This window comes from Pelmatolapia mariae, linkage group LG5 (assembly GCF_036321145.2).
Source record: "Pelmatolapia mariae isolate MD_Pm_ZW linkage group LG5, Pm_UMD_F_2, whole genome shotgun sequence".
NCBI lineage: Eukaryota > Metazoa > Chordata > Actinopteri > Cichliformes > Cichlidae > Pelmatolapia > Pelmatolapia mariae.
The window spans coordinates 3,579,736-3,698,831 of NC_086231.1; the positions used below are offsets into that span (position 1 = coordinate 3,579,736).

Below are 119,096 nucleotides of genomic sequence, written 5' to 3' on the forward strand. Positions count from 1 at the left end.
CCTGCATGTCTGTTTGAACATGACTACAACTATAAAAGGTTTCATCTGTAAAATGTATTCATCCTCAAACAGATATGTCCGCAGCTAAGGCCACAAGAAATAGCCTCCTGCTGGTTAAAAAAGAAGTTGGGATGTTGCTGTATGTGTAGTTGAAATCCATCTTCATTTGTTCACATTGTAAATAGTGTGCATTAGTGTTCTTTTTTGTATATTTTTGTGTATTTTTTTATCAACCTCTTGTGTGTTCATTGTTGTATAGGTTAAATTCAGTGTTAATTGTTTTTGTAGGAGCCTAGATGCAGTTTGATTTCTTGTGCTTAAAATATATATTTTTATTTTGATAGTCTGCAGAGACAGAAAGTTAGGCGAGAGGAGAGTGGAGCCACACGTTTTTTTGACCTCTCAGTCTTTGTAAGTTTTGATCATTCTGAATTCAGTTACTGTGTACCTGTTTGGACATTTGGAAGTAATTATTGAAAAACTATATCAAGGACTGCTGTTGATTTTTCGATAAAGAAAAGAGGGACTAAGTGGAGCGTTGAGCTAAGGCTTCATTCACAGGAAATCTACAGTTATTGTAAATGTTACACTTGTGTAAATTATTTGTTTTACTTTCACTAAAGATATTTCCCTGTTACACATGCAGAAAAAAAACAAAGTTCATGTTTGACATTTAAAGTGCTTTATTTAAAATGTGCCAACAAGTTTCTCAAATAGTGACAGATATCGTGCTGCTCTTTGATTAGCTGCCCTCTCGCTCCCTTCCTTCCTAGCCAGAGCCTGTCTCTCTGTTTTCCTCTCTTTCCTCCTGGTCCTTTCAAAACTGTAGGATACCCTGGCTGTCTCTGGGCCTCTTCCTCGACTCTTCTGTAGAAGGGGACCAGGCTGGAATGCTGACTTCACCACCTGTAGTGGAAGTCAGGTTTGCTGTAACTACCAGCATCCATCATATCTGGTCTTTAAGTGATAATGTGATGAATCCTGCTTCTGGGCCCAAAGTAATCTGCATTTAATAAGGCCGTTGTGTTTTTAACATGTTTTAATGCTTTGTATCTTGTTCTATTTAATCTCAACAAGCCCCTAAAAACAGTCCGTGATCACTGTCAGCTTCTGTGGGTTTTTATTACCGCTAATCATTTTAAAGCTCAGTTTTTAAACCCTTACGATCGAACTACAGCCCAGCCCGTGCAGCAGTATATATATATAATGACTAATTTCGTATTGTGGATGGATTATCTCAGTTGTTCTCCTGACTGACGTTTGGTCCGTTACAGCATTCTGCCATGCGTTTGCATTTGCCCCTAACCATCGGGAACCCTCACATTAATTTTTATTGAGTGGAAAAAAGTCCTCCATTCGTTAGCATTCGTCCTCCAGCTTTACTGTTTATGTTATGCTAACATAGCTTTGTAGCGCTAGCGATCATGTAGCACATCATTATATACGAGCTAGCCCAACTTCAGTACCCCTACAAGCCTCACTGCTGTTTACTTTCCTTTCTTTATTTATGTTGGAAGTGATAGCAGAGCTGTACGTTTCAATTTGTTTCATAAATCCTTCAGTCAGGACATGGTATATTATATTTAGAGGGAAGCTAGCAAGCTAACTCCCTGCTAACTTCTAACTCCATTAAATATCACAAATTCCGTTTTGATGGATGCCTGGATGTTAAACTTAACTGTTACACCTGGTAGAGCAGCCACACTGGTCATTTTTTATTACAGATGAAAGAATTTAGTCCGTTTTTCAACTCTCAGTAATTCTGCAGTGATCATTTGACTTAGGGACCTGCAGCAGAGTTTGGGCCCAGACATGGCTAATGACGTCAGACTTAAAGACCGGATTTTACCACTGCCACCTGCCTCTACCCCCTTCCCTGTAGGTGGGTCTCTAAGCTCCTGAAAATATGCATTAATTGCTTTTTTATTACACGTACACTGACTTGTATTATTAAATTGCAAAGTACATTTTATTTTTATAAAAAGAGGGACTTACATTTAAGTAATGATAAACAAGTTTTTTTGGTTTTTTTTTTTTAAACCAATCTAAGGAATCAGATAGCAACGGGTCGTTACCTTGTATTGGGTCTTCAGGTTATTCCACTATTTTTTCGCTTGTTTGGCTGTGAAGTCCCTGAGGGAAAACAATGTGGCACTGTCACTTCAATAGCTAATTATCATAGGATGTGTTTCTCTAATCCTTTCCTAGACACACAAGGAGAAGCTAAATCAGTACTTAGTCCCATCCAGTCTTGCAGGAATTTCTCCTTCCAGTAAAAAGGCTCTCATTTGCCAAACACCACTCAATTAGAGCCCGCTTGTCCTCATTTGTCCCTTGATTAAAATATAAAACATTAAATATTGCATAAATATGATAATAATTTAAGCAAGAATAGCCTTTGTAGTTGGGAATAATGACAGCAAAACAATCAGGTGCTCTATTAAAACGTAATATTCATAGAAACTTAAAGAATTTAAGGTTTTTAAACATTATAAAGAACAGTATACCATTTGTGTGAGCGACTGCCTATTAAAAATACCAGAGAGATAGCAGAAAATTTCCAAATGAAATGCTGAGATAAGGCCATTTTCTTTGGGCACACTGAACCTTGTGCTCGCTATTTGTACTGTTAAATTCACTAAACAATTAAAGTTTAAATACTTATATTCTCGCGTAAACATGCACTGAAAATGCACTGCATTTTACAACAATAGCAGTATTTAACTTACAATTATGCGTTCCCTCCTCAGCTATTTTCACAGAACTCTTGTGAAATGGATTGATATTCGGGTGTACCAAGTGCACTCGTACACGAGTTCGTACTGAAGTTCACACGGGAATCCAGACTTCCCGAGAACATGTGAACGCAGCTCAAATTGGAACAGCAGTGTACTTGATGAGATCTCAGCTCAGACCTTTTTATGCCATTCCCTCTTAATTTAACCATAATATTTGCAATTGAAATTACAAATGACATGACAAAAAATTACACATGATCTAGTAGATTTTTTTTAAAGAAAGAAAAATAATTTAAAGTCTCGCAAAATTCGCTTTTACATATCTGTTTCATAATGGTAAGTACAATCACTTCATGACAGAAGCAAAAGCTTAATCTCTCTTAATAAAAATAGTATGAATAAAAAACAGTAGAGATCTTAGAATGCATATATTTTTATTTTAGTAGACACTAAAAACTTACAATAGACAGCTGCTGTTTGGAAGAGAATTGAACAAATATTTAAAATATAATCTGATCATTTTTGGAGCAGTCTTCAGGATCTCCACGTATTAATATGCTGTTTTTGTTCCCGGTGAAAATGTTTCCTCCTGAATTTAAATATTTTTAATGTTAGATTTAATTCAGAGTCAGCTGTTTAAATAAGAGCAGAACATTTTACATCTGGGTATATGACGGGTGAAACTGATGGGTCAAATTAAACTGACAGCTCTGCAAGTAAGACGTCGATATTAAATAAAACTGTCGCATTACAAAGCTTAACTTCAGGCTACGTCCACACGTACACGGGTATTTTTGAAAACTGAGATTTTTCGTTTTTAAATAAAATCCCGTCCACACGTAAACGCAAAAACGAGGGGAAACGCTGCTAGAAACATGCCAAAGCAACAGGTGGCAATATATTCCTAACCGTGTAGAAATGTTGGCCAATCATAAGTCTATAAGCCTGGGTGGGAAAGAGTAAACAAAGATGGCGCACAGAAGCAGAATGGAGTCCTATGTGTGGAGGGACAGTAACTGTGTGTGTATTTCTAAGCATTTAAACACTGCAGAGAGTAAAATTAACAGTAACAGTATTTTGTCTAAGCCCGCCATTGTAGAAATCCATTTCACCGAAACAATAATGTGGCGCACAATGTGACGTCAAAAAAAGTGCACACCTTTGACGCTGGGTTTTCTCCGTTTTCCTCGTCCACACGCAAACACAATAACGGGAGTTTTCGAAAATCTCCACCCTGGCAAGAGTTTTTAAAAATCTCCGTTTTCAGTGACCGAAAACGCCGTTTACGTGTGGACAAAAGGTGTAAACGCATAGAAAAATCTGAGTTTTCAAAAATACCCAGGTACGTGTGGACGTAGCCTTAATCTCAGCCAAACTTTACTCAGGATCAAATGAAATAAACCAAACATTAACGTTTAGAAGTTATCTAAGTGATTTATATATCATGTTTAACCTAAGTAGCGAAAATGATGTGCTAGGAGTCAGCTGTTCTCGGCTCTAGTCCCTTGTTCTTTTATTTATACGACTCCCTACAGGTAAACTATTTGATCTAGATGTCAGTGTGGTACTACGTAGACACACAAAATTGAATAAATTTTACCTAATTTTAAATAGATCAATGTTTACTGATGCCATCGCCTACCAATTGCTAAAGATTACTTTAATTACACATTAAAATAGCCCCTAGGATTTATAATTTATTAAAATGTTGAATGTCAGTTTGTTCGTTGTTTTTTTATAGTTCCTTTTTAGGTCTTTTGTGGAATGTCTGAGTTGGATTTTCTTTTTGAGTGTGTTGTTTGAATACAAACAAATGTCATTGGTATACCAAACCATTTATTATAGTTTTTGAAGCAGTCGTGCATCACATGAGAAAAATGTGGAGGTGACTATGTTTTTGTTTGTTTGTTTGTTTGTGACTGTAATTTCATATTTCAGCATAAAACCCCATCCACAAAAAAAAAGTATATGGCTGACCATGAAACACCTTCAGAACCATTCAATTTTAAGTTTCAGAATATATTTTAAAAGCCATGTACCTTTGCTTTCTGAACGAAGACCACCAACTTTCAATCCGTTGATTTGTAGTTGAGGTGCCATACATATGACTGTGGGCTCCTGCAAGTTCATCTCCATGGTCTGATCTTAAAGCACAGTGAATGGCTACCATTGTGCCATTTTCTGTGCCGCAGTCTGTACAAAGGCATGCTGGAAGTTGACCAAACCGTGACACGTACTCCATATAATATTTTGCAATGATACCTGGGTCATTATTTAAGCTGCCACAGCTGAGCTACATAACTTTCCTTGAAAATCCATCGACACATGCACTAATAGCAACACCAAAGGTTTCAGCTTATCATATCCATCCACATGCCACACTTGATTTGGTCCTTCTGAAAAATATCCTCTTCGAACAAACCTGCGTTTACGGCGACGCTTAACACCATATGGATCTAGTCTTGGGAGTATGTGCATTACATCATTTCTTTTAACTGTCAGATTATAATTTTGTCGCAGTGTCTGACACATGGGGGCAAAAGGGCAGCGTGAAGAACAGTCTAACACATTGGATAAGTATAGACTAGAAAAGCAGAACTAAGGAGGAGAGCGTAAACCCCCGGCGCAAAACACACTTGACACCTACAAAGCGCACACTCATGACACTTGACATGACCCCCCCACACACACACACCCCTACAGTGCAGACAGGAACACACACACACACACAGTGCAGACAGAGACATGTACATCACACACACATAAACAATTAAGATATGCAATTAAGAAAGGGGTTAAAGATAGGACAAGACCTTAAAAGGAAAGGTAGAAGACGATAGATGAGGACGAAGTTGTTTTGATCGAAACTGTGTATGACGTAGGCGAATGTGATAACTGTCATGGTCCTGGGTCATTTTGACCCAGCGTTTTGTGTTTCCTTGAAGTTCATTTTTGTGCCTTGTGTTTATTCTGATTTTGCATTAGTTTAGGGTTGAACTTGAAGTTTAGTGTTTTATCAGCCCTACCCTGTGTCTGTCCTCGGTGCTCTGTTCATGTCCCCGTGTTGTGTTGTAAATCAGTCTGTGTGTTTCCTGCTTTACTTTGAAGGCTCGTGTTCTGGATTTCCTGTTCTATTCTGAAGGTCTGTGTCTGTTGTCATTGTGTTCAGCTTGTGTCCTCCAGTCATCGTGTGTATTAGGATCAGCTGTTCTCCCCTCCTGTGTGTCATTACCCGATTACCTTGTGTGTGTATATTTAGTGGGTGTCGGTCTGTGCTCGTTGTCGGCTCGTCTGTGTATCTCTGTGTAGTCTGCGTTCGTCTGTATATCTCTGCGTTAATCTGCGTTCCATGGTGCTTCGTTCCTGTCGGTGTCTCTCTGCCCCGCAGCCCTTTTGTATGGTCTCAGGTTTGTTATTTAGTTTTTCCCAGTTTAGGTTTCCGTTAGTATTTGCCATGCCTCACTGCCTGTTTGCCACCCTGCCACTTTGTAAATAAACGTCACACTCTTCATCAGTCGGCTGTCTGCATTTTGGGTCCTCCTTTCACTCCTCAACACGACTGCTGCCCCAGCCGTGACAGTACGAGCCGACCAAACATGGACCCAGCAGCATCCGCATCCTCCCAGGAGTTTCGGGAGGAAGTAATCGACTCTGTCTCACGATTGATTAATCTCTGGCTCGAACGTGAGGGAGAGGAATTTCACCGCGCTGTAGAAGCCAGGCTACAGCAATTACTCTCTGCTCACCCCTGGCTACTGGACTCTCTTCATCCGCTCGCACAGGACTTCATTCTGAACGAGCTTCACCTTCACCCTTCAACCGCTACCGCTTCCCGACCCGGCCCGGCGGCGAATGTTGTGCTCTGCCCGCCGGGGAATCTGCGGCCCGGCCCGCCGGATGTGGAATTACCCGGCCGGTCGGTGCTATCCCCAAGAAGGAAGCGACGTTCACGCCACCGACGCCCATCGCCACAGCCGGACCCCGAGACTTCCGAATTGACGGCTGTGGTGAGTAAAAGAGACAAAAACCACGAACCTTCCAATTTGAGGACTGTTTATTCTGGGGCTGTTTTCTGTGCAGCCAGTGAGGACTATGGTGTTTTCCCTGGCTCACCTGCAACTGTCGTTTCCAAGAATGTGTTTCCAGGAGCCCTCTTAGCTGCCCAGCCTCTAGGAACTCACTTAGCTGCCCAGCCTCTAGGAGCTCAGTTAGCCGCACAGCAGCCACAAGCTCAGTTAGCCGCTCAGTCGTCACCTCCATCACATCCAGCCTCACAACCCATAGCTCAGTTACAGTCACAGCCAGACTTATTACAAACAATGTTACAGTCCATTTCCCAGTCTATAGCTCAGTTGATAAAAGAATCATCAGCCTTATCATCAGCTCAGTCTCCAACTTCGCCACCATTATTGTTCCAACCTTTACCTCAGTCACCCTCAGATCAGCCACCTAGTCAGTCGTCATCTTCACCTACTCCTCCTGTACAACGAGCTGAGTCAATCCGACCTGAAAAGAACTATTTTTCATCCGTTCAGTCCAAGCAGAGAGACAACTCTAATAATGTAATCAGTCCTCAAACGCTGGTCATTCCAGAGACTGTGACGCACTCCAGGGCCTCCCCAGAGGCTGGGTTTCAACCCTCAGCCCACTCTGGACCCCTGGAGGCTAAGGAACCAGCTGAGGACTGCACCCAGCTGTCGCTGCCTGAGCAGGGCCAGTGCTCCGCGCAGCTGCGGTCAGCCATGTGTGTGCCAGGGGCCTCTGTGCCCGCTGGTTCAGTGACTGTTTCCGCTGGAGGGTCCGAGGGACCGCTCCGGCCTCCTGTTTCGTCCGCTGGAGGGTCCGAGGGACCGCTCCGGCCTCCTGTTTCGTCCGCTGGAGGGTCCGAGGGACCGCTCCGGCCTCCTGTTTCGTCCGCTGGAGGGTCCGAGGGACCGCTCCGGCCTCCTGTTTCGTCCGCTGGGGGGTCCGAGGGACCGCTCCGGCCTCCTGTTTCGTCCGCTGGAGGGTCCGAGGGACCGCTCCGGCCTCCTGTTTCGTCCGCTGGGGGGTCCGAGGGACCGCTCCGGCCTCCTGTCTCGTCCGCTGGAGGGTCCGAGGGACCGCTCCGGCCTCTTGTCTCGTCCGCTGGAGGGTCCGAGGGACCGCTCCGGCCTCAAGTGGCGTCAGCTGGAGGGCCCGAGGAGCCCGCCCAGCCTTCTGTCTCGTCAGCTGGAGGTTCAGGGGAACCTAACCAGCTTCCTGCCACGTCAGCTGGAGGGCCTGAGGAGCCCATCCAGCCGCCAGCTGCAGCCTCCGTGGCTTCATCCTCGCCAGCTGCAGCCTCAGTGGCTTCATCCTCGCCAGCTGCAGCCTCAGTGGCTTCATCCTCGCCAGCTGCAGCCTCAGTGGCTTCATCCTCGCCAGCTGCAGCCTCAGTGGCTTCATCCTCGCCAGCTGCAGCCTCCGTGGCTTCATCCTCGCCAGCTGCAGCCTCCGTGGCTTCATCCTCGCCAGCTGCAGCCTCCGTGGCTTCATCCTCGCCAGCTGCAGCCTCCGTGGCTTCATCCTCGCCAGCTGCAGCCTCCGTGGCTTCATCCTCGCCAGCTGCAGCCTCCGTGGCTTCATCCTCGCCAGCTGCAGCCTCCGTGGCTTCATCCTCGCCAGCTGCAGCCTCCGTGGCTTCATCCTCGCCAGCTGCAGCCTCCGTGGCTTCATCCTCGCCAGCTGCAGCCTCAGCGGCTTCATCCTCGCCAGCTGCAGCCTCAGCAGCTGCACCCACGCCGTCGCCTGGTCCAGCTCCTGCTCCGCCTCGCCTCTGCCGGCCGCTTTCCAGGCCTTTCCGTTGGCATCATGGTCGTCGAGGACGGCCTCCAGATGGGACTCGCCGCCACCGCTGGCTTCGCGGCCAACCTGCGGACCTGTTTGCACGTCGCCGCCGCTGCCGTGTGCACGGTCGGCCGCCCGAACTGTTTCCCCGTCGCCGCCGTTGCCGTGTGCACGGTCGGCCGCCTGAACTGTTTCCCCGTCGCCGCCGTTGCCGTGTGCACGGTCGGCCGCCTGAACTGTTTCCCCGTCGCCGCCGTTGCCGTGTGCACGGTCGGCCGCCTGAACTGTTTCCACGTCGCCGCCGTTGCCGTGTGCACGGTCGGCCTCCGGAGATGAACTGCTCTAGGCTCCTGAGTTGCCAGCCTCTGGGCCGGCCTCCTGAACTGTGTGTTGGGACCCTGTTCAAGGACTCCAGTGTGTGTGTTGTGTTTTGGACAATCCATGTGGTTCGCTGGAGTTTGTTTTTGTTTGGTTTTGGTCCCTCCGTCCTGGGCCCCCCGCCGCCCGCCCTGGGTTGGTTGTCTGTTTTTGTTTTGGGCTGTCTGGAGCCAGCCCTTGGAGGGGGGGTACTGTCATGGTCCTGGGTCATTTTGACCCAGCGTTTTGTGTTTCCTTGAAGTTCATTTTTGTGCCTTGTGTTTATTCTGATTTTGCATTAGTTTAGGGTTGAACTTGAAGTTTAGTGTTTTATCAGCCCTACCCTGTGTCTGTCCTCGGTGCTCTGTTCATGTCCCCGTGTTGTGTTGTAAATCAGTCTGTGTGTTTCCTGCTTTACTTTGAAGGCTCGTGTTCTGGATTTCCTGTTCTATTCTGAAGGTCTGTGTCTGTTGTCATTGTGTTCAGCTTGTGTCCTCCAGTCATCGTGTGTATTAGGATCAGCTGTTCTCCCCTCCTGTGTGTCATTACCCGATTACCTTGTGTGTGTGTATATTTAGTGGGTGTCGGTCTGTGCTCGTTGTCGGCTCGTCTGTGTATCTCTGTGTAGTCTGCGTTCGTCTGTATATCTCTGCGTTAATCTGCGTTCCATGGTGCTTCGTTCCTGTCGGTGTCTCTCTGCCCCGCAGCCCTTTTGTATGGTCTCAGGTTTGTTATTTAGTTTTTCCCAGTTTAGGTTTCCGTTAGTATTTGCCATGCCTCACTGCCTGTTTGCCACCCTGCCACTTTGTAAATAAACGTCACACTCTTCATCAGTCGGCTGTCTGCATTTTGGGTCCTCCTTTCACTCCTCAACACGACTGCTGCCCCAGCCGTGACAATAACAGAATAACAGGAAAGGTGGAAGGCAAATAAGGAACTTTGGAATATTATAATTGTAACAGTTCAAAGGACTGCCCTTCGAATCTGCAAGACGCTTCATGCTGAGCTGATTCGCTCCTGCGCAGGGGTTGAAATAAAGAAGTTGATTGAAGAAGTCTGTCTCGAGTCGTTCGTTGTGGTTTTTCACCAGGTCAGACTCAAAGGATCGGCAGAGGCGTCAGCACGCTGACAATGTATGTTCCAGATATCTGTAGTATTATAAAAATCATGAGATTACAACACATTTACCTCTCCTCCACTTCTCTGAAGTGTCTCCCAGTCCCAGCGCAATTGTTAGCATGTTTTGGTTCGTGTAACTGGTCCGTCGGGTTATTGTCTCCCCAGAAACATTTCCGTTGTGTTTTTTCCTATTTCCGTTGTGTTTTGTGTGCTTTTGCAGCATTTTTCTTTTTGCAGGTGTTTTCTGAAGTTGCAGTGCAGTGTTTTTCTGTTTGCAGCGTTTTCTGAAGTTGCAGGCCATTTGGCCTCTCAGGGCCACCGTGTAATTCAAAGGACTAGAATAATATCTGTTTATGGCCTGGGTTTGTTCAAATGAAATAAAAGACACCAATTCTGTCTTCCTTACACCAGCTCCCCATAAAGTTTAATGTTCAGTTTAAAATCCTGGTGATCTGTCCTCCATGGTCAGACGCCTCCATATATCAGTGAGTTACTAAAACCATCCATGTGGTTTAGATTTCTGAAGTCAGACGATTAACGCTCGGAGGCTGTACCAAGGTCCAGCTAAAGACAAAAGGAGAGCGCAGTTTTGTGGTTGTGAAACTTGCTTCCATTGGACATAAGCTCTGTGGACACTGCTGATACCACCTGTGCAGGCTTGCCTTTATTTAGTTTTCGTACCATATTAACTGCTGTATGTGTTCTGTATTGTGAAGCACTTGTGAGTTTTGTACTTGAGAAGCAGCATATAAATAAGCCTTACTTACTTAAAAACCTGCTAATGCCTTTTCTGATTAAACTGTACGAGTATGCAAAATCCTGAATGCAAAATCCTGAATTGTTTTTTAAGTCCTAATTGTGCTGAACAATCATGAGCCAGCATGCATCTTTATGACATTTTTTTTTTAATTATGAAGAGTTCTGATATAAATTATAACAAAGACAAGTAAAAATTAACTTTTTTAGGACTTTTTCAAACTTCCTAACTTCTTCTGTCATCAAATCCACTCGGTGCTTCTTCAAATACTGAGGTACAACACCTTCAAAGACAGGTGTTGAAAGAGCCGTTAGGAGGTTACTGCTTTTAATTTCATTTCAAACGTGGATGTAAATGACACGGTTTTGTAAACGGACTCAGGAGATCTTTGCAAAAGCTGACAGTGCGTTTATATATATATATATATATATATATATATATATATATATATATATATATATATATATATATATATATATATATATATATATATACACACACATACACACACACACACACACACACACAAAGTGTTCGGGAGAGGGGTCCAGGGCTCCAGGGTCCGTGGGAAAGGAGAAGGGTCCAAAAACACACTCCACTTTCTCAACAACAATTCCACTCCTTTTCCTCCGATGTTCCTCTCGCTCACTCGCTCACTCAGAGATACATTGACGGGTTCAGGGAGAATCTACACACACACACACACAGGAAAATCCGATTAGTTCAAGATCGCAAGAAAACTCAGACTTAGACTGATCACAGGAGAACTAACGCTGGTTGCTCAACGTTCCAGCAACGAGTAGCGTAGGTCTGCCATCTTAAGAAGCCATTCTGATTGTAGCAATCAGCAACGGGTGTGAGCACAGGTGCGTGGGCCAGGGGCGGGAGCCCGCAGTGAGCACCGCTGCTGTAGGGGGGGACTTCTTTCAAGACAGTAAAAAGATTTATTTCCCCAGATGTGTTAAAAGCTTTAGTGCGTCTTCAATTCTCTGCAAACAGCCTCATGAGAAGTCTGCACAGGAAGCCGCCGGCGAGGAACACCACAGCGCAAGAGAAGAAATCACTGTGGTCCGACTTCTGTTTCAGTGCACAAAGCTTTTTCCCTGAGCTGCACGGGGCCATTGGACGTTTCCAGTGAAAACAAAAGGGGTCGGGAAGAAGAGGGGAAAGGAGAAAATGAAGTAACTGAGGACATGGGTAAGGCTCTGTTGGGTAGATAGCTTGGACTGGGAGGACTGTAAGGTGCTAGTTCAGATTTGCAGCTACCACTCCCAGAGTGTCGGCCAGAACACTGCTCAAGGCCCAGATGAATGTTCAGAAGGGAGACAATGAAGACACAGAGGATAGTGCAGACTCTTGTATTGACTTCACACAGTTGAAGGTAACAGGGATTGTCAGAGGAGCAGGTATTGCGTACAGGTTTAGGTGCGTGGGTATGTGTGTGGGTGTGTGTGGTCTCTGAAAGGAACAGAAAGAAAATACTACATTACTAAAGTGTTCACATCAATAACTCCAGAGTACATCTACATCAACATAAACACAAGTGGGAAATAAAATAACATCCCCCTTAATACCATAGGCCATATATTACTCACGACTCACGTATAGACCCACTGAGAGAGCTAACACAGTACACAATTATACCCAACCACACGGCAGGAGGGTTAGCTTAGCTTAGCACCCGTTAGCGGCACAGACAGAAACATAGTCATTTCCCCCCTAACCTCAGGTACAGTCCCAAACACATCTTATCATCACAAACTTACTTCGATCATTAACGCACACTTCTTAAGGAATGACCCATTCTCTGCCGGTAGTCTGGAGCAGAAAAGCTCAGGTGCCTTGCCCACGTTTTTCCCTGCCCATAAAAACCTTAACTACGGGGCCTTTTGTACAGGCTCCGATACGGCTGGTGACACGAGCTGTGAGCCCGCCAGCTAACCTCCAATTCCTTGGTACCATTGAGGCAGAGAGCGGGAAGGTAATGCAGGGAGGGAAGGGGTTTGGACAGAGGGTCGCTACAGGTAAATTGGCCTCCTTAACGAGCGTGTTTGCTGTGTCGTGGAGTCCTCTGGCCATGAACACTGAAGCTTGTTATCACTTGTTAGATACCACACAGAAATCCAAAAGCTCTGTCATGTTGGATCACTATTCTTATATTACTATATTACTATTATGTTATATTACTCCTATTACAGTTCTCAGATTTGAAGAATAGTGATGGGATTTCCGGCTCTCTTTCGGCTCCCAACCGGCTCTTCAGGTTGTTTTGTTGCTTTAATTAATTTATTATTAACAACAATATAAAATTATGCACAAAAGGAATTACTAATGTAAAAAAAAACAAACTGTGGTATTAACACACATTACATGTGTATCTCTGTATTAACAAACATGTCATATTAGCCCAATTTATTTTTCTTATCATTGTTGTGAGGAGACCATAAATAGCATTTGCATTTTCTGTTGTACAGTTCATTTGCTGTTATGGAGTTCTTGTTATGGATAAAAAGTGTCTGTTTTTGTTTCAAAATAGCTGATAACTATTTGCTGATAGCTGCCAACATCTGCGAACAAATATAATTCTATAAAGTTGTTCTATGTAGTGTTTAACTGTTAATATAGAGCGTTATTAAATTTATTGCTAATGCAGTCATATGGCACATTGACTTCTGAGGAAATTTTAGATTGCACTCATCATCAGAAAGGTTGCCGACCCCTGGCCTAAAGTATTCTCATCAGCTAATGCAGCGAATAAGGGTTAGCGATGGTAAATTCGATTCCTTTTACTGAATCGAGTTTGAATGAGTCACTCTCCAAAATCAATTTGTTTTTTTGAGTCACTGAGTCAGTTGCCCAGAGAGTGCAAAAAATGTACATTTTCATCAAACTTAATTTTTTTCTCTTTTCATGTAAATCCTACTGCTAAGATGAGTGACTAAAAAAGAAAACAACTATTTTATAGAGCAAAAAAATTAAGATTTGTAAAGGGAACATTTATTTTTATTTCATTAGTTTAGAGGTCATGTGAAAAGCATTGGCGGGGGTGTTAAACATCGCGATCGCGTCGCGCATGGGAATATCACCAGGTAAACTCGCGACGTTTTTAAACATTTTGTTGTTCAACAGCATCAAGACTGACGGAGTGTGTTTGAGGTCACCTCATATATGTCACAGATGGCACATTTGGTGTTTATTTGCTGTTTTGTCGGTAGCTGCTCCCTAAAAGCAAGTCTACCACACATCTGTACGACCAACGCCAGTTAATCTGGAACACCGGAAGGGAGGGGTGAGTGGGTTGTATGTAGCGCGAGCATCCACTGAGCTGTGGGCCAGGGGGCGTTAATGCACCTTAACGTTGGTTGCCAACCAAGAAGAAGAAGCTGTTAGCCTGGAGGGAGGGGGTGAGTGACTCCTTAGTCCTGAATGAGGCCTGCAACGGAGGAACTGAGTGATTCGTTCATGCTACGATTCCGCACCGGACATTAGCTCTCAGGAAGGGAGGAGGTGAGTAACTCAAAAGTGCTATTAGCATGTTAGCAGAGCGATGCTACTGTGAACTGATGAGCTATTGTCTTGATGTGAGCTTTCTACTCATGGTTTTTTCCTTCCAGTCCAGAGCAGAAATGTTTTTGTTAAGAAACTGGCTGTAGTTTTTTTCCACAATTGTAATTATAAGCTAGGAATTAAATTAGTTTGCTAACAGTAACAGGGATGAGTCAGTTGTGTCATGGCTGTGCTGTGTGGCAGGCAGGCAGGAAAAAGGACCCAAAATGCAGGACTCTCAAAACGGGACTGGAACTCAAAACGCAGCTTTATTACTGGCAAAACTTCCTCATAAAGAAAAACAAAGCAAAACAAGACTCAAAACAGAGGCGCTGGAAGACTGGACATAACAAACACACAGTATGTTGAAGGTACGACACGACAGAGAGCAAAGGCAAACACAGGGCTTATATACACAGGGGAGTAATCAGGGAATGGGAAACAGGAGGGAGACATAGCTGGGAGAAATTAGGCTAACGAGACAGGGGAGAAGTAAAAATGAACACACTGACATCAGACATGAACATAATCCTTCAAAGTAAAACAGGAAACAATTTACTAAGACGCGGACTTGACAGAGAGATACAGACTTGACAGAAAATATAACCCATAATACAAAATCAAACCACCACAACTTAAGAATCAGAACATAAATGAACATAATCTAGAAAAACCCCAAAATATAAGAAACAGAAAAAGCCGGGTCAAAATGACCCAGAACCGTGACAAGTTGGGCTTGTGAATCATGATTTACAAGTCAGTAAGTGATTCTTGAGTATTTGAACGATTCGTTCATGATTCGCACATCACTAATCAGGGTAACTTAGTTTGGAAACTGGTGAACTGCATGATTGCATGGCTCCGCCCATCAAAAGGTCTGTGCATGCGCGAATATATCGCCCATCGTTTATTATTGGACTGACAATTGTCAGTTGGAAAATTTTTACATATCGTCCAACCCTAGTGTTAACCACAGGCTGCCTAGGTTATGTAAAAATGTAGATTGTTGTTGTTTTGGTTTAAGTGAAATTGTTTTATGTGTGTGTGTTCGTGTGTTGTATATGAGTGTAGACTTGTATATAGTTAAACATGTATGGATCATTTAATGTCGAATTCTGAATATTGATTTGTAAGTAATGAAATTTGAAATAAGGGGGTAGGAACAGGAAAAGTGTAATCCTACTCCTTTTCAAGCACACACGTTGTATAGACATAGATATATACATGAAACTTAATTTTTTTTAAGTTTTGTTTTTTCTTTTTTCCCTTGTTATTTCAGTTATATTTGCATGTTCTAAAGAAAATCTATCTATCTTTTCTCGTACTGATGTAAAAGACAAAAAATAATGGGTATTAAGGCCCTTAATGAGCAGGCTTTTAGAATGGAGTCCTGTAATGCACACACATGGCCTAGGGCCCTGATACACATATAATACAGAGAGATGTTTCAGGTTAGCTGGAGAGCTGGGGGTTAGTGGATGTTGTAGCCTAAATGCTGACAATATCCTCTGACTTTTCAAACGTTAAACATAGACACTGGACCATGTGTTGGTGTCATGTCAACCTAAGGAGATGGACCATAAGACAAAGCATGATATTGACACATTGGCATCCCACCTTACCAAAGGTTGTCAGTGATGCTTGTCTCTTCTTCGTGATCTAGCAAAAGTGCCTAATACAGAGGGTCATACACACGTGCATGCACTAACGGGTACGAGCACACCTGGGAGGGGGGGGGGGGGATATCTACTACTCACAAACACTCAGGCACTGTCTCCCTCTCTCACACACATAGACACACCTCACGCCATTTGCATATAACCACTATTATAAATGATCAGTCACTGGCAAGTGCTACTAACTTATTAGACAGAAGTCAACCATAACCAGGTGAGCGCCTATTCTTTGGTGGCGGGGTTGTATATAAAAGATAATTTATATATTCTTTGAGATTTGTGTTGTATTGAATCATTTAGTGTAGTATAATTTTTTTTATGTGATCTATATAATAACTCTGATTGTAACACAACATGGCGCAGTTATCAACTACCATTTAAGTTACTGCTTTGAATGAGAATGCTACTATTATCCAGCTCGTTGTGACTAAGTTAATGTTATAGGTCAAACATATGGTGTTTTATTTGTATTTATGGAGTTTTTTCTTTAATGAAAATGTCTTATTGCAGTTCACGCTTAACTAAAGCAGAGTTTAGTGCAGAAAAGCATAGTTTGTTGTAATTTCAAATGATTTCTTTAAACTGGAGCAGAAAGGTTTTTGCACAATTTATGGTAGATTACATTGCAGAAAATGCATTTTCTGAAATGTAAATTATTTGCTTAAGCAAAATGAATTACTTTTGATGCTTGGATATGGTGTTTTATGGTTGGTGTAATAGTGTTGCAGAATATATACAGATTATTTATGATCAGATAAGGATTGCTCATAGATATCAAAACTTTGCCGTGTTTTTAAAGTTAACACCTTCTGTGTTACAACCTGCCGTAACAATCAATGATGTCTACAGGTTTTTAGGCCAACTCAAGGACCTTTCAAATGCTGCCATGAATTTGACAACAGTTGTGTATCGGGACTCGTTAAACATAGCTATTGTCAAGAATGTGATAACTGTGGTCCTCTGTATCGCCATCATCTATGTCAACGGCACCTTGGTGCACACATTCAAAAAACATGAGGTCTGTATCCTGCTCATAAATTTTGCATCTATTTATTCCATCCATTTAGAACTAGATAGTAGACGACAGAATGTGATATATTCTGCACTCTGAACATTGCATTGCACAAAGGGACGTTGGAGTGACGTCTTTTAAATGATATTTTTGGACGTCCAAGTTTGGTCACTGAAGCAGTTGTTTTTTATCCACCGTTCAGTGTTTATAGGGATAATTCACCTTTCATGTTCTAAAATATCCTGTCCTTCTCTTCAGGTTTTCAACACAAATCCTCGTTACATCCTGTACATTCATCTGGTAATCAATGAGATCCTCCTGCTCATCATGTTCACCCTCCTTCAAGTCCTCAGTTACACCATTTTCACTCTTCATGTGTCCTTCTGTATTATTTTGCTGGTGATTGCCATCATTTCCACCCTTAACAATCCCCTGACCCTCGCTGTGATGGCAGTAGAGTGTTATGTTGCTATATGCTTCCCTCTCCAGCACTCACAGATCTGTACAGTCAAAAATGTAACCGCTGTGATCACAGTGATATGGGTGCTAAGTTCACTTTCAATTCTGCCAGATTTATTCACCATCTTGGCCACAGAATCCAGAGATTTCTTTCATTCAAGAGTTTTCTGTCTTTGGAAAACAATTTTCAGACCTCCTGAGCTAGAAAAGAAGAGAGATATGTCCAACATTGTATTTCTGGTTATTGTTTGGCTCACCCTTGTCTACACATATTTCAGGATCCTTTTCACTGCACAGGCAGCTGCTGCAAACGCCAGGAAAGCAAGAAACACTGTACTGCTGCACGGCTTCCAGCTGCTGCTGTGCATGCTCACCTACGTGTATGATTTGCTGCTGAATGGTTTGACATCCTTGTTTCCAAGTGAAGCACTGACTCTTCGCTACACAATCTCAATACTAGTACATGTTCTGCCTCGAATCATCAGTCCAATTGTTTATGGGATACGAGATAAGATGTTCAGAAAATACCTGAAAAAATACTTGTTTCATACAAAAAATGCTAATGCTTTTGTACACAGGTAACCCAGACAAGACAAAAGCAACGTCGTTGACTTTACACATTTATCAATTTCTCTTAATTTTATTACCATTTTCATTTAGATACAGACTAAGTAAGATGGGAGTAGTGAAATTCACTTTATGTTTCTCATATCATCCTGAATTACCAATTTTTTTGATCTTTCTAAACTCTCAATCACAGTGAAACAGTGTTCTTTTAGTCTCTGTATTTTGAAGCTGTTGGCAGGAATACTGTGACTTCTTGTTTGTATCACAAAGGAGAAAACTGCAGTAGCCTAGCCTACAGCAAATAAAAACATTTTGATGAGTTTTCAGAATTTGAGGTTATTGGATTAGTTTTTGGTGACAGAATATATGCTCAGTGTTTAGTGTAATATGTTCCAAAGTAACATGCTACTTCATTGACAATCATTTTTTCCATAAAGCATTACTGTGCTAAATTGAGAAATGGTATAACAGTTTTGTTGTTACTTGTGTTTGACAGGTTCTCCAATTATGTGCATAATGAGAAAATCATCAAATGAGCCTTTTTCCTGCAAACATTTTGCTACCATTAGCTCACTAATGGATTTTATGTGGTGGTTTATGTGTAGGGAAATTTTGAAATTGCAGAGCAGGATACTTTATAGAGTACTGTTAAGTAGTAATTATTGCTTTTGGCTTCCTGCAAGCTACATTAGTGCTACCACTAGCTCTTGCAGTGGTGAAGTGAATGCAGAACACCACTGAACTGATCTGAATGGACTGGACTGTGGACTGGCTCATTGTCACTGATCTGATCCAGCTTTTCAGTTTTGTTACTTTTGTTATTTGGTATCATAACTATGGTTAATAACCTTCAAATCATGAAAGGCTTCAATTCCACACAACATATATCCTTACTACAATGAGGACACACATAGAGTATAAAGGCAACATAAAACATTAATATAGAAAAGCTTCTTTTAATTTTTAAATTTGAAAGCAAAAAGACAGCACAGACATAAAAACCTAGTGATTGCCATAGTGTGCTGTAGAAACATATACATTTCTGAAAAATCATCTTAATTTCATTGCTGTCACTAAGAAAGTATTCCATGCATTTCATTTTGAATTATTGCAAAATAAAGGTATATACCATTAAAAATTGTCTCTACTTGTATTTAACAACGTTTTATGTATTTTTATTTCTGTGTGCTCAAATATAATAATATGGTAATAATAATACATTTGTCTCAAATTACGGATGCTGATTCAAGTTTATGGTAAGAAAGGCCAGTGAAAATATAACCCTTTTGTCTTTAATAGATTTTGATATAATACTGTTCAAACATGATCTCAGATTCCAAAGTGAAAAAAATAATATAATGCAAGTGTGTCGACCAACCATTTTTTCAAGAATATATATCTTTAAAAATATTTTAAGTATGAAGCTATAGTTTCATAGTCAATATTACATTTGTCCAAATTTTGAAGGATAATCTTTTTTTAAACCAATCAGAAATGATTGTGCAGAAATTGTTCTGAAAATTTGATGATTTAAATGGAATGACCCTTATGTTAACTGATAATTGCAGTGGAGTGAAAAATAGTTTGCCCCCTTTTGGTTACATTTAATTCAATTCAATTTTGCCTCAAGGTGCTTTAAATTCTAATGTAAACACTCTACAATAATACAAAGACAACAGAGAAAACCCCCCCAAACCATATGAAGAAACCTCCAGCAGAACCAGGCTCAGGGAGGGGCGGTACACATTTGTTCAATATGTGCATTGAAGGACATATGCTGGTCAAAAATGACTCCAAAGTTCCTCACAGGGTCACTGGAGGCCAAGGTAATGCCATCCAGAGTATATCTGGTTAGATACCATATTTCCAAGATTTTTAGGTCCGAGTACAATAACCTCAGTTTGATCTGAATTTAGAAGCAAAAAATGAGAGGCCATCCAGGTCTTTATGTCTTTAGGACATTCCTTAAGTTTAACAAATTGGTGTGTGTTATGGGCTTCATGCATAGATAAAGCTGGGTGTTAACTGCATAGCAGTGAAAATGGATGCTATGCCCTCTAATGACATTGCCTAAAACAATCATGTATAAAGTAAACAGAACTAGACCTAGCACAGAACCCTGTGGAGCTCCATAATCAACCTTAGTGTGTGAAGTGGAGTCTGCAATTACATGAACAAATTGGACTCTATTAGATAGATAGGATTCAAACCACTGCAACAGAATATCTTTAATACCTCCAGCATGACCACAAATTTAAATATTAGGAAAAAAAAATCTTACTAGTAAACACAAGTAAAATATGCTAACCTTAACCCTAACCCTAAAAAGTGGATTGTAAAGAGCTGAAGCAGTATTTAAAATGTTTTCATTCACATTTGTGAATTTGTTAAGTTGCTAAATTTTGTCTAAACGTGTTCATGAGTCACACCTCACATGATGGGGCAACAGTTTGAGGCCTTCACTAAACCACACTCTCACCAAACTCTCTCACACACACAAAGCCCTTTGCTATTACTTGACTACTCTATATTAGTAGCTGACCTACTAGATAGATGTATGACATGTGACACAGTATCCACATGAGTGCCTGTTCTGTGTTTTCTTGCATATAAATTCATAATATAATATTTTGTCTGTATTTTTCCTGTAACAATTTGTAATTATTCTGTTCGCTGGATGATTTTGGATGTTATCAACTATTACTTCAGCTATAACTTAATGTTTAGAAATGAACATTGTCTGGATCTTCTTCTATTTACTCTTATCAAATGAGAGTTATATATGTGAACTTAAAAATTTATGCTTATAAAATCACTTACAAATCGAGCTTGAGCAAGAATAGAAGTTGTTTCTCACAGCAGACATGTTAAAAATAACAACTAAAGGACCAAGGTTTAAGTAGCAGCTTCAATTTAGTGTGCTGTTAGTACTTTAGCTAAATTCAAAAATGCTGATTTGTGGCAGCACGTGGTTGCATGTTAGTTTAGTCGTTAGCATTGTTGCCTCGCAGCAAGAAAGTCCTGAGTTCAGTTCTAACATCTGTGTGGAGTTTTCATGTTTTCTCTGTGTGTCCCTGTTTTAGTGTTAATTGATTCAAAATTGGAAATAGGGCAACCATTTGCACTAATGTGAGTGTTGTCTGTCTCTGCGTGTTAGCCCTGTAACAGACTGGTGGCCTGTTCAGGGTGTACCCTGCCCTGAACACAGCTGGGATATGCTCCAACGCCCCCGTGACCTTGAATTGGATGAGAGGATGGATGGACATCCATAAAAAGTGTGATGCATTTAAAATAATGGTCATCATCAATCACCAGAAAATGAGAAAACTAGTTTATGGTAGGCATTACAATGTAAGACAAAACTGTGTAATAAACATATTATCAAAATTATATTTGTAAATTGATTTAAAGGCCATAGATTGTTTGGTGATAATAATATTTATGAGAGGACAAACAACGTCAGTATTAAAGCTTTCTCTGTTATATGTTCCCTGAGAAGTGACATGCTGATGAACAAAGTTAGGAGTGGGTCTCTGTCTCCTGAATCCAAACTGGAAGTTGGTTCCACAGAAGAGGGGCCTGAAAGCTGAAGGCTCTGCCTCCCATTCTACTTTTAAATACTCCAGGAACCACAAGTAAACCAGCAACCACCATGATGTTTCTCATGCCATAAAAACGATTGAAAGTTCAGGTTCGCTTTCATTATACCCTCCTTAGGTCATCAGTCACAACTGAAAAAAAGTATCTGGCAAAAAAAGTGGATTGTAAAGAGCTGTAGTAGAATTTCATTTAAGATTTCATTCATCTAAACTGGTTTGTACAGTATTGCATGTCAGCATCAGGACATGAAACGTAATGAGCTTTGGGTGTCCTCTAAGGCACACGCACTCTGAAGGCTCTCATGAAACCACGTGCACATGCACACACACACACACAAACAAACACACACACACACACAAACCCCTTCACTATTACCTGACTAGTACCAGTACTCTATATTAGAAGTGACATCAAATCTACCTGACTTACTAGACCTATGCCATATGAGAGCATAACCAGGTGAGTGCCTGTTCTTGAATTGTTTGTCTGTGTGTAAAGAGATAAAACGATATCATATGATAACAATCTTTGTCATTATTGTGTTCACTTGATTTTTTTTAAAATGTTATCAAGTTTTACAGTATAAATAATATGTGTGCCTTACGAACCATTGTTTTACTGTTTGCTGTTTTTGTTTTCATGGCAAAAGGTTAAAAAAAATGACATGGTGCATAAATGAAACATAGAAGGATCATCATCATAATCATTATGATTGGGCTTTCAATAAAAAAACAAAAGCATATAATGAATACATATGTATATTTATTTATGCTTATAATAATATTAATGTTTCCAAGGAGATAATCAACCTTCAGTATTAAAGCTTTCCTATATTAATGTTTTATGTTATATGAACCTGAAATGCTGATGAATAAAGTTTCCAGGTTTTAGGAAACTTTTCAGACGTCTCAAGAACCGTTCAAATGCTGGTATGAATTCGACAACAGCAGTGTATCGAGACTCCTTAAGCACAGCCATCATCAAGAATCTGATTACTGTGGGTCTCTCTGTCTCCATCATCTATATCAACAGCAGCTTGGTGCACACATTCACAAAACATGAGGTCTGTATTTTATTCATTCCTGATATTAATTTTGTATCGATTCAATACGTTTGGGATGTATGCGGGACATCGTATAATGGGATTTATTTCATGTGTATTCTTATGAGATCATCTGTAATGCACCTATAAGTCTAAACTATCCTGTCCTTCTCTTCAGGTTTTCAACACAAATCCTCGTTACATCCTGTACATTCATCTGGTAATCAATGAGATCCTGCTGCTCATCATGTTCACCCTCCTTCAAGTCCTCAGTTACATCATTTTCACTCTTCATGTCCCATTTTGCATCATTTTATTGTTGATTTCCATAATTTGCACCCTTAACAATCCCCTGACCCTCGCTGTGATGGCAGTTGAGTGTTATGTTGCTATATGCTTCCCTCTCCAGCACTCACAGATCTGTACAGTCAAAAATGTAACCGCTGTGATCACAGTGATATGGGTGCTAAGTTCATTTACAATTCTGCCAGATTTATTCACCATCTTGGCCACAGAATCCAGAGATTTCTTTCATTCAAGAGTTTTCTGCCTGAAAGAAACTGTTTTCAGACTTCCTGAGCTAGAAAAGAAGAGAACTATGTCCAACATTGTATTTCTGGTTATTGTTTGGCTCACCCTTGTCTACACATATTTCAGGATCCTTTTCACTGCACAGGCAGCTGCTGCAAACGCCAGGAAAGCAAGAAACACTGTACTGCTGCACGGCTTCCAGCTGCTGCTGTGCATGCTCACCTACGTGTATGATTTGCTGCTGAATGGTTTTACAAAGTTGTTCCCACAAGGAGTCCTGACTATTCGCTACACAATCTCAGTATTTGTTCACGTTCTGCCTCGACTTGTTAGTCCACTTGTTTATGGGATACGAGACAAGGCATTCAGAAGATATCTGAGAAGATACCTGTTCTACTCACCAAAGGCTAATGTTAACAAAAGTTAAAAACAATGTCATCAGCTCTTTTAATTTAAAATACTGAGATTGAGTAGTCTTTGTTTATCTTATTCTAATTGTTCTTTTTTTGTTGTTGTGCATATCTTTCTAATCTAATGTTACAGTGAATGTGTCGAACAGTAACTTTCACTATATGGCAATTTTATAAGACACTTTAGTGTTTGGACAGACAGAAACTGCAGAATTCAAGCAGAGAGCTGAAAATGTGGACCGAAATAAAACTGGACAAAATGAAAGCAAAGTTAATAAAGACGGAAGAAAATGTTGCACAAAAAGGCAAAACAAAAGCCATCAACATAAGAAGTAGATATTACCAAAAGAACCAATGCAAAAGGAGTGAGTATAACTAAATAATACAGAAAAATATTTTAAATATATCCTTTTTTAGGAGCAATGTGAAGGAACCCAAGAGCTCTAAAACAGTCACAAGCGCCCACCAGAAGATGTCAGTAGAGCCCAGCCAGGATTTTCAAGTCAATATTTGGTGACTTAAAAAATGGTAAAACTTTATTTCACACACATGAAATATAAAGAGTCTTTCCTGACATTTCATATGTGCAGTTATTTATCATATTATCTATATTTAAACTAGTTGAATGCAGTAATTTTTCCTTGATAAAATAAAATCCAAAATACATTCTTCTGAGTTTAAGAGTTTCTCTTTAATTAACTAATACGTTCCAAGTGCTATTTTTAAATGACTTAATGCATTAAGGTAAAAACACTGAGGTTTACAGAATGGAAAGTTCTTCAGCATTAGTGTGGTGCTCGTAGAAATAGCAGCATGTTGATTGATGCTAATGACACCACCTTAATGTGTCATTACATTTTATTCTTGAGAAGTGCATGATTTGTAGTCTGCTTTATTTCTTGTCATAGTACTTAGATAGTACATAGTCCATCCTGGGGCCTACAAAGAGAGTTTAAGGAGCTTGGAAAGAAAAGCATCTGGACTTCTGTAAGTTTCTTGAAGACGTTTCATCCAAGAAGTGTATTCAGTTCTAAGAGCAATCCCAGAGTCCCACATTGTTAAGGGCTATTGGGAGTTTCCTTAAGAGGGTCCTGAACCTTGATCCTCTGCCAAATCCCAAGAGCCTAGGTTTGAAAACATGTGTGGGTCACAATCAGCCAAGGTTTCAGGTGAACCCATTGTGAAACCTAGCCCCACCCTATCGTGTGACTTACTGAGATCAAATGGCCCAGGATGTGAGTGGGCATTAAGGCATTTAGGCCATTCTCAAAACTGGATTATAGATGGCAAAGAGTTGGTGTCGGAAGGCACACCTCTTTTCAAAGATAGTCGTTCACAGTGGACATAGATGGGCTTTCCCTGCATGTGTGTGTTCCTCCTTTTCCCCTTCTGCCTCAGTCCCAGAGGGAACAGTCCTGATTACTCCAAGTTTGTGTTCCAGAGGGTAGTGGAAGTCAAAGAGTAGGTACTGGTCAGTGTGTGTGAACGACTTAAAGAAGTCCAGACACTTTTCTTTTCAAGCTCCTTAAACTATGATGACCTGGATGACTGAGAACCTTCACAAACATACAAAGAGAGTTCAACATACCAAGGATTTCCCCTCCATGTTCACATGAAAGAGGTGGTCTTTCAGCATCTAACCAACCTAAAAATGGGAGTTTCTCAGTTCGTATTACTTTTAGTTCACAGAAAATGATCTCTAAGAGTGTTACGCACTCCAGAGATGTTATCAGATTCAGTTTAATTCAGTTCAGTTTTATTTATATAAAATCACATCCACATCCTCATTTTAGATTTGACAGCATTTTAGTAGGTAAAGGTGAATGGCTTGGACCTGAATTGAGCTGCGGCGACAGGCCTCGAAGGGGACTGGTGGCGGCTCCCAGCCCTGGCAGATCCCCATGTACTAAATAGAAGTGAAGTAGTTACAGATTTGAAAAGGGGAGGAAGGGAGGGAGGTGCACGTAAACGAGAATGACAGCTTGCAGAACTGGGAGAACCTATATAGATGAGAGCCAGAAGGAGCGTGTTTGGAGGCGTGGTCCTGCTCCTGAAATTCCGATACATAATCTCCAATTGTCTCAAGGGGCTCTATGTTGTAAGGTATAGACCCTACAATACAGTGAAAACCCCAACAATCAGATGACCCCCTATGAGCAAGCAATCTGGCAACAGTGGGAAGATAAATAGTGCATAAACACATAGTGAATAAAAAAAAAACAAAAGAAGATGAGTGGATGAGAAACTCAGTGCACTGTAAACAACGGTTCCCAAAAAAAAAAACGTTGTTCCCAAAATGAGTGCTGACCGTTCGCTACACAGTCACAGTGCTCGTTCACATTCTGGCTCGACTCATACAGGACAAGACATTCAGAAAGTACTTGAAAAGATACCTGCGTTATACACCAAAGTCTGACTCTGATAATTAACACTAAAACAACATCATTAGCTTTATTCTATTTTAAAGTCTGGGGTTCATCAGTCTTTCTTCATCTAATTATTGTTTTCTTCTGGATCCACCCAAACAGAAACAGCTTTAGGTGTAGCACATCTTCTTTTGAAATTTGTGTTTCATATCTAACTCTTTCCCAGAAATATTTTTGTATGTTTCTAAACTGCCAATTACAGTAAACTAAAACCAACCAACCATTTCTGATCATCATTCATGTTCAAATGATGCTCATTTGAAACCCCTCTTATTATTTATGTCCTAACCAAATAAAGCCTTGCAGGCTCTTTATGTGCTTTGTTCTGAAGAGTGAAGGCAGATCAAATTTCTCCTACAGGTATGTCAAATCCACACTTATCCTGAGGTCAGGAAATGTTTTGACACATTTTTAACACGTTTTGTTTTTTTATGCCACTAAAACACATTTATTGATAATAATAATAATAATAATAATGATCTGAAATATAAAAAGGTTTTTATGTCCACACAAGACATCATGGTAAAGAAAAACACCTTCACAGTTATCAAAAATCTCAATCTGAGCGCTTCAGGAGACTTGAAACAACATGAAAACCAAATAAGAAGAGAGGCACCAAAAGAACCAGCAGCTCAGCTGGTAACTCGCACCTACTGTAATCAGTGGAACCTGTAAAAATTCAGAAATCAGCTGACAAAGTTACAAAATTATGTTCTCTTGTTTATTTTTTCCCCAAATCCCAGAAGAACTGGCATTTTTTAATCAGCCAGGGTTGATTAGGTCCCACACCCGCTTTCACACCTTGGTTCATGTGATTAGAGGATCACCAGGGGGTCCTTTGTCCCTCTTTGGGGGGATACTCCCACTGGGTTTAAATCTGGGACTCTCGGCCATTTGACCTTAGAACTGAAGAAGCTTCTCGGATGGGAGGTGAAACGTCTTCAAGCAACTTAAAGAAGTCCAGACGCTTTTCTTTGCTAACTCCTTTGACTACGATGACCTGGGTGACTGAGAACCTTCACAGACAATTTAAAAGAAAGTATAAGTTTAAGAAATTAAGACCTAAAAAACACTCAATGATGAGCAAAACTGAAAACACCTCATAGGTGACTAATTATGTTTTTGAAAACATTTGTCTCATGGCATGTGGATTCAGGTAATAGAGTACAAAACCACAAATATATCTAATAACGTTAAATCAGTAACAGTTTGCACAGTGACACTGCACCACTCGCATAAACATGCAAAGTCCAGTTTAGTGACTCCGATTAGCGGACATGCCTGTTACGACAATATTCTGGTGAATGATTTATTCATTTTTTTAAACAGGAGAAAAAGAAAATACAATCACCCAACATACAATGTTTATAAAGGGAGAAACTCCACATCAGGACTGAAGCCTTTTTTTAAACCAGACTGTAAAACTGTCCTTTCAGGAAGTTAAAGTGAGAGTCTGTGGGGATCAACTCATTTTTGATGTGGCTCCAGTTTTTTCACCTCTGTGTTGAATGTATTTCTTCATCCTTGAACTTATCACTCATGTGCACCAGAAGTGGGCAAATATGCAAAATACTGATGCAAACAAAACAAACAAAACAACCAATCACTGCATACAACATCATTTGGGATTATCCAAACTACCTCCAACCATCTAGGTGAGATGGAGGAAGCGAGCAGCCGGCGTGCAAACACTGGCATCTATATAAATTCCCTGCACTCCCTACAATCTAATAGAGCATGTTGTTTGTGAGGGCAAGTACAATCTTTATTTAGTGTGTACTGTTACTGCATTACTGGACTAGAAATACTTTGCAGACTATAAATTACTGTGTTGTTGTTTGATATCCTTTTTTGCTGTTTGCCATATTTGTTATATAATTTTAACTTTTTCTGGGGTTTTAATTTTAGATTTTTAGATTCCAAGCGTTGTCTTAGCAGCTATATTGCAGTTAGAACCAAAGTGAAGAAGTGTAATGAATGCAGTTTCCTGTAGTTACTTGGATTTGTTTGGTGGAGGAGTTTCAAGCTGTGTTTGAAATATCGAATGTCTTTCACAGATCAGTGCGCTGTACTATGAAAGTTCTGTTACTCATGAATGTTTGAGCCTTTTCGATGCCGCACAGTAACCTCCAACACCATCTGTGTGTGTGTGTGTGTGTGTGTGTGTGTGTGTGTGTGATCATTTCAGATTGGGAGGATTCGTCGTGTCAGACATGAATTTGTCTTCAGTCAATTACTCTTCCACTCTAACCTCATATGAGGAGAATCCCCTCCTGACCAACTACATAGTAGCTGCAACCCTCTGCATCACCATTAATTACATCAATGGCACCCTGATCCACACCTTCAGAAAATATCAGGTATAAACTCGTACCTCTGTCAGTGCGCCCCAGGGCAGCTGTGGCTACAATGTAGCTTGCCATCACCAGTGTGTGAATGTGTGTGTGAATGGGTGGATGACTGGATGTGTAAAGTGCTTTGGGGTCCTTAGGGACTAGTAAAGCGCTATACAAATACAGGCCATTTACCATTTACATTGTTGTACAAATCATGAAAAAGTGTGGTTATTATTATTGTGGCACAGGGCAGATCTTAAATACAAACCCTTTTCTGACTTTGTTTTGTTCTGCTTTAAAGAAACGGATGCTGAGTTTTACTTGTTTTGAGTTTAATCTAATGGCAAAGCTCTTTCTTCTTTTTGTTTTAAAAGGACAAAGATCAGTATTTGCTGCCTGACTGAATCTGTATAGTAATATTTTGTATTATATGGTTTTGCGTTCGTGTTTTTGGTGTGCTGGTTTTGCTCTGAATCTTAAGCAATAAATGAAAAAAGAGTAGTTTATCACTCTTACTGTGATTCACTTTCAGTTTTTTCTATGTAAAAAAAGACATTAGGAAATATTGATACAGTATGCTTCTCTGCAAATACTGTTTATTTATATGCTTTGTATTTTTATGCATTAAGGCATGTCTTTAAATCTATTCTTTTACTCCAAATTATTGAAATAAAGTAAAAAAACTGCTTCTGAAAAACATGGAAGCTTTCTTTAAAGGTGTGAAATTTCAGGAAAATGTAATTAAATGAATATTAAGTAATTCGAATAGTTAAAAATCCTTATTGTGATACTTTTGTCACTTATAGCTAACCGTAGAGTCTGCTTTCAGTACCATTTGGTGAAAATCTTTTCTTGCCCATTTGCAGAAACATCATCAAATTGCTTTAAAAGGATTCCTGTTTCCCTCTCATATGTGGACTCACTGTTTTTACTCTACAGATCTTACATTCAAACCCTCGTTACATTCTCTTCATCCACCTGGTGATCAATGACATGATGTGGCTTTTCCTGTCAACTCTTCTCCTCATCATCAGTTACGCCCTGCACATCTTCTTCGTGCCTTACTGCATAATCCTGCTAATCATTTCCATCATCGTCACCCACAACTCCCCATTAAATCTGGCTGGCATGGCAATCGAGTGTTACATCGCCGTCTGCATGCCTCTCCGTCACGGGCAGATCTGTACAGTGAAGAAAACCTACATTCTGATTGGTTTGATCTGGGCTGCCAGTGCGCTCTCTATCCTCCCTGACCTGTTCATCCTCCTGGCTACAGAGCCTCTGCAGTTCTTTCACTCTAAAGTGAGATGCGTTAGAGATTTCGTGTTCAGAAGCACATACAGCCTGAACAAGAGGGACGCTTCACACATTGTTTGTCTTGTCGTGGTCTGGCTCACACTCATATACACCTACGCTAGGATTATGTTTGCAGCCAAGGGACTAACTGGTGACATCAAAAAAGCCAGAAACACTATTCTTCTTCATGGTTTTCAGGTGCTGCTACTTATGCTGAATTATGTGAGGCCCATATTTGAACAGAGCTTGTTTTTTTTATTCCCGAACCGGGAAAGTCCCATACGATTTGCTTCCTTTGTCATTGTCCAGATCATACCACGGTTTATAAGTCCCATCATTTATGGACTGCGAGACCAGACGTTCAGGAAATATGTGAGAAGGTACCTCGTTTGCAGTGAGAGAGGAATCACCCACCCAGAAAACACCACCAAGTCCTCACTTAATGTTACATCTGCAACAGTATAAAACTTTATTATTAACTTAATTTGTGTTTTTTATGCTGCAAATAAATAAATACCATTGCTTGATTTTATAAAGTGTATTTCTTTTTTCGGGAGGGGGGTGCTTATAATTATTCAATGAAAAGAAAATATCCACTGGGATTAGTCAAGAAATGATGAGACATTTTGTATAAATTCCATGTTAATGTGCAATGAAAACACTAAAAGTAAAGCAGAAAAAACTCACCACCAGCCTTAGATGATTAAAGGGTAGTTTGGGGTTTTTTGGTTTAAGAAGGTACTGTGCATCATGCTTTGGTAATAAATAAAGTCCTCTTAGTTCAGAATATGTTTCATTTTCTTCTTTTAAATTAAGGATAATGAAAATTGCTGTGACTGATTCACATATTTTTAAGAAACTGTGACAAAGAGCATTCATGCTTCAGACTTGGACTTTGTTGGGGGATTATACGTGACGTTTACAGCAGGGGTGGGAAACTCCAGGCCTCAGGGTCCTGCAGGTTTTAGATCTCACCCTGGGTCAACACACCTGAATCAAATGATTAGTTCATTACCGGGCCTCAGGAGAGCTTCAGGACATGTTGAGGAGGTCATTTAGCCATTTAAATCAGCTGTTTTGGATCAAGGACACATCTGAAACCTGCAGGACACCGGCCCTCAAGGCCTGGAGTTCCCTACCCCTGCTTTACAGTAAAAGCAATGAGTTGGTACAGCTGACAGAGATTAACATTTATTTTTCTGTTATTTTTTAACCATTTGATTTTTTTTTCAAATCTCATATTTGATTATGCAAAACTGGTTAAAATAATTTTAGTCAAATGCTTGAGACCATAACAATCACAGCAGCACCATCACTCTCATCGTCACGAAGCTTTACCTCCTGTGATAAACACTGAACGCTTATAAAAGCTCCGCTCTCACACTGCCTGCCTTCTGTGTTTCACCTGGACTCAGGTAGGTCCTCATTAAAATCTCTGCAGTATGAATTTGTTTGCATGGCAGCAGTTACGCTGTTCCTTTATTTATATATATATTAACTATATTCTATATTTTAAATGATATTCTAATTTAATGTTTTAAATATTATTTACCTAAATGTAAAATTTGAGGTCATTCACATGTAATGGAGTATTACTACTATTACTAATATTGCCATTCTAGAGGCAGCAACCCCAAGTTGCTGTGATTCATCCAGTTTGAATGTGTGTGAATGTTAGATAGAAAGTACTTACATAGAAAAGAGTGTGTTTATGGGTAAATGAAGCAATTTGCACAAAGCCCTTTGAGTGCTCAGGTAGACATTTATTAACATTATATGGAATAAAACTGCACTAACTGAAATAAAACCACAATTTTATAACTTTGTGATGAAAAGGAAAGAGCATGGCAGTTTTTATTTAATCACATGTTTATTTAAACATAGACCCAGACCTAAATGAATCTGCTGTTAATATGAATGATTTTATAGTTATATAATAACTGAGAATGGTTTGAGGTTTGGCCAACGCTCATGTCAGACAGGTAATGGGGGAGATCAAAAAACTCTGATCTGTTAAAGCATCAGCTGAGTGTAAGACTAAAATACAGACTCAGAACAAAATATGAAATTCATAATAATGTGGCAGTAAAATTGTAAAACTCACACACAGCTCCTTTATTTTAGGGGAAAGTGTCCACTTTTTAAATTGTGGTATGCAAGATTTTTTTTTTTGTTTTTAAACTGATTATTAAAATTATGATACTACTATTAATGTAGTTGTATTCGGATGAATTATTTAAACAGGTATTGTGTTGTCTGTGTCCATCCTCCCTCAGGCCTCTCATGTGAAGAATGAGCTCACTGCTGGGTCTCAGAGGCAACATGACCGTCCCTTATCAGGTTCAATAAAGCAGCACCAATAAATAAATATCAGTTAAATATAAATCGATTTATATTTAAATAAAATCCTGATGTTGATTTACTTTATGGTGTAAACAAATTACTAAAACTGGAAAGTCTGCTCAGCAAAATGTACTTTTATCGAGGCTAAAAGAGGAAAATTCAGTCCAGACACTATCACCCAAATAAACAATGAAGATGTTGTTTGCTGCTATTCTCCATTTCCTGTTTCATGTAAGTGCTAATAGACACCAGAAGCAGATAAACTGAATTTGTTGTCTCTCGTTGCTGAGTCAGCTGCTGCTCATCAGAGATACTTTCACCACAGCGTTTGTCAAGAACCTGATCGTGGTTCTGGTCTGGCTCACACTCAGTTACATCAACGGCACCTTGGTGGTCACGTTTTTTAGACACCAGGTAAATGTGCGCGCGCACACACACACACACACACACACACACACACACACACACACACACACACACACACAGCTTATTTGTCACATATTATTATTTATCCTGTCATTTATAATTATTAATCCAAAACATGTTATGAATATGATATTTTGGTTTACTGGCCCTCCAGCACCCACAGAACATACACGTCACACACACGTATGAACTGATAAATGTATGTTTAGTGCATACTTACAGGAAATTACACAAAACAATTTAAAGATGTCATTATAAGGTCAACACATAGAGAAAAAATAAGAAGAATGTACCAAAACACACGTGCAAAGCATGTTTGAAATATAGATATAGCAGAGATTTTGATATTTTAGAGTTGATCTTGCTGTTTCAAGAGTGTGTGCTTCACTGCACTCCAGTAAGACAATGAAGGCACTTTGTAATAACAACAGCAGCAAAGACAAACTGAAGAGCAGCTGACCGTGAGTGACATCAGGCACCTGTAAATGTTTTTTTTCCATTCACTCCATATTTGATGATAAAGCCGGTATTATTTCTGCTGCTGAGTGAGTGATACAAAAATTTGGAGGGTTGTAAAAATTGCTTATTGTTGTTCGTCCTTAATGTGTCTAAAAACAGAGGATGTTTTGTTTTTATGTAATTTAGAAAAAAGAGTAAATGAAACCCCAGCTAATAAAACTGTTTTTGAGGCAGTATTTCCCCCAAACTCTACTTACGCCCGTCACTCTTTTTTTTTCAGTCCATGGAGAAACAAAACCTCTACAATAGTCTGAACAAAATCTCTATTGCTGTTAGCCACAGAGTCATTCTGCTTCCTCTCAGCTGCCTCTCTATAGAGGTCGCTGTGACTCTGTTCGTTGGGTATACTCTTCTCCACAGCTGTGACTTAAAGCTGGAGTTCACGATTAATGTGCTTGTCTGGAAATTTGCAGTGAGGTTTGAATGCATCAGATGGAGAAGTGGTTCATGTGCCTCTACACCAAACTCAGTATCACAGCACAGGACATTTCATTCCCTCTGTTTCCTCCTTCAGACCTTTTATGACGACCCTCGTTACATCCTCTTCATCCACATGGTGATCAACGATGCCATCCAGCTGACTGTCACCATCATGCTTTTCATCCTCAGCTACATCTTCTACAAGATTAACGTCGCCTTCTGCTGCTTCTTCATCCTGGTGGCAGTCTTCACCACCAGAAACACCCCTGTCAACTTAGCTGCCATGGCCATCGAGCGCTACATAGCCATATGTGAACCTCTGCGGTATACCCAAATCTGCACCGTGAGGAGGACCTACATCGTCATCGGGATGATTTGGTTTATCTGTGTGGCTCCTGATATTACAGATCTGTTTGTAACACTTGCAACCGAGTCTCTGAGCTTCTTTCATGAGTCGGTGTTCTGCTTGCGCCAGAATGTGTTCAAAGACCCGATCCTGGCGTACAAAAGGCAAGCCTTTGATATCATCTACTTCTCCTGTGTGTTTCTGATTCTGGTCGTCACCTATTTGAGGATCCTGTTTGCAGCCAGAGCCCTCTCCACAGATAAGACATCAGCCCAGAAAGCCAGGAACACCATCCTCCTCCACGGGGCCCAGCTGGCTATGTGCATGCTCTCCTACGTCTCTCCTAGCGTGGAGGTGGTCCTGCACATCATCTTCCCAGGCCGGATCCTCGAAATCAGATTTGCAAACTACCTGATCGTCTACATCCTGCCCCGGTTTCTGAGTCCAATCATCTACGGTGTCAGAGACAAGAAGTTCAGGGAGTACCTCAGGATGTACTTTCTGAGCAACAGATGCAGAAACAAAGAGAAGAAAGTAGCGCCCGAGGACAAAGACCACTTATAGAGACTTGTAGAGTGCTTGAAGAAAACCTTTAATTTGTAATGTTTTAATGTGAAAAATAAATACATAAAAATGTCATTGTGAATGTTGGAAATGCAAAATGTTGACAATCCTGGCAAGTGCAAATATCTAATTTCATGTGGACTGAATGTGTGCGTGTCTCAGAGATTAAGGAGAAACTGTTCAAAGGAGCGAATGCTTATTGAACTCCATCAGTCTGAGTTGGGGAGGCCTCGTCCCAACAAATTAAATCAGGGATAAAAAAAAAAAAATCATTTGTGTGGGAGAATAAAGGACACATTACTAAAGACCATAAAAAATAGTTTTTAATATGAAGCACTGAATTTTTCTGTGTTAGCAACAGTTCAGACTATTATCTGTTATTTCAGCTGCAGTTTGGACTCCAGTACAGATGCCTTAAATGTGCATGCACATTTCTTTTTTTGCTACACTTTTCTTAAGAGCTGTGTTCACTTTTATTAAGCCAAACCATTTTAAATGTGACACCGATCTTCAGTGACAGAGATAAACTCCAAACTCAGCGTGCAGAGGAAGCACAGACTAATTTATCCTTCAGGCGTGGATACTGTGGACCCTGCTACACCAAGCAGCACCTCTCCCATAAGTACAGTCTCAATAGAAAAAAGCTCCACCTTGTGGCAAAATCTATTCTCTGCTGTAAAACCTTCTACTGAATTAAAACATTCTGAGTTTATTAATGTCTCGGTTTATGTTATTTAGTTTACAGAGAAAGGCTGCGTAACATGTTGAAATCTGTGTTTCTCACAGCAGGTTTCCTGGGGTCAGCCTCCCTGGTATACTAACACCTGCCCAGGTTTACTTGATAACCAATGTTGGCCTTTTTTTAATCCTTCGCTAAGCCTCGCAGTGGGCAGGAACTCAGTCAAGCAAAATAATGCTTGCTGATTATATTTCTAAAAGAAGGCTAACACAAATCCAGCTCACCACCGCCTCACAGACTAAAACTGCAGAATGGGACACTGAATGAAATCAAATGCAGCCTGAAGGAAAAGCAAGATAAAAACCATGTGATAAAACCTTAAAAAAGTTTCAGCTGACCTCAAAATCTGCTTTTTTAATACAAAAAATAATTTTACCCTCATATTACGAAAATTAAAATTAGAGCTACGTGCTTTTGAAGTCACATCATTTTTGACTCCTCATCACAGGAGATATCAAAATGAATGAAAATGTAATACTGAGCATATATGAGTGAAATATTCTAAAACCAAAATCTTATTTTTGTTGAGCAACAATTTATATGTGTCCCACTTTGAGCATTAATGTCATAGAATATATCCAGATAAACCCACTTCATGACTATGACGAGGAATACAAAGACAAGCTTTGGTACTCTGGATGTTTTATCTGGTTTTTTTTTTTTATCATTTCATCTCTGGAGAAAAGTTCAAAATGTTAATTTTCAGTGAAACTTTTAAGGGTTGTATCACGATGTGGGTTAAATGATCGAAATAAAAGGTCTCGATTTAATCTGCATTTTGATTCAGACTTGTCTTTCAGCCATGATTTCTTTTTGTGACAAAATAATTTCCAGCATTTCCGTCTTGGTGTGGTGTTTTCTGACTTTATAGTCTTCGGCAGCTTTGGACATGAATATAATGTCTTTACATTAAACGCAGCAGCATGTTGTAAATGCCTGGCTGCATGACAACAGTGGTGTCCTGTGGTTTGCACCACTCAAAGCTCCAGTTTTGAAATTAGTAATCTGACATCATCCTGTAGAGGACGGATCATATTTAGGGGGCTTATCAGAGCCAGCAGGCCCAGTCAGTGAGACAGCAGGTGAGAGGCTCTGACATCTGTCTGTTTAATGTCTTTGCACATAGCTCTAGCCTGTGATTGCCTCTTGCTATCAAAGCTTTAGGATACATTAATGCAATATTTAAAATATGAATATTTCCTATTTTGTTGGTTTGTAAAGGCTGAAAGTTGTAAAAAGGTTTTTCTTCTGTTCATTTTTACATTTTCTCTGATGATATTAACATATAAAATGTGAATGTTGATGTATCAGCACTGAAACAGAATAATTTTTAAATCTAATCATCTCTCTTTTCTTAGTGTGTGTATATGAACATAGTTTATGTTGTGTTTGAGTTACTCACAAAAACAATGTGTCTGCACTCCTAAATGTTTTGTTTGTTTTTTTATAAGAGAGAACAGAATTAGAAATGACCTCTGACCTTACTGTAAAGAGCAGATCTGTGTACAGGTGTGTGAAGGCTAGCATGTTTCTGTCCTCATTATTCTAAAATGTTATTATATTTGCCTTTTTCACTATAATACTTGTGCTAATAATAATAATAATAATAATATTAATAAAACATATCCATAGCATGTACTTTAACATATTCCAGAAAAGTGTCCTTTTTTTTTCCTATTGATCAAAGATTTATTATTAATTAAAGATGCAGTGTGTAATTAATCACTGAAGAAGTTCATTAGTATAACTGTTGTATAATTGTAGGTTTTATTTCTTTGCTCCTTCAGACAGTAAGAAGGAGGAGATGTTGGTCATGAACTCCACCTCCTCTGGGCCTCTGGACCTGCTGGTGTCAAATACCACCTCTGTCCAGACAGAAGGTGTTAAGGAGAGCTTCTCAAGCATTCTGACCAAGAACATAGTGGCCATGCTGGTGTGGCTGGTCCTCAGTATCATCAATGGCAGCATGGTGCACACCTTCCAACGACACAGGTGCTCAGAGCCTCAGGCATACACAAAAACGTATTAGAGTACAGCAAAACTCCCAAAGGTTACATTTTTCTGCCTTCTTCCATATTAAAATGTTTTTATTAAGAAAAGATGCACATGAGAAGTCAGATGTTGGACACATTTAACCTTTGAGTCTCGAGTATAAGTAAAAGTCTGTTTGATATTATTTACTCTGGTGTAAAAGTAATGTGGTGAATTCATATATAGGGACTCTTGCATGCTTTACCGAGGAAGCACCCTCACCTCAAATGAGGTTTTTTCAGTACTGAGAATACATCCAGAGGTGAGCCTTCGATCTTGTGTCCAACACACGAATTCAGTCCAGAGCTCTTATGTGAAAACAGCTTTAGACTTTGCTGCATTATTCCAGTTTAATCTCCAGTTTAGCAATAAAAAGCCTAAACTGGTCTGGAAAGACAACAATAAGAGACATTTCCTGGAAAATGTTCAAAAATAAGCAGATGAATCCAAAGTAAGAAAACTTGCAGACTTAATGTGATGATATGGTACACACAAACATAAACCACACCCACTCTCTCACTGCTCTCAGCTCTTTGTTCTGACCCTAGTCTCTTCTACGAGAACCCGCGATACATCATGTTCATCTGCATGGTGATCAATGATGCTCTGCAGCTAACCCTGGTGACAGCTCTCTACGTGATCAGCTACATCTTCAGGAAGATCCATGCCTCTGTTTGCTGCCTTCTGGTAAATCACTGCAGCATCAATCAAGCCCATCACATATGCTTTGCATGTCATCCTTCTATGGGATCCTGACTACAGACCATCTAACGTAAACAGAGGAAAGAAAAATAGTGCTGCATCTTCACAGGATCTGTATAAATACTGTTATTATTGATTTAAAATCCACAATAGGTAGTAAAGAAGAATATAACTCTGTCTACAAATTAACTACTGTACACCATTGTTAACCTTTGTGCTCTCCCTCCACCCTCCTCTCCCACCCTTAGATCATGACAGCGATCCTCACCACGCGCTCCACCCCTCTCATCCTGGCCGGCATGGCCGTGGAGCGCTACATCTCCATCTGTTTCCCTCTGCACTACAGCCAGATGTGTAACATCCCTCGCACTCTCCTCCTCATCTGCGTTATCTTTATCCTCACCGTCACCCCGCCCATCACCGACCTTCTCATCACGATCGTCAAGGAGCCTGCGAGTTTCTTCCACACCAAGATTTTTTGTGACCACTCACTTCTTTTTCGTGACCAGTCCATTTACTACAAGAACTGCGTGTTTGACGGGACTTACCTCTCCTTTGTGGCCCTTACGCTGCTCTACACCTACTGTAAGATCATGCTGACAGCGCAGGCTGTCTCAACAAGCCTCGTTTCTGTGAAGAGAGCCAGGAACACTGTGCTGCTTCACGGGGTGCAGGTGGGTGTCACACCATGAAAAAACATTTATGAATCGACACTATTCACATGAACTGATGTATCCACCAAACGTTATCATCTGCCTTTATCACTAGTTCCCCCTTAAATGTTCAAAGATGGTGTGATGAAGAGCAAAGAGATTTTTAAACCATTTACTTAATTCTATCTTAAATAACTTTTTTTCCCAAAACAACGAACAGGTAGGATGTGGAGGAGGAGGCAGAGGGCGGAAGGTGCCATTTTTAAAAAACTGAGACTGTTGTATAATTGCTCCAATTATCAGGGTACTGCTCACTTTACTGGGGACAGTTTGTTTCTGGGTGATGGGAAGGAGGCACTGCCCTTAAATCCATGAGGAGCAATGCAGATTTCAAACAGGCCATGGAACAGTAGAGCTGATCTTCACCTTTGTGGGACTTTTGGAGGCATCATGGGAGTTTGACCGTCCAGTCTACATTTTTTTGTAGATTTGGAGAAGGGTTACAGCCGATTTCCCCAGAGGCACCAGTCTGGTGTTCTGCAAAAATGAGAACCTTTTATTCATGAGTGATGGGAAGGTGGAGAGTGAGTTGGACAGGTGGACTGGAACAGCATTAGCATTAATGTGGGCATTGGAACACAGATTTTGATTTATTAGTCAATATACATCCTAACCCTCAGCTATGGCAATGAAATCTGAATAAGGTCATGAATATGAGCAGCTGAAATGAGTTTGCGTCAAATGGGTGCATGGGCTTAGCCTTAGAGATAGAGTGAGGAGCTTAAAGATCTGAAAGGATCTTGGAGTAGAGCTGCTGCTCCTCCATGTTGCATGCTCTTTACAGTAAGGTCAGTAGATGTGGTTCAGGCAGTTGGCCTCCTGGGAATCTGAACTGGAACACCATGTCTTGGCTATCCTGGAAACACCTTCCAGCAGGAGCTGGAACGTGTGGCTGTGGAGAAGAATCTGGAAGACCCCGCTTTGCCCTCTGCCAGTGCAACCAGCAACCTACAACCTACAAAGAAGCCAGTTTTGCTTCTTTGTCCTTTTTTGTCCCTATTGTTACTTTTACCACGTCCCCTGAACATTTAAAGGAACATATATCTGAAAATATCTGAGTCCAGAGGCATGAATCAGCTTTATCTACACTCTGTTTTTGTTTCAGCTGCTGCTGTGCATGCTCGCCTTTGTGGTTCCCTCCCTTCAGGCGGCTCTGATCTCTCTCTTCCCTCAGCTGAGCCTGGAGATTCGATACATCTTCTTCCTGCTCGTCTACATCATCCCTCGCTTCCTGAGCCCCATGATCTATGGCTTTCGTGATGAGCAGTTCAGGAAGTACTGGATCCGATACCTATCCTGTCATGAACACAGCGTGACTCTGCTCAGGCTGGCGTCACAGAAAATGAACCCTCAGGTGAAACAATCAGGGAACCTCAGCTCAACCTGACCGACAGTCTGCTGCACACAAACTCAGAGTTCACCACAGCCCACTGTGTGATCACTGTTTCACCTGTTTGTCATGCACTCATGGATGGATAGATTTAAATAACATCAATAATAATTAAAGTTCAAAGACTGATGTGCAGATTAATACATTCCCAGTGAAATCTGTATTTTTTTTTGTCTATAAAGACTTTTAAACAAATCATAAAGGTAATTGTGATGTTTTATTCTTGTACAACTAATCCTGAATAAAATAATGCTTTAAGTATCTAAAAGGGCAATCATTTAAAAAAAATCTAATTAACTGCAAAACCATTTTTATATGAATAAAGTTTATATAATTGTGTCAGAACACAAATCAAATGTTTTTCTGGCCTGTCAGAGGTCAAAGCAAGAATACTTGTTTTGCTTTAAAGTGAGTCACCCTAAAATTAACCACAGTGACGTCAGCAGTACCGAGCAGATCAGCATCATTCCTAAAACACCAGGTATCAGCTGTTCTCGTGCAGCAGAACCAGACAAAACAGATCATTTTCTAATATAGCAGAAGTTGGTAATAGAGCACAGAGGTATTCCTGCAAAATAAATGTGTGGCCTTTTTGCAAACTGCTTTATGAAGTAAAGTATAAAGTGAATTAAAGAAGTAAAACACAATAAACACATAAACTGCAGGAGATGCCTATACCTACCCTAACCCTCACCAGCTGCAGTTATTAATGTCTGTCTCTCTTCCACAGCATGTCTTCATCCTGTCTTATTTCTCTCACCCCAACCGGTCACAGCGGATGGCCCCGCCCCTCTCTGAGTCTGGTTCTGTTGGAGCTTTTTTCCTGTTAAAAGAGAGTTTTTCCTTCCCACTGTCACCAAAGCACTTGATCATAGGGTGTGGGTTTTCTGAATTGTAAATACCTGATCATGCTGTTTGAATAAAACCTCATTTAGATCTCTCATAATATTCTTGCACAAGATTTCTGATAAACAAACTCTGTGTTCACAACTACACACAATTTTCAAAACGTAAATGACAATCCACCCTCTGGCCTGTAGCTCCCCACCTCTCCAGGATAATCTCTCATCACTACGGCAGCAAAATCTATATAACCACACGTCTTCCTGTTCCTCTCACTTTTCACACGCAGCTGCACAGCCCGTTACATCAGCACAGGCCAGAACGGTGTCCTGTTGAAGTAAGTTGTTTTTGCTTAAAGACTTAAGAGTAAAAAGAAGTAACTTACATCTGCTGTCTGCTGTCTTTTAATGCTGAAGTTTTGGATTGTTTTGTGAAAACATAAGAATGGTGATCATTTTAAGAATGATGAACAAATAGCAACAAGTTTTTGGACTTTAGAGATGAAGTGTTATTTATGGCAGGATATCTAAGATTATTCAGGGCATCTAAAACTGCAGAGTGATTAAAAAGTGCTTATTACTCTTTTTGTTTCACTTATTTTCAGTGCAGTCCTTGAACCTAACAATTTTCAGAGAAAGCTTTTGTTCTTTTCTTAAGCATCATAACACTGACCTATGAATTGTTCAAGCATTATATAAAAAATCCTAACTCAAGTGATGAACCAGTGTTGTGTCTGTGCACAACAGACTTTAGACACTAGGACTTGAATGAAAATAGAAACATGAATCCAAATGTCACATTTTTAGTTCAGTTTGTCATCAGGATCTATGGAGGAGGTCAGCAGCAGTGAGAGTCTGCAGCCCTTTGTAAATCACAGCGGAGACTCTCTCATGGCTCTGAATTTTAACCAGTAGTGTTGGAAGATTTTTCAAAATTGATGAAATTATGAAGCAGAATAGTATTAATAATATAGTATTAACACACCGCCAGTGCAGCGAAAATATACCTGGATACAAAAACACACAAAATAATGCTACAAGTCATTAATGGCCTCCACAACACTCGAAGCTCAACGTTCCTGAAGCAGTATGGGATCATTGTGAGAGAGAACAGAGAAAAGCAGGAAACATCCAAAGAAGAGCTTTGGATGTGTTTCAAACAGCCTGGAGAATAATTGCTGCCTCAGAGAGTTCAGAGTGTGGAGGACAATAAAGGCGTCATGATAAATACTGACTTATACATTCATAATGTACTTCCATGTATGTCTGATTGTTTTTTTACATGTTTTTTTGTTTTGTTTTTGGTCGCTGGCAGTGATATTTCCGCAAAATTAACCAACTATATTATCACAATGTTTGTTTTGAGTTTTCTTTTTTCTGTTTTTCTTAAAATAAAATTCTTCCTTTTGTCATTTCTTTTAGTTTCATTCAAATCATGATTCTTGTTCATGATTTGAAAAAGAATCATGAACAAGAATTAAGTTTCTGTTAAAAACACGTTTTATTTGTCTTAGTGGTTGCAATGAGTGAAAAACACCACTTGAACCTTGAGATATTTATGGACTTGTTTCTCTGAGTTCCATCTTTCGTTCTGTTTTGGCTGAGTTTTGGTTTGTCATGTCCGAGCAGGACGAGGTGTGACATGAACACAACCAAACGTCAGGACAGCTTCAATGACGCCTTCACAAAGAACTTTGTCTCCTTTGCTCTCGGCTTCATCATCAACTACATTAATGGGATGTTTGTCTACACCTATTTTAAGAGCGTTGTCTTCCAGCAAGACCCCAGGTCTATCATTTCCTATCTACAAGTTTTCTATCACATCAATTTCAATAATAAATCAAAGAAAACTGAGAGCAGGATGAAGTTTGTTATTTTAATTTGACATTTTTGCCACCTAACATTGGGACTTTTTTTTCTCTTTTGTCCTCTCCTGTCCCGTCTCCTGCAGGTACGTGCTTTACATCCACCTGGTCATCAACGACATGATTATGCTGACAGGTACTGTGATGCTGCAGATCCTCACCTACACCGTCCCCCTGAGCTTTGCTCCCTGCTGTCTCATGATGCTCATAACAATGACAACCAACAAGTAAGTATCTGTGCGAGAGACAGTATAACAGTTTGTACATAGCCACTGACCACATTATTAGGTACACCTGAAAACTGTTAACATACATGAAGCGTGGGTGACAAAATATTTACAACGCTTTTAAATGAAATGCAGTATTCTGCTATTATTTATTCAATTAAAGTGGACAGTCAATGTGTACTTTAAGACAGCCTGAGCTGTACTCAGACTGGTAGGGAGAACAAGTATAAACCTGTGTGTTCAAACTGTCTTCATGCAGGAACAGTCCTCTGAATCTGGCCGGCATGGCGGTTGAACGCTACATTGCTGTTTGCCGGCCTCTCCGTCACTCTCAGCTCTGCACGGTGCAGCGAGCGTACGCTCTGATCGCACTGATCTGGGCTGTCTCCTTCATCCCCTCCATCTCAGATGTCATCATCCTCCTCGTCATCCAGCCCCTCTCTGTCTTCACGAAGAACGTCATCTGTTTCCCCTCCTCTGTGTACAACACACCGTACCATGAGACACAAAGTTTGGTTGTCCAGGTGACATGTTCGTTTTCTACGTTTATGGCTCAGTTTAAATGATTGGTGGATTAAATGAACTCGAATTCTCCCCCTCAGGTCCTCCTGTTTTCTTTTGTCTTCCTCACTTTGATGATCACCTACCTGAAGGTCCTCTGTGCTGCTCGGGCAGTTTCTTCTTCTAACCAGGCCTCTGCCAAAAATGCTCGCAACACCATCCTGCTGCATGGAGTCCAGCTCCTCATCTGCATGGTGTCATACATTTCTCCCTTCATCAACCTCATTTCAATCACAGCCTGGCCCAATAGGAGGACCATAATCCTATTCACCACCTTTCTGTTCACCAACCTGCTTCCACGTCTGCTCAGTCCACTCATCTATGGCATCAGAGACCAGAAGCTCAGCAGCCACTTCAGGGTTCACTTTGGCTGTAAAGGTTTTAAATCTAGAGGGAAGAGCAGGAAACGCAGGGTGCCAGAGAAGCACTGACTCTAAACACACGTTAGACCTAAAAAAGTGTGGTTTGACCTGATTTATCCAGTGAGCACAGACGTTGATTTTGGTCTAAATCAGGTTTGTCTAACTCCAGGCCTTGAGGGCCAGGTCCTGCAGGTTTTAGATCTCACCCTGGGTCAACGCACCTGATTCAAATGATTAGCTCATTACCAGGCCTCTGGAGAACTTCAAGACATGTTGAGGAGGTTATTCAGCAATTTCAATCAGCTGTGATGGATCAAGGACACATCTAAAACCTGCAGGACACCAGCCCTCGAGGCCTGGAGTCGGACACCCCTGGTCTAAATGAAACAAATTAACTGACATTATGCACATATTTATGCAGGTGCAGTCAGAAGAGTTTGTGGCTACAACTTGCCTACAGTATAGATTTGTACATGTCCCCTGTCAGGCACACAGTTCTGTCAGCTCTGGCTGCAAACGCAGAAGCCCCACCCACTTGCTAATCAAAAATTCTGTTTAAGAGGGGCAGCCAATCAGAAGAAAGAAAGCGGGACAAGACAAATGATGAACTGAGTGTAGGGTAGGATTTGTTTTGAACTTTGAATCATGTGAAGTTACTCAAGTGGAGTCTGTGAATAACAGTGTGGTGATAGAAGCATTACAGCAGGTTAGGTGTTCCAGTTCTCAAAGATGACAGAATTTCTTATTGCTCCACACGTAAAATTCTGAAAAATGTTTATGAACAAACTAAAAAGAGAAGCAAAGACCTCCATCGACCCAGACTGAGCTGTAAAACTTCATCATGCACACTAGATGGAGCTCTCATCACAGACATGCAGGAGCTTTCCAACATGGAATACATGCTGTACAGACTCACTGTGAGAGATAAGACTTCTGTTTTATTTACAAGCTAAATGTAATTATTGATTTGAACATTTCCCTTTGATTGCCTAAATATTGAAATAATGTACTACTCATATACCCTTACAAAACAAAAATAAAAAACACTTAATAAACAGGTCAATAACATTCATAATAAAGTGTAATAGTAATAATAGTATGTACTTAATAGTGTGGACTGGAAGGTTACCTTTTCACAAATGTTTAAATGATGAAACTGAGTGAAATATCTGTTGTTACAAAACATAATTTTTCCAGTCTGATATTTTAAAAACCCAGGTCTGCACACACTGCACTTAATATTTCTCAGGAATGTGTTTTAAAAATTTTGTGTAATAAAAAGGTAAACAGAACATTTAAAAATATATGAGAAAAAATATAAAAGAAAATGAGTATGACCCATTATCTCAATGAAATGCTCATTTCTGTATTATAACTCCAGCGTGCAGCAGATCAGTGACATAAAAATATTGTAGAACAAATGTACAAATGATGAGAACACTTTGTGAACTGGACAGTTTTGCTGAATATTTGAATCAATTTGGAATCTTACTGAATGTCATCATTGCTCATATACCAAATTTCAGTGTGTCACAGCTCGTGCAGAATAAACCTTTGTAATGGTTTACGGCACTCGAATAAACAAATGAACAAATACATCTATTTATAAATTTATTATGAAATCAATAGAGTCTCATGCTCACATGCTGAGATGTTGTCAAAAGTAGGCAAAGAAACTGATACAAAATACAAAATGAGCTAAAATTAGTCAAATTCACAAATCCGGATAGCGGGATGATGCAGGAAGGAGAAGAAGAAGCTCAAGATCACATGTGGAAAAAAAAGCTGCGGAAAAGATGCAAGTGGGCATATAAGCCTGTTGCACTCTGGGCCACACACAGTGCACTTTGGTTCAGACCTAAAACAAAATCCGTTTTCTGTCAGTATAAAAAAGCTACATATTTAATCCCTGAGATATCTTAATGTAAGAAAAAAGCCCAACTAGGAAACTTACTCTCAGTTTTTCTGCACAACAAAGAAATGTTGCTACAGCAGATAAGAAACATCTGTCAGCACATCACTTTGGGCTTAAACTGCAAGAAATAAATATGTAAAATTATAGAAAGTAGCTCATCACCCAGGAAGTTTTTATTAAATCAGAGATAGGTTTTTTATGTTTATTTATTACTTAATTACTTTGGTGCAGTAATAGCCATGGATTAGTTCTTTATCAGTGCAACGAGTTGTAAACATTTATTAAATTATAGTTCAAATTCAGGTAAACACCATTTTAAATACAGTTTATTGCTTTCCTTCACATTTTCCAGTGACATCCAGTGGACCGGATTGGAGTCTTTCTTGAGACAGTTATGGCCCCCAGCCCTCATGTTTGACACCACTGATTTAAGCAGAATTGAACACGTGACACAGACACTGTTGGCAATACAGTGAGGAAGTGTTTTAAAGTTTATACCTTAATAAGAAAAAAGGTAAGTCAGCTGTTCACAGCTGCAGTGTGTCCCTGCTGGGATATTAAAGCCTTAATATAGGAAATAAAAATAAATTAATTTTAAAAAAAGAAGAAGAAAAAGAAGAAGTGACATTTGGGACTTTATACGTTTTTATTACACACACACACAGAGAGAGAGAGAGAGAGAGAGAGAGAGCTTACATCCCAGATGTAAGATATAAGAGATATTAAACACTGTGTTAGGAGCCGGTTTAACGCCGGTGAGTACAGCAGCGCTGATTCTCCGCGGAGAGATTGAAACTTTAAAAACAGCCTCACTGAACTCTGAATAACCGCTGAGCGCCGCAAACGCATCATAAAAACTCTTTCATACAGGAGACGTGTCTCACTCGGAGATCGGCTCTTGTTACGGAATGTGACGGAAAAAGCCGAAGACCGCCTCCGAGAGAGAAGACGGACAGATGAGCGCTTCAGATGGAGGAAAGCTGCGCGCGCACGGCGGACTGTGACAGCTCTGCAGCAGGAGGCTGAAGTTTCCAGCACGAGGAGGTCGCGCGGGTTTTACAAGGTTTCTTGTTTGTTTTCCAGCGATCACATCCTTTTCAGTGGCGGAGGAGTGAAAAACTTCATCATGGGGTGAAGATGACATCACAGGTAAGTCACATTAAAACACACCAGCATCTTTTTTCGTCGCGTGGTCTTAGTGAAATAGATTTAAAGTGGCAGCTCCAGTTATCCCAGTTTACTCTGGGAAGTTTCGCCCTTTTGTTTGCAGCACTACTTCTCGCTCACGGAGGGAGTTTGTTGTTGAGGATGCTTTCCCCCCACTGCTGTGATTCCAGGCTGCAGGTGCTGAATTATAGATCAACTTTATTTCTGTATGTGCACCAAAGCAGCTCCCTGGAGAGCTCAGCATGTAATTACAGACACATGGAGGCTCCCAGTGTCTCACTCATATTTAATTCGGGGGGCAAGAACATATTTAAAGTATTATTTAAGATTTCATTAACAAGCTGTGGAGCCCTTAGTGGGCCTATTCTGCTCTTTGTAAATTTCCTGTGGTGTATACTATTTCAGTGGATGTTCATACTAAATATGTAAAAACTTTTAAATAATATTCATCCCTGTCAACCACAAGCTCAGACAGTCTGAAACACTGAGGTTTCAGACAGTCTAAGGTTCACTCAGCACTTTCATCCCTAAGAACTGTCTCAGGGACAAACCTTCTGTTTGCAAGGGGCAGCCAATCTGAAGAAAGCCATCCTGTACATGACAAATAAGGGTTATTTCACAATCTGAGAAAGGCCGAGAATAAACATCTGAAGCTGGAAATGAGTATAATAAGCCCACTTTAATATGACAGATGCAGTGCAGCGGGCAATAAGAGCAATGTTTGTTTTATTTAGCGAAACAAAATCTAAAAAAATGGGTCAGCTCTAGGTCAGTGTTGGTGTCAGAAACAGAGGCTTTGAGGAAATCTGTCATTTTAGAGCTGCAGTGGATGAACAGTGTTTCCAGATAACCAAAACAAACATACTTTAAAGTTACCATGGGGATTTTGTTATCCTGAACAAACTCCTTCGAGCTAAAGTCAGTTACTGAGCGTTGGGAGCAGTTTACTCTAACAACAACATAATCCAGGCTCAATGAAGGCTGTGTGATATGTCTGTGAAGATTCTCAGTCATCCAGGTCATCGTAGTCTAAGGAGCTTGGAAAGAAAAGCGTCTGGACTTCTTTAAGTTCCTTGAAGACGTTTCACCTCTCATCCGAGAAGCTTCTTCAGTTCTAAGGTCAAATGGTGGAGAGTCCCAGATTTAAACCCAGTGGGAGTTTCCCCCCAAAGAGGGACAAAGGACCCCCTGATGATCCTCTACCTAATCACATGAGCCAAGGTGTGAAAACGGGTGTGGGTCACAATCAGCCAGGGTTTCGGGTGAGCTCATTGTGAAACCTGGCCCCACCCTATCATGTGACTTAATGAGATCAAATGGCCCAGGATGTGAGTGGGCATTAAGGCATCTGGGAAGGGATCACCCAGACACTCTCTGATACACCGGCTACATCCGCTATGTAGCCGGTGTATCAGAGAAACTCAGGAGAGTTTTCTCCAAGCACAACATCCCAGTGTACTTCAGACCCAGCAACACACTCAGACACAAACTGGTTCACCCAAAAGACAAAACTCCAAAACACAAACTTAACAACGTGGTGTATGCTGTAAAGTGTAGCAAGGAATGCCCAGACCTCTACATCGGAGAGACCAAACAGCCACTTCACAAGCGCATGGCACAACATAGAAGAGCCACCTCCACAGGACAAGACTCAGCAGTCCATCTGCATCTAAAGGTTAAAGGTCACTCTTTCGAGGATGCCAATGTTCACATTTTGGACAGAGAGGACAGATGGTTTGAAAGAGGAGTGAAATAAGCCATTTATGTCCACTGTGAGCGACCATCTTTGAACAGAGGCGGTGGTTTACGACACCAACTGTCTGCCATCTATAATCCAGTTTTGAGTTCCCTCCCCAGACGCCTTAACGCCCACTCACATCCTGGGCCATCTGACCTCAGGAAATCGCATCGGGTGGGGCCAGGTTTCACAATGAGCTCACCCGAAACCCTGGCTGATTGTGACCCACACCTGTTTTTCACACCTTGGCTCATGCGATTAGGTAGAGGATCATCAGGGGTCCTTTTGTCCCTCTTTGGGGGGAAACTCCCACTGGGTTTAAATCTGGGACTCTCCACCATGTGACCCTAGAACTGAAGAAGCTTCTCGGATGAGAGGTGAAACGTCTTCAAGCAACCTAAAGAAGTCCAGACGCTTTTCTTTCCAAGCTCCTTAGGCTGTGTGATGAGTTTAAGAGGTCCAGTAAGACACTCCTGAGTTCAGATTATTTTGTAAGTTTTGTTTACATTCAGCTTTTATCACCAGAGGCCATTTTCAGTGGTTCTTCCCTCATTAGTTTAATGCATGGAGGCATTCGGTCATTGAATCTTTAGAAATGGATTTCTGAACATGCATCAGCTTCAGAGAGGGACCTTTAACTCTCATGGTTTCACAACAATGTATGCATTTACAAGGATGTACCACAAAGAGAGCATAAACAATTATAAAGGATGAAAATAACCATAAAGCCAACCACATAAAACAAGAAAACACAAGAGAACCACAAAGACCGACCATAAAAAAACAGACAATGACCACACAGAGACATTTTTAGTTAATCACATAAATATGATTAACTAAAAATCAGCAAAGAAACCAAACACAGCAAAAAGGAGACCAGAGATTACAGTGAAGTATATCAAAAATATATTAGCTGTGCATTACTGTGTGGCTGGATTCTAATGTTTTAGCAGCTGAATGTAATGTTGGCTTTTTCAGACTGAAATCATATTTCATAAAATAATCATATTTTTATATGATAGATTTTACACAGACATGGCCGACTTTTAAATAAACATGTAGCTACACACGAATTCAAAGGGATGTAAAAAAATCTGTTTTTCTGTTAAAAATGTGGTCAAGTGTAAAAGAGCGTTATATAGTAACATACATGGAAGTATTATTATTATTATTATTATTATTCTTGTCCAGCGCTCTGTGAGTTCTTACACCCGTCTCTGAGTTTGACCCAAACATGCCGCTGACGGATGAAGACAGATTCCAGCTGCAGTGAAGCGAACAGCAGCCAGGACGTGTGACCATAAATCAGTGAGCTGAGCACAGAGAAACCTGATTAAATACCAGCAGGAAGACAGTGAAAGATTCAGGAGCAGATGAAGTCAGAACGTCCTGGTTAAAACGCCATTATGTCCACATTAGGTTAACACCTCTCTGCGATTCCTCGGGCGATTTCCTACACTCTGTAATTAGAGGCTGCGTAACCTTGTTACAATACATTATAGCTACACTTTACCTGCAGCGAGGCACTTACTGCAGCCTCACAATGGATGGATGGATGTCCTCGGTCCTGCTAGAGTGAGCACCACATGAGAAGCAACCGTTTGGATATTTACACTCTGATGACAAATATAAACTGTCACCTGTGCTGCCTTTGTTTCCCCTGCAGCAACCGCTGCCTGCTCCACTCTGTGTGTAGAGGACGGCCACACAAAGGCTCAGAAATATAAGGAGGGTGTACACTGAGGGAAAATCAATCACAATCCAAACTGGAAGCAGCATTTTCTGTCTGAAGTGCATCTGACCTATTAAAAGTGGCTTAAAATATACACAACTGTTTAGTACTGACGTGACCATGTGACACGTTTAACCAGTTTTCCCCACATACGCCACAAAAGCAGCCTGACACGTCGTCAGCTCAGGCTCTGATGACTGCAAAAGTCAAAACACAGAAGATGAAGAGGAAATGTGTCTGTGAGTTAACCCAGCAGGGATACTATTACAAGGAATAACTGAGCATAATTTTTTAAAAGCAACACAGGATGGCCTTAAAGCCTCGCATTATTAGACTACAGTATATATACTGAATGATTTCTGTGTTCCCTTTAAAGACATCAGTGAAAAAAAGTACAAATTGGTGCAGAAACACAAGTTATGAAGTGTCGGGTTCAAAAGTTTTTTGTGGGGGAATCCTCATCAGACATGCCGTATAATATTGAACTCTAGTCGTCACATGACGCCTGTGTCCAACCTAATACCAAAGCCAAGTCTCAGCCCTCAGACAGGTCTTTGAAGGAGTGTGAAGGAGTCACGATAAGCTGTAGTGTGGTGTGTTTGGGGGACGGCTGTAAATTGTAGCTCCAAAAACACGAGTTACACTCAGCTCAAACTGGCGGTGATCGAGTGAAAATGAAAACAGTGCTGCAGACACCTTCTTCATCCTCACAACCTTTACTTGTTGCTAAGCGATATTAATGCAATTCTTGGCAACTAAACAGGACTGAATTATGTTTTCCTGGCGGTCATGTTACCTTCGTATTGTTAAAAAACATCTTAAATCACAGCAGGAAGATTTGGGAGAGGCTGATAACAGCACAGCTCTTTCCACAATTTTGGGGGTTTGATGTGAACTTTGTAATTTACTCATCTGTTGTCTGATTTCATTGTGTAGCTTCTTTTTTGTTGTGAAAGTATGCACGCTGTGTGGGTGTTTGCACTGGGAGTACAGTAAATGAGCATGTGTGGGAGTTCTGGCTGCATCGATATATGTTTTTTTGTTTTTTTAAACTTGATGGAGAAAGTTGCAAGAAACCATGTGGTTAGAAGAAGCGTTTTAAATCTTCTGCTTCTTGCAAAGAAAAGACTTTGAAAATGTGCAAACTGTGCTTACGCTTAGATTAAGTCTGGCTCTCAACCAGTGCTTGTTGTATTTTGTGGTCAACATGAAAATGTCTCTATGTACTTACATATTAGTGTCTGCCCCCCTGGTCTTAAAAGTGCATTTAGAGGAGCAGGTGGAGTTAGAAGAGCTAGAATTTTAAAAAGAAGCTCAAACATTTGGAGCAGAAAATAAAGATGAGACTCTTCTTTGTTACACGCTCTTCATGGGAGGTTTGATGAGTGCTGACTCAGCGTGAGATAAAGAAGACAAAGATTAAGGGCGAGAGGTGAGTCATACTCTGGCCATGATTCAGTCAGATGCACATTAACTGTCAAAACGATCACAGCTTCCGTTAAAAATTTGTGTCTGTCATCAAAGGGGTCGTATTCAGCTAATTTTCAACCCCAAGAATAGCTCTGAGTGATTCACAGTTCAAAATAATCCTTGTTTATGTCATGGTGAAACCCTCCCAGTTCATCCTCTGTCTGAAACAAGACGATTTAGCTCCTCCCAGCTTGTTTCTGATTGGTCGCTCATCACAAACTGAAGGTTTTGGGGAATATATTATTTGCTTCTTTCCCCATCCATAATGTCCAGGATGGACATGGGTGGAGATGTCCACTCTTTATGACATCACAAAGACCCAAGAGCAGAAAAAACTGTGAATCTGAGTGTTTAGGACAGTCTGAAGCCTGGCACATGTAACATAGAACAGCGGTCCCCAACCCCCGGGCCTTGGACCGGTACCGGTTCGTGAGTCGTTTGGTACCGGGCCGCGAGAGTTGAGGCTCAGGTGTGAAATGTATGGTTTTCAGGATTTTTATCGGTTTTCAGCGTTATTTTGTTTTTTTGTTTTTTTTTTTGCCTGTCCCGTTTGGCTCTTTTGCCATCAGAATTATTGTCTAAAGGCGAAGAAAGATGCCCAACGGATTTACTTTACCAAATGGACCATCCCAGCCTTGCCGTAATGGTCTATTTGATTCACCTTTTATTGTTTATTTTATTTTCACTTGTTGAATACGGGACAGACTTGACTGAGGGAAAGAAAGGGGAGAAAGAAAGAGGGAAAGAAAAAAAACTGAGAAGAGGGACGGGGATAAAGGGCAAAAAACAAAAACCAACAGAATAAGCAGACAAAAAATACATATATCGATCACCTGGATCACCTGTTGAGAAAGAAAAAAGAAAGCAAGCAGAAGAAAACGAGAGTAATAGAATAAACAACATCACAATGATATATGGGAATATAACAGTAAATACTAAATATTAAACATTATTGTGCAGCACGTAAGATCGACAGCGCACAGTGTGCTTTGAGGTAGGAGCCAAAAAGGGTGTAGTTTGTGTGTGTGATCACCTGTGTGTACACCTGTGAGCATGAACGCGCTTGTTTTTAAAAGGTTCCTTCATGTAATGATTTGCTAGAGGGTGTGGGGGGCCACTGTCCCGTCCTCCAGGGCATGAAGCAGGTATGGAGGAGATCAAACTCCAGACATCCAGAGGCCCCCAGAACACAAGAGACCAAGGAAGACCAACAGAGGGGCAGCCGCGCGTTATTTTGTTATCGTTTTTATCGTTAACTCGGTTTTCCTGGGTCTTTTCACGTGTGTTATGAGTAAATCTTCTTTTTTCCGGTACCGGTACTAGTTTTATTTTGTTGTATTTATCCGCGACACCTTAAAGGCCGGTCCGTGAAAATATTGTCGGGCATAAACCGGTCCGTGGCGCAAAAAAGGTTGGGGACCGCTGACATAGAAGGAAGGAGGAGAAGGATAAACTGTGCAGCCTGAACTGCATAGGTTTCCTCTATGTGTGCATGACGTATAGATGCAAGAATAAGAATAAAACTTGATTGTTTGAGTGAGTGATAGTAGAACAGAGGGGGATTATTTATCATTGTTAGTGATACTGTATCGCAGTACTTACTCCTCACTAGAAGGCTGCGGTTGCTGAATATAAAGCAGCTCTCATGTAACTGAATCTGGACCGTAAAGATCGCATGTACTCAGAAAACCATGCGTCGATAAATTCTCTTTGAAAAAAAAAACATTGAGAAATGCCTCTGAGCTTCGGCCCAGCAGAACCAAGGCTGAAAACACCGATTTAAGTTAGGAAACGTCACTTTGAATTGGCTTTTCCATCTCTGATGTCTTTTCCTTTTAAGATGATTACATTTTAATGCTTTTTTCTGTCTTACTCACAGATTCACATGAAAAGTGAGACAAGAATCAAGAAGGGGGGGATAATGAGAAGTCTTCACAGAAACTGCTGACGATCTGTGTTTGTGTCCTGTGGAGATTTAATTCAAAGCTGAACTGATTTTTATTTCTGAGCACAGCTTAGCTGTTTGGGTTTTATCCATATACGTTCACAGTTTTCGAAATTAACCAGCAATTTTATCACAAATGACTTACACAAAGGGAAACTGTTGCAGCAGAGACATGCAGGGATGCGATGAAAGGAAATGAATGGTGACAGATGGTTTAGGACAGCGGTCCCCAACCTTTTTTGCGCCACGGACCGGTTTGTGCCCGACAATATTTTCACGGACCGGCCTTTAAGGTGTCGCGGATAAATACAACAAAATAAAACTAGTACCGGTACCGGAAAAAAGAAGATTTATTCATAACACACGTGAAAAGACCCAGGAAAACCGAGTTAACGAAAAAAACGATAACAAAATAACGCTAAAAACCGATAAAAACCCTGAAAACCATACATTTCACACCCGAGTCTCACTCTCGCGGCCCAGTACCAAATGACTCACGGACCGGTACCGGTCCGTGGCCCGGGGGTTGGGGACCGCTGGTTTAGTATATTGGCATGATGTGGTAAATATGTTGGAAAGGGTATGTTTACAGGACTCAGGCTAACATACTGATAGATCAGACTCACAGTTTCTTTTTTATCTACATCATGTCTTTTAATAATGTAACCACAAAATTAAATGTCTTTAAAATGTGTCACAGTGGTGTTTTTCAGTTTGTGTTTATTTCATTGTCTTTGTGTCTCAGCTGATCTAACCATGGGGAAGGAGAGTCTGCCCAGCTGGGCTCACCAGGACTCTGACGAGGGTCTCGTCCACGTGAACGTCGGAGGTCTGAAGAGGAGCCTCTGTTCCAGCACGCTGAAGAAATTCCCAGACACCAGACTGGGAAAGCTGCTGGCATGTGACTCAGAGGAGGCCATACTGCAGGTGGGCTGATGTGTTTGGGTGTGAGTGGGATACGACTGACACGAGACGTGATGGATTTTTGCTTGACTTACTAAAAGCCCACCTGCTTCTCCTCTTCTTCACTCTTTCTCTGTCGTATTCCCACCTTTCCTGCTATAGGTGTGTGATGACTATGATGTGCAGGAGAAGGAGTTTTACTTTGATAGGAATCCCGGCCTGTTCCCTTACGTCATCCACTTCTACCAGACTGGCAAACTTCACATCATGGAGGAGCTGTGCGTCTTCTCCTTCAGGTCTGTCTGAGCCACATTCATTTTAACATCCTCATCCCTCTGCATCCCAGAGAACCTTTACACCTGTCATACCAATCTAGCTGTAACTGATTGTGGACGTTTGTGACTCAAACAAAGGTGTTAGTCAGCCAAGTTCAGTTTTTCTTGGTTTAGCTCGTCTGTCCTGTAATCAGACACAGCAGCTGCTAACGGACTTCACTGTTCATTGTTGCTTTGCATAAAAACTTTAAAGCCTAAAAACATAAACAGTAACATGAATTCATCAACTCTACACAATCGTGTAAAATTTAAACAGCTGATCCTTGAAAAAAGTCACAAACCCAAACTACTAAGACTAAGTTGTAACATCTCACCTCTTCTTATTCATGATCTCACACACTGAAGCACTGCTGTTGTGCACAAATGTGACATCATTTACAGTCGCTGAGGGTGTAGCGCTTGTGGTGGAGGTTTTGATTGGTCCTGTGTCATGTCCTGGACATGAACGCAAAGACTGAGCTCCACGGTTCTTGTTGGATTGTTTTTGTTTTACTTTTCTTTAACTTTTGTTAAACTGAGGTTTGCTCAAAAAATTGTTTGGTTACCTTCAGGAACACATCCTGGTTTTCACACCAAAGCAAATCTGCAAATCTTGTAGTGGATCTTCAGGTGTGCAGTGTTATATTGTGCTGGAAAGAACGAGCAGAGATTTAACGTGAATTAGGCCTTTGGCCTGCTTGCATATGTCCTTTGTTTATGCAGCATAATTATAGGAGTCATGGATCCATTTAGTGCACTAATAACATTGGAAGCAGATGAGAGAAAAAACACATGGAAATCATTTTATTTTGATGTAGTTTGTGTGACTTTTTTGCACTTTTCTTTTAATAATGCATAGATAACCTTGATTTAGCTTCTATTCCGCGCACAGCCAGGAGATCGAGTACTGGGGCATCAATGAGTTCTTCCTGGACAGCTGCTGTAGTTACCGTTACCACGACCGCAAGCTGGAGAGCAGCCGACATCGCAGCTGGGACGATGAGAGCGACGCCAGCAGTGTAGACACATCTGTGGACGAGATATCTGACTTAAACAAGTAAAAGACACACAGCTGCACTTTCTTTCTTCTTTTTTTAAAATAAATTATTAACTCACTGCCTTTTTCCACCCTCGCAGAGACATGCAGCACTTCCAGGAAGTGCGTTATGGGAACATCAGGAAGTGTTTGTGGTTGACGCTGGAGAACCCGGGATACTCCATCCCCAGCAAGCTCTTCAGTCTGCTCTCCATCGGAGTGGTGCTCACATCCATCGCCACCATGTGTATCAACAGCATGCCAGAGTATCAGGTGGGTACGGCGGGCTCAAAACGTAGAGACCAAACAAAACGGTTCAGTCAGCTTTCAGCAGGAAGCCTCTGTTGGCTTCATCTTGCTGATTTAGGCTCACATGAAGACAATTAAAATAATTAACACTTTTCATCCACAGTTTCATTAAAACAGTTTGTTTGCTTCTCAGAGTCAAACTCAGTGAAATCAAAAAGACAAACTAATTTTGTGTGACTTACACTCGCCTAATATTACCAAAGATGTCTTTCACAAAGAGCCTTAAATCCGCTTTGAGAAAGACAGAAAAACATGCTTGAAACAACCTTATGAACTGAAAACAAAGTAAAATACTGATTATTGTTTGGATCCAAACAGAGTGACGCTAAAAGTCAGCTCTGTAAACCTGTGCCAAAGTACCCGGGTCCAGTTCACAGGGACAGTGATGTCCTGGCCAGCTCCTCCAGCTTTTTAAGGAAGTAAACTGAGATATAATCTCTCCAGTGTGTCCTGTAACTGCTCAGACAGTCTGCAGAGGAAGTTCATTTCCTTCATTTGTGACCTCACTCTTTCAGTAAGTGGCCAAAGGTGATGGTGGGAAACTAAATGAAACAGTAAATCAACAGCTTGGACACGCAGCTTTCTGTGGTTTAGATTTTTCTTAACTTTTCCTGATTAAGTCCCAAAACACATGAACAACTATTTACATAAAGATAATTACAGAAGAATAAAGTACCAATAAAATGATTTAATCAGTCAGATAGATTAACCCTGTTTTACTTGTGTTTTATTTAAATTCTTGATGCCTTATTGAGTCTATTTTTTAACTGTCGTTGAAAAGATACATAAATAAAAATTTGTGTTTGTAATCATTTCAAAATAAAAATATCTAATGGGCTCTCAAATTTTAATACAAATGAAATCACTAAATGTTTAATTGAAAACACTTTTAGAAACTGTCCTCTGTCCTTTTTTTCTCCCAGACTTTTGATTCTGATGGAAAGTTGATTGAAGAGCCGACCATGCAGGCGCTGGAGGTGTTCTGCTCCTGCTGGTTCACCTTCGAGGTGAGGTGATTAAAACTAAGCATGCTGTGAACTGTTTTATTGTGCACTAAAAACTCACTAGGTCTAATATTTAAGGTTGTGTATAAGGGCATTTCCCATGCACGTCAATGAGAAGAAAAAAAGTAATAAACTTAACTGTGTATCAGTTAAGCAAACAATAAAGATAATATGCTTTAAAATGATCATAAATATTTATATGGCAGTTTTAATCTCACGCTGGAGATTTGTCAAAGGGAAGATGAAACACAGCACAGAGTTTAAAAAATGTCTTTGCAGGGATGAAGGCACTTTAAATACTCCTGAACGATAGCAACGTACTACACAGTGAAGACAGGAAACACAGAACAGAGAGGATCACTCCGAAAATATACGGAGCAGGAAGTGAAAAAAAACAGAGAAACAGGTCGTGAAGGAAGACACAGGGACAACTTCACAAAGACTAACAGAGTAAATACAGCAGAGAGAGAAAGGTACACTAGGAGGGAATTAAACTTATGGAAGCCAAGTGAGGAAATACCCTTCAAAATAAAACAGGAAGAATGTCAGTTTGAGGTTTGAGCCCGACCCACGTTCCTTTTACTGTGTATCTTTACCTGCTCTCTCTCCCCTCTTTACTGCTGTCCTATCAAATAAAATAAAAAATACCCCTCAAATAAATCTTTAAAATAAAGAAGGAAGTAAAATGAAAGGAAGACAAAGAACATCACACAAAGATGCAGGGAACTCACGAGGCACAGAGAAAAAAACCCTTAAAGAATGCAAAGTCAGACCATGATGAGCTGTTACATACTTCATTTAATTTGTTTGACTTCTGTGCATCAGTTTAATTTTATTACTTTGTTTAAACCAAACACAAATTCCAGGCACAGTTAAAATACCTAAACTTAAATATTAGGCCCAAATATGTCAGTGCTGATAGAGACGCTGAACACAGAGGACAGTGACAAACGCTGAGTGTTTGTGATCTCTTTGAGGTCGTCACGCGGCTGCTGCTCGCACCAAACAGGAAGAAGTTCTTCCATCACCCTCTGAACATTATTGACTTGGTGTCTGTGGTTCCCATCTACGTCACTCTGGTCTTTGACATGACTGTAGGATCCGAGTCCGAGCTGGGCAACCTGGGACGACTCATACAGGTCTGTGCTGTGGATGTGGACCGCATGCTGCTCTGGTAAAAATGTACCAAAGGATTCGTCACATTTGTCATAATTGCTCAGTAAAGGCTGTGATAGTTTGTATTTATGGTGACAGTGTCTGATATGCAGTATTAATCTCATCCCATCAAAGAGCACACTGTTAATATTACATGCACCATCTGTGGAGGTTCTGCTAGCCTAAAACTGAGACAGTATTAATAACTGCAGACCATGTTGAGTGAGATCACACAAGCAACAACAACCAGTTCTTGGACCACACTCATTTTATATTACACACGATGAAGAGAAAGTGCATGTTTACTCACAGGTCAACACAGTGTCATTACTGAGGCTCTGCCTGCACCGCCCTGTGCAACGTCTGTCCCGCTTCTTACCCCATAACATCACTTTTTCATGTTTAGTCAGGACTACTTAGTGTCACACTTTTATTCTCCTGTAGCAGGAGGAAACTAAGGCTTATGGATTGTAGCTCCATTAGTCTGATATATTTCCAGGTCCTGAATGACAGTCTAGCATATTTTAATCAGCATTTCATGGATCTGTGTGGCTAATTAGTGCACCACTATGATACATGTGTAACTGGAGCTATTTCTCAATCAATATTTCTGAAATGACAAACACATTCAAATGCCACACCACAAACCTTGCTCTTTATAACAATGACGTACAGTTCATTTTAAATTTAAAACATCGGGGTCAGTGATTTTTTTAGGGTTTCGTTTCACATTCGAGTAACTTTTTATGATTCACAGTTCAAAACAATTATATTTAATGAGGCGCCTCATTTCACCCACTGTTGAACCCGTTATCACACCAGTATCATACAGGCCGCCTGGACTTATTTTATAATTCTGGCTGTAAAATTATAAAATAATTCTCATCTTTCAGGAACCATTTAAATTTTTTCTGTAGCCCAGTGTGGTTGAGGAGTTACAGTAATGTGAAGCACACATGTGAAGCTGATTTTTCTTTGTTTAGACGGCAGTACCTTGTGAATGCTTTGTGCTTCCCTGATGCCCCAAATATCTCCCTAAAGCTCGTCTTGTCTTCTTTCTGAAACGGGTTGAATTTTGTCTCTAGCAGAAGCAGTAACAGAGTTACTGTCATTTAAAGAGCACTAAAAATAAGATGGGCCTGCTGCCGAGCTAATGCTAGGGTCTTTAACACCAACATGTCTTTGATGCAACTTTCTTCCGATTGGCTGTTCCTCGCAAACAAAAGCTTAGAGCACATGGTAGGTGTGGCTTCTGTGCTCATACCATATTAGAAAAAAAACACCGTCTGAAAGCAGTCTGAAGCTCACGGCGATTACTCGTCCGTACACTGACCCCATTATTTGAAGCTTCGTGACTCCACCGTTGGATCAGTGTAGTGAATGTCTGCAGCTGCTGCCGTGCAGCCAGAGTTACTCAGACTCTTTTTAAAGATTCAGACTCATACTCCACTCTGTGTCCTCCCAGGTGTTCAGGTTAATGAGGATCTTCAGAGTGTTAAAGTTGGCGCGACACTCGACAGGCCTGCGATCACTGGGAGCAACGCTGCGGGTGAGTCGGGACTCTGTCTGCTCCCACAGACACACAAAGTTTTGTAACGTGTGGCTCTCTGACACACAGCGACATTAGCCAGCCGTACAAACAACGTGACTGATTTTTATTTTGTAGTTTTGTGACATTTTGCTCTGTTGACCTTTCTGTAGACGCCTCAGATACAGGTTGATGGATTGTGAGCAGATCTCAGCTGATATGATGCACACTGTTTTGGAGATGACACACAAAAAAGACAACTGAAGGAAACAAAAGTTTGCATGTGGGCTGCAGTTTTTAACACAAGATCTCACTGATGTTCACTTGTTGTTGAGTTTAGGGGAATTGTGTCAGTTTGAGATGTTTGAGATGGAAGAAAAACAACATTAGGAAACACATGACTTAGCAATTCCAATTAGTTCGCATTGCTGTGGATGGTTTCCAATTCAAATAATGCTTTCAAGGTATAAGTTGGATTAGTGAGGTCATCTGTAAAAGCCTTGAAGCTAGCACAATCTATGGTGGCAACATTTACACTTTAAGTCATGTTTAAACACTAATCTGCCATCTGCTCAGAATTTCCTTATGCAACCTTTAACATCTGATGGAAATTTGGTTTTATATTTTAAATCAGTCCAAGCAACTTTTTTGTGCACATGTTTAGTATCATGTGTGATGTATCAGTGACAACAGCGGGGAAAATAGATGCACCATCCCAATTCCTAAAATTGGGATGGTGCATGAAATGTTTTTGTAAACCTCATAAACCCAAAGTTTATTCACAGAAAACTTGTTTAAACCGAGCTCAGAGAGACCGTTTCTCAGAAGTAAATTATTTCAGAATAATGTTCCTGAATATAAAATTGTGAGGGCTGTGAATATCTCCTCATCTACGGTGCAAAATGTCATCAAAAATAATCAGAGAATTGGGAGAAATCTGTGTGTGCAGGGTCGGTTCTGCCTATGAACACAACTCACCGTGCCATATGCGCGGGACGGCAGGTTAAAGCTCTATCGTGCAAACAAGAAGCCGTATGGGAACGTGATCCAGGAACACCGCTGTCTCTCATAGCTGATTAAAATTGGACTGAGGCAACGTGAAAAACTGTTCTGAGGTCAGACGAACTGAAATGTGAAATTCTATTTGGAAATCATGGATGCTACGGCCTCTGGACTAAAGAGAAGAGGAAACATCTGGCTTGTTATCAGCACACAGTTCAAAAACCTGCATCTCTGATGGTATTACATATGCTTCCATCCAGACGACATCTTTTCCAGGGAAGGCCTTCCTATTCCCGCAGCATGGCTCCGGATAGAAGAGTCTGAGTGCTGAAGTGGCCAGCCTGCAGTCCGGACCTTTCACCAACTGAAAATCACTTCTCGCCTGTTGCACATGCCGACCATCTGAGGATTAGTGATTAGTTTTAAAGACCTGCTCGAGCCAAACCTCTCAGACTGTGATCAGTCAGCATACCTGTTAAGCCACTCACCTGCAACAGACGTCTTTTCCAGGATTTCCAAGCTGGTCTGTGTGCACTGAGAAAGGAACTGAGGAAACTTACCTGCCTGTCCACCCTCCACCGCTCCTCCTGTCCCTCCGAGGATGTCAGGATATTCTAACCACACCTCTGCTCTGGCTCTGACCGAGTCTTCTCTCCTTTGTTGACAAAACAGCCGCCTGAATCACCGTCCTGTGATTCATCAGCCTCAGGTCCTGCTGCCTTTTAAATCTTGTGTAAATACATTTGTTAAACAGCTCTGTCGGTTGCTGGGTTGTGAATGCAGAGTCCAGAACTTTGGAGTCACCTTTGACTTATGACAGCTGGTCTCCTGAGTTCCCAGATGTTTATGGACTCATAATGCATGCATGTGGGAATGCATGGCCTGTCCCAGCATTCTGAGATGGACTACTGTCATCAAATTCAAAATGAGCATTTATTTTTCTTAAAATGAGATATTTTGTCAATTCTATTGTGAACATAATCTGATATTATGAAAACTGTAATCCATGTATTCTGTTTTATTCGACATGTTTTGGAGGTGGGGTTGTTGATGAAGGATCAGGGACCACAATCTACGACGGCGCTGCTCCTCCTGGTTTTCATTACATCTGCACGTTGTGTTTCCGTCTCATCTCCTATACCATGAGCTTGTTCCTTCCAGCAGAGATGAGCAGAGGATTATTAAAGCCTTTATTAAAGTGCAGCACCGCTTTAATAAAGTTCCTGATCCGTGACCGGCATTCGAAATGAAGCACTGAGAGCTTATTTGGTCTCTTTCCTGCATATCAAGTAATGAAAAAGCCTTTAACTCAAAACATTAGTTTAATGTTTAGTTTGATCTTGAAAATGGAAAAGAAAACATTTCAGAAGTAACGCATAATCTAATGAAAAAGGAGTTCTCTGAAAAAAGACCAGCTTCATTGTGAATTGATTTTTACTGCTGCTTATTTGTGGAAATGCTCCATTTCTCAGATAACTGATTTTTTTTTACTCCACTGACTGTTTGTTTGCATAGAAAGTTTTTTTTTTTTCTCTTAGATTTGTTTTTCATAGTGTACAGGGATCCACATTTCTTTATTTTTTACACTTCTTTTTCAGCATCATCCTTCTTAATTTTAATAAAGCTGACATTTGTTTCCTTTAAAGCAGGGGTGGGGGCCATTTCATTTTTTACAAAGTTCTTCAAGGGCCATACTATTATGAACACATACTCCAGGATGCAAAAGTCTGTAAGTACCGTGTTACTAAGCCTCATGAGGTTTCAGCTTCTTGGCTATTAATGCACTCACCACAAAACTTCCACATGTAATATTCTCTGTGTCGGTCTGTGGTCGTGTGAAAGCTGCTTGTTAAGGACTCAAACTCCGGGGAAGAGCATTAACGTTGAGCTGAGAGCACATTTATCCTCTCAGCTCATCATGTTTAGCATGTTTCGAACTGTAATGGCGCCGGCGCCTCGCCACAAACTGGGCACAGCGACTTGCCTTTCACTTAAACACAGAAAAAATCAGGTGTCCATTTTTCCTGGAATACGCAGCGTTCTGCATCCACCTTCGTTTTCATGACAGCTGCCACGATTCGTCCTTTGTTGTCAATCACGTAATGACGTACATCACGTGCTGTATTCACTCACCCTGATTTTGACTTGGACGTACATAGCCGTCTGTTTTATCTCAGAAAACTAATGACTGTCAGTGTTTTTTTCCATATTTTTTGCATATATAAAATATATGCATTTTATTGCTTTGCAGTCCGATTGAAACGGTCTCGCACACGGCCCAGAGGCCGGATGTTCCCCACCCCTACTTTAAACTGTGTTAAATTCTGCTGTGTTGTCAGATTGTGTTGCTCATTGCTTTCAGTAGGAAGTTCACTGATTGCTGGCAGGATTATAAAAGGTTATGGGCAGAGTTCCCTAAAAACGTTACAGGAGATGGGACACATCACATCAAAATTTCATAAATACATATCAAACTGAAATAAGAAAATTTGGGAGACCTAAAGATCTCAAGAATGTCAACAGATTATTACAAAGTGATTTCACATCTAGATGTCCTGAAACCAGGAACTGAACTCATCCATTATATGGAGGACTTTTCAGCCTGGTGGAGGAGTGCGGCAGTCTAATACAAACATTTGTAGTTTTCAAAATCAGTATTTCCACACGTTCTCTTCTAGTCTTCTTATAAAACCTTTTTATGAGTTTTTATGAGGAAGTGCAAAACTTTAGAAGTAGAGTCACATTTACAGAGACCAACATTTTGTCAGGTTGAACTGCAGACACAAAGTTCACATCGAGAAAAAACACAGATGAGTGTTTTCTCACGCTGAGCGGGAGTAGATGGTGGGCGTTTGGCTGTAATGCTGTCACATGTTGAACCTCAAATATTTGATCATGGCAGATGAGGTTTTGTGCACAAACACATCTCAACCCCTCCATGTTTTATCTGCAGCACAGCTACCGTGAGGTGGGCATTCTGCTGCTCTACCTGGCTGTGGGAGTGTCTGTCTTCTCGGGTATCGCCTACACTGCTGAATATGAAGAGGTAAAGTTTGACTGACGTGGGGTTGCATTCCACACTGGTGGAAATCGTTTAACTTTTAGTTTGTGTTCAAATGAGTTCTTTGAATTTGCCTTTTAAACGTTTAACATCTTCGTTTCAGTGATTTCAGTGTCAGTCTGTTTGGCATGCCGTTTTACAGCCATCATCAGTTTACAGTTTGAATGTTTCCAATACTTTCTGAGCAGTTTAAATTCCTCTCAGTATAAATATCGGAATGCTAACATACCGATGAACGTAGCAAACATTACATTACGAAATGTTCGGCGGTTGCTACGGTATGAAGACGGAAAGCATGGCTACACACTTCAACAACTACTCAGTTACTTTGTAACAAAGTCTTTGTGTTAATACTCACTCGTGTTCCTCCTGCCAATGAAATCCCTGACCTGATTTTCATGACATTTGGCTAATTAAAAGGTTTTGTCTCACAGAGTGTTTTACTTTAATTAGTGTCGTTAGACGCTGATAAATCCTTCACAGCTGTTAGCTTTGCTTTGGTCTGTAACAAATAAATATATCAGTGAATGAATAGTCAAAGTGGCGTGGCAGTTATCCTGTTTTTCAGGGATATCTGTGATGTTTGAAGACACACCTGTTGGTGTAATTACTAACGATTCAAGTCAAAGAGCACATTAGTCCGTGTGGTCAGAGGTTTGTGTCTTTATTTAATCTCTTCCTCTTGAAAATTAGTTTTGAGCTTCAACATTGTTCTGATAGATTTTATATACCAAAGTATTTTATTATTTAATTGTGTTCTTTACATAATAGTATTAATAAATCTGAAAATCATTACCTTGGATGTCTAAAGCATCCCTCTGTGTCTGATTCCAGGATGTGGGCCTGGACACCATCCCGGCCTGCTGGTGGTGGGGGACGGTGAGCATGACCACAGTGGGTTATGGGGACGTAGTGCCGGTCACGGTGGTCGGAAAGCTGGCGGCAAGCGGCTGCATCCTGGGTGGCACCCTGGTGGTGGCGCTGCCCATCACCATCATCTTCAACAAGTTCTCCCACTTCTACCGTCGCCAGAAAGCTCTGGAGGCGTCGGTGAGGAACAACAACCGCAAGAAGATGAGGATGAGCTGCGAGAGTGTGCCAGAGGAGGATGAAGAGGACGAGGGGTCAAACGGGGACAGCTGCTGCCTGGACGATGATGATATTGATGATATCGAAGAGGACGATATAGATTATGAGGATGAAGGAGGTGTAATAAACTATAGTTATGTGGAGCATCCATCTTACACGTCGATAACGAGGAAGAAGGAGCCGCATCAGCTGTGATGAAGAGCTGCTGAAGGCTGTGTTCTCACTAGAGATCAAAGCTGTTCAGGTTCACTTCCTGCCTCATGCATGACGTGTTCATATGAAACGATGACTGCATTCATATTTAAATCTGGCTTTCATTTAAAACAAGGCAACACAAGAGTGATCTGTACGCTTCAAGTTTGACCTTTGAACTCATCGAGCATAAACAGGAGGACTAAAGTCCAAGAGGGCTGGAATTTGATCAGATTTTGGGGAATTTAAAGAAATCAGGAGTTGGAGGGATCATGTTGTAAATTGGTTTTAACGATCAGCTTTGCGTTTCCATGACAAACATACGTGATGGACCGTAGTTTGCTATTATTCATGCATGTAGGCAGCTTTCAGGGTGGAAATTTGGCCTTTCTGATAATGAAGTTTTTATGTAGCTGTTAAAAAAGATGATAAAACCAAAACAATAAAATTACAGTACATAAGGCGACATTAAACACGAAGGTCTGCTCAAGAACCGAATCGATTGAGCCTTAACTGAGCTGGACTGAAGAGAAATAGCATGCACGTGTATGAAATGAAATGAATAAAAAGATTATGAAAGTCTGAATTGTTATTTTGTTCTTGAAGTAAAATGTATAAAGGTAATATTTGATAAAAAAGTTGATCAACTTTGTAATTTGAAGCCTCAGTGGATGCATTTTTGTAGTTTTTTTGGAGCTAGAATAAGTGCAGTTAAGCTAATATTTAGGTTAGCATAAAGACTGGAAAGAGGTAAACGCAGTTAGCCCACATGTGTCAAAATCAGTGTGTCCATTGCAGAGTTATGTGTGTGGTCTGTATGGTAACCTGTGAACACATCACACTAAACAGACACAGCACCTGCGAGTTAACATGCTAGCTAGCACAAAGTGCAACAAAAAGTAAAGCTAATGCTAATGGTACATCTGAGGAGGGAGACTGACTAACCTACCTACAGCTTTACTGAGTGTAACGAGAGGCCGGTGTGCGCCGTGTCACTGTTATGTTGCTAAGGGATGTGTTTTAACCCAAACCATGATCTTTAATAAACCTAATCAGTGAGTGAAAGAGACTGAAAGAAGCGCAACCAATTCCCAAATGACTCGGACCGCTTGGATTCTAACAGACTTTGTAGGTCTCTGAAACTGGGCCGTTATTTTGTCACATTCGGTTTAAAAAGACACTAAAGCCAAAAGTCACCTTGTGATTAACAGTGAGATGCAGGCGGCATCTGAAAAACCAGAATCATCTCTGAGAACTGACTGAAAAACCTCACTGAAGTGTAAAAACCTAAATTTTACACAGATTTTGAGTGTGCTACAATAAACATGGTATCGTCTGTGGATGTTTATAAAAATCCTTCCAGATGTTTCAGACTGGCTTAAAAAGGTGCACAGGACCCTCTCTGTGAGGAAACACTACTAACCAGACACTTTATCTCCTCTGTCAACTAATTTCAGTAAACCTGAACGGTGATGAGATGCAACTTTTAGGCTCTGACTCAGGACAGCAGGTGATCTGAAAACCGTAAAATCATAATCTGTTGCACAGAAGAGCAAATACATGAAACTGAACAGTAAATCATTTAAATTTGGGTCATATCCTGAAGATAAATAAAGATATACTGCATCTTACAGTATTTATAGATTCCTACAGGCCTGTTTCAGTTTGAGATGCGTCATTGATGCTCGTTTAGTCATCACTTTGTGAAACGTCAAACACTTTGTACTCGTAAATGAACCAAACCTGTCAAACTGTCACTAAAAATCAGTTCTGACGCTGCTGAGAGCATCAAACTCAGCATTCACCTGAGCTAATGTCTCTTTCTTTTTAATTCTACTAAGTCCTTTTCACGTCCATCTATTTTTTACACTCAGTTTATACTCTATATTCAGTGTCCTTTGGGCACACTTTGCTCTCTCCCTCTTTTCCTTTTGTTTTCTGTGTCATCATATCAAATGCAAATCAAATGTCCTTTAAATCTTGTTAGTCATGCAGAACAAATAATGTCAATAAAGTGAAGTCAAACAGAAGATAAAAAGGCAGATGTTAAAGAGAGAAAGGAAACATAAAGGACGGCAAAAAGCTCAATTAAAAAAAAGGAAAATCTGAAAGAGAGCAAAGAAAAACAACAGAAACATTAAACTCATCAAATAACAAAGCTAAAGACAAGACATTCAATCAGGGGTAGGTGAAAAGATACTTTCATAATAAAAAACAGCAAATCAAGGATAACCAAAACTCTTAAACATGACAGCTTGAGCCTTCAGTGCATTTTTTTTAAATAGTTTTATGTAGCAGACGGAGGACAACAACACTGTTCTGAATCTGGACTAACTTTTGAACTTCTTCTAACTTAAGAAGCCGTTAACAGAAGAACTGGTTTAATATTTTGTTCTATTCTAGTTCCAGTTCACTCACCTCTGGTTTACTTACTATAACAACTTTCTTTCTGAGAGAACTGAAACTGTTAAGACGTCTTAATGAGAATCAGATTTGGGTGAACTGGCCCTTTAAATGTCACCTCTCTGCCAAAGCTTTGTTCTGAAAGACAAGCAGGGTGAAATTTCCACAGGATGAACGACATTAAGATTGTTCTGCAGCTTAGCTTGAGTTTCACATAATGGATGCTGGTGTAGGACGAGTCTCCGGGCAGGATTCCTTCCAATCTGGGAGAGAGCTGATGATCGTAACACAGTTTGAAGCTGTTTGTTTGAAAATGTGGAGAGAAACTGAGAAAGGTTTTTGTCATCATTTGAAAAAGCCTTGGCACGATGTTTCTCAGCCTAAACACAGTGCAACATCTGCCTTTTCAGCATAATGAGAGAGTGTGTTCAGGATTTTGGAAGAAAAAGTAACAGATGAACTGTAAAGTTTCAACAGTGCTCAAAAGGGAACAATTAAGGGATTAAGGGAACAATCAGTCAGAGTAGTCAAGCGTCAAGGACATCTCTCTGTCCAGTTAGGAAGCAAAAACTACTCTGACTCCACTTCAGCTGCTTTGGATCAAAGTGGCATCAGGAGCACTGGAGACTCCATTAAAGCTGCACAGGTAGTCCAGCTCCAGGATGGCACGACCACTCAGGTGCCGTCAGGGTTTGTCAGTCTCAGAGAGAGACATCCAATTCATTTAGTTTAATTCAATTTTAATCATGTAGCTCCCAATCAAAGCAACAGTCGGCCAAAGGTGGCTAATCCAGTCAACCCCCAAAATTTGTGGGGGTTGCGTTCCTAGAGCACCTACGTTCCTAGATGTGGTCAATGAAAAGGCTACGAATGCCTATTTCTATAGTTTGAACCCTAGTAGAGGGTTAAGGCTCTACAGTAGGGGGCAGTTGCCCTCCCCCCCCCTTGCCCCTGAGTAGATCTGCCCCTGTGTTGGATGTCCTCTTTCTAGGAAAACTCACACACACAGTTTCTGTTTTATTTTTGTTGGGACAAACAGCACATCCGCAGACAGACTGAAGGAGAGAGAGATCAGATTCGTGGCCGGCTGATTAAAAATTCATTTCTGCTATTTTGGCCGACAGAAGTCTTAACAAGGAGAGGAAACAAGAAAAAGGGGGACGAGGCGTGCCTAAAAAGTTTGGGCGTTTGTGATGGATCTGATAGGACACGAGAAAACTTTTAGAAAGTGCAGAGGGCAGTGAGAGTCCTCCAGCCAAAGCTGACGTGAAGGCAGAGCATGACTGTGCAAACTGAAACATCGGTTATTTCATCAGATATAAAATCCAGTATGGAAATACTGAATAAGACAGTCACATGGAAGAAACAGTACATTTAGCCACGTAGACAGAGTCAAGACAACCTGCAGAAGCTCAAACTGAGCAGCAGAATGGGGAAGACTTTTAAGTAGTTTTAAACTTGGCATGGTTTCTGGTGCCAGTCGAGCTGGTCTGAGTATTTCAGAAACTGCTGTTTACAGGGAACGGTAAAAAAAAGAGAGAGCAAATATCCAGTGAGCAGCAGCTCTGTGTTAATGTTTGACTGATGTCAGAGGTTAGAGAACTGCCAGACCGCTTCGAGCTAATAGGAAGGCAACAGTAACTGAAATAACCGCTCGTTACAACCAAGATATGCAGAAGAGCATCTTGAACTGTAAAGCAGCAGAAGACCACACCTGTCGGATAAGAACAGGAAATTGTGGCAATAATTGCAACAGACTTATCGAAACTGGTAAACAGAAGATGAAAAATTTGCCTGGTGTGATGAGTCTCAGTTTATCCTGCAACATTCAGATGGTACGCTCAGAATTTGGTGCAAACATGAAAGCACAGACCCATCGTGTCTCTTATCAGAGGTTCAGGCTGCTGGTGGGGTGATGTTGGGCGTATTTTCTCAGCATACTTTGGGTCCCTTAATACCAACTAAGAATTGTTTAAACACAACTGCCTACATGTGAATCGCTGCTGACTAGAACCACGTGACAGCTGCTTTCAGCAGGATCACACCGTGTCCCAAAGCTCAGATTATCTCAGACTGGTTTCTTGAACATGACGATGACTTCACTGCAGTCCGGTGACCACCACAGTAACAAGATCCCCGTCCAGTCGAGCACGTTTGGGATGTGCTGGAACAGGAGAGTTACATGATAGATGGCAGCTGAGAAGTCTACAGTTACTTTGTGACGCTGTCATTTTAACATGGACCAAATTCTCTGAGAAGTGTTCTTTATATTTAATCTCTGCCATGAAGAATTAAAGCAGTTCTGAAGGAAAAATGGGGTCCAGCCTGGTACTACCAAGGTGTACCTAATGAAGTGTCTGCTGCGTGTTTACAGTTACATTTGGTTTGATTGGAACTTTAATAAGAACCTATACGTACAAAAGTAAAAGCAGCATCTTTTATTGCTTTAGTTTTTTATTTTCTTTGTTAGACAAGCAAACAACAAAAAACCCACAAAGCAGACAAACCAACCAAACACCAGTGATCTCAAACACAAGCTCCGACTTTAAGGCAGACGCTAACAGGAAGCAAACTCAGATCCTGACATGCTCAAACAGATTTATACAAAAGGCAGAGACACAAGACGGAAGAAAGAACTTCTGAATTCTCAAAAGTCAGAAAGATTTTCACTTAGATTAACTTCTAAAATAAAAAGTCTAATCTGGAGCTGCTGAACTAAAGCGATATTTGACGTTTTTCTCTGGTTTTCTTTGCTTTATTCGTTTGTTCACTTTTTCCAGGCACTTTTACAGTTTCCTAAGGAATCCAATTCTGGTCTTTATTTGACCAATAAAATGTTTGTGCTTGAATATTGAGGTGAAATTAAACAGCTAGTTATATAAAACCAGCACGAAACAGTGTAAACGACAAAAAGTTAAAGAAAGAAATGTTCACAAAAAAAATGTAGAGATTAACGAGAGCCTAATTTTGAGTGTATGGATTTATCCATGAATCACTCATTGAATAAACTGACATGCTGTATACTGAAATGCTGCTCAGTTTTTTTTTTAAACTCAAGCATGTAAATTATATTAAATCAAAGTAAAAATTTAACAGTCTCAAGGTTGAAGAAGTTTGGCTGTGACTGTTTTGAAATTGAAAAATTAGGACCAAAAATAAACTTGCAAATGCTTTCTGATGTTTGTTGTGGTTTCCATATTCAGCAGTTTATGAAGAATCAGTCAAAGGTTGGAAAATCAAAGGAAGCATTTAAAAGTGTCTCTGTTACATAAAAAAAAAAAAAGAGGTTCTCTGGTCTCCAGTGACTTCGACTTAATTTCAGGCAGCAACAAGCAGCTCATGCAAATAATTCAACAACAATCAGGCACCATTATTTTAAATATGTGTCCCCTTTTTCTGAAAGTCAAGGGATCAAAACCAGTTTTTATATTCTGAAAAGCCCCACAGTGCATCCATGCATCCACAGTTGGAAAGATAAGGCAGAAAAAGCTTTGCCTGTAACACAGCAGGAAATGAATTGTGCTCATGAGTCATTATCTTACAGAGAAACACAGGAGACACCAACCAGCTTAAAGGGGCAGTTCAAACAAATTCACAGGTTCTTCCTCCGGCCTGCACTGATATTCATCCACCTTTATCAGTTTGGTCTCAGACATGCCTACAGTTGCTTATTACTGCAAAGTACCAGGCTGATAAAATACGAGAATGTCAATGACTGTAACCACAGCACAGACCTGATGGATGATTTGCATCACAAAAAAGCTCAAAAAACAGTGTGAACACAGAGAAATGGTCCAAATTATCTGAGCTGTAGACAAACAACAGCTACAGCTTCCCAAGTTGGACAATTCGAATTTCAAGCCACAATAAAATCTAAACTAACATAAAGGAAAAATTTACCCACTGTACAGTTCTTATGAAGGATGAAAACATCCACAGAGGGCAGAAACATTTCTGCAGCAGGCTGTTAACATGTTTATTTCTGCTGTAACGTTGTGGACCGACTGATTTTGGGAGGAAACAGCAAATAGAGTTTCATTTAGTTCCACCGGACTGAAAGGAAACTGGCCCTGTAACTAAAATATGGTTGGTGGATAAAGAGCACCACAGGCCACAGGAAAATGTGCACATTGTGGATTTGAACCATCCGTTAAATACAGCATTTTGTGATGAAATCCAGCTGAAGGTTTTTCCCTCTGAAAGCAGCCGTTCTCACATTTTTTCTAAAGTCCTGTTTTTGACACTGAACTTTTCAGCTCGAATGAATCAAAATATACACATGCAGCTGAGTGTTGCTCATATATACAGACGTGACCGTGTATGAAGGAACTTTGAACCATCTACAGCGTTTTCTAATTGGTTCTGCCATTATTTCACACCCCTGAGGAGTTTTTATGACCTGAGAAGCTCATTTTCATCCGGACACACACAAACCGTCACCTCGCCGACTGACTGTGTCACTGCTAAACCTACGTATAAAAATATAAACCGTCCCTTATTTTCTCTTGTGCTGGACCTCCTAAAGGAATGTCAGAAGTTAAGTCTTCTTGGCACTTTTTCAGGAGCGGCCTCGTCGAGTCCGCTGTGCCAGATCAAACCCGGGGGGATAAAAGCTTTGTTGAATCTGCTCCATAAATCTGTCAAACCAGGTCTGGTTTTTTTTAGAGCTTATTTTAGGAGAGATAAAGAAAAATACTGGATCTGAAATGAAAATCCAAACAATAAGAGGGGCACTGGTGGTTAAACAAAAAGGCAAATGTGCTCATATTTCACATTTTGGTGCAATCAACAATCAGAACATCAAAATTCAGAAGTTTTAGGATCCCAAACTTCATGTTTTACTTACAAACTGTCATCTGTGCTTTCAAAAAATGACTTTTTGGAGATATGGAAGAGTTACCAAGTAAACTGATAAAAGAAAGATTAGATCTTCTCTTCTATCGTCCACATGCCAAACATTTATAAGGAGACATTAATGGTTTCTAACACACTGTAATGTTACAAGTGCCCACGATATGCTCATTTACAGTTTCATCGTTTTATTTTGCAGCAGACTACGTTTGCATGTTTAATGTTAAAGAATGCATGATTTTCCTCACAGGCTTCACTGATACAGAACCTCTGGCCCTGCTGTGATTAGTCACCTGTCTCTGCTGTGATTGGTCACTTGGCTAATCGAGAATAAGGCACTGTCAGAGAACGTCTAATTTATGGAGACCTCCCTCTCTTTGTAGGGAGTCATGCTGAGACGATCCAAAATGAATGAGACTTCATTGAGCTGCAGCCAAAAATGTAAAATTTGCAGGGTCAACATTTTTGACAGAAGGGCAGGAGAGTGTATATAATTCTACTTTCTCTCTAAATATTTTTTAAACAAGTTCAGTTGAAGTAAAATACCTTTTTGTAAGTATTAGAGACGTCACAGGAGCGTGCACCACGAGTCTCAGCAGCTTTGATTTCAGTCATGAAGCGAGCAGGAGAGATTTTTAGATACCGTCATCTCCAATCACAGCTGGCTGCTTCTGTTTGTGCTGTGGTTTACCCACACTGCTCTGGAAACGGGCACAGTCGAGGGGGCTGCCCTGTTTCAAATTCTTAACTGACCAATCAGCACGCTTTAGCACAATGCGAACATTTTAACTTGAAAGAAAAAAAAAAAAATCTGCTTCACTGTAAGAAAAATTCAATGGCCTGAGTGTAATTTTATTTTATCAAAAAACAAACAAACAAAAAAGTAAAATGAGGGATTTTCTGTGTAGAGCTCAATAATTTTAGCCCCCTAGCTCCACACACTCCACTTCACTCAGGAAAATGTGTCTGAGTTTCTGTACAACAAGAACAGTTTTGCTTCAGTTTAACGAGAACAGTGAGCGAAGTTCATCTGAGGACGAGCCAAACAAGCTGCCAGGCGGCCACTGTGCCCCGTGTTACACTCTGAGGCCCACTCAAAGGAAAAGTATAAAAAAATAAAAAGGGCACTTCATTTAGTCTGCATGTCGACAACAATAACTCCTCCTGTGCTGTAATGACAGGATACTGATGACATACTGTAAAACTGCAGAGTGTCTTCACAGGAGTTATGAATGTCGACACAAACTGGAAACACTTGAAAATGTCTTTTAACTCCTAATTTACAGTGTGTTAGAAACATTTACTAAATATTGACATAGTACTACAGACTTGTAATTTTATGTAGCCAGATTTCTTTTTTCTTTTCTTTTTGATCATCTCAACCTGTCAGATTCATCTTCTGACCCACGAGCCGACAGATAACCGAAACCCAACCGAACAAACCAATCAGAGAGCAGAATCATCATCTGTGAACTGTAAACACTCCTCATTAACTGGCCCAAGAGCTGAGATGACGATCGCATAATCTTATAAAAGTGAAACATTACTTTGCATCTAAATATAAAACTGGAAAAAAGTGAAATGATGTGCTCTACAAAGCAAAGAATACGTCTGGTTCACGAACCACACTCTGCACTAACTGATCCCATTTTTCTGTCTTCTTTACTGAAGTAATTCTGCAGGCTGGCTTCATGCTGCAGCTGCAGGAAGTGAGAGAAATGTGCTTCAGCCGACAGAAGATCAAAGACAAAAGAAAAGATCTAGTAACAGTTTGGTCGCGAGGCACAAACACAAAGTCCGATATAATGAGTAGGACTTCAATGTAACACCAAAGGCTGTGAAGTTATGAAATGTAGAAAACAGAAACGCAGGGACATGTACCAATTTAGAGAGTTTTCTCAAGCAGCTTCGAAAGAAAGCTTAGCTTTGGAGTTCAGAGCAAACTGTGTGGAAACACAGAATATGTGCAACATCTCTCAGATGACCAGTCGAGTGGAAGAGGAGAAAAACTGAACCGTTATCTCCTCTGCTTTTAGCTATGAATTCAAATTCAGTGATTTGTTGTCTTTTAGAGATCTTTGGAAAAGCAGACTTGCCGGCAGAACCCAGTTTTATCCACTGTCCATGTTAAACTTGTGTGCATTTTTCAAGAATGAGGATTCATCCTGTTCTATAAAACACCTCGCTGTCTGACGCAGAAACCTAGAAAAGCTCAGCAGCTTCACCAACAATGATGGCAAGAACTTAAGTAATAGACGAGTACCGAAGTTTAACAGTCAGCAGTTCAAATGATGATGTACCACATGATTACAGACAGGACCTGACGGTCTCCAAGTATGTTCACCGTATGCTTAAAACAACTGTGTGCAAGCTTGAAATAAGCAGAAAGAAACTCGAGTCCAAAACTGCTGCTGATGATACTGAAATGAAAACAAATGCCACAAACAGAAGGATCATGCTTCTCAAGCAGACAAAATAAATGTCAATGATATTCAGCTGAACAGCTTTTCTACAGTTTTTCTTAGACAAAGGTCCAAAAACTCAGCAGGCAGACGTCCAACGCGATAATCCTCGCTCCCCAAACGTCACATCACGTGGAAACTCCAGCAGCCTCGGTGACGTTCCTCCAAACTGCTGCAGAAAACGTGAGAGAAATCCTCCAGAACTTCTCAGAAGTTCGGCTGCCTTCGTTTTTTGGCCTCGATGGCGTCGAGGATGGGCTGCCTCTTGGCCTGGTAGCGCTGGCGGATCTCCTCGATCTCCTGCTCCATCTGAGGGTCCAGAGAGGAGAGCTTCAGCCGCAGCTCCTCCACCGACCACGTGCTTACCTAGAGGAGAAAACATTGAACTATGTTAAGTCTGCTGTTCTTATTCATCAGCATTGAGGACCTCGGGGTGTGTGAGAGGGAAAGTCAGGGCACCTCACTAAGAACAAACATTTATTTTCCCTGAGTTTTCAGAGCGTTCACTTTCAGGCTCCTCTTATGTGGAACCAGCTCACAGTTTGGGTTCAGACTCCCTCCCTGCTCTCACCTCTCTGCTTTAAATTATAGTTCAGGCTTAATGAGGTCACACTGAGTTGGTCACATTTACAAATTTCAGAGAAAATTCTGAAACATTTCATTATAAATGCGGCCGATTCATTCTCATGAACTAAAAAACAAACAAAATAATCGATATTGCGTTACGAGAAAAAAAAAGTTTTCTGAATACTGAACGTTTGTCATGAGTGAACTCTCACGGTCAGCTACTACACACATAGTAGTCGTTCACCTTAAACAACACGTGTGCGTCACAACGACATTCGAAGCAGGATTTGATGACTTGAGGGTCAAAGATCAACGCGGACACAGTCCATTAGTGGACATTGACAAAAACCTTTAGCGTACCCTCAAAGTACGTCACACATGACAGCAATAACCAAAGTGTCTGATGAAAGTATCTATTTTAGTAGCTTTCAAAGGATAAATCTATTGACTTGTATTCAATCCCTCCTCTCTTGGTTGCCGGCCTCAGACAGGGACCTGGTGCCTGCTTTAGCTTTTCCCCGGGGGATTCCCCCTCTCAGCTTTTACCAGCAGCACAACGCTGTCAGGCTATTTATTACCCAGAATCAATAGAGCTAAAATAACACCGCCGTTCGAGTCCACTAGACAGATAACCGTGAACAAGGGAAGGTCCTACAACTGGACTCCAAAAAAGCGCTAAGGGCCAAAAGCTCACATCAATATTTGCTGCTGATATGTCCAGTTTATTCAATATATTTACAGTTATCAATCATGCGTATTGCTTACAGGAAAAATCCAACTAAAGCATTTAAAAATGGGACAAGACCTTCTTTGATTTATGGACTCATTAATGAAGAAGTAAAATTAACCTAACAGAGCAACAAATATATTTATTATGTCAGAAGCATTCTAACTTTTGGACAAGGCAGCTTAATTATTAAGCTAGCCAATAAATTATTAATCAGTTATTAAACTAGCCAATAAAAAAAATACTCAGTTATTAAATAAATGATGAAGTGCATCAAAGCAGCAACGGGAGGTTTTAACTGGAATATTAAGATGTGAACTTTGGAGCTTTATTAGTCATTTTGCTGATCAGGAGGTTCAAACCCAAAGTTAAAGTGTGCTCCACCTAAACACAGACGCACATCATAACATCACAATCCTCAACACTGAAACCTGCTTCGACTCCAGCGGTCGGTGCGCTCGACTTCACAGCCGACTGAATTCATTCAAACTTCAACACAATTAAAACTTTGACGACTTCTTCAGTTAAACTAACAAAATTACCTGACACACTTTGACAGATTTGACACAGCACACTCTTGACTTTGTTGTAAATTTCAATGCCGGGTTTAGGGAGGAGTCCCTCTTTAAGGATGTGGTCATTAAAATTAAAATATGAATTATCCATAATATTGTTATGAGCGCATTCTTTTCAGCTGCAGCTGTGATGCATTATTTTGCTGAGCAAACAACTACAAAAAAAACGCTTTGGTTATGAAATATTTAGCACCTGAGCTAACTGCTTACAAACCGTCTGCTGTCTCGGCTTTTCCACAGCACGCTGCATAATTTGACCGAAAACACAGAGCCGCCCTCTAAAGGGAACGACATCAAAGCACTCGGTGGCTGTACAAGAAGAATGGGGGTGGGCTTTCCCTCTCCCATCGTTCCCTCTCCACCTATCCTTATCAAACCAAAGGGTATTTAAGGCTGCTGTGTGTATCTGTAGTTTTCATATTTTGCTGTAGTGGTAAACCCACAGCTGAATTCTCCCTTTTCAGCTCATCTCAGCACTTTTCGTCTGCCATTTTAATTCACTTTCATGCAGAAACAGTTCTGTGAGATCTCAGCAGCCAAACACGAGTTTGCAAAAACAGTGGAGCGTTCAGGAGCTGAAGAGCTAAAGGATTTCACTGTAGTGTTGGCTCCAGATACAAAGCTGCTCATCTGTTCTGACATTGTTGCAGGTTGTTCTGCCAGCTCAGAGCTTTCTACAAGTGTGCGCAGACCACAAACCGGGCTTTGCTTGTAGAAATGGATGTACCATCCACATCACAGGCAACAACGTACCAAGAACTAAAGATTCTATTTCAAACAAACTTCAGTGCAGCTTTAAGAGGAATCAGGCGCACCAACAGCACTATTCTCTCAACTGTTTCAAACTGTTCTAAGTAGGACAGGGTTATAGAGTATCCGGCTTGTTTATGTCCTGCTCAGGAGCAATCAGAAAGAGCACACTGCCTTAATCCAACAAAAGGCGACAGACATCAAGTGTTTCCTCACTTCCTCACTCTGGGACAGAATTTTGTTTGATTCACATCTAAATATGAAATAAACAATATGAAAAAGCAGCACAGCTGATTACTGGTAATAATGTAACTCAGTGTTTCAGTTCACCACAGAACTAATGTAACAGTGTTACCAGATTACTTATTCTCAGTAAAGCATTATTTGCATGATTTTTTTAAGTAAGGATTAATATGCGTTACATTGAGTCATTACTTAAGAGAAGTAAACTATAGAAATGATCAGCTGTGTCAAAAACCTGTGGCAAATCCAGAAAACGAGCAGCACATCACAGGATGTTTTTCACTCCCTTTCTTTAAAGCTGTATTTACACTTAAACAGCAGCATTTCATGTGCTGGGTTCTCTAAATGGGGCTAATTATCACAATCATTAATTAAAGATTGGAAACTTTTGTAAAAAGACCCAAAACAAAACAGAACTTAGATATCTCCGTGGGATCCTGATATGGGATCTCACTGTTGGACAGAGTAAAATTCAAAGTAAAAGTTGTTCTGCTAGTTCATCAGGCCCTGCAGAAGCACCAGGCTCTAACTGCTCTAGGACAGCGGTCCCCAACCCCCGGGCCACGGACCGATACCAGTCCGTGAGTCTTTTGGTACCGGGCCGCGAGAGTTGAGGCTCGGGTGTGAAATGTATGGTTTTCAGGGTTTTTATCGTTAACTCGGTTTCCCTGGGTCTTTTCCCGTGTTGTAGTTGTGTGTCTTATTTTGAAAGAAATATTGATGTGTTACCATAGCGACCAGAGAGCATTAAGGGGCAGAGAGGAGGATGTTACTCTCAATGTTGTTAGCGCATTTTAAGGAGGACGCTGCTAATAAAGTTACACAATTACACAGTGAATTTATGTTTATTTTTACATTTACAAAATACCAAATACCAGTTTTTGTCTTGGTTGTATCATTTTATTTTGTTGTATTTATCCACGACACCTTAAAGGCCGCTCCGTGAAAATATTGTCTGACATTAAACTGGTCCGTGGTGCAAAAAAGGTTGAGGACCGCTGCTCTAGGGTTCTCTGAACCTCGATCACACAGAGGTCAAAAGTTGAGCCATAGACTCAGAGTAGCTAAAGAGAGCCTTCTGTTCATTAGCTGCTTTCATTCCAGACATAAAGACTCAAACAGGAACCTCTGGAAACAAATCCATGTTCATTAAAGCAGTGGAGAACGTCTGATTTTCAGTTAAAGTACACAGATCTTTAACAATGAGCGCCTGCTGGCTCTGACTGTACTCAGACATTCAGACGTGTTCCCACCAAGTCTGTCTCCCTCTCGAACTATGAAACGCATGACGGCTCCCTGGAAGAGGTTTCTCCTTTATGCAAACTTTCCATACATTCACAAGCTACAGCTGGGGTACTCCTAGTGTTGGTGTAAGACACGGATAAATGGGAGGGTGGTGTCAAGAATGACTAAATTAAATGGGTTAACAATAACTGTTCCCAGTGCTGATCACCAGCAGGGTGTTTGAGGAAACTGCTAGTGGCTGAAGGTGGAGGAGGAGGAGGCGGGGGAAGGCGCAAAGTAGGGACAACCTACTGAAGAAGGAGATACAGAAGCCTGGTGTGACAGAGGATGAGGATGCTAGGGAAAGGTAATAAAGAAAAGTTGAAAGATAATGTCTGCTGAGATTATCAGATGAGTCACTAAAGCAGGGGTGGGGGAACTCCAGGCCTCAAGGGCCGGAGTCCTGAAGGTTTTAGGTATCACCCTGGGTCAGCACACACGAATCACATGATTAGTTCATTACTAGGCCTCTGGAGAGAACTTAGACTTCAGGACATGTTGAGGAGGTCCTTTAGCCATTTAAATCAGCGGACACCTCAAAAATCTGCAGGACACCGGCGCTTGAGGCCTGGAGTTCCCCCACCACTGCACTAAAGCCACCATCAGGAAAGCAAAACAAACTCCAGTGGTGTGTGTGTGTGTGTGTTGGCATGTCTCTTGAAGTTGTTTAACAGTTAAGTTTTGACAGATCATGTGACGGATGAGGGCTCATTAGACAGTGACTGGTTTGATTCTGCATCCGCTGACCGTCTGTCACGGTCTGTTAGACAAGAACATGGACTCCTTTACATCTGAAGAGGAGAGAGAGAGAGAGAGAGAGAGAATGGAAAAAGGCAGCAGGAGGGATGAAAAAAAGAAAACCAATAAGTGAAGAACAAAAATAGATGGGAAGGAAAACACAGAGAAAAAGAGAAAGCGCTGGGTGGTGCGCGGGGAAGGTTGTTCTACGTCGGCTTCTCATGAATAATGCAGGTTAGTGCTTTCCTCCATATGTTCTTGTGCTGCATTGTCACACTACTAAGGAGGTTTGAGCTAAAACCACAGCTCAAATGGTAAATATTAATGCAGGACAGCTATATATAGACCTTAAAATCCTATACAACATAATGACACACCTTAAAATAAAGGTGAAAGGCGATTTATGCAAACACTTGTGCCCTGTACAATAGGGATACTATTAGCAAAGGTCTACGGAGACGACAGTGAAACAGCAACCCTGCGTGGGAAAAAAATAAAGCTTGAAAAGATTTTAAAAAGCACATGTATAAATCACAAACTGCTGGAGTTTTCAACGAGCCTACATGACTGTCCCGGGTAAGAGCATTAAAAAAACATCTGATAGCAAAATACAAAAATAGAAAAGCAGACATATCTAAAATTAAACACAGTCAGCATGCGGCTGTCAACAAGCTGTCTCAATGTATTAGAGATCCAAAAAGAAATTAGCTTTTTATCCTCACATTTGCAAGTCTAATGGAACAATAAATCCCCCCGAGTGGGATTGGAGTCTTCGAGTAAAGCCTACTTGATTTTCCCCTAAACGCTGCAGAAACGCACACAGATACTGTTGAGCTTTTACTTCTGCTGCCATCAGGTCGTCTCTGTACACACAGAGGTTCAGTGATAATTGTCAGTATGTTCATGCACCGCAGACACAGAAATACTCAGATACTCTGTGCTACAAAACACAAGAAAAGTTCAACTGTGAAAGTGTCAGTATTAGTAAAACCTGCGTTTACCACCATCTGTGCTGTTATAGTTATAATAAAACTAAACTGAAAAGTCTTTAAAAAATAATTTAGCTCACTAAAATACAAATATTACACTTTGAATAAACAGTATTGTGTAATAAGAAAACTAACTGAAACAAAACAAACAAATCAATCTGCTCCTCTGCTATCAACTTAAAATCCTACGTTGCCTCGGTCTCGCTCACATTCACTCATTTCCACTGCTTGTATCCACACTCTGTTTCATTTGGTCACCACCTGCTGCTCGTGGTCATACAGGTATAATGTGTAATGAGGGCAGCACCTCATTACCAACCCAGAGTGAGCTCTCCACCTTTAAACTGGCTGATGATAACAACCACATTTAAAACAATGCAAACCACAAAGAGCAAAACTACCCTAGAAACTAACTGGACCTTCCATATGTCCAGTTATGAGCCAGCTGCTCTACATTTCCTTTAAATGTACAGGTCCCATTCCTCAGTGTTTTGGGGAGCATTTCAGCTCAACGCAGTCTTTGATCAAACAGTGTAGACAGGAAGCATCTGTCATGTACTTCCTCTTGTCTATAAATGCATGCTGCTTATATTCCTGCGTGTTCGAGTGCAGATGTAAATGTTTAAGCCAACTCGTCTCCCTCGAACACACAATCCAAAACTTTTTGAAGTCACTGTGAGACGATCTTCTTACTGAACGTGTGCCTGACAAGTATTAAACCTGACAGCATGTAGGCGTCACAGCAAAGAGCGATACACCTCTCTGTGATGATCCTGTGTGTGTGTGTGTGTGTGTGTGTGTGTGTTTCTTCCCTCTTTCCTACATCGAACAGTTACAATATTAAAGATCCAGGAGAACAAGAGCGAAAATCAGGGTCAACCAGCGGGGAGCCGTCACTGTCTGTTAGTGTACTTCAACTTCAAATGCACAGTTGCACACATATAAGTGCATTCAACACACACACTTGAAAATTATGAAGTCATACATGCGTATATTCAGCAGAACACACGTCTTTGTTCTTTTACGGCTCAAACAGCCGCTGTGGAATTCAGCGTTGTACATAATTCAAGCAAAGCTTCACCACTGCTAATAAATTCTGCAAAATACAATTTTGCTTTATTGTTTTGTTTGTTTCTTTTTAATAATCTCAGCTTTTAGGATTCGGTGCCTACCTGCAGTATTTATTTATTGTTTTGCTTTCTGCTGATGCGTCATCTGAACAGCTAAAGGTGAAACGGCAGCTGGGTGATCAGGTAAGAGAAACCACCTCGTAGTTAAAGGTCACATATTTAATATTTAATTCCAGCAGCAGGAGCAACCACGCGTCCAGCATAAATGTCTCTGAGCGAGACAAACAACCTCTGCTTTTTCGTTAACATGATTTCATCTGAGGCATCAGGCTCTGAAAAGTGAAGCAACTCAGAAGCTAAAATAAACTAAATTTTAACCATTTATAGAGCTTTGAATTTAAATTCGTTAACCTAAGACCCGAACTCTTCCATGGCATGCATTTTTAATTTCTCTTTGCTTTTTGGGCTGATTGTTTTTACATTCATCAGGTCCCAAAGAATTACCTGATTTTATTTTTTTTTACCTGATTTTTGTTTCTGAGAAAAATGAGAGCCACATATGAGGACATTCGTTTTAAATTTCGATAGAAGAGTAGCAGTATAATGTCCTCGTAAGTGGAAATCAGGCCCTTGGAGAGCAAAATTTAGTATTTTGGTCTAGACAACCCAAAATGTGATGTCCACATATTTGGACATCACATTCTGACATCACTTATTGTTTATTAGACATCTCCACAGGTTGATCTGAAGACAGCAGACATATTCTGAAAGGTTCTAAGGAGCATTCAGCCCGATCCATGTTGTGATCAACCTGCGTCCTCCTGCCCTTTCTCTATGGTTTAATCTGAGTTCTGATTAGCTGCAGAGGCTCACCTGCATGCATATAAAGCCAAAGGAGAAGGTGCAGTTGGGTTAGCTCCATCTCCTCCATCAGCTTTGGTAGTTTCTTATTTATTTTGTTCATTAATAATAAGTTTAGAGTTACTGGCAGCTGGTTCACCGTCTTCATCTCCATTACTCGTGTTGGGGCTTTTTAGAGCAACCTGACTGCAGACGGCGCCACCGCTCTTAAATACACACACAGTATTTGTACAGGTAATATTTACCCTCGCCCATTAGATTTATGGTTTGAGTGTTTTCTTACTTTTAAACCTGTCTGACTTTTCCTCGTATTTAATCAGTATTTCACTTAGATACCAGGAACATTCCCAAAATGAAGACCTCTACTTTTTATTGAAAAAGAAGCAGCTGGTGGGGATCATAACCCTGTGCTGCGTTCATGGTGCCATTTTAAATAGTTCTTGTCACCTCAGTGCATGTACTGATGTGAATTCAGTATACTGTAACATCTACAGGTCTTCAGTGCGCCAGGTAACGGCTTCACAGAAAAGTGTAACAGTGTGTGCCACGTTTCCAGCTCACCACTTCAAGATCTCCTTCTCCGGGCAGTTTGCGGTTATCGGCGTTGTTTTGTCCTTTTCCTCCTCCGTCATTATGAATGTTCGCCTCCTTCTCCTTCTGCTCGAAGTACTCCAGGAAGGACGGCTTGACAGGCTTGACAGGCTGCATGGTCTCATCTCGCCCTGTAAAACAAACAGCAAGTCCAACATTTACTTTACTGCAGATGAGTCTTAGACTGTCAGAGGGACACACACAGACTCCATAATGGACTGAAATCTCGACGTAGCTTCAGAGACACCACACTGAAACACATCAGCAGGACTGCTGAGACCTTTGCTGCTGTTCTTGCACTGGGATGACGGGTTTGTTGGAATCGAGTGTTGTTGAATTAAATATTTCTTGGAAAAAGTAAAGTGGGGCTCTGTGAGTTCAAACATGGGAAACGCTGTGGTTTTACATCAGTGTTTTAGTGAACTGCAGCAACACTGGCAGCTGTTAAGATATTGGCGAAATATTTCTGTGAATGTAATTTACATGTACTCCCCTTTACAGACTGCATTCATTCATTTTTCCTCCTTATTTAGAAGCTTTGTAAAAGGAGAAGATCCTGCTACAGTCAGTCACATCAGAAATGGAGATATGAGAGCTTTACTGCGTGCTGACAAAGTGCATAATAATTCAAACTAAAGCAGAGGATTTCCTCTTGATGTTTTTTTATGCACTAAACTTCTTTCTTTTTGCACTTAGTTTAAAACAATCATTCACTTTACATCAAACTCGTTTTCCTTGTAACTCAGTTTTTCTGGTGATTTAAGTAAAACCTTTATGAATGCAAATCAGGATCTGTTCCCAGCAAAAAAGGATTAATTGTAACTCAAATTCCAGGATACAATCCCCAGGATACCTCCATTACACCTCCATACCTATAGCTCCACTGCAGAAATGTATTTATCCAGAGCTTTAGTCAAACACTGAACCAAAAACTGGGTGCGCAAACAAATGTCAGCAAGCATCTGCCCTGCTCAAAGATCCCTGAGTGGATCCATCACCCACAGTCACAGGTTACTGCACTCCAGCCTCAGCATGAACGTGGAGGCATAAAGAGGATTTTCCTTCAGGGATCAATGAAGTGTTCCATTATTAAGGCAGCAATAAGCAGGGAACAAGATTATCATAATATATGTGCATTAAAGTGATACCAGTAAGTGACTTGCTCAGGTACTGATGGCTTTACGGCTTTTAAAACTCTGTCAGTGGAAAAAAGACGGCAGAGGCTTTAATGTAACACTATTGAACCGGATAGAGAGAGGAGAGCACCTCCAGATCTTAATGCATGTTACAGGAAGTGCACGGCATGTGATGGAGCCCATTAAAAAAAGCCAATCACTCAGATGAAATATTTTAAGACTTGCTAACGAGTGCTAAATTAATAATAAATGGTCGGGAAAGCAAATATTAGGGTTTGGAAACTGGATGTTAGGAAAAGGCAAACAAACAACACCCACGGTTGTGTGTCTGTGTTTTGGAGCGAAGTTTAGAGGTATTTTAGATTTTAGATTTGCCTCAAGTGTTGATTAGCATCTTGTTTCTTTCAAAGCTAGAACTGTCTCACTGACATGTCAACAACAACAACGACGACAAAACCCAAAAACAAACAAAAAACAATAGCAGCTGTCTATTGTTGACAATATATATCAAATATATCAAAGTATAAAACCCAGACAAATGTGACAGTAAACAGAACAACAGCAGGATCTTAAGAAATACTTCAGGTGATAGCAGGAAACACTTTAACCACTTAAGCCCACACATCATGCTTTGATGCCTTTTTCTTTTGTCTTTGGTGCTCAATAAAGATTTTCTTCAAAACTATATTTAAATTTTAGATTACTTCAGTGTAGACTTTTTTAAAAGACCTCATCATTTCTATTGCTGTAATGAAAACAGGATGTTAGCTTGTCATTTTAACGAACCTAACAAAACCTGCCCTGGAGACCAGGATGTAGATAATGAGTAATATTGCTGAATGTTGTTATATTTACATTGACCAGTTGGAAAATTCGCCCAACCTAAGTAATTATATATTATACACAATGTGTTTTACCTGTGTGCTTTTGAGTGCACGTGTATGGAAAAGTCAGCAGCTACATGGACAATTCCAGAGAGGAGTTAGTGACACACTTTCTGGTTCACTGAATAAAAATGTCCACACTGTCAATTTTACCCAAGCGAGAGGAAATCAGCGAGTTCATGAGTGTCGTTGAGCGTTTGATTCATGGCTTTAATAAGCTCTTGCGGTCTTACAGAGCCCAGAATTTACACACCTACATTATGCACAGATCGCAGTGTGATCAGATAGCACCGCTCTGCTGTGATAACAGTGATCGTTTCTACTAATAATTCTCTACTTTTTAAAAACGCTCCATCAGGTTGACCCTTAAAAAGCTCTTTATGTAAGAAGTTATTCACAGATTTATAACAGCGTTTGACTTACTGAGCCTTCCCTTTTAGACCGCGCTGGAAACTCTGATGTCATAGTAGGAGGACATTAGAGCTGGTTAGTGTGTGTGTGCGCGCTCACTTAAATAAATTTATGGACAACATTTTTTTATTTATTTATTTTTAAATGGGCAAGTAATAACTGGGATACGCCGACTGTGACTCAGGCTTGTTTAATGCTGTAATGGCTGAAGAAATGTGTTGATTTTTAACCAGGTGGTTGTGCAGCTTTACGTCACACGGGCTAAAGGTGTTACTGATGTCAGGCTAAGACTTTATTTCCTCATATTAATTATCTAAAGTGATTCAAATCTGTTGTTTACTCCCTTTACTGTTTAGGGTCAGACCGATACAGGCACACACACACACACACACACACACACACACACACACACGCACGCACACGCACACACACTTATTTACTCATTTTTCTGGGTGCAGACCAAATATTACTATAATACATGAAATGTGTCTGCATGACTCCTGACTGTCCAGCAACCAAACTACAGCAGGTGCACAGCTACACTGCAGGCCTCAGAAGGTTCTCATCTATATGACATATGATATATCATCACATTGCCTTACACCCCACCTAGCAATGGGCTAAAATGATTGTTTTTAGCAAATAAACATATTTCATTTCTAACTTCTTTTTTTTTTTTCCCCCCCAATGTGAATAAGTATATGCCAATTATTACACCAACAGAGAAAGCAGGACTGTAGCACGGGCATGTATTAGTACTTCTAAATCAATACAGTCACAACATGTTGTAAGATTGTGTAGATTACTTTAAGAGGTAAGTATAGATTTCTATGAAAACTGTTACCAGAGATGCGGTTTTCCAGTGTAGACGTGATAAACTTGTTGGTTTTCATCCATTTTCAGAATTTTTTGAAAGGACTCTAAAAAAAAAAAACTGTGACTCATTCTCTTAATGTTCTCAAGAAAATATCAGTAAAGGTGTCAGTTTCTGATCTGGGTGAGATATGTAAGCTCTTATTGCATTTATTTCCAAGCGCGTCTGCCTCCTTATAACTCAAATGCAACAATGAAGAGGGGAAAAACTTGTTTTTGTCAGAAACAGAAAGGCATCCGGCGATTACCTCCACTCAGAGTGTTTTGCTTTCTTCGTAATGGTGACTAATGGCTAACATCTCATCAATAATCTCACTTGGGGCTCCACAGTTTGTTTTCATTCAAGCACAAAATCAATTTAAAGTCTAGTGTCCCCCTAAAAAGAATTAATGAATGTTTCTTCTTCATTTGTGCTGCCGGGTGCCTTCTCTCCCAGATGAAGTTGCCAAGGGCACACACAAAGTCATTGTTTAAGAAAACTAACCACAGCTACCGACAGCTACCCGTGGGCATGTTGGGAAAAAAACCTCTCCTGATAAGGAATTTTTCAGCATAATGCAGTTCCTCTGAGACCTTTATTCACCTGAGCTGCAGAATGCAACAGGTCTGTATTTAAAACGAGAAATGATATTAACATTGAATCTTCACACAGTTGTTCTAATTTCCACGAGTGAAGTCTCAGTCTGTTCAAAACCAGCCAGCACTGCACTCGTGGTGTCACAGTTTCACTAAAGTAACATGAAAGTAAACGAAGCTTCAGTGAGCCAACTCTAAACAAAGAGGAACAAACACAAAATTAACTACTAATGTTGGCTAACATCGATTAGCTTCCTCCAAACCCAGGTGTTCAACATAAATCCAAAGCTCTATGCGTGAGTGGACAGAAGGCTTTTATTGTGATACATTGTCAGGCATGCAGCTGGATGTAGTGAGGGGGGGCAGTCTTTATTTATAGACTTTTACTTCACTCTATCTCCCACTGGGTTTAAATCTGGGACTCTCGGCCATTTGACCTTAGAACTGAAGAAGCTTCTCGGATGAGAGGTGAAACGTCTTCAAGCAACTTAAAGAAGTCCAGACACTTTTCTTTGCAAACTCCTTTGACTACGATGACCTGGATGACTGAGAACCTTCACAGACATACTTCACTCTTGGTTTTCTATTTGAGAAAACACTTTAATCAGATGACAAAAGGTTAGACCCATAAAAATCAATGAGCTATTGTTACTTTGATCCTAGTTTGTTATCTGGTGCTTGGCATCTCCTGTTTGGTAACTTGAGGAATTATCTGACTGGACAAAGACTTTTTCCAGCTGTGCACCACATTCCTGTAAATGGACATGCTGCTTGTAATGCCATGTGGGAGGGAGTATGTTACAAAGCATTCTTTATGTTTTAGACCTTTACTGTTTAGGACACGTTGGTCCAACTAGTGGACAATCTCAGCTCTTATTCTGAAAGTTCAGTCGCTGCTGTAAAGCTACACCTTCCTGTCAGGTGTTTCCATACCACCTGGCTCACTGGCTGGCCACTCTTATATAACTTATGGTAATATGTCTCATTTACAAGGTGACGGGGTGAGAAATGCCTCTGCAATTACTAAAAGATGACGATCTTTCTTGTAAGCAAGCAAAAAAATTATTCCGTGTTAGGAAAAGTCTGTTTTCCCAAACTTCTTCAACTTATTTGTCAGTTATGTAATTTCGTTCACTCAACTTAGACTTAAAACAGCAAACTCCCGAAAAACCACAAAGACATAATGAGGGTAAGTGTTAGACTGCAAGTATTTAAATGTGAGGTTTTCAAACATGATTTTTCACTTTCAAAACTGCAGCCGGAGACGAGAAAAACAAAAATCAAACCAAACACTTGATCTGTGGTCCATCTTTTATGCAGCTGTCCATGTTTGAATGTTTTATAACATCCATTACCCTTACACTTTAACTAAACCACTTTTTTGAGGAGATACACCTAACCTGACCCACACTGTGATCCACATCCAACTTCTGTGCAACACAGCCTTTTAAATGAGTGAGAAAAATATCAATAATTGATAAAACTGATGACGACGCTGGCAGCAAATGAGGAAAACAAGAAGATTTACTTTAACTATCCCATATTTGGAAAATAATTTTGTTAACAGTTGAAACAACAGTAAAATATAAAGTTTATGCATAATGAAAGTAATATAAAGAGTCAAATGTAGAGATAAAAGTTAATGAAGTCTTTTATTTGATCTTTCTCAGCCTGCAAGTAAATATTCTATTTTTCTCTCATATTTGTTTGATCAGCAGATATGGGAAACTTATAAAGAGAGCTGAGCGACACAGCAAAAGTCATGACTGGCTTTGTGAGTAATTAATTTGACCAGCGCCGCCGCACCCAGACTCCACACGCCCATCACCTTTAATGAAAAGATTCTTGTGACATTTAGATCTTCCATTTATTTTCTACTTTCTGACAGCAGATGCTGTAGACTGCAGCGGGGGGGAAAAATGGGGACACTCTGATCTCTTCCCCCCCCCCTTTACTGGAAGCAACGGCCACCAGAATATTTCATACCAATTGAGCAGCTGATTGAGACATTAAATTTAACCGCTGCACAGACACTGAGCGGTTTAGAGAGGCAGCCTGACTGCCCTCAGCTGATGAGGCCTGTACCAAAAAGACAAAAATAAAAGAGTAGAAGAAAAGCGTTCTGCAATTACCGTTTGTCACCCACTGACAAGCCCATTATTCTGTCCTCTCTGCTCTGCCACTGATCTGCTTTGCTGTCTGCTGGGTCTTTTCTGACCAATTACATCATCACTGCAGTCGCATCACTGCAGGAAGTCGACATGGTGGCGTTTACTTTGAATTAAAAAGTATAAATAGTGGCTTGCTTTTTATTTTTGTAGAACTTTGTATAAGTTTAACGGTTTAAAGTAAAAAATTTGGTTTTATTAGAACTTGAATTTCAAGAAGCTTGCTGGGATGTAGGTTTCAGCTGAGCACCTGGAGGACACCTCGAGCAGGTGGGCTGGTGACATTCACAGGTTATTTTAAGCGACTTTATTTCCTGGATTCTAAGCATTTAAAAAAAAATGCTATTGGTCATCCTGGGCCGTTTGATCTCAGTAAATCACATAACAGGGTGTGGCAAGGTCTCACTATGGGTTCACCCAAAACCTTGGCTGAGAGTGACTCGCACCCATTAGGTAGAGGATCAATAGGGGGTCCATGACCCTATTGGGGACACTCCCAATCTGGGACTCTCCACCAGTCGCTCTCAGTACTGAAGAAACTTCTCGGATGAAATGTCTTCAAGAAACTTAAAGAAGTCCAGACGCTTTTCTTTCCAAGCTCCTTAGACTACGATGACCTGGATGACTGAGAACCTTCACAGACAACCCAAAGTTCCTTTTCTAAATCTGCTTACTTGTATGTAAAGAAAATTACAAGAAGGCACCAGGTCACAATTCAACATTGGAATGCAATTAGGCTCTGTGGCTTACTGTAACTACTCTCAGCTTTTCTGTTTTTTGTCTCCAATGACTTGGGAGTTCTGTCTGCTTGTGTCCCTTTTCTTTGGGGAAGTGACCCGCCTGTTCAGGATGATTCAGAACCAGTAAACTTAACCTCAGACAAGTTTATGCTCAAGTTTGAAACTTTTTGCATATCTAAAACATGTCACATTAGGGTTGTGCAAATGGATGATGATTACGGGAACTGATAAAGGTCAGAGTGATCACCAAAAGCTCATAACTCAAATACTGTTTTCCTATTACTGTATTCCATCCATATGAAATTCATATTAGCCTAAAGACAATATGCTTTTCTACAGTTTCATGCTATCAAGTCTGAGCATGCACAACAGTTAACAGAAGCTTTTGTTTAGGAGAAGAAACCAGCATCACAAACACCTTCCTGCTGGTGTAGCCGGCGATCCGTATGGACATATGTCACATATGTTTTGGGGTGTTGGATCATTCGAATTAACAGCTAAGGCTGCAGTCTTTAACCTACAAGTTTAGGAAAATACAGTTTAAATTTCAAGCCAAGGAAGTGTGTTCTACAACTTTCCACAACAAAATTAAACTTTAATAACATAAAGAGCTGTGAGAGATGAGCAGGTTTAAAAAGCTCTTCTGTCTTTTTAACGAGGATCCGTACCGAGAAGGTGGAGGAAAATGCACTGCCCTACTCATTTTAAGAGTACAGAGTTTACTGTGTGATGGCTGTGAGTTGCTAAATTAGAAATTGTTAAAGACATTAGAGAACACTGTCAAAGCTCAGAGTTAGAAAACTCTATTTAAATAATTTAATGGCTCAGACTACATCCACTTCAGATGACAAATGGAAAGCCTGAATCGGTCTCAAGTCACACTGCCAGCCACTCTGCATGTTTGCATGAGAGAGACAGAGGGAAAGAGACCAATGTCATAACTTCCCACATGTTCCCATTTTGTGTCTCTGCGTTATGGTCGAAGAGCGCAGACTACATCTTTATAGCTTCATACTTGTCTCATTAAGAAATATCAAAGGAGATTAAGGTTACTTTCTGACATAAAATCAGAGCCTGTGGTTAGAATATTAGTTGCAATTAATGCGTTGCACTTGCATGCGTCCTCCAACCAGCTAATTTAAAGTCAACATCATCTCTGCCTGTACTGTAGTGCAGACTTGGGAGGAATTTATTGAAATGTCTGTCCACTAAATCTACTTCGAATATCGATGGTCCTGCAAAGAGCTCCTAAAACAGGGAGGTTTTATGTGTACAGATGTGTCCATAATCACCACTTACAAGATGAGTGCCAGGGATTAATGTCACTAATTCAGTATCTGATCACATCTGAAACACAATCTCCTCTGAAATAATGTCTCCTCCTGCTCCTCAGTTACGATGTGAATAATGGACAGAAAAGTGTCTCTGCAGAACAATAAAACGGCTCAGTGAATCTCACCTTTGGCTTTATCATTTTATCTCAATATCATACAATTTGTGTGACCTTTGACCACCAAAATCCTCTTTTGGGTCAGATTTTGTCAAGTTAGATCTTAAAAATTGCACAGTTTCTACCTGTTTACCCATTTAAATGTAGATCTGGCTGAAACTCTACGAGGTTTTCTGTCCCGTACAGTTTTCAGGAGATGAGTTTCTAATCCGGATTCTAGTCAGACACAGTTAAGGGCTAATCACTGCAGATTAAAAGGCCTTTTATTTTTCAGTAGCATTAGGGAGGATCAATAACTGATCTAATATCTCATCTTGATCTTCAGGGCCCCTTCAGCATCAGACCACAGTCATTAGTTTGGGACACACACAGGCACCCTCTGAGGAGCACATTAAAGACAAGAGAAAAAGGCACACTCGCGCACACACACACACAACTGAAGGACACTGGAGTTGTAATGTAATTATGAATTCGAAATGTTCCAGTGTTAATGCAGTTTAAACCGCTGCCTGTGGAGATCCATACTAACCTGATATCAGGACGTCTGACCGGAGACTTTGAGTGTGTGTGTGTGTGTGTGTGTTTATGAGCATGTGTGATGGAGACTCAATAAATTCACAGTGGCGTTGTGGCAGTGTACGTCTGCAGAACGACTGCGTGTTCACGTCTTCTGTGCTCATCTTATGGTCTCATATGAGAGTGTGGTGTCTTGCATTAACAGTGACTGTGAGCATCAGTGTGTCAGTCCAATAAAACCTGTTACTCTAAGTCTTCAACAGTTAAGCCCTCAAAATAATTCAAATTCCACCTGAAAGTCGACTTCTGGTGTCATAGTAAACAGCACGTGGTGGACAGCATTGTTTATGAGCCAACCATGCCGTTACTGTGTGGGTCAAATATAGACAGTTTATTTCTGTAATTACGTGTGGTTGGCAGTCAGAGCAGTTCTTGAGAAGCTTGTGCAAAAATACCAGCAGTAAAAATCTATTTCCCTTTTGAACTTCAGTTAAATTCTCATTTCAAAGTCTGCACAAACAGCCCCTCGCTTTTATTCGTTCATCCATTTTCTTCCACCTGGAGGCCAATTTCATTCACACCTATGGACAATTTAGAAACACCAACATGCATGACAGTGGGGGGGAAGTCAGAGTCCCCATGCAGGTATACAGGCCCACGGCAGGCCAGGGGATTCAAACCAAAGACCTCCTTGTTGTGAAACGACTGCACACATTTACCTCTTGCAAACAGATAATGTTAATTTGGTAGTCGTCTTTGCTCTTGACATGAGCTGAGATGATAGAGATGAGTTGCTGTAAGTGAGTTTGGGCTTTTGTAGAGCAGTGAAATGCAAAAAATAAAAACTATTAAAGTCATTTAACCTGAGATCCATCAACATTACACTGCCTTTTATTTATTTTCCTGTTGTAGGAGGTCAGGGTCTGGACTGAGATGGCTCACAGACTAGCTCTGGCCTTTGGGTTGTATGTCGCTCATGTGAATATATCTGAATCTAAAAGGTCTATTTCTCCACAGATGGTGGTTCCAGATTACTTTGGGTTTTTTTGTCATTAGGGCACTGGAGAATTGCAAACTGGTCCAGTGAGCACCTGAATGCTGCCAGTTTCTGTCAGTGGTAGTAAATGTGGCCGGCGCTCCCCTGGTTTGAAAGTAACTCTCATTAGATGAAGTGTAGGAGTTGTGATATTTGGCCACGAACTTCCACAGTAGCTTTATTTTCATCAGAGCGTATTCTGGCTGCATATTACTGGAGTCACACAGAGCTAAAGCAAATATACACTCACGCACACGTCAAGCATCAGCGTGCTCAGTGTCTCATTGGGGTTAATTCTTTGCGTATAAAAACAAACATAAAACACACCCACAGACTGCCAGCACTGATCAACTCAGTCCAACTCTTATTGAGAATCTGTTCCAAAGCACCAAATACAGCCAACGCTTCAGCTCCCACACAGTCGACAGACACCAACAGACCGATGCAGCACCAACCACCCTGAAAGACACTCCAGCAGGTCTGATCTTATTCATCTTTTTGTTCTAATTCTTTGCCCTCTGGTTTTGTTTCTCTCAGGTGAACTGAGTCTGGTCCCTCAGGTTATGTTAATTAAAGGTTATAGCAAAGCTTTTGGGGGAGCGTACAGGCAATGCTTGAATGGCTTAAGGTTTACTTCAAAGGTAACTGAAACAAAAGCATACAGAATCAGCAGTCAAATCAGACAAGAAGAAGAGAAAATTGTGTTTTTCCCCTAAAAGTTACACATTTATTACACACGCAGCTTCACATAATTTCGCCTTAACAGATCAATCCAGAGCATCAACATGATTAATGTCCATGCCTCCTCCCACCAGAGGACTGCACAAACAGTAAACTAATGAATATTCTGAATAGATTGCCGGGAATAAAATATAAATACATTTATCTACAATGACTGGCCCAATAAAAAAATAGATATACCTGCCACCACACAGCTGAAGCTATAATAAAACCTCTCCTGAAGCCACACAACTGGCTGTTGATTGGCTCTCTGGATGCAGAGGTGGGCCAACTGCCAAGAATTGCACTACATAATTCTGCTGTAGACTTCTACTCGTGGTTATCTGAGTGCCATGTGTCTCTCATATATTTTCACAGGTTATATAAAAAGACAAGAAATAAAGCAGAACTACATTACCCAGAATCACATGTGACCATACAAAGTGTTAGTGTTCAGGACATCACTGCTGCTAGCATCACACACACTGAGCCATTAAAAAAAATCACTGTGGTGTATAAATCAAACATGGAACAAACTCTGCTGTTACTATTCGAGGCCTGCACATTTATAAGTGCACTCTGCTGACACGCATCCCGCCCGAGTTCACCAGCAGCAAGTTCGTGCTTGTAATTTAGGAATTAACAGACACGCCCAGAATTAGGAGGAAAGTCACTGTGGTACGAGAGTTCAAGCCTCTGGAGGAAACATCCTCAGTAACACCAACACACACAACACAGTGAACCTGTCGGTTCACAGCTCGGTCACAGTCTGCCCCCTCATGGACAAATTAAACACTACAGCTGCATCTTTGGATATTATGGCTAAAAAATGACTGCGTTACACCGCTTAACCTGCAGTCATTCCAGCCTTTGAAACAAAAAGCTCAGAATATTCAATTTCAAGCATTTTGCATGTTCTGCAGAACAATACATATACATGAAGGCATTATTAGTTTCATTGTTGGTTCAGTTATAACGTGTGGTATTTGTCTGATAGATATCCCAGTGTCAGTAAACATGCACCAAAGCTCAGGCTTGTTTTATTTAGTTTTGTAAGTGGCCATTAAAATCTCTGTTTTTATTTCGGTTTTGTTTGCACACCTAGTTTAGCTCACTCAATTCTCTGTCATAACCCCGCTGGCCTGTCACAGAGGCAGAATATCACACAGTGCATGTAAGTCCATGAACACGGTTCTGAATGTCTCGATCTTATTATTCTAACCCTAAGTGCATAAAAGAGAGGGATGACGTGACACTGCTCCTGTCTGTTTGTTTAAAAATAATGCCAAAGCACGTCATCATCTGGTTCCTCTTACATGTTTTCCAGTAAACTGAGAGCTAATTTATCACTGCGTTTATCAGGCACAGCTCCACAAATGTACGAGCACATTTCACTGTAGCTAAAAACACACTGAGGTGTACAGTGCAGAGCAAACACTTACCCAATTTAAATATTTAGATTTCAGCATTGAGAAGTCACTCGACTAATCTCTAATTCATTCTGCAGCGAGACAACCAGCTCCTCGATACAAAGCCAAAAATCACAGAGAAGCAACACTACTACTACTACTACACTTTGTATAAAGTTAACTTTATGATCAGAGGCCAGAATTTAGTTGATTTTGCAGCCCTCATCGATCACTTCAGCACGCATTTCATGTGTTTAGAGGGACTTACTTTTCATAGTGCCAGCATCTTCGTCATCATAATCGTCCTCGTCATCATTAGAGTTGATGACCATGGTGCCCAGCTGTGACTGTAAGGTTCCCGTGTCATCGTGTTCAATCATTGTTCCTGCGGTGCTTCCAAGAGAACTTCCTAAAGAACCGGCAGCCCGGATGGTTCCTGAGTCACCCGTGCCTGCCCGAACCATCGTCCCCTGGTCAACCTCATCTTCATCCTGAAACACAGAGGCAGAGGGCAGCGTGATTTATTGCTCTCCAACGGCAGTTACAATATCCAGAAAGGACATGTTTAGAAATATGAGTCTGTGTTTAGCTTTGGAAAGTTAGAAATCAAAAGCTCGTCAACTACAAAAACACTCGTAAGTTAACGTCTTCTGTAGCTGCAGTAACTTAAAAACTGTAAATGCTATCCCATTGATATTTAAGGGCTGATGGAGATAATCTGTGACTTTTCAAGTCTGTACCGAATTCTCATCGTCGTCTGCATCCTGCTCTCTTTGTTCTTCCTCCTGTCTCTTCAGTTTGATCTCCATGGCGTCTGTGATCAAAGCTCTGAGGATGGAATTGGGCTTGGCCGACTTAATAAACGGATGCTGTAGAGGAGAAAGACACGCAACGCTCAAACCAAATGTTTATGGGTTTTGACATTAGTTACAATTAGAATTGATCCATGAAAGCTAAAGCATGACCACAATAGCAAATATTACAGCAAATACTACTATTATGTAAAAAATACTACTATAATATGATATATTAAACTGAAATTCCAGCCAGCAACAAAACAAAATAAAATGAATGGTTAATTAAGTGAAGCTATTCACTAAAAGACAATATCAAAAAAAATAAAGCTCATTAATGTAAAAAAAAATATTCAAAAGTCAAATAAAAAAAAAATAAAAAAATTAAAAATAAAAATACAACTGATTTGAAAAAGTTAAAGAGCAGGTCACACAATAAAACAGAAATAAAAATAATAAACAGATTAAAAAATGAGCACAAAATTTTTTAATAGTTATTACCTCATTTACATAGTGTGGCTTTAATAATTAAAAATCTAATTTAAAGATATCTAAAGGTTTGAATGTTTTCTGATCACACAGTCATCCACGACACTTGGTCTATTATCAGTTACAGGATTGTTTCGTTACCTGTAACAGCTGTGTGGCCGTAGCTCTGTTTTCTGGGTTCTTCACTAAACACTGGCTGACAAAGTCCCGGATGCCCGGAGACCACAGATCCGGGTTCCGAAAGGTTGGGGGAGGGTTTGTGGGAATCATGAAGATGGCCTGGAAGAGGAAACAGTTCAGCACACTGAAGGCAAAACCAGCTAATCATCACTGTTCAGCTAAATACAGTAATTAATGTCACACTCCTTCGTTTCCTCTTTTTGTCTCCTCTTACACACACATACAGCTGTTATTATTTACATACTAACATTTTTTGGGCTTACACACACAGTGCAAACACACTTGCACTGCTTTCTACTAGAGATGTAGAAAGCAGCTGGTATTTGTATCTGTATTTGTATTTGTTGAGGGGGGAAAGTATTTGTACTTTACACGCATGTGATTATGCACAACAGATGTTGACAGATGTTTGATATGTCTGCCTCTGCTGATTTGACTTTTGCACACATTACATATCACTTTGGTTTTATCTGCAGCACTGCCTGTAAAATGCTTCCACACAGAGCTTGATCAAGTTGTTTTGGCTGGTGGAGGACCAAGAGGTGGCTCAGCAGCAGCAACACTCTTTTCTATTTTGTTGCCCAAATCCATGTGAGGAGTTTCAGCTAAGTTAATGAGTGACGGGAAGCTATGCTAAGGTTAATTAGGTATAGTCTACATCTTGCTGTCTGCAAAAGAGAGTAACTTAAACGTACCATATACCTCCCACAAGTGCATACAATTCGACACAACTACAAAAGTATCATTTTAACCTTTTAAACCAAACTTTAATGTTACTCTGTCAACAGCCTATTTTTAAATAACTGAGCTAACAGAGCTACGTAAACAGAGCGAACATGAGAGACCCGACTGCAGTCGTCAGTAATGCAGCGTAATGGAATAATCTCCCGATCTTCGCGAAAGTTATAAACTGCCTCTGGAACCCAGTTAAGGTACAAAAAAATCTATTCAGCAAAAATAGTGATGCAGTTCAGGCTTTTTTCACTCAGCCGAGCCTCTCTGTTGCTGTGTGGAGCAGCCCGTGTCAGTCACCTCTTTCACACGTCACTCACTCATCCGCTCATGCACTGCAGTCTGATAAGGAAACTCAGCTTTTTGATATAAAGTTTTTCTTGTTCCCGAATACAAATATTTTTTCAAGTATTTTCAAAAAACACGTTATTTGTGCCTTTCCGAATACCGTGTTCGGGTTCGGCTCCACCCCTACTTTCTACAGTGGACTATAACATGATCCATACCCTCATTGGGTGTATGTCCGCGTAGGGTGGCTTGCCCTCAGCCATTTCTATAGCTGTAATTCCCAGAGACCAGATATCTGCCACACAGTTATATCCGATCTCCTGTATGACTTCTGGAGCCATCCAGAACGGCGTGCCGATGACAGTGTTTCGTTTCGCCATCGTGTCCTGAGGAAGGATGGAGAGAAAATAACATAAAGTAAAGCATACAAGGTTAAAGCAAGCTTCTACAACATTCAAAGGGCAGATCGCATCTTTATTCAACTACTGGTGTTTATTTGTGTTTTCTTTCTATATTAAAGCAGATATAACAAAACATTTAAAACACATCAAACACACATCATATGCATTTACAGTAACAGATTTTTTTCTCTTACTGTGAGCTGTCCAGCAACTCCAAAGTCGGCCAGTTTGGCCTGACCCTCCGTGTTCAGGAGGATGTTGCCTGCTTTGATGTCTCTGTGGATCTTCCTCATGAAGTGAAGATACTCCAGACCCTTCAGAGTGGACTGAAGGATGGTGGCTATCTCCTCTTCTTTGAGCTACAAGGCAAACGCAAATAACATTAATTAGATTCACGTATGCAAAGCAATGTTCAAACAAGACGTAGCACTGATGTGGACGAGGCATCCCTAGAGATGCATCAGACTAACATTCATTTATCAAAAACCTTGAAGTCGTGCAGAAGCCTTACACACACCCTGTGCTCCATGCAAACTACATGTGAGTGAGTGTGTGTATGTGTGTGTGTGTCTGGGTGTTACATTACCGTCTTGTTACGTATTCGGATGATATCAGATACGGACCCAGCGCCACAATATTCCATGACGATCCACAGGTCTGTGTTTTTGAAGTAGCTGCCGTAGTAGCGCACCACGTGGGGACTGAACACAGGGACATTGGTGAGTCAGACCACATTCATCCATTTATTTCAGGATGTTTGAGATTCAATGTGTTGCTCTTATGCTCAGTCAGGCTACGATCCTCTCCCTGACGAAACTTATTTCCTAAAGTTGAGCTCAACATTAGCAGGGGACCTTATGTGACCTTGTGAAACGGCCAGCTCATGTCTGAGTTGTGGTGCAATCACACAGGGGTGAAGTGAATTTACAGACATCTGTGGTTAGTTTCAGAGTGTTTGTTCAAGTTTAGTTATTATTGTTTCAAAGTGTTTAGTTTTGTGCTAACTCACAATGGACTAAAACTACCACAGAATCTCTGAGGTTGATGAAATATTGTAATAGTTAATTTGTTACTATATGTAATACTTTACTGATCTCACTATTTTTCAGGTGGAAATCACAGTTTGTATTATCTGCAGATCAGCAGACAGAGTGCTGTAGTACAGCATCCCCAGGCCCTCATGAGGTTTCTGAGTCAAAGTGAAAGTGTCGCACACGTTTGAAGAACACTCTGGAACTGCTGATACTTTGTCTATTTATAGCTGCTGCAGCAATGAATGAAAAACCTCAGTAAACACTTTTATATCACAGACTCTGAAGGTCTGGTACACTTCCCAGTGAGAAACAGACCATAATAATGTGTTTCCCCTGGAGAATTTTATAACAGTCAGTTGGTGTGGAGGTGGGGCTGTCACCTTATGGGAAAGCCCCCCCAGAAAAACTTAATGAAACTTTCTAAATGTTTCCGCAGAGGCTGAAATCACTTACTGTAAATGTTACGAGATAAAAGTATCTGCTTCACTGCTTTTCAGCAATTTAACTAAACATCTACGCCCACAGTTCTCTTACAGGGGACTTTTTTTAATCCAGTTTGAGGTCGTGTGTAATTACGGGGTGGAAGGACGTGTGCAAAAGATGAGCGGCAAAACGCTGACCACACAAAACACCAAGTCACACCAGCGATGCTCTTACTGCCTTTGGGTTTTTGTTATGTTTCATGGCACACTGATCGAGCTCAGTAATGCATGTACCTGTTACACTGCTGCATGATGGAGATCTCCTTGATGATCTCTTGCAGATCAGACTCCACAGGAACTTGTTTGATGGCTACGATCTCCCCTGTTTCTTTATAATGAGCTTTAAATACGCAGCCGTAAGACCTGCAGGAACACAAAGAGAGAGGCTTAACATGTTCTTTTGGCTGTTAATCACTGAGATCAATGAGCAGATAGTTGTTATCTCCAAGTTTAACCAAACAGTATCGAGCCACACCCAAGAGTTGGTGTGGCTGCTCGATTATAACAGAATTAAAATGATTTTAGTCAATATTTCACTGTGCATGATTTAATATAATCATTCATTAACTTAAACACAGACAGTTACTGAACTTATAAACTTCCTTTTAACAGGAGATTACATTTACTGAAAAAGGAGAGAAGCGTTTTTCTTTTTCAGTCTAAGGGACGCATGTCTGTCCGTGCTGGCCTTTACAGCAGGATGTATGAAGGTGCACAAAGCAGTAAAAAACAGAAGCTGTGAGCTCAGGTGCCTCGAAGGACCTGCATGACGGCCAGCAGGTGGGCAACAGCGGCCTTATATAAGTCATAATGCCCGAGTTCCCAGTCGGGCTTTTCAAATGGAACGATCCCTCAAGTTGGATTTCCAACTCGGAAAGTCAGAGGAGCCCCACAAATCCTGAGTTAAGGATCCAACAGTGGATGGAAAATGGTCAAAGCTAATCTGTGGTTTATTAATATTGATCCATGAATAGCTGTAGCGTGCTAAGAAGCAACAAATCCTCTTTTTCCTGCTTTTCCAACTGTATTACTGGAACACACTCAGCTCTGAGGTGACTGGAATACAGCATTCAGCTCAGGGTGAAAGACGCTGAGCGATCTAGAGACAAACGCACCTGTTAACGATCTTTCCACAGGTCTTACGTCAGAAACCTTGTAACTTTTTCTTTCCCTAGATAAACTCTTTTTTTCAGTCATCTTGTAATGCGCTTAACTAGACAGCAAGTGAAAAGCACGCCTCTGTATAGGAGAGCGGTGGGCTTCATTTCTAACACTGGAAAAATATGAGAGGGTTGTAGCAAAACTGAATAGAAACAGTGAACCCTTTTATGCTGATTATTTTGTTTTCATAATCGCTGGAAACCAAAATTCAAGTATCCGCCTAAGAAGAGGTCCTTCTTCTCTTTCTCCACTGAAAATAGCCCTCGGGGGTTCCCACACTTAAAGGTGTGGCCACCCAAAAACTGCCTGCGAGTTCCTGTAGTGGAAAGACTTCACAGACACATTAATTAGTGATTGATGTCAATAGTAAACATCAGTGTACTATTCAATTTATTTCATTACTTTCCCACGAACAGTTTTTTCTCACTTTGACAGATGAAGCAAAAGTGAGAAAAAGCTGTGACATGAGCATGAAAGATAACGGGCATGAAAAAAATAGTTTCATTAAAACCAGTGTTACTAATAAGACGTCTTTATTGCAAAAATCGAGCAGCACCGAATGACTTTGATTAATTGCAGGATGATTAAGAAGTGTCTGAAATCAGCTATGACGCGTGCAGGCGAGGAGTCAATCAGCCGCTCAGAACAGGAAGCACATTGAGAAACAGGATATGAAGAGGCAATGTTTACGTTGACAGGCAACAGAGGAGGGCGGAGCCTAAGTCTGACAGGAACAGAGATGAAATGAAGCAGAAACAAGGACAGAGATACGGAGAGGACCAGGATGACTAACACAGACCAGGATGACTAACACAGACCAGGATGACACGTAAATACAGGCAAAGTGAAACTTTGCTCCTGTCAGGACCGAGGTGATCCTCAGACTGTACGACTACATGACTCACCCTTCACCCAGCTTCTCCAGGACATCAAAGACTTCCTCTGGCTGCTTGGTGAGACTGTCCTCGCTCAGCTTCTTCAGCTGTCTGCAGTGACAGAAAGAACAATTTTCAGGATTTTTGTTCGTGGTTCTTGGTTATTTGTCTCATCGTTTGCAGCACACGATCACAGCTTTTGTACACTACATGCCTCTAAAGCACTTTAGGACAACTCCTGCTGACCTAAAGTGACACTCTGGCACTTTCACATTAAAAAAATATTACACAGCGTGCCAGTGATTAACACCTGAAAGTCAAAAAAAAAAAAAAAAATGCAAACACATTAATTTGGTGCGGGATCTTTATTATTATTATGATTATTTTTTGTTCCATTTTCCACCCTCAATATAAAAAAATGTTAAAAGCTTAACATTTCAAGGCCAACATTTTATGCAGTAATGAAAACATTAAATACATTTTTTTCCTTCCAACAAAATCATGTGTGTAATCTGAGAGAAGACTTTATTACTGAATTCAGCCTCCTTCTGAGTGCCACTGATCACATTCATTCTCTCCTGAAACATTAAAATATCTCCACAACCTTTGAACTGAAGAGACAAAAATATCTCTACGCAAACAAAAATAGATCCAACATGTCCCAGATGCAGTTCGTGATGAGATATTTTTAGGATAACTGAAGGTCCTCTGCTCACAAGTCCATGGGAATAAAATAAAAATGCAATATTATGTTATAATAGCATTACTTCTAAAGTTAGGCTAAGTAATGCTAATATGACGTGTTTATCACAATATTATAAAGGGAACACCCATACATGCAAGCTTTAGTAACACTTTAATTTTTTAAAAAAATGGCATTAATTTACAAAAACAGGGTCACCTTGAACTCCTGCTGATAAGCAGATGAATACACCTACATATGTATATATATATCTACACAATTTATACTTTTACACAACAAAGTAGATTACTGATGTTCATCTACTCATAAAAGCAGCTTAGTTGTATCTGTGCAGTCAGTTCCACCACATACACATCCACAACTTTATGAATCCACTCAGCACTCGTGGAAAGGTCCGTCCTGATCCAGAGCCAACAGTGCTGAGTGTTCAGATATTACACTCCAATTAATAATCAAACACTTTCAGTATTTTGGGGCCTCACAAAGAGCCTCTGAGGAGTGACTACACTTGTAAGCCTGTTTGACCTCATAATTATGACAAAGAGTCTTTGTTACTATAAGATTATAGATTTTCCAGTTATTTGTGGAAAATATTACAAATTTATTCTACATTTGTGCAGACAAGAAAAGTTTATTTCTAGATTGTTAAGAGGCAATTAAACAGATCAAGTTCTGTAACAAATTACTTTTCTACAAGTACTTAGTACAGTAAGGGAAGTGTAAAAGACACTTAAACAGGCCGGTTCTTTTTTATTAATATTATTAGAAAAAAAGCACAAAATAGTGGAGCAACATCGGTTAGCAGTAGATTGTTTTCAACTCTGAATCTTTTCTATTAACTAGAAGCTGTTGGGAATGTTGGGAATGTTATGATTTAAGTAATAATGATCGCCCTGACTCTGAGACACTGAATCACAGCAGCTGTAAAACAGAGTGGCAGCTTCTGCTTGGGCAAATAAACTATGATTACTTTACTGCTGAGTAATAACAGGGAAAAAACGGTAGCTGGCTGCTGTGCTGAGACTTCAAGCGTATACCTGAACTTACCTGGACTGTATTTACACTTCTGTGAGAGAATTCAAATCCAACTCAGTGAGAGCAAGTCTCATTTATTCCAAAAACAACTGACCAAAGATCCAGCTGAGTCATATCCTGAATAATCTGCTGCCTCCTCTCTCGTTGTATGTTACTTGTGTTTGTCTAAATTTTGTGTTCCGAGTATTTGGATTAGTATTTAATGATTATTATTGACATCTGAGGGACACTGCAAAGCCAAAGCAATAAATGCTGTGTGGTGTTGCAGGGCTCATGCTTATCTCTGTAAAAATAAACATTCAAGTATAAATAAATAATTAATAATAAATAACACCAGTAGGGGTTAGTGCCGTTTGAGCCTCAGGCTGTGGGGTCTAATAAACTCGCATCTTAGTGACTCTAAACAAAAAGGTTCATCTAATTTCTTTAGCCACAAATAACACTGACCGATTTCAAATACTCAGCCCTTACACAGCACTCAGATATGAACACATGAGGACTATTTCCATTTTAATCTGCTCTAGTTTGACTTTTGAGGCCTGATATTATACATGATGACTGTTATTGCATCTACAGAGTAAACAGAGCGTCAGTACAGGATGTGTTTTATTGCCCTTTTTATAAGTGTGCATTCATCAGTGGGATTACACAAAAAACTGACCGACAAACTTTATGAAAATTTAAGGACACGTGACGTGTGACCAGAAGAAGTTTGGAGCAGATCAAAAGTGTGATAATGATTTTTATGATCTGAGCTCAAAAAAACATCCTACAAGATTTTTTTATAAGAATAAAATCCAAAAACAAAACAGAAGAGATGGCGGGGAAGTCTTTACAATACAGAGAACATCTCTTTAAGAATATACTGAACGCTGAGAGCCGGTCTTTCTCTCGGTGTCTCAGACAGCCTGATTTGTGAGTCCGTGCCTCTCTAAAGCCAGCAAACCACATTCTCTACCTCACACTGCCCAGTACAGCCCAGTACATCTGTAAGCCAAGCTGTCCAGTGTATCAGCGTCAGGCCACAAAAGAGAGAGTGAGAGCAAATCATTGAGATGCTAATCTACCACAGCAGCCCATGATCTGCTTTTCAAGTGAACTCTGTGAACTACTAAAAACGTATGTGTGGCTCTGCTGTGGCCAAAAGAGCTGGACTCCTGTTTATATTACAAAATTTAAAATCTTTAAACCTAAAATCTCCTTTCCTTGTATATGCTTCAAGTATGTCTATTTTTCCTCTAGAAATTCAGTCACAGTCCGACTGATCAGACTGCTTTGTTCACTACCAACTTCTGCTTATAATATTCTTCCATATTTATTAAAACATTGAGAAAGAAAACCTTTAAAGTGTTTACATTTTTTTTAAAGCGGCTGGCAAGCAGCTGTGATGGCGATTAATGAAAACTTTCACACACGAGTGAAAGTTTTATCCGAAGTATCCCAAAAATAAGAGGATGCTAACAAATACCAGCAGACATTACATATTAATAACATGAATGTGTATCAAATTTATCAAAGCAATGTTAAACAGGGGTGAATGTATTTGGCCCAAATGTTTCCTCTAATCTGTCAGCCACAACTCCGTCACATGTCTGCCTCGTGTGTGCTAGATGTCAAATGTGTGTTTTGACATTTAGACCACATGTGGCCGACCCGCTGCTCAGTGGAAGTCACATACAGCCTGTCTCTTGTCATTTGGGGCCACGTCACGCTCAGGCAAACATTTGCTGGTATTCTTACTGAGACTGCCGGTTGGAAAATTTTTACATTTCGCCCAACCCTAGTGTCTACTCTGTATATTCAGTAAGTATATGTATTAATATACATATACTTAAGTATAAAATATGAAATGTATCATCGTACCCATCAGTAACATTAATGGACAGTGTTAATTTAAAAGCATAACACTATTATTTGTGTCTAAAAAGTGCTACGTTTCTTTTAAAGACCCACACTGATGCTGAGAAAAGTCTACCAGAAACTAGACACACAGTAGAACCTGCTTTCCCAACTATATTTGATGAGCATTAAACACATGGTGCCAGGTCTTCTTAAGCACAGGAATGAAACAGGACTGTAGCTTTTTACATCTACATGGACCAATATTGTTCCAATCATTACTTATAAAATCTATTTCCTTTTCCACGCCTACAGACGTGCATATTAGGTTACCCCATGATTCTAAATTTGTTGTAGGTGGGACTGTGAATGATTGTCTCTCTGTGGAAGCCCAGTGATGGTGGGGTGGTCTGCCAGCCACCAGCCTCCCTGCAACTGCAAACTGGATAAGCAGCTAAGAAAATAGACGACTGGATGGGTTTAGGTGATCTGCTTCAGGAGACGATGAAAATAAAGTAAAAACAACATAAAACCCTAAAAATAATATACCAAGTCATATTTTATATCCTAAAATGAACAAACAACTCATTCAGTCTCCAATAATGCTCCTCAAATTCACATCAAGCAAGTACAGTGCTTCTCACACACAGACTTTACCTGGGCAGGTGACCCGGGTATGTTAACATCAGTCCAAGTTAACAAGTCTCTTTTTATCCATCCAAGAAAATATCAGTGTCAATTTAGTTGTCAATCCTTGCACTTTTATTTTGAAAGACCCGTCACTCCTAACACACTAGGTCTTAAACCTTCTCCCGACAGGTTGTTATTGTAACACACCTTAGTGTCATTCAGCTGCTTCTACAGGGTCTCTTGTCCCGGGTTACAGGTGGAGAACAGACTCCTGTACCACCGCACTGAGCTCACAGAACAGAACGACGACTATCATCACCAGCTGCAGGGCAAGACTGTGGAGTCCATCCACAGGGCGACAAACTCAGCAGAGCAACAGTGGATTTTATTAACCTGTTACTGATTTGCACAATGTCATGACTGTGACTCCCCCACAAACCCAAGGGTGACACTGAAATACATCAGGATGTACATACATGGTTTTATAACTGAACACAAAGCCTAACCCAGTCTTGCAATAACAAGGGATGAAACCAACACAAAAGTCCTGCGTTACGTCAGCCCAATGAGGAAACAGTGGATGAGTGAGTTAAAATGATAACATAAGAGCGGCAAGTTTGACCAGCATCCTCCTGATAAGAGGGGATAATAGGAACCTCTCAGTTCCTACTGTCAAACACACTGAGCTCACAAACCAGTTCCCACAACAAACAAGTTCACATCTGTTATGAGCTGCTCAACATCCACATACAGAGTGATGACAGCGGGGAAAGAAAAAAAAACAGGATGCATTTTTAATGAAGAGTTTGTTGTTTAGTTTTCATTATTCTTCTTTTTTTTTAGCATTTATGGTGTTTCATGGTGAAAATGTCTCTAAGGCTGCTCAATAATGGAAAACAATCAGTTATTTTGGCTGATGCTATTTAACACGATTACTCAGGCTTTGGAAAAACTGTAGATTTGTTACATTTTAAATAAGAAAAGATCCACTGCTTTCCCTGAACTTTAATATAATTCAAACAAAGTGAACTAAACCTGCCACAGCTTAATAGGGAGCGAATCTGAACTTGTTTGGCGCAAGAGAGGGACAAAGGTAAAGAAAGGAGATGTTTAAGGCCAAAACAAGAGCATCCTGAAATATGTTTTCCATACAATAAATAATTTATATCCTTAAAATAGTCAATATTCTACACATACTTTAGAGAAGCATCAATCACATTGAGAAACTTCAGAATTTCGTGGCACTTTTGTTTGATTTTAGTCACTTTCGGCTGATCAGTTAATTCTTTGTGTGTTTTATATTGGTGTCATTCTACAGAAACTAAGACTGTGATACAAACAGCCAGAATATCACATCGAAGCTCTAACTTCCCGTACCTTAATACCCGAGTGGAACTAGACAAGTGAATGCTGTGACGTTTAAGGACAGCTCAGGAAACGAGTGAACTGCAAATACATCATCATAATGGAGGGTTTGTTTTTTGGTCATGAATAACTGATCAGGCAACTAAGACTTTCCTGTCTTTTGTTATTCATCTCGAGAAACCAACGCATTAACTAAACAGTGATTTTGAAGAATTTTTACACCACTATGACTTGTATTTTATATGTGTGTGTTGGTATTTTATAGCTTATTTAATATTGCGAGTACCTGCCGAAGCATTGTGGATGGAAACATTTAATTTGGATACAAGTGAATTGGTACAAGTTTTATGGACATAGCACCAAACACATAATGATTAAAACTAATCTAAATTTAGAATCTCAGAGAAAAGCAATTTTTTACCTATATTTACAACTTTAACTGAACAGGACATTAAGCCACTCCTGTCTACATATTTTTGCACATATACAATTACACCTGTTTCCGTTTAAAAGCCTAATCACACTATCACACATTTCACAACTTCATATCTGAATCAGGTTATCTGCAGTGTAAATAAAAGATCTGCAGGTGCAGAGACACAGCAGCCACACATAGGAGCAACAAACTCCCACATGAATCACACTCATGTCATTAAAAAGTGTTCTTCTAACCCCTGTATCATTATTTCCACCTGCCACAAACTCAGTGCTGTGGACACCCCACACACTCACACAAAGTTTCACACACACAGCTCTTCTGTTAGAATTACTGCGCGTTTTATTGACTCTGAGCTGATTCAGTAACAACCTGTTGGAGATTAAAGCAGATAATCCGAGATCTTCAAAGAGATTTACGGCATTAAATTAGATCACTGGGCCTTTGATAGTGACAAGCCCAGGGATTTGACACAGCAGATCAAGTGTACACAGGCGGCTTGGTTAATGCAATAAGAGCTGGGCTTGCGTCGTACTGACAGGCCACTATTTATTTAATCAATTAAGACAAAAAAAAAGTTCTTCTTCCAGCTTCTTAGGTGAGAAAAGTTTGAGATCGTAAGGAATCGTAAGACTGACTTTAGACTTTTTGTTCCAATTTCTGGATATTGTGAAAGAACAACATATCAGAACAGACTCTTTTAAGACATAAACTACATGTAATACCCAGCAGACACAGGACAGCACGATCCATTAAAGTTACCCATAAGAAGACTACAGGGACATGGAGAAGCTTTAAAGTCGTTGTACCTTAATGTCTGTTTTATCGTACAGTCGGTTATGTAATGCTACAGCCTCATTGAATAGATACCAATTGGCCGGAAGATTGCCACCCCACTGACAAACTTCACCGACTGCTACCGTTAGACTGATAAAATCAATGAGATGCCAGCCATCAAAAAGCCTGTTTTCATTCTTAGCATAGCTTTACCTGCGAGGGTTATGCCTCATCTGTACTTTGTCCTTGTAGTCCATGATGTCCTCTTCAGGAGAACCAGACTCTTCTGGATCTTCTGGCCTGCAGTCAAACTCGGAGGGAGCTGGCCAACGTTTCAAAGCAGACACTCAATGCTAACAGTAGCAGACCGCTTAATGCTAACTCGCTCGCTAACTGGCTAGCAGCAGCTAGAGGGACAGTTAGCCCGCTCCTCCGCCTCACAGCAGCCTCCCCGCTGCCGCCGCTGCTGCCTGATATCCGCCAAAAATACAACGTCCGGTCATCATTCTGCAATAGAGGCTCCACACACACCGCGCGTTTCTTCCAGCTGCCGTATTCTCATCACTGAATTCATCCTCCTCTCCCGTCCTCCAACTTTAGACTTGTTTGACAGACCGTTTGGCAGCCGCTGTGACATCCACCTGAAAAAACCAGGAAGTGTAGTAGAAGGCGGTGCAAACAAAGACTGCAGTACGGGACGCGGCCAGCAGGGGGCACCAGATAGAATCCATCCATCCAATACACGACAGTTGTCCAAGTATGTTGAAAAAACAATTATAACACCGAAACATGATAAGTTACTAATTTTATATAAAGTTACCGTATTCTGTTTCTGTTCTTCATGTTTGGAGCGGGGCATGTTTTGGGTCGTTGTTGTGTTGGAAAACAGACCAAAGACCCAGACACAGATTTACTGCTGACAACTTGAGATTTTCTTTCAGAATCTTCACACATCCTTCTTTCTTCAATTCAGTTCTGTTAAATTTCATTTATGGGGTGAAGTCTAGTGATAGTTTTCTTTGAGACTACAATTCCCAACTCAGTCCTTTAGTCTTTAGAAACATTTATTACTAGCTTTCTTTCTTCCAGAGTCTTTGAAATCTTTCACTCCCTGCCTCCATCAGGTTTGTTCTGTAGTGAGCATCTCTTTAATTTCTTCATAATGTGTCTAACTTCAGTTTGGAAATGTTGTAATAACTTTGTGTATCTATCTCCTACTTTGTGAGCATTAATGTCTACACTGATTTACTTTAATCACACCGCTTTCTCGGGTGATAGATAAAACTTGAAGGTTTTATACCATGTATAAGATAACCCTCAGTTTGAACTTGATTTTGGAAGCTTTGAGCATTTTCAGTAGACACAACCTCAGCATTAGTAATGTGCACACTTGATGCTTCACCTCAAACGTCAAAGCATTTTCAAAATACTCCAAATCAAAAATGTCAAACCGATTAGAAAATGTGACAGTACAGTGAGGCAGTCAATAACAAATACAGAGATACAAAAGATACATGTGATGCTCATTAATATTGGAGTTCAGTCCAACCCCGTCGTTGTTTATGTTTGTTTATCTAACACTTCAGTGAGATTCAAAGCTTATTTTGAATAAATCACAAAGGCAGATGTTTGATCATTAATAGAATAGTTTATTTTATTTGAATGAACAAAAACAGCAAAGCGACGTTTACATCTGATCAGTAGGTAACGTCAAGGTGGAGGTGGAGAGGAACCATCTTTTAGACCAGGAATGAACAACAGGGAAGCAGAGCTGGAGGAAGGAAACAACCAGGCATTAGAGATGCACGTGGTTTGATACGTCAGTAAGCATGTTGATGAGCACGACAAACGTTTTGTTTAAATAAAAAAAAATACTATTCTTACTGAGCTAGTATAAAATAAAGTACTATTCCAGTTTACATACAATTTACAAAACTTAAATTAAAAAAAGATCTAAGATTAAACAAAAGCTGTATACAAAACATGGATGCAGCCACCATGACATCACCTATTGGCTCGTAAAGTCACCGTCTCACAGATGTTTTGAAACTTTATGTGCCTGCGAGGCGCGGACCTGACTGACAAACGGAGTGATGCTGTGAGCTCACATGGCAGCAACTTGTCATTCATATGGTAGCCCCACCCTTAAGCAAACCTTGCTGTATCATCCATTTCTGACTCCATAATTTATAAGAACGGCCATCATGTTGTATTCAATGAGACTTTAAACAACTCAGAGACCACAAACTCCACAGAGCCGACCGTCTTTTTTCTAAACACTTCTCTTCAATCTGAATTCTTTCCAGTCAGAGTCGGCGCCCCCTGTTGGCCTTTAGAAAACATACAAATTCAAAGGACCTCAGCAGCAGGCACCAAGCTGCGTTCATAATTAAACGTAACAGTTTTACTAAAACAAAATCTGAGCTTGCAAAAGAAAACATCTGCAATATTGTGAAATGCTGCATCTCCATGTACTGTGTTACCCATGCATAATGTGCAGCTGTGAAGCTAGAGCATGATGAAAGGTGAACTGCTTTACTTAACACTCAGCTTAAAGGGTGAAGTGGAAATACTTCAGAATAATGGAATTTATCATTTGTTTAGGATTCAATTAAGATCACGCCTGTGGTTAAAAAAAAAAAAAAGACTTTTAAAAACATTTTAAAATTATTTAACCCCCCCCCCCAATTTTTTTTAAAGTCTGGGATCTGCATCATTCTTTTGAAGAATTGCTACAGCACCTAGTATGAAATACTTTCCAACAATGTTGTTCAGCGATGCACAGACAGCCTTCAAACACTTTCTTGAAAACATGGCTGCTGTAATGTTTGTTTGCATGCCAATAAATCTGATTAGATCCACTTTTCCTATATTTAAAGCTAACTGTGTCTCTTGTCCCAACCACAGATGTGAACTTTTTCCTTTGAATATGCAGCCCTACTCAGTCACAGAAACTGCCCGTAAACAAGAAAGAAGTTGTTACAAACTGCAGTAATAATAAATTCTCAATATCTGCACATCTCATATCATTTTCAGAAAATATTAAAAGGCTAATCTGATATATCCTAAATGAAAGTTCGTGTTTCCATGACCTGCTTTAAACTAAGAATATTATCGTCAGGAAAAAAAAACAAAAGCAGAACGTTAATGCTGATGGAAACACCATCGTATCATATATTACACTCCATATGATACCAAAGTTTGAAATGACAATATTTAAAGCCAAGTAATGAGGCCCTCACCGTGGCTTTACTTCCCAGTGGGCTGCACACTCTCAAAGATCCCGGCTTCCCTCATGGCGTTGAACTCTTTGACGGCATCGTACTGCTTGTAGAAGTCTGCGTACGCCTGTTTCTTGGGCTCTGTCACCGTGTACTGTGGGGAATAACAACAAAAACATGACAGAGCTTTAACTTACTGCAGGTAAAATTAGTATAACTACAGAGATAACAGAGACTACTCAAAGTATTAAAAGTGAAAGTAGGATACTCACTATGCAGAAGAGTAAAACTGGTCTGTATTTATAATATTACATAATATCACTGTATATTAATATTAATAACATTACTGTATTTATTTGTCAACATCAAAAATGTCATATCCTTTAAGTGAACGATTCATTGCATCTTATAAATTGATCTGAAAAAAATAAGTTTAACTAGAAAATAAATGTGATGAATAAAATATGATGACAACAGAAGAGCCAATCAGCTGTCTGCTGAGCTGTAAGTGGATCTAGATACTGACAGGACACTTTGATGTAAATGGTAAATGGCCTGTATTTGCTTTACTAGTCCCTAAGGACCCCAAAGCGCTTTACACATCCAGCCATTCACCCATTCACACACACATTCACACACTGGTGATGGCAAGCTACATTGTAGCCACAGCTGCCCTGGGGCGCACTGACAAAGGAGAGGCTGCCGGACACTGGCGCCACCAGGCCCTCTGACCACCACCAGTAGGCAACGGGTGAAGTGTCTTGCCCAAGGACACAACGACCGAGACTGTCCGAGCCGGGGCTCGAACCAGCAACCTTCTGATTACAAGGCGACCTCCCAACTCTTGAGCCACGATCACCCCTGTGTTCCATTCATCACGGCTGTGTCATTTTTTATCTTGGCATCACCATCAGAGTTGTGTCTGTAGCCACGTGAGTGTGCGTCATCCTCTCACCTTGAATGCAATGGCAGCTGTTAAAGCCAGAGTGAAAGCAATGGGCAGGTGAAACCTCAGTCGCTTTGCAAGCAGCCCCCTCATCATTGGCTTTGGCAGAGACATGATGAATCACCTGCAGAGGGGAAAAAATACAAAAAAATTAATTTTAATTTTCCCCCAATTATTAAATTCTGTACAAATATCAGGGAGAAAGAAAAAAATACTGTCTTTATATCATTTCACTTTAAAATGTTTAAAACAATCATTTCCTGGTTAGTGATTAGAGTAAAATAAAAGCTGAATTTAACAACCTCATTTGAAACGTCTTGATGCATTCTCAATCATCCAGGAAAGTAAATCTCCAAAAGTTGATTCTGTTCATCTGGACGTAGCGTCAATCTTATAAACAGTACATTAGCATAATGACTGAAACCAGCCCACTGAAGGAACAATGGGCTGGGAGGTCATTTTATTATGTACTGTTTATAAGATTGGGGAAACCTGCAGTCAGTTGAGACTGAAGAAGTCACTTGGATTAGTGACGAAACGTTTCTCCCACAAAACGCTACGTCCAGATGAACAGAATCAACTTTTGGAAACCTAATTTGAAGAATGCCCCAATGTAAATACACTGAATACAAATCATGTTGTGTGTTTTGGTAAAAGTGGATTTATAAAAATAAGATGCATGTAGTTTTATAGCTTCCATGTTTTACCATTGCCACCATGGAAGTTTTAATAGAGACAATCAAAACTGCAGTGACGACAGAGAGAGTGACCGTGAAAGGAAATATGGGAGAAAACATGGATGAGACTAAATGGCCTGCACACAAATTTTAAGTATATCCAAATACTGCAGCACACTAAAAATACCAGGATGCCTGTTGCCAGCATGCTTTCGTGGCTACTGTGACCCACTCAGCAAGGAGGTCAAAGGTAAAAGTACAAAGTCAAAATATGTTGGAATTGTACACATACTGACTACTGCAGTACATACAAATTAGTTTTTAAATGCAGTTTGCTAAGCAGACAGTTTTGAAAACAATGAAACTCGTCCCTGATTCACCACAAATTTTCACCATGTTGGCTTTAATCTGTAGTTTTGTTATAATAAATGGACTAAATGGGCTTCTAACATAGTCCTTTCTTACTCTGAGCAATCTAATTATTCACCCATTCACAAGCACTTTTTCCAATTATTTTTCTGTGCAATTACTTTCTAACATTCACACACATTCATACTATGACAGATGCATCAGAGAGGAATTTAGGTTAGTATCTTGCCCCAAGGATATCTGGAATAGGGCTGCCACGATTAGTCGACTAGTCACGATTACGTCGACTATCAAAATAATCGTTTGTGGCAGCCCTAATCTGGAATGAGGACTGATTGCCTTGGATTGATCCACCAACCTTTTGATGAGTGCATGATCTTTTTCTACCTTTCCACCAAAACACATTTAACAGAAACTGAATTTAATGCAACTTTATTTTATAAAGTTGATCAATTTTTAAGACAAAAACAAAGATTTTAATTTGTGAAACTCATTTTTGGATTTTTAGACCATTAAAAAACAGAAACCCTGTTGGTGACAAACCAAGGCTGCAAATCTCCTCACTGGAGAAACTGAAATCTGAAAATATCTTCCATAAGACACCTTTTTTCCTAAAAACTGACACAACAATTAAACTCACTATTTGACTAACTTAACTTAATAATAATAAAACAAAATCGGTACATTTTCCTTTAATTTCTCACTTTTGATAAATAAAAATACATTTCATACAGTATATTAACCCTACTTAAACATAATGTGTAAAAAACACATTTATCTCAGTCCTGATTTATTTTTTTTTAACATCGCAGGAAAGTTTCAATCTTTTATACATTTGTTAGTCCTGCAACTAAGCAGTCACCTTGAAATGCATGTAGACACTTACTCAGGCAGTTATTCTGAATCATTTCATAGATTAAAGTTAATTTCGGTAGTCACCAAAATATAAAGACTACACAAATAAGATCCCGACTCTAACATTTGATATATCTGCTTTAAAAAGGTGTGATAAAAGCTTTATTCGGCTGGAAGTTATACCGTCATCTTTGTTGGTGCAGATTTAAATCCTGGATTCTTTAATGGTCATGTTTCCACCTCACGTCTCTGGCACCAGTTAATAAATAAAAGCAGGTAAAAGGACCCATCTGAGAGTCCTAATTCGCCTGAAGGTCGTTAGCAGTCACCTCTAAATGAACCTGCTGTTCTCAAAACCCTGCTTCACCTGAATTAACTCAATACGACATACAAGATCCAAGACAACAATGAAATATTGAAAACACGCAGAATGAAATGAATCCGTGTGTTGGTGTGTGTGTGTGGAGGATCGCCATTACACACGGCTGCAGAGTCAGGTCTGCACTCAAGCGGTGCGACCTTAGTCCCATTACTACCTCTGACGTGTGCCCTCGTTTACACTTAAAGACTCTTAAATAATATCTATATGCGTTATCGAAGGGCTTGAACGGGCTGATTTTGATTATTAACAGAAGTAAAATCGGTTTGACGCCACCAGCTTCGGCGCAGGGTCAGAATAACGTTAGCTCACTGGCGACACTAAAAAAAAGAGTCATTTGCTTTCTAATACGACTATTTCTTTATCTATTGGTGGGACAAGCTATACCAACACCAACACAGCCTGCATAAACTAGCATATATTGTTGGACTACAGTTTATAAGAGTAACAGGCTTTGTGTTAGCGCCGAGTTAGCTTTAGCTGTACACAATGACAGCTAACCGGCCCGCGACAAAAAGAAGAAAGCAGAGAAAATACGAGAAACTGTAATAACCCGGAAGATATCAGCCATCTGAAAATCAACATATTACATACAAAATTCAGTGTAAGAATATAAACGTTTTCCGTTTTGACAGATACTCACAGGTTGGACTCACGACCTTCACAGAAACCGCTAACGCACTGCAGCTGCAACCGGAAGAGATTCTGACGGAAAGGCGGAGGGACAAACTTAGGTGGAGTAAAAGCGAAGTCAGTCAGAGCAACTGAGGTCACAGAAGGCAACAACGACAAGGTGACGTATGAAAAAGTTTTGTATGATTTTATTTATAAAACTATTTTATCTTGTTTTGTTGTCTCAAATTATGACATCACATCAGGAAATGTATCTTTCAGTATATTGCTTTGCAATTTTGCTTCAACATTTTCAGTTCTTGTCAGTATTGTGGAAATTCTCTCAATTACAATTACAAGAATAATTAAAAAGACTAAAACTAGCACTGAAAAAAAAACAAAACTAAAACGGCACTTTTCAAACAATAAAAAACTAAACTGAAACTAAACTGAATTATAAATACAAGTCACAACGAAATAAAAAGAAAACTAATTATAAAATACAAAACTAAGTGAGATTTATTAGGTTCAGTTATACCTGTGGATGTATAGAAATTTCTATGAGAGAGGGCAATGGACTTTCCCCACTAGATCTCTTTGGGAATAACTTTGAGGGGTGAGATGCGGCAAAAAAGCTCTACAGATGTGATGTTTGCTTTGAGAGTGTTGATGTAGAAGTTTTAAGATGATCAGAATGCACTTCACTGAGTCTTTGTGGATCAGAGAAAACAGATGTTAAGAGAGGAGCTGTGGTACTGTATAGGGAAGGTAGGAGTGGCAGAGAAGTGTGTGAGAGGGTGATGCAGGACATGTATGAGGAGGACACAGTGATGATGTGTGCTTTATGAGTGTCAGGTCATGGATTCATGCTGGGGTTGGGGGTTACACCAGGGATCTGCTCTGAGCCTCTTCTTGTTTGCAGTGACCATCCCATTTCACAGCCTCGCACTTCCAGCCTTCTCGGTCTTTGGAGGAGCCGGCCCACATAGACCGTGAAGCCCGGGTCCTCCAAAGGATGCAGCCACTGAATTGAGACACCGCTAAAGTTAGAGAGGCAGAGATAGTTTGGACATGTGCAAAGCGGGGCTAGTGGATATATTACATAAAGGATGGTGAAAATGGAGCTGCTGGGCAGGAGCAAAAGAGGAGGACCACAGAGAAGATTTAGGGATGTAATGAAGGAGGATATGCAGATCCTTTGACCAACAGTTTAGCTGTTGTAGTAACACAGTCTGACCACAAGAGGGAGGCAGAACAACACAGAATGGTTAGAAAACAGAACAGGTACCAAGAAGTGTTCACCTGTGGAGCCGAACAGCTTGTGTAGTATAATCCTATATAAATATTAAATGTAATAAATGAATAAAAATAAGAACAGAAAAGCAATTTATAATATAAGATCAGAATAACATAATACTTACGTTTTATTTAAGAAGGCTGCAAGTGGAGAATATTAGCTTTATCAGCTTTTGAATTTTGGTTATTTGTAGTTTTCATACCTCCACTACTTCATTCATTTATTTTATCATTCATTAGTTTATGCTAGTTATTATTATTATTATTATTATTGTTATTATTACTAATGAACCATAAGAATGCATTTTAAATTCTCTACTTATTTTCTTTTACTTGTATCTTGTTTGTTCTCACTTGGTGTTTAAACTGTCCGCTGAAATTTGAATAATAATATATATTTTTTGATGTGAGATGAGAGATTGTTACCCTAACCTGAAAAACACGAATGATGCAAATGATATTTTACTCAGGCTTATTTTAAATCTATAGAAAAATAGTTCTTATTTAATATCTATAAGTTCAGTAAATGCAGGATTGAGATATGATAAAACAACATTATTTCAATTGCAAGGAAAAGTTTCTGAAACTACAGATTCCAAAGGTCATAGTGCCAAATGTCTGTATATTCTAAAATGACAAGATGCAAAAGCATATCTTTGTAAGTATTTACTGAAAATATTATTTACTGTCATTATTCTTTCAGGTCAAAGAGGAACATCACACAGTGAAACCAGTTTTTAATAACATACTTTATTGTACAGCTGCAGGCTGCTCAGTGTTAAGTGGACAAGCATCACTACATGTGTGCAGTACATAAAAAACAGGTTTAACCCTGGAAAAGTGAAACTTGTTAAACGAGCCTCACTGCAGAACAACATCCTGTACAAAACAGAGACACCAACCACACACTCCACCCGCCCTCAGCTTCACTCCTGTAAAGTGCATCTTAAGACCATAAAGACCATAAAGACCATGACATTAGAAGGATTCATTAAAAGACTTCAAAAAACTGCAAACAACTTAATGGTCTTCACAAATTAATCATATTCACAGATAATTAACTTTTTAATGATAATAATGACAATAAACCTGAAATGCTGTGGTTGCTGGAGACGAGATCAGGTAAGAATTTCATCTGTGATCTTTGGTGTTTGACTGAGCGTGCACTCCTGCCTCAAACCACCACAAACTCGTAGTAACTGAATTTAATGAAGCATTAAAAATTCTTGTAGTTTGTGTGATAACATGTTTAAATGTTTTTAAAAAGTAAAATGTGTCATATATGTGTCATAAAAAAGTTAACTGATTAGTTCATATATATATCTATATATCTATATATAGATATATAGATCTATATATCTATATATAGATATATAGGTGCGGTGACTCCCAAGCTAGGCGAGTGGCTCCAGCAGATCCCGGGAACAACATCGGAGATCTCTGTCCAGAAGAGCGCAGTCCTGGGAATAGCTAAGATACTGCGCAGGACCCTCAAGCTCCCAGGCCTCTGGTAGAGGACCCGAGCTTGAAGGATAAACTGCCCGCAGGGGCGAGATGGGTGTTGTTATATATATAATCATCCCCTGAATACCAAATACCAAAGACACGGGATTGGACTTTCTCACACCCACACCCACCCACACCCACACCTACCCACACAACCTAGAACAAATCTAAAACTGATACGAAAGCTGTAATGAAATTCTTGACAGACGCCTCTTTCCAAGCTCTGTTTTTTAAAAAACAGTTAATGTCAATTACTTGTGGTTTAATGTAAAGCTTGTTACAAGTGTGTTTGCTGGTGTGTGTATCTGCACGGTCTGACAGATGACACGAATGACATCAGTGTTTCTCAGACGTTTTCTGGCGTGCTTTCCCCATCAGAAGCCAAAAATGTTCACGCCCCCACACTCCTACACCATTTTCCTTTATTTATTAAAAATATGGTCCAAGTTGACTTTTAATTACACAAATGTCAACATGATAGCATTAAAACATGTGTTTATTTTCTGAACATAAATTATATAATTTAATTTTAAGCTGGATTTATCATCCTGTGCTGAATCTCTGCGCTCGTGTGTCTTCAGACTTCAGAACTGACTGAGTTTATGCTCGTTTGTAAATGATTATTACACACGCGTTTACTTTGGCAGACTGATAGCCGTTGCAATTAGCACATTACCACTGTGAGCCCATTAGA

At 40.3% G+C, this 119,096-nt stretch overlaps 9 protein-coding genes across 10 annotated transcripts; 7 read left to right on the forward strand and 2 right to left on the reverse strand.

Annotated features, from left to right (window-relative positions):
• The first annotated feature begins 12,085 nt into the window (after nt 1-12,085).
• On the forward strand, nt 12,086-18,054 carry LOC134627550 (odorant receptor 131-2-like). The gene is made up of 5 exons (XM_063473742.1): nt 12,086-12,160; nt 12,677-12,760; nt 13,995-14,068; nt 16,851-17,019; nt 17,272-18,054. Exons 1-5 carry the CDS (start codon nt 12,086-12,088, stop codon nt 18,052-18,054), a joined length of 1,185 nt encoding a protein of 394 aa, XP_063329812.1.
• Nucleotides 18,055-22,570: 4,516 nt separating this feature from the next.
• On the forward strand, nt 22,571-23,639 carry LOC134627552 (odorant receptor 131-2-like). Its single transcript, XM_063473746.1, has 2 exons — nt 22,571-22,702; nt 22,860-23,639. Exons 1-2 carry the CDS (start codon nt 22,571-22,573, stop codon nt 23,637-23,639), a joined length of 912 nt encoding a protein of 303 aa, XP_063329816.1.
• A 4,622-nt stretch (nt 23,640-28,261) lies between these two features.
• LOC134627554 (odorant receptor 131-2-like) lies at nt 28,262-30,145 on the forward strand. Its single transcript, XM_063473749.1, has 2 exons — nt 28,262-28,408; nt 29,324-30,145. Exons 1-2 carry the CDS (start codon nt 28,262-28,264, stop codon nt 30,143-30,145), a joined length of 969 nt encoding a protein of 322 aa, XP_063329819.1.
• Nucleotides 30,146-32,314: 2,169 nt separating this feature from the next.
• Nucleotides 32,315-34,298, forward strand: LOC134627558 (odorant receptor 131-2-like). Its single transcript, XM_063473756.1, has 2 exons — nt 32,315-32,437; nt 33,483-34,298. Exon 2 carries the CDS (start codon nt 33,522-33,524, stop codon nt 34,296-34,298), a length of 777 nt encoding a protein of 258 aa, XP_063329826.1. The 5' UTR covers nt 32,315-32,437; nt 33,483-33,521.
• A 2,600-nt stretch (nt 34,299-36,898) lies between these two features.
• LOC134627559 (odorant receptor 131-2-like) lies at nt 36,899-39,870 on the forward strand. The gene is made up of 4 exons (XM_063473757.1): nt 36,899-37,029; nt 37,617-37,755; nt 38,019-38,444; nt 39,589-39,870. The coding sequence occupies exons 1-4, from the start codon at nt 36,965-36,967 to the stop codon at nt 39,868-39,870; spliced, it is 912 nt and encodes a 303-aa protein (XP_063329827.1). The 5' UTR covers nt 36,899-36,964.
• Nucleotides 39,871-42,357: 2,487 nt separating this feature from the next.
• On the forward strand, nt 42,358-43,799 carry LOC134627562 (odorant receptor 131-2-like). Its single transcript, XM_063473761.1, has 4 exons — nt 42,358-42,503; nt 42,667-42,807; nt 43,067-43,331; nt 43,410-43,799. The coding sequence occupies exons 1-4, from the start codon at nt 42,358-42,360 to the stop codon at nt 43,797-43,799; spliced, it is 942 nt and encodes a 313-aa protein (XP_063329831.1).
• Nucleotides 43,800-46,572: 2,773 nt separating this feature from the next.
• Nucleotides 46,573-65,872, forward strand: si:dkey-43k4.5 (potassium voltage-gated channel subfamily S member 2). Of its 2 annotated transcripts, XM_063473365.1 has the most exons (11): nt 46,573-46,794; nt 51,659-51,714; nt 54,443-54,624; nt 54,763-54,896; nt 55,807-55,971; nt 56,052-56,223; nt 57,183-57,266; nt 58,241-58,402; nt 59,884-59,967; nt 63,902-63,994; nt 64,844-65,872. In XM_063473365.1, the coding sequence occupies exons 3-11, from the start codon at nt 54,454-54,456 to the stop codon at nt 65,291-65,293; spliced, it is 1,515 nt and encodes a 504-aa protein (XP_063329435.1). In that variant the 5' UTR covers nt 46,573-46,794; nt 51,659-51,714; nt 54,443-54,453; the 3' UTR covers nt 65,294-65,872. The 2 variants fall into 2 exon arrangements, with proteins under 2 accessions (XP_063329435.1, XP_063329434.1); XM_063473364.1 differs by lacking the exon at nt 51,659-51,714.
• Nucleotides 65,873-70,163: 4,291 nt separating this feature from the next.
• On the reverse strand, nt 70,164-109,179 carry LOC134627357 (serine/threonine-protein kinase 4). Its single transcript, XM_063473366.1, has 11 exons — nt 108,755-109,179; nt 101,787-101,867; nt 99,955-100,083; nt 98,791-98,905; nt 98,399-98,563; nt 98,022-98,189; nt 96,745-96,882; nt 96,061-96,189; nt 95,589-95,811; nt 83,372-83,532; nt 70,164-75,372 (listed from the first exon to the last, which is right to left on the reverse strand). The coding sequence occupies exons 1-11, from the start codon at nt 108,796-108,798 to the stop codon at nt 75,214-75,216; spliced, it is 1,512 nt and encodes a 503-aa protein (XP_063329436.1). The 5' UTR covers nt 108,799-109,179; the 3' UTR covers nt 70,164-75,213.
• A 990-nt stretch (nt 109,180-110,169) lies between these two features.
• On the reverse strand, nt 110,170-115,733 carry LOC134626889 (cytochrome c oxidase subunit 6C-1). Its single transcript, XM_063472783.1, has 4 exons — nt 115,632-115,733; nt 112,718-112,832; nt 111,784-111,916; nt 110,170-110,312 (listed from the first exon to the last, which is right to left on the reverse strand). The coding sequence occupies exons 2-3, from the start codon at nt 112,820-112,822 to the stop codon at nt 111,791-111,793; spliced, it is 231 nt and encodes a 76-aa protein (XP_063328853.1). The 5' UTR covers nt 112,823-112,832; nt 115,632-115,733; the 3' UTR covers nt 110,170-110,312; nt 111,784-111,790.
• Between the last annotated feature and the right edge of the window lie 3,363 nt (nt 115,734-119,096).

Bases quoted from the DNA above. Each gene is read 5' to 3' on its own strand.
- LOC134627550 (XM_063473742.1), top strand. From the start codon at position 12,086: ATGAATGTTCAGAAGGGAGACAATGAAGACACAGAGGATAGTGCAGAC. The intron at 12,761-13,994 runs GTAATGCAGGGA...TTTTGTCGGTAG, and splicing joins TTGAGGCAGAGAGCGGGAAG to CTGCTCCCTAAAAGCAAGTC. The intron at 17,020-17,271 runs GTCTGTATCCTG...CCTTCTCTTCAG, and splicing joins ACACATTCAAAAAACATGAG to GTTTTCAACACAAATCCTCG.
- LOC134627554 (XM_063473749.1), top strand. From the start codon at position 28,262: ATGAATTTGTCTTCAGTCAATTACTCTTCCACTCTAACCTCATATGAG. The intron at 28,409-29,323 runs GTATAAACTCGT...TTTACTCTACAG, and splicing joins ACACCTTCAGAAAATATCAG to ATCTTACATTCAAACCCTCG.
- LOC134626889 (XM_063472783.1), bottom strand. From the start codon at position 112,822: ATGTCTCTGCCAAAGCCAATGATGAGGGGGCTGCTTGCAAAGCGACTG. The intron at 111,917-112,717 runs GTGAGAGGATGA...TATTCCCCACAG, and splicing joins CAGCTGCCATTGCATTCAAG to TACACGGTGACAGAGCCCAA.
- si:dkey-43k4.5 (XM_063473365.1), top strand. From the start codon at position 54,454: ATGGGGAAGGAGAGTCTGCCCAGCTGGGCTCACCAGGACTCTGACGAG. The intron at 55,972-56,051 runs GTAAAAGACACA...CCACCCTCGCAG, and splicing joins GAGATATCTGACTTAAACAA to AGACATGCAGCACTTCCAGG. The intron at 58,403-59,883 runs GTCTGTGCTGTG...GTGTCCTCCCAG, and splicing joins ACCTGGGACGACTCATACAG to GTGTTCAGGTTAATGAGGAT.
- LOC134627357 (XM_063473366.1), bottom strand. From the start codon at position 108,798: ATGGACTACAAGGACAAAGTACAGATGAGGCATAACCCTCGCAG. The intron at 98,190-98,398 runs GTAAGAGAAAAA...ATCCTTCCTCAG, and splicing joins GAGTTGCTGGACAGCTCACA to GACACGATGGCGAAACGAAA. The intron at 95,812-96,060 runs GTACAGACTTGA...TCTGTGTTTCAG, and splicing joins CAGACGACGATGAGAATTCG to GATGAAGATGAGGTTGACCA.
- LOC134627552 (XM_063473746.1), top strand. From the start codon at position 22,571: ATGAATTCGACAACAGCAGTGTATCGAGACTCCTTAAGCACAGCCATC. The intron at 22,703-22,859 runs GTCTGTATTTTA...CCTTCTCTTCAG, and splicing joins ACACATTCACAAAACATGAG to GTTTTCAACACAAATCCTCG.
- LOC134627558 (XM_063473756.1), top strand. From the start codon at position 33,522: ATGGTGATCAACGATGCCATCCAGCTGACTGTCACCATCATGCTTTTC.
- LOC134627562 (XM_063473761.1), top strand. From the start codon at position 42,358: ATGAACACAACCAAACGTCAGGACAGCTTCAATGACGCCTTCACAAAG. The intron at 42,504-42,666 runs GTCTATCATTTC...CGTCTCCTGCAG, and splicing joins GTCTTCCAGCAAGACCCCAG to GTACGTGCTTTACATCCACC. The intron at 43,332-43,409 runs GTGACATGTTCG...TCTCCCCCTCAG, and splicing joins CACAAAGTTTGGTTGTCCAG to GTCCTCCTGTTTTCTTTTGT.
- LOC134627559 (XM_063473757.1), top strand. From the start codon at position 36,965: ATGCTGGTGTGGCTGGTCCTCAGTATCATCAATGGCAGCATGGTGCAC. The intron at 37,030-37,616 runs GTGCTCAGAGCC...TTCTGACCCTAG, and splicing joins CACACCTTCCAACGACACAG to TCTCTTCTACGAGAACCCGC. The intron at 38,445-39,588 runs GTGGGTGTCACA...TTTTTGTTTCAG, and splicing joins TGCTGCTTCACGGGGTGCAG to CTGCTGCTGTGCATGCTCGC.